The following is a 144,179-nucleotide window of genomic DNA, read 5'->3' on the forward strand; positions in this document are numbered from 1 at the left end:
GTTTCCCAGTTTTATTAAGTATTTGCAAAAAGGACGGTTTGTTATTAGAATTTAGACCAATTGGTAATGTATCAATTGATAATGTAAAATTAGACGCATCTGACTATTATTTCCAAACGTAACAATGAATTTAATAAGAACAGTTTAATGCTACGATGGATTTTCTTCTTCAATTCATTTCAACTCCCCCCCCCCCCCTTCCTTTTTACAAGTAGGGGTTGATGGGAATTGGATAATATACCTTGTTTCACATATTGTTTTCTCATTGTCATAGGTATCAGCTAGCTAAAAAACCGTGATGACTATAATTTAGCTTACATCATTTCTTTTAGATGCTTTTGATATATGTGCTGCAATTTCTGTAATCTCAATTCATAATTGTTTCTATGTTCCCATGTGCTGCAGGCTGGCCAAGGAACTCTCCTGCTTAACATCCTGTCCAAATATGCTGAAGGTTTGGATTGACATGTCATTTCTTTTATCATTGAAATTTAACTCTGTTATTAAAATGCAGTTATGTTGTTCACACTTCACAGTATCATCGCTATCTTCCCCTGAACTTTGTTTTGTTTCATTCAATTTTCTGCCCTTCAGAGACTCATACATTGGTTTGCTTATGACAGCATTTTCTTCTTTGGTGGAGGGGAAAAGTGAAGAAATTTCAACCTCTGAGCTGTCTGGTGGTGCACGAATTCATTATATTTTCCAGTCTATCTTTGTAAAGAGTCTGGAGGTAAGTACTCTTTTCTTTGTGTGTACTGTGTCTGAAAATTTATTTGGACATTGAATTATATGATCCCATTTTGACTTAAATTAGCCAGATCTTTCTGCAATGATGTATACACTACAGATCACCCATTTCCCTGGTAAAGTGGTAATGTCTAATGTAGTAATGTTTATAAATGACAATGTAGGATGTTGATCCATGTGATGGATTGCCAGACGAAGATATTCGAACTGCGATTCATAATGCAAGGGGTCCAAGATCTGCTGTATTTGCTGCAGAGGTTAATCTCCTCCTTTTACTGTTTAATGGATACCTTTTGTTTTAGATTTCAGGTCCCCACCCATGTCAACTTATACCAGGATAAATAAATACAATGTTTGCTTTTACCACTATCGCACTATACAGGGCTTTTTTAGTTTTGAACCCAGTGATAGACTTTCAAAATTACTTTTTTTTTTTTATTTTTTTTTTTTTATAATTATTTTTTTAATTTAATTTTATGGGCATTAGAAGGCACTTTATTTCTCCTTTCCTACTCCAATTCCTTAGGATAATGACTGGCATTTGCAAAGGCAAAGATGTAAAAGTTATTTGAGATGTATAAGTTTGTGTTTTTTACTCAAGTTAATGGATGTTGGAACTTGGAAATGCATCCAACCCCTCTGTTTTATACTTGTATATATGCTGCCTTATTCCGCTGTTTAGCTCTTTAATTGCTAAGTATAATGATACTACAGGTTCCTTTTGAAGTTCTTGTCCGAAGACAAATAGGCCGCCTATCAGACCCTAGCATACAGTGTGCTCAGTTTATTTACAATGAATTAGTAAAGGTAAGGAGCCCTTCGTTGTTGTCTAAGACACAGTTTTATCCATTTGTTTAAGTTATTTCTGGCAGCCTAATTATAGCAAGCTTTATTGTGGTGAATAATTTTTAGATGAGCCATTCATCCATGGTTAATGAGCTGCAACGTTACCCTGTCCTCAGAAAACGGGTCGATGAGGTTGTGGGAAGATTTTTGCGGGAAAACCTCAATCCTGCAGAGAGCATTATAAGACACCTTATTGAAATGGAGGTATGTTGATAGCACAATCTTGATTGTGTTTTACGAAGTATTGTTATGGGCATGCCAAAATTGAAGTAAAAAAGGAAATTTCTTTGGTTTGTTACCATATATCTAATTTAATTTCTTTAATTTAAATCACTGATGCATGCCCTCAAGTTTTATGTTTAAATAACTTGTCTGATGAATCGGCAAGGTCAAGTCAGCTAATTTGATTCATGCTGGTATGAGCCAAGCAGTCAACTAACAGGTGTAGAGTGTAGACTGTTGAACATTTTCCTCCTATTATGAGTGCATGTTTATATGTTATACGAATGTTTTTTTTGGCTCAAAACATGATGAAATGTAATGAATTCTTACTGTAGAATTGTAAAATTACTCATTCCCTATATAATCTTTGTTTCAAACGCTTTGTGCTACTGGGAAGGAGGATAAACTACAGCTTAAGTGAGAGATTCTTGCACCAGCTATTGAGGTCAAAGGAAGATTTCTGTTTCTACTTGTTTTTTTAATTCAATAGTTTGACAATCATTGTACTAACTATTAAGACCATCAAAGGTATCCTTTATGAAACTTAAATTTATGGCTGATTTGTGCTCAGCTGCTCACTGTTCAGGCACTGTGTGTTTTCCCTGCCTTTATTCTTCCTCATGTTCTTTTGTGGGATGAGTATTTTGATCTTATATACTGCTGTAAAACCTCATGGTGTTGGATCTCCTTGCTGCAAAAAAAAAAAAATCTGCCTTTTGAATTATGATGCTAGAAATACTCACATTTAAATACAAATGTGTTCTGCAGATGGATTACATAAACACTTCCCACCCAAACTTTATAGGTGGAAGCAGAGCGCTAGAAATGGCTCAGCAGCAAATTAGGTCATCAATGGTAGTTGTACCAGTGTCTAGACAAAGGGTATCGATTTCCATCTTACATTTATGGATGCCATTTGTCCCTGTAACTATTTGCTATATAAATTTCATTATTATGATTTCTGGGATTCTGGATCAGGATGGTGGTGATTCTGACATGACTCAAGTTTCTGAAAGGAGTTCAAGATCTAGGGCTATTGTGAGGTCACCAGCAAATGGCTTTATTAAGCCACCGGCCAATGGAGTGATATCAGATCAGGTGCAATTATTTCCTTCCTGATTTGTACTTCTTGATGCTAAAAGTTTTGCCTTATGTCTTTTGAAAAAAAGCATAGGAAGAACTCCATGTTTTTTTTATGGACTATGGAACGAGTGGAACTTAGTTTTGTTTTTGCTTTGCTTTCTTGATTCCATGTATGGAATACACTCTCAACCTTTTTCTTCTGTTTGATTGAATAGGGAGTTCGAGCAAATGCAGAAGCAGATAGAAATCGGCCTACTGGTAAGCAACCAACCCCACCCCCCCCCCCCCCCCCCCCCTCTCTCTTTTTTGGTGGTTTACAGTATGCTTGTAATTTTTTTCTTCCTTCTAGCAATATTTGTATCCAGTCTTTTATTGTTGTGAACTTGTGAATAGTGCAAGAATCACAGAATTAGGGTGTCATGCATGGTCACTGGTCAGTATGTGTGAGGGAGGGTGGTATTATGGTTTATCAGTTTGCTGAAATGTGCATTCATAATTACAAATCTCTTTTTGTGGATCCTTTTGGGAATGTGTTGTAGATGCAGTGATGCTGGTTACTAAGCTAAGTTGTCATAGGGGATATCTTAAACCAGCTATTGTGCTGGTAAATGATGCTAATGTAGTAATATTTCCTGTAGGAAAATTCGCACTTTGATACTGATCTATTAGATTTTAGCTATTGTACTATTGAAGTACCCAGTGTCTTGTTAAGAAAAAGTTCTACATGGTAGAGACATTATTTAGAGACTTAGTTCAAACAGTAATCAGAGGGATTGACTGTGCAGTTGAGAGTAGTTTCCACATTGTACTGTGACCATATTCTCAATGTTACTCTTATGTATAACCTTTGGGCATGTTTTCTGATGGGTAAGATGCAGTTTGACATGCTAAAAATTTTCTGGCTTTGCAAGGCTGCGTAAAGACTGGGTTAGAGTCCAAGCCCAAGTTCGCCTTGAGTAGAATTGTACTTTATAGTTCTTCCGTGTCGGGGGATTTAATGCTGTGTGATAGAAAGTGTTGGGTGTGTGGGGGGGGGGGGGGGGGGGGGAGGAGGGAAGGTGCTAGATGATTGTTTGGGTCCATAGGACCTGATGTAATGACGAGTTAGCGATTACCTGTCAAGGATTAGTGATGACAACTCCATGCTTTAGCTTATGAGTAATGAGACGGAGACCCATATACCAATGATCTATGTGAGCGCATCTTACAATATATTCTTCTTTTAATTATTACAAGTGTCATTACAGGTAGCTCCATCTGGGGTATTTCATCCATCTTCAGTGGGACTGAGAACCAACCATCTACTCGTGAAGCTCCTAAAAGTATTGCGCAAAGGGAACCTGCATACAACATTGATCATGCACCTTCCACCATTCATCTGCGAGAGGTGCATTTTATGGCTTTTGTCTCTTTTACATTGACTACATTTATTAAGAGCATGCTATCTTACATCTTCGTTTTATTTTATGGCAGCCTCCTACAATCTTGAGATCTTCGGAGACTCTTTCAGAGCAAGAAGCTACAGAGATAGCTGCTACTAAATTGTTATTATCATCTTACTTTGACATTGTGAGGAAAATTATTGAGGATTCAGTGCCCAAGGCTATTATGCACTTCTTGGTTGGTGATTATGAACAATACCTTCCTTTATGCTAGTATCAATTTTCAAATGTGAAATGAAGCCGTAGCTGTTACTGCTACTTGTACAATTTTTAAATCTTGTTCTCATTTTGGGCAATCTCTGTATGTTCTTATCAGGTCAACCACACAAAACGTGAGCTGCACAATGTTTTAATTCAAAAACTTTACAGGTATATTAACTGTTCAGCTGCTTATGCATTGTTTTGAAACACTAATGTGTTCCTCTTTTGCAATCCTTCTCGTGCCAATGATGACAATGTTTTAGCTTGCCAAAGTTATGGTTTATTTGTTTGGTTTTTGCAGAGAAAAACTATTCGAAGAGATGCTGCAGGAACCTGGAGAAGTGTCAGCCAAGAGAAAACACGCTCGAGAGACTCTCCGAGTTCTTCAACAGGCTTTTCAGGTTAGTTTTGTGGAACTCTTTTTGTAATAATAATACACAAGAACATAGTTTTTAGTTCCACATACTCGTATTAAGTTGCACATTTCAGGTTAGTGGTATTCAAATGCAATTTCACAGAACATAGTTTTTAGTTCCACATACTCGTATTAAGTTGCACATTTCTATTATACTTGTTGGGCATGTTGGCTATGACATGGTTAGCTGAAGCTCTGTTAGATGTGCCACTGACATGTGCAAAGCTAAATTATTCAAGAAAAGCTACCCTTTTTACTACTAGTTAGAAAAAGTTACCCTTTTCATAAATTTGAAGACAAATTTCTGTATGCTAATTGAGCTTTAATTGACTAATCAAAATCTATTTTCTCTTTATGACGTTATTTACTTGCTTTGTTTGTAGACATTGGATGAATTACCTCTTGAAGCTGAGACGATTGAAAGAGGATATAGCTTGGGTACCGACTCAATTGGATTACCAAGGACTCATGGGTTACCACCTACATCCTCTTATAACACGAATTTCTATTGACAAAATGTTTTTTATGGTTTTCTGGATCGATGGTTTTCTCACCATTGTCAGTGTCAGCTCTCAATGCTCTTATATTCTATAGAGCTGGAGCAAATCATTCATTGATACGCACAAGAAATCGCGCTTCTTTTTTGAGCTCACAAAGTTGTGAATCCCAGGTTCTCTTGAGGAGCCTTGACAAGCAAGAACACCGCTCTTGTCGAATCATAGGTGCTCGGTACATATTGATTTTTTTGTTATTTTACAATTCATAAATGAAAGGGGAAATAATAAGTTGTAAGTTTTGATAAATGATCGATCAATGTGTTTTCTATAGCTTCAATCATTCTATTACGAATATGTTATGGCAAATGCTACTATACTGCCTGTGATTCTTTCTCTTCATTCTTGTATTTTCATATTTTTTTTTTGTTTTAAGTATGTGTTTGAGCCCCCATTAAAAAGGTTTTCTTGAAGTGTAACTTTAAAGTTTAAAGCAAGCCAAAGTTGGCAACCAACAAGGCAACCATCCTTAAAGCTTGATAAAACATTTTTTATTGTATACCCTCCACTTCATAATAATCACAATAGTTTGACCAACACTCGTGTTAAATTACCAATGCACAAAACCATAAATCCAAATATACAAAGTACAATATAAAGACTAATCTAAAAATATTTTGCATATGTAATTAATATATGTATACTGTAAAAGTTAAATAATTGCGAGTTTATTTTTGATAGTATTTTTTTTTTTTTTTGGTTAAATACTGATGAAATGTTGATCTTGAAAACTGAAAAAATGAAGACATGCGCTTAATTTTGGAACAAAAAAGTATTTCGTACAATACTATGTCTTTTCATTTATACAAGATTAGTAAATGTACTCATGCTTATCAAAAAGTCAATTGTGCAGTTGTGCTCCATATTGGATTGTTAACTAGTACTCCGTGTTGGTAAATTGGTAATCTGTTCACATTTACTGAGCTGAACTGAATTGATCTGAACTGAATAGAGTTGAAATGAAAATTTTATGAGAGAAGGAAATTAGGAGCTGAACTGAACTAATTAGAGCTGAACTGAACTGAAAATTAAGCTGAAGTGAACTGATTAGAGGTGTAACAATTCTCAATCTTCTTTAATCTTTAATATTATAAGATCAATGTACTGTATTTCTAATATATTTTATCTTGATACTCCTTAGTTTTAGAAGAACAAGTAAAATGATATAGAAAGTAAAGAATTGAAAAAGAGTGTCGTTGACTATGTGTAGATTAGACGTTAATGTGCTAATTGATCGACGATGTAGTGCTTGCTGTGATTGGTGGCTTGGTGCTCCTCATTTACTAATTGCTGAAACGTCTTGGTTTTTTAAACGAAACGTTTCTGTACTACAAATTGCATTAAATAGTAGAAACGCAAAGACTTTTTTTTTTTTTTTTTGAAAACCAGAAACGCAAAGACTAGTACTATATAAGTATATAATTTTATACTTTGATTGCCCAGCAGGACTAAATACATCCTTATTTGGTTGAACAAAAAAAAAAAAAAAATGGGGGAATTGAAAAATCATGGGATTTTAGTTGAGGGGTTTGTTTGGTTGACTAGATTGTAGGAATTACAAATTCATGGAAATTTTCAGATTCTATAAAATTTACTCCGTAGGAATTAAATTACCAAGGGCCTTTTTGGTAACTCAAAATTCCCATAATTTGCAAATTCCTTTATAGCAACCAAACAATGTAAAATTATGCAATTCCTATGAAATTGAATGTGGGAGTTTAATTCCAATGCAAATCAATTGCCTACGAAAATAAGATCTCATATCAACCAAACATTACCCGGCCTTTAATTGTTGGAGAGTGGAGATAGATAAGAAAATTGATTTTTAATTTTTTTTTTATTTTTTTTATCCATGAAATCCTACTAGTTTAACACTTAAAATCAATGACAAACTTAAGGGTTATTGATAGGTACGTAGCATGCATGGAGTAGTCAAATTTCCTTTATGCATGTATACTCCATAACATTTAAACTTAAATTTGAACTTTTGAATTCCACAGAAAAATATAAAGATTTTATACCAATTTTTTTTTTTTTTTTTTTTTTTTTTTTTTTTTTTTTTTTGGGACATTACTTATGAGTTGTTTGGTTTGTTAAATTGAAATGAATTGGTATATATAAAATCTTATCTTTAATAATAATAATCTAAATTTAAGGTAAGCCGCTCGAAATGTCAAAGTGAAACAAGTTTTAACCTCAAAACATGTACAATTGAGGTCTAATGTAGAATTTTGTCTATTTTTCGTGCAAAAAATCATTAATTGTCTGAACATAAGTATATGAAAAAAGGAAGTTTTGAGAAAATAGAATAAAATTTCAATTTTGAGAGTTATAGACATTGGCAACAACAAATAATCAACACTCAACAATAATAATGCTTATTATTACTCCGTAAAAGACAAAACCAAAGGTATCATAAAATACGTACAATCATGCATAAGCATATAAACTTCGCCATACCCTCCACACTCCTTTAACACACACATTTTTTTAAAGATAAATGATACATCAATAACAAGTCAAGGTTATTATAAAAGGCTTCTTAGGCTTCTTTGACAACAACCACCTCATCGCCGGAGGCAGAAATCTCACACCTACAGCCATTGCCGCACTCGAAGAAGACTTTCCCGGCATCAGGGCCTTCAGTCTTTACAAAGCTACATGTATACCCTTCTTTGCAAACACAGAATCCTCCCTCAGTCTCTACTTTGGTAGACTCATCACTGCAGTTTTTTAAAAAATGAATTAAATGCTTAGTTATTTTTCATAAATGTATAAACTAAATCTCATTAAATTATTTTTCAAGTGTACACTTGTTATTTTACAATAGCTACGTAAAGTAATAATTAAGGTAAAAGGCATATAATTAATAGTTATTGTGTTACATGTACAATCAACGAAATAAATCTTTTAAAAATGTTATTAGGTACAAGTACGAATATGTACGTACGTGATGCAAACACAGCTTTCGGAGCATTTGGTGAAATGCTCGCCAGCGGTAAGAAGTTCAGGTTCGTCAATCTTTTTGATCACGCAAGTCCATCCCGGGGCACATTTGCAGCATGAGTTTCTGTTCAGTAGGAACAATTAATACACATACATAGTTTAATTAATTAATTTAATATGTAAATTTAAATATACACACAAATATAAATAAATGTAGCTCAAGTATATGATTTGTCCAAGAATTCACGTAATAATATATATTATATATATAAAAAAAAAAAAAAAAAGAATGTCACATTACGTACCCAACAGCTTCACCAGGTGGGCAGCAAACCTTTGATGCTTCCATTATATAAATAAACTTAGTTGGCAGCTTCTTAAATCTCTTTTAATAAGTAGTTAACTTCTTAGATTAATTTAAATTGATAATTAAGCTGCAATGGCTCCCTATTTATAGAATCCTAAATTTGATGTAAACATTACAAATGGCAGATTGGTAGCGCACTACTGTGATCCAAGAACTTGTCTAATTTAATTAAATTAAACTCTCACGATGTACCCTACTAATTAAATGGTATCTTCCTTTTTGGTCCTTTTCATGCATTTTTTTTTAAAATAAGTTGAAACGACAATTATTATCTATCCGTTAATTCTAATATTAATTGTTAAATGTGTTTTTTTTTTTTTTTTATAGTTAGTTAAAGAAATGTTAATAGTTTAAAACTATGTATTGATACAAACCTAACAAGATCTTATTAGGAGATATGAACACAATTGTAAGTATAAGCGGTAATATATATATTTACGACTTTGACCATTGAAAAAAAAATGTTCAGGACATTAAGAAATGATGAAATATTCAAATTTTTGTACTCTTTAAAAATTTGTAATTTAAAATTCTACCATAACTATTGATTTTTACAAAAATGCAAGCATAACAAAATCTTGCCAGATTCATAATTATAGTCACCGAACATGACACAAAAATAGAGAGGTAAAAGCTAGTTTGTTTATAATTAAAAAAAAAAAAAAAAAAAAGTTTATTCAAATTGATAGTTACAACTGGCCAATATGTCCAAGAAAAGGTTGGATTTTTTCTTAGCTAACTTTTTTTATTTTATTTAAATTTATTAAATTATTTTAGTTGTAATTTGAAATTATTAACCCTTATGCCTTATCAACCAAGGTCAACATTGCCAAAAGAATGACTTGAACGTGTAGTTGTATGAAATATACAAATCATTGTTGGCTCCTTGTCAACCTAATAAAAAGTAAAACCCTAAATTTAATTTTTAAAATTCTGTCAAAGCTAAATATGGAGTAAGATATAAAAAATAAAATATCCAAGCAAAAGAAACGTACTACGCATTATTATTAATTAAAAAAACGTAATGAAACGAAACGCCAAGTTCTTTTCCGTAATAAAAAAACGTCCAATTGATGTACTTAATTTTGCTAGTCTGGCCAATTGAAATTGTCAAACATACATACCATACTTTGAATCTGTGATGATCCATTTCATTCTTTAAATTGCCGTTTTTTTCTTAGTTTCAACAAAAACTACGAAACCCGTTTCTCTTTCTAGCCGCCCTTTAAGAAACGGACCCCTGCTTCAACTGCGTCTTCTCCGTGCAACATTCATCGTCATTACTGATTCGTGATTTTTTCTAAGGTAACTTCTTCTTCTTTTTTTTCTTTTTTTTTTTAAAAAAAAAATATAAATAAAAAAAATATCATAATCTCATCTTTCTCCACAAATGTTATCATGTTTAAACTTGCAGTTTTGATTTTGGTTTAATCATGCTGTATTTGCAATTTCTATTTTTTATGCTTCAACAATGAAATTTAATTAAGGAAATGGTGGCAACTCTGTTAATAATTCATTTTTCCATGACATTGTAAGTGATCACTTAGAATTCGTATCTGATGTTTTTAGAGAGTTGGACTATATTCTGTTCATGATATTGTATTATCTCTGTCCCAATTTAGTTGTCCCATTTTTCATTTTCATCCGTCCCAATTTTTTTGGTGTCCCGTCCTAAATTATGGGTGAGATTTTTCCCTCTATTATTTTACAATTAAAATGCAGGTAGAGACACGCCGCACCTTTGAAAGCAATCTTAGAGGGACGGGGTATACTATTTTTTTTTTATTGCATTACCAAGTATTTTTTTTTACTCCTTAAACCGCGTGTAAAATGCCAATAGGGCAATGAAATTGGGACAGTGGAATTGATTGTTTATAAACCAATAGCATGAATTTTAGTATTAGTTAATTGGTACATATGTTACTTCTTAAAAAGGGTTGTGTTCTTATCTGTGTAAATTTGGCAGTTATCAGTAACTGAAAAATGCCTGCAGAATCTGAAAAATGGGGGTGGAAACATGTAAGTGTGTTTGGAGGGTTTGATAGAGGGAGTGGTACTAAAAGGTGGAAATGCAACCACTGTAATCAACGTTACAACGGGTCTTATTCGCGTGTTAGAGCCCATCTTCTTGGATACAATGGGTTGGGTGTCAAGCCTTGTCCTGCAATTGATAATTCTGTAAGAGAAACATTTAGTGTATTTGAGAAGGATCGCGTAGCTAAGAAGCTTATGAAGAAGGGAGTTTCTTCTAGTCGAAACACTATGACAAAGTACACTGTTGGAGTTAGCCAACAGACTGAACCTGTGGATGATATTGTGGCAAGGTTCTTTTATGTGGATGGAGTGAATGTCAACATCGTGAATTCAGCCTACTTTAGGGAAATGGTAAAAACTGTGGGTGCTTTTGGTCCTAGTTATGAGCTTCCTTCGATGGAACATTTATCAGGCTCTTTGCTGAGTAAAGAAAAAGTCAGATTAGAGAAAGCCTTGGCATTAGCTAGAGAATCTTGGCCTAACACAGGGTGCACAATACTATGTGTGAATCGTCTGGATGGCTCACTCGGATGCTTCTGTGTTAACTTTTTTGTAGCGAGTCCTAGAGGTGTCATGTTCTTGAAAGAGGTGGACATCATTGAGGGAGATGTACCAGATAATCTGTTCATCAATGAGCTTACCAATGTGATTGCTGAGGTAGGTTCTTCGAATGTGTTTCAGGTCATAACTCGTCTAGATGGGCAAGTTAGTGATGTTTTTGAGTCAGTGATTTTATCCAAGTTCCCTAATATCTTCTGGTCTCACTGCACTTCACATTCTGTTCTTCTGTTGATGGAGGAGATGGCTAATCTTGATTGGATGAAGGATGTAGTTTCAACTGCTAGTGAGATTGAGAGGTGTGTTTCTGCTTTTCGGAGTTCATCTTCTTGCACTAATATAGATGCTCTTAAGGGATCCAGAGACCAAGTCTCACAAAAGTTTGCACCCTCTTTTTCCCTGGTTAGGAAGATTCTTGAAATAAAACCAACTTTGTATGACTTAGTTGTTAGAGAAGAGTGGAAGCGACTTCAGAATGCTCAGGAGGTCGGATTCAATGTTGAAGCAATCATATCAAGGGATGATTTTTGGGGTCGGGCAAACATAATGGTAGAGGTGTTTGAACCCTTCATGCGACTTCTTGCAACAATTGATGTCAATAAATCTATGGGGGATGTTTATAATTGGCAGATTATGTCACTAGAATCATTGAGGAGTAAGGGAATAAAAGATGAGCTGTTGTTGAATCAGGTGGAATTGCTCGTAGAAGATAGGTGGGATAAGTTATTTTCTCCACTTCATGGAGCAGCTTATATGTTGCATCCTAAACATTTTGGGAAAGGCCAGAACAAGAACAAGTGTCTAATGAGGGCTTGGAATGCCACACTCGAGAGATATGAGTCTGGCTTCGAGTCTAGGAGAGTGCTAAGAGAAGAGCTAGGTGTGTACCGGAGAGCAGAAGTATCTTTTGGAGAAGAGGATGCTGCAGACTGTAGAAATAACATGGAGCCAGTTACATGGTGGGAGAACTTTGGATTCGAGACACCACATCTTCAGACATTAGCCATTAAGATTTTGAGTCAGATTCCTAGTGCAGCAATTATGTGTGAGGAAAGCTGGCAATTGTGCGATAGCATGCCATGTAGGGATGCTGTTGAAAAGCTGGGATTTGGATCAGATCAAGCGAAGGATTATGTGTTTGTACGGAATAATCTGAAACTTCAGGCCCTCAAGCATCGGAAGGTGGGTGGTCAATCTGGCTTGGGGTGTGGAAATTGGGGCATATGTTGTTGAGCTTTGTATCCTATATTCCTATTACATCATCAATAGCACTGTAGCACATCAACTTCCAAAGCAAATCATGCTAATGATGTAACTGTGACTCTGTGAGTAATCAAAATCTCTTTCTGTTTCTGTTCTTTTGTATCCACCAAATACTAATTTACTTCTAGATAATTCAAAATTTAGCGTTAACAACTTCTTGTATGTTTGTTTACAGGTGCAGATGGTTTGTTGGTGTGCCAGTTTATGCCCAACGGCACTGCTGTTTGTTTCATTTTCATCAGCAGGAACTTTTCTTGCTGATTGTTGTGAATCATATGATGTACAGAATGGTCTGAATGTACTGTGAAGCCTGTCTGTAGTGTTATAATGCTGCAACAGTGCAACACAAATTTTCCTGAATGCAATTGTGTAAAGCTCTCATGACATATAGTCTGACTTGTGAAATCTTATTGTATACTAGTAAAGTAGTAATGATTCTTGTTGTAAATTCTATAATCATACACCTCAGTCCATTTCACAGCATTTCTCATACGATATCCTCTGGCAGATAAATTACAAATGTTAATGAAACTCTTTGCTCTTTTATTTCAGATCTTTTGCTGGTTCAAATGTATCATAAATTAAGAAACTCTTTGCTCTTTAATTTCAGATGAATTTTGCAAGGAACTGGATTTTCTTAATTAATGATATACATTTGAACCAGCAAACATGACATGAAGTCAATATCTGAAACTGACTCAGATAACTACTTTTTAATTTGTTTCTTGTGCATAATGTATATGAGCTTGAATTTTCGCTCTTTTTTGCTTAGAATTCCCCATCTGAGCTGCTCTTCTATTTTGGATAGTGATTGTATATTCTGATGGTCTGCCCACAGTAAGCAGGACTTCAGGACAAATGAAAATGACATATTTCTGCAAAGAAGCATTGATCATGCTGGGAGCGTATTGTACTGTAAAGGATATTGATGAGGTGGTATAGGATGTATTGTTGGAAGTTCTTGAGTGAAACACAAAGAAAGATGAGAGAAAATGATAGAGAGAGTCTCACTTTGATAATTTACCAAAAGCTTTGTGTCGTTTATTTTTTGGAGTGGTTTTGTACTACGTACTTGTTTGAGAAGCGGTAAGTGGGTTATGGGCATCTTATCTTTTGGTGTCCGTTATTCTTTAACGGTTTATTGTTATTGGAATATTGTATCTATTACAATATTTATGGTCTATTCATTATTTGAATTAAGTTGTTGAGAATGCCATTGATAATTTGGGGGTTACGCTCATACATAGTTGATTATTAATGCCTAGCTGTTGCCTCCTTGATTACCCAATTTATTAGTTGGTAAATGGCACATGATACTCCACTTTTAAGGTTGGCCGTTGCTTTTCTTCTCTACATACATGATACATATATTCAAGGTTCCTTGGCTTCCACAATACAAAAAATGCAAAATCAAACATTCTCTTATTCCTTTTAAAAAGTACTCCTTTGATTTTGGGCAAGTATTCTGAGTTCCAGTCGGGTTTGTGAGTGCACACAAATTCCGGCGCCGTGCTTATCCTGGAGGGCGACCGCTTGATGTCTACTGCACCGGGGTAGCGCGGAATCGTCTTTTAGGTCAGTGGTTTACCACGACGCGGCAATTGTCAGTTTGATCTACGCAACATTAATCAGATAAGTATTTATTGTCTTATTTACTTAATTACTAACAATCTAAAAGACGATTTTGGCTTAAAATGTTGTATAATTCTACACATAGTTAGACATAACCTAACTCATAGTCAATGACTTCTTCCACGGAAACAATCACTACTCATGACATTTCACTAGTTTAAAGTTGAAACTCTTAAGACATAGAGATACCCATGGAAACTTGTAAGGAAAATACAATAAAAAATTGTCTTAGCACAATTAACCACTTTCAGGCTTCACATTAATACCTCTCATAACACAAATATGCCTAGAGACTTTATTCAATAAAGAATCAATAATTAGGAAAGACTCAAGATAAAATTACTCCAAGACTCGCCAACAAAATGCAATTACCAAGCAAAAAATTGAGCCAAGACTTTGAGTCCAACACTAATTCTTTATTACTTCCCCCACATTGGACGACAAAGTCCGATTCAAAGCCCTTAGCAATAAACTTAAAACTCACATTCTCAATTGATGAGATATTTGGATGATTATTAGAAAGTAAGAGGTAAACTGTTTTTTTTTTTTTTTTTTTTTTTTTTTTTTTTTATGAGTATGACAATGTATTGCATATATTTAGTTACCTCTTATTTCTTGGTTCTACATTTTGTGGATTGAATTTGACCTTTGGAGATTAACTCTATTGATTTAAATATTTATTTAGTAGGATGCATTGAGCAATGTTCTTAAACATGTTTTTGAGATGCATGTATGTACTCCGAGTACCAATTTTATCATGATTCATGTATGTGTTGAGCATGGAGTTGAGATGTATTATGTCAATTTCTTGAATCCATTACTTTATTTTCGGTATTTCATTAGCATGTGTAGAATTTGCCCAGAGACTTAAACTTGTTGAGTTTTGTGAAGGGAAATTGTGTGATATATATATTTTTTTTTCTTAAGGACATTATATGACTTTCTCTTTTAAATAATTTCAAATAAAGTATTTTGGGAATCAGACTATAGTTTCTCCATTATGATGGTTTGTTGTTACCGGTTACCGCCTATGACATAGTTATGAATTTTTCCCAACCATGTATTTCACTATGCTTTATTTTGGAACCTGTGGGGGTTCAAGTTTTATAAACTTATGCGATTTCTTTATAAGGAATTTATGCTATTAAAGACCCCAAATGAATTTTGGAGGGAGTTTTTTATGTCCAAATATCTCATCAATTGAGAATGTGAGTTTTAAGTTTATTGCTAAGGGCTTTGAATCGGACTTTGTCGTCCAATGTGGGGGAAGTAATAAAGAATTAGTGTTGGACTCAAAGTCTTGGCTCAATTTTTTGCTTGGTAATTGCATTTTGTTGGCGAGTCTTGGAGTAATTTTATCTTGAGTCTTTCCTAATTATTGATTCTTTATTGAATAAAGTCTCTAGGCATATTTGTGTTATGAGAGGTATTAATGTGAAGCCTGAAAGTGGTTAATTGTGCTAAGACAATTTTTTATTGTATTTTCCTTACAAGTTTCCATGGGTATCTCTATGTCTTAAGAGTTTCAACTTTAAACTAGTGAAATGTCATGAGTAGTGATTGTTTCCGTGGAAGAAGTCATTGACTATGAGTTAGGTTATGTCTAACTATGTGTAGAATTATACAATATTTTTCTTGGGATTGTAATGCTTAATATTTCTTCTATGAATTTTGTTGCTAATTCACTGAGTTTTATTGGAAGTCTTTAAGGCTAAACTTGTTATGGATGAGTCATATATTGCTACAATATAAAGTTTTTGGATTTATTGATTATGTGGGAGCAATATGTGTCCATTTGGTAATGTTATATATGTTTCTTGGAAACTATGCTTAATCTAACGTTGCTTATTTTGTAAGTAGATTAAGCAGGTATACTCTTACTCTTAACTCGAGCAATGATCATTAGATTGTTTTGAGAAGGTTGCATATAGGTACTTGAAAAGTACACAAGATTAGAGTTTGCACTATTGCAATCTTCCATGAGTTCTTGGAGTTCAACGATGAGTTCAAACTCAAGTGGTTATGTCTACACCACTAAGTGATGGAGCTATGTTTGGAAATTGTGCAAAGCAACCTTGTTTTGCTGTGTTTGTTTTGGAATAATCTAAATTTATTATTCTTGAATTGACAGGTTATGAAACAAGATGGTCAAGAGTACGTATATGGCTCTTATGAGAAAATGTGCTTGCAAATATCCCATTGTAGGGGAATTCGTTGTGATTTGCAAGTCGTAGTTACTTTTGATTGAACCATGTCTATAATGGTTGATGTCAAAAATGACTTGTCGAATGGGTGATATCACTTGACTGCATAAAGTCTAAAAGAAATGCTACGGATCCGTTAACTAAAGGCCTTGTACAAAAACTAGTTTTGGTAACATCGGAGGGGATGGGACTATAAGCCCAAAGTATGAATTACAAGTAATCAACTCCTACTCATTATGAGTTCAAAGGGGAACATTATGAAATAATTCGGAAGCACAAAATTTGATTTTTGTCCATCCCTAGATGTTTGATGTGTGCTTGCTACAAATGGAAAGAGGTTGAGCATATGGCTCTTAATGAACCCATATCCATATTTTTGGAGGTGTGTTGTAGCTCACACTTGATGGGATTCACCTACTTAGGTGTGGAAGTGTGGCCGCTTCCTATGAGTATTTTGTGGGCTTATACTCTAGAGCACCTATGAGCATCCAGGCTGGACGTATGGCCAGTATAATGCGTCACCTTTATTCGCGGAATTTCAGAATATTATACATGTTCAATTGTGTGGCTCAAAGTGACGGGTCCCTAACTCCCTATTAAGTTCAAGACGAAGGTCACTTGGTAGGTGAGGGATCATAGCTTGATGTTCACTATGTGTTAATTCAAGTCGCGAGACATTGACACTTATGCAATTGTTTTGTTTTGCCCAAAATCAATTTTCTTTCTTTCTTTTCACATCTTCGAACCTGTGGGGGATTGTTGGAAGTTCTTGAGTGAAACACAAAGAAAGATGAGAGAAAATGATAGAGAGAGTCTCACTTTGATAATTTACCAAAAGCTTTGTGTCGTTTATTTTTTGGAGTGGTTTTGTACTACGTACTTGTTTGAGAAGCGGTAAGTGGGTTATGGGCATCTTATCTTTTGGTGTCCGTTATTCTTTAACGGTTTATTGTTATTGGAATATTGTATCTATTACAATATTTATGGTCTATTCATTATTTGAATTAAGTTGTTGAGAATGCCATTGATAATTTGGGGGTTACGCTCATACATAGTTGATTATTAATGCCTAGCTGTTGCCTCCTTGATTACCCAATTTATTAGTTGGTAAATGGCACATGATACTCCACTTTTAAGGTTGGCCGTTGCTTTTCTTCTCTACATACATGATACATATATTCAAGGTTCCTTGGCTTCCACAATACAAAAAATGCGAAATCAAACATTCTCTTATTCCTTTTAAAAAGTACTCCTTTGATTTTGGGCAAGTATTCTGAGTTCCAGTCGGGTTTGTGAGTGCACACAAATTCCGGCGCCGTGCTTATCCTGGAGGGCGACCGCTTGATGTCTACTGCACCGGGGTAGCGCGGAATCGTCTTTTAGGTCAGTGGTTTACCACGACGCGGCAATTGTCAGTTTGATCTACGCAACATTAATCAGATAAGTATTTATTGTCTTATTTACTTAATTACTAACATGTATGATTTTGTTAAGGACAGATTTCAAGTATTTCTATGAAGTTTAAGATAGAGCCATATGTACTCAAATCCAGTGCTAAACAAGTAAACATCTTACTCGATCTAGAAGAGTGTTACTTTTTACTCCTATCTTTGTTTGAATTACGTGTGTACAGTATATCAGAAATTCAGAAGAGTTATTTTCAAACATCTAATGATTTTCATTCAAAGAAAGTTGAAATTCGCGGAGGGTATCTTGTAATCAAATGGTCCTTATGCAAGCAATTTCTTTCAAAATGTCTTGTATTTTCTTGCTTGTGGTAGAACTGTTTCTGCAACACATTTGCAGATCGATGAAGCCTTGATTTGTTTGAATTTTGTTGGTTAAGAAATTAAACCGACATTCATATGTATACGGCCTTTTCTATTCAGCCTTGTACAGATGTACTGCTATATACCACGCTGAAGCCTTACTGTAAATTATACTAATGTATTTCAGGCTAAAGAAAGTCATCTTAATTTATCAATCATAGCTTATGCACAAACCTCTTAACCTTAATTCAATTTGTCTATAACAGTATTATAAGCATTACTGTGTTTATCAACTTAGATTTATGAGACGAAGGGGTTCACTCGAATCACTACATGCCCAACAGCCCAAGCTCTGAGGTACTCAAAAATTCTTTCAGACGAAAGCAGTCATAAGTGAACTCCTACATGCCCAACAGCAGCCCAAGCTCTGAGGTACTCAAAAATTCTTTCAGACGAAAGCAGTCATATAACAATTTACTGTAAAGTTCTATATAAGCCAATTGTTTCAAGTAGTTTTAACGACGATGTAGGACTGAGGAGTTTTATATAATAACAGCAAGTCATTCTGCCCACAAGTACAAGATTCACAGTCTATTGACAGCTACAGAATACTATTACAGGCATACAGCTTCATGTAACACTAGATTAAAACCAACATAATCTACAGACATAAAATTATTGTGGTGCAAATTAAATAAACTCCTTCAAATTAAACATCCTAATTAGACAACAATCAGGCATCCTTGAGAATAACAGCTTCAGATCCGGAAGCAGGAACCTCACAGGCGCAGCCATTGCCACACTCGAAAAACACTTTACCAGCATCAGGGCCTTCAGTTTTTGTGATGGTGCATGCATACCCTTCTCCGCAATAGCAAAATGCCCCTGCAGTCTCTACTACTTGTTTTCCTCCTGATGATCCCTCTTTTTTCGAATCATCCCTGCAAATTTATTAATTTCGGCTACATAAGTTTTAAACTTGTAATCTAGGACCATCATCATCATGTTTAATTTCTCAGTTTTGATCTATATATATATATATATATATATATATATACCTTTCATTATAAACACAAGTACGCAACTATCAGTAGATTATTTACTCATAAATTGAAATACATGAAATCATACAAGAAAAAAAAAAAAAAAAAACTCCATTCCAAAAAGAGTCTTCATAAATATTGTCCTAATTAACTACTGGTATTACACCCTCCATATGATTGTGATAATAAACATATCTACAAAAAAACCTTAATAATACTGTAGTTTTGTTGAATTAATACATTTTCCATCATTTTATTTAAGTAGTGACATAGAATATTTAATCACCAATCATTACTCTATGACGGATTATTTTCATATTTAACAACACATATAATTTGTTTAATTTAAACTAACGTGACAGGACATTAATATTCTACTGCATCTTCTGTAAGTTTGTGAAAACTGAAAGATGATGATTATTAAGAAAAATATTAAGGAGGAGGTGAAATAATTACGTGATGCAAATACAGCTCCCTTCGACGCAGTTGTAGAAAGGCTTGACATCGGTTTGAGGCTCCTCAATTTTTCGGATCACACAAGTCCACCCTGGTCCACACTTGCAGTATGCTTTGTCATTTGAGGGGACATTACTAGACCTGATAAAGAAGATCGTCAATCAACACGTAATAGATAAGATAAACTAGTATAGCATCCGTGCGATATACTGTTTACAAATTCTTACTTATAAGAGCATGCAGAAATATATTAGGCGGTTTTTGTATCAAGAGAGAGAGGAGATGAGATATCTCAAACAAAAATTAGCATCAAGGACATGACCAATAATAATATGTACAAATTGAATCATGAAAAATTGAAAATTACAAAACTAACTAATCAACTTATTATAAAAACATAAAATAATTACACATAATACAAGTAAACTAAAATTCAATGAAGGTAGAAAAAAAAAAAAAAAAATTGAAGAAGTGAGGGAGAAAAATAACATACCCGCAAGATTTACCACTACCAGGTGGGCAGCAGCTCTTGGTTTCTTTTCCTTCCATAACTAACTTTGCTTTACTGCTTAATTAATCACTACTCTTTTTTTTTTTTTTCTAAATTAATCTCTAATCTCTGAAATGATATGAAGGAGATAGATTTTTGTTCTCTCTTTCTTATAGAAGTACAATTTCCAGATGAAACTTCCTTCCACCTCACTTCCACCTAAGTATAAAATTAAATATATTTTTCAGGAGACCCACCTAAAGAAATGGACTGTTTGTCCTCATTAATTATTAATTTTATAATCTAATTTGGGTAACATTAAATACTACAGTACATGTAATTTTATTTTTATTCTTATTATAGTTATTTGTAGCTCATAGGATGCCACAAAATTAGTCATGGGTTCTTACTTCTTACTCACTGTAATTATTGATAATTCTCTCCTAGTTATTGATAATACTTTAACTAATGGTGTATATTTAACGTTTTAACCTAACTTAATATTTTCTGTTTTATATTTTTGCAACGATTTGACGTTTACATTGTTCACATTTATGTTTGACAATCTTTAAAGATTGATACAATTATACAAAAGGCAAAATATAATCAAGTGATATTTTGTTATATTTGTTTAATTATCTCAATATATATTTTCATAATATCTACCATACTTTTTATAATTTTTATTTAATGGTGTGAAGTAGATGATACAACTTCACATACTCTATAGATTAGTTATCGATCCATTGTTTTTCCTTTTCTTTAAAACGAGACAATTAGGGCCTGTTCTCATACGCTAAAGTCAACTGAATTGAAATGAAAATAAACTGAACTGAACTGAACTGAAAATAAACTGAACTGAACTTATTAATTAGTAATTTTTAACTACGAATTAGAGATCTTTTATTATTTATTATTATACATATGTGTATATACAAATATACATATTAAAATATTTAAGAAAAATATACTATATAATTATAATATTAACGAAAATATATTAAAAACATGAAACCCCAAAACATTTTAAAAACATATACTATTTAATTAAAAAATAAAATATTATTATGACAAAAGAACACAAAACACTGTATAAAAAATTAACATGATTAAAAAAAAAAAGTAAAAGCTGGAACGAAATTATTATTATTAAAGATTAATTTATTATTATTATTATTATTATTATTATTATTATTATTATTATTATTATTATTATTGTCGTTGTAATAAGAGCTTAAAAGAATGAAATTTGACTTTATATCATTAACAATATTATTAGACATAAACTGAACTGAAGTGAATTGAAAATAAACTAAACTGAACTGAACTTAATTGAACTGGATTGAACTGAAATTCAACGTAAGAAAACAGGTCCCTAGTCACACAATTCTTGTCTAGGTTTTTCGTGAACAAGGTCGTCTCATATCGATCAGTATTTCGCAAGATTCTTTTGATAAAGTTATCGTGACCTTCACTCATCACTGCATGCCTACAACGCTGTGATAGCCAATTAACTAGAGATTATATTAGCGAAACGTTTCATCTCCCCAAAGTGATTTGCTAAACTTTTGCCACGCATTGGTTTGTTCCTTTGACAATTTAGGTTTTGTGTTTTTTGATCAAGGCATATAATATGTGGGGTCATCTCACCCGTCAATTGTCGGACAAGTGTCATTAAAGTGAAAACGTTTTTTTTCTTTCTTCAAAGAAACGCTTTTCAATTGCTGGATATAAATTTCTCTAAACAATAGTACCCCGTAAATCTATTATTAAGCTGGATTTTCTAGAGATCTTCCACAATTCTCAAGAAGTACAAAATTTAATAACTACAGTTGCATATTAGTTGTAACTTTGTACTCTGTAATATTTTATGTCTCATAAATAATACCTTAAAGTTGCAATTAATATATAACAAAGGTAGTACAAAAGTTTTTTTTTTCCCTTTTTTTATTTGACAATGGTTTAGCAAATAAAAAAAAAATGACACATCCTGAAGTCTTAAATAAAGGTGAAAATTTAAAATTTAGAACCGTCTTAATCGAGAAAATACAAGTTTATTTTCATAATAAATAAAAAGTGTTTATCTAGTGACATGTATGTAAATAAGTTAACAACTTTTATCAAATGTGAGCCCTGTTGATTTATTCACGAAAATATTATGCTGAATGAGATATTTTGTTAATTTATTTACAGAAATGTAACTAGATAAACTATTTTTGTTTATCATAAAGATAAATTAGGGCTCCATTGTTTTAACCACTAAAAATTCATCCATTTTCTTATTCATATAGTTATACAAAAGTAATTATAGTATAGAGTATGTATATAAAAAATTTCAAGTATATATTAAGATTTTAGAAAAGGTCGGTCTTCCAAGCAATTTGAGAAATTCGATAAAGCTTAGGTTGTGAGATGCAAACCTACTAGAGGCACTAAGAGGTGGGGATTCCCTTACCCTTCCCTTCCCCCACCCCCCCCCCCCCCCCCCCAAGTCCCCCACTCTCAAAATGTCTAGCCCGCTATCCCGGGCTAAAAGGATCTGTGAGAGGTTCTGCCTCGATAGAGCCCTTCTCTTTACCAACCAAATTTTTTTTTGAGAAATTCGGTAAACATATTAGAAAGTATGGCCAATTTAGTAAGCCGATCTTGATGAAAAAAAAAGAAAAAAAAAAGCAAAAAAAAGTATGCTAATCTGAAGTCTGAACTATGTATATGTGATTTTTTATTGTTAATAATCTTAATATCATATATCCAATATTCCTAAATAATCCCTAAATTGTTTGATGACATGGTATAAAAATACAATTATTTCATAAGTTCATATTATATTATATACGGAGTACTTCGTATTAAAAAAAAATTAAAAAATAAAAAATAAAAAAGCTTATCATCCCTAATACTAGTAACTGATTTGACAAAGGATATATATATATATATATATATATATATATATATATATATATATATATATATATATATATATATATATATATATATATATATATATATATATATATATATATATATATATATATATATATATATATATATATATATATTATTTAACTGATTTGACAAAGTACGAATATATAAGTGTTTCCGAACAAATTAGGTTTTCTTTCATGACAATACATAATACTCGTATTAGACGAATGTCGGAACAAACACTAGTATAATTTTATACAGTTAAAGTTTATGTTTTTTATTTGTTATATCTCAAAGTACTCCTTTATTAATTAAAAAAAAAATATAAATTAAGGGAATATTATCTCATGCAAATTGGATTCGAGCTGGTTTATTTTAGGCATTGAACCAATAGAAAGTGGGAATTCAATTTGCCTTTTCTCTGAACTAAACAGCCATAATTAACAATTTTTAACATAGTTTTATCATTTAAATTAAATTAATTGTGTTTGTGTCCATTTGCAGGTAACCTAGTCTTCATTTGTACTCTAATAATTAAATTATAAATTATAGAGTTAATGAATAAGATTTGCAATGACCCAATTAGACTATTAGAGGTTTCCTTAAAGTAAAATTTTTAATGTAGAAAAAAATCCTTTTTTTTAATACTGTACCAAACATATATGATACATATAATTATTTATAAATTTTATATTATAAGATTCCATAATGTCTTAGCAATTTGATGGGCATTAAACAGTAGTGCTTGTCAACTTGTCTGCTCCTAATTGGTATATATACGGTAGTTAATATTTTATACGAGTATTTTGCATGGATTTGGATGATGAAACGTTTCGTATTATTTTGTTTTTTCTATAAACGTTTCCGTGTCTGGTGGAAATTTGATCAACTTCAGTGTGGCTATAATCAAATTGATTGTCGGCACTGATTTATAATGTGCCAAGTACTCAAAAATCTAGCTCACAGATTTCTATTCAATTACTAATCTTAAAATTGTTTTGATTGCACTCTACAACTGTCACGTCTAATACTTTGTGATTGAAACTAATGATAATTCTGTGATAGTTATTCTTAAAATAACTACTCCGTATTATTAAACTAATTTTTTATTAGTTAATTTGATTTATTTTTTAATATCTAAATTAACTATAAATTATTTATCTAATTTTTAAAATTCATTTATTAATTTTGAAATAATTTTTGGATTTTTAAAAAATAATTTTCCTAATTAATTTGCAAAATTTAATTTTAATTATTACTAAAATTAAAAAATAACTCATAAATTATTTATGAAAATATAAAAAAAATTAAAAAAATATTTATAATTAATTTTGACATAAAAAGGATAAATAAAAAAAACCAGCTAGTACTAATAAAAAGTTAGTTAAATGATAGTTATTTAAAGGATGATGACCATGGAATTTAATTTTTGCATGAAATTAAGGAATATTTCTCAAATAAGTAACCCAGCAAAATTACTACTCCATATGATTACCCAAACCAAGGCATTGGTGAAATGGTAGTCTGTTAAGGAAGTTTATGACCTATCCGAATTGACATATTATAAGATTAAATGTGGCTCTCATTTGAGAGCGGATGTAAATAGGGGCTGATATATTCGTGAACTACTCGCGAACAAGCTCGATCAAAACTCATTTGTTAAGCTAACAAACAACCTTGAACAAAAATGTTAAGCTCGTCAAATAAATGAACAAAGCTCGAACAACATCATGTTCGACTCGGTAGTGTTCATGAACAACTCATTTAAGTCCATTTATAAGTTTTTTCACGGCCAATTAAAACTTGAAAAATTTATAAATATTTTATTCATACATATTTGTAAAAAGTACTAATTATTTCATCATGTAAAGGCATGAAAACTCCGTCATTACATTTTTCTATAAAAAGAATATAAATATCTTATATAAAATTAAGTGATGTGTTAAAATTTGAAACAAATCATATTTTTAATGATAAATTTCGGCTAGTTTGTTTAATCAAGCCAGATTTAGACCCATTCAAGCTCGAACTTAAACATGAAATGCAAACGAGTATGTTCGTGAATAAAGCTCGAACAAGCCAAATTTTTAACAAGCCTAGCACGAACAAGATTTTTAAAAGCTCGTTCAAGCTCGAGATAGTTCGAACACAAAAATTTTTTATCAAGCTTAGCTCAAACAGACTAAAACTCGGCTCGGCCTGGATCGTTTAGAGCCCTAGATGTAAAGAAAATGATCTACGTACATTGAATAGGGATTACATTAAATTAGCTTGTCCTACAATTTTTTTTAAAAAAGGAGAATGACACCATTCTCGTTTAAGATTGATGGGCTACTATATATTTAATTTCACCTGGCCTTATTAGTTTTTAGATAGATGGAAAATGTTAAGTTTATATGTGGTTAAACTCTCCTATGATGTGGATTCATGTATTGCCTAATAATCTTTTAAATACTAAGATAAAGTTTTCGGGAGTGAAAAAAAAAAAAAAAAAAAAAAAAAAAAAAAAGGAAAGAGAGTATCTTACATCTAACGTGTCTAGGTACTAAAAAATCTACGCTGTAGCTCACAGCATGCATGTACTAATCTTAGAATTGTCTTGATCGCATTCTATAACTTTGTATGTAATTATGATTTAGGGGGGGGGGGGGGGGGGGGGGGGGGGGGGGGGGGGGGGGTGGTGCATGTGTCACGTAAATGCATGTAGTGTTTGAAACAAGTAACCACTCAAAGATATGCGTAAGATATTACATTACTAGATTAGACCCGTGCGATGCACAGATTATAAAAATTATTAAAATGAAATAGCTTATTTCTATTATTTATTTTCTCGTATATACTTATAAGTTAAATTATAAAAGATATGTAGCTATTATCATAAATTACATGAGTAACAAAATATAAAAATGAAAGCCAATTTCTAGATATCAATTTATTTATTCCAACCAAAAATAAAATTTATTTATTGACACAGTCAAAAGATTGAAATAAAAATGATTAAAAATAAAAATAAATAACCAGTTCCTCAAAAAAAAAAAAAAACAAATAATATATATGACATCATAAGTGCATTTGATGGGAAAATTTTTCATGAGAAAGTGACACATATACATTTGAGAGAGAGGGTGATGTCAGCAGATTTCTGTTTTAGTAATAGTTAATAGATGTTGGTTTAAAAAAAAAAAAAAAAGATATTACATTATGTATAACATTGTGATTACATGAGGCAGGGGTTAGGAAATCCAAAATGGCTAGAAAAGTTTTGTGACCTATTTAGATTGCAAGATAAAGGTGACTCTCAATTAATTTAGAGTGTAAAGAAAAAACCCACATAATTTTAATGTTTAAGGAATAATTGATTAAAATGAAGAAAAAAAAAGAGAGAGAAAAAGAGAGAAAAAAAAAAGAAAAAAAACTAAAGCTCAATAGTAGTCAATACTGAAACAAATGAAATTATAAGTAAGTTGAGAATGAATACATGCAGTAGTCTTGGTTGAGGATCGGAGCATATATAGAAGCTAGAGCAATATTCGATTGAGATGATATATTTATTAATCTATAAAAATTACTAAAATAACAACTGTTGACGTCATCAACTCATCACTCCTTACGTGTTCTTATCTTATTTAATTTATTCCCGTCAAATGCAAAGATGATGTCATATTGGTTTTTTTTTCCCTTTTTGAGCTACCCTATTTAACATTGTTTTGAAAATTAAATTCAAATTGAATTTTAAATTTAGGCTTTCTGCGCATATTACGCTATTTTATTATTTAATGGCAAAGCTTCAAAGGTTGGGCTGTTCACTTCATTCATTTTACTTCACTTTACTTACAAGTAGTTGTTAAAAATAGCTAATAATATAGTTTAATTGATTCTAAAAAAAAACAATGAAAAAAAATAGATTTTTGAAAATTGTATTTTCATATTTAATTAAAAAGTACTGTAGAAAAAGTAGTTGTTTTCTCTCAACATATGCTAAAGAGTATATAATTCATTTCTTATTTTAAAATCGTGCATCGCACGGAGCTAATCTAGTTTACTACTAAATTCAAATACGGAGTAACAATATTAAGATATATGGAGTACACTATTAGAATAGTATTGCATCTAACACCTTCTTAAATATGTGAATTCCAATTAACAACAGCTAATACGTAATAAATCTACGTAGTAACCAATATTTAGCTTATCAAGATCATCTACACTAGACTATGAAACTCCTTTAATTTCTACATGGAGTACAAGTTTCGATCTCTAGTAAAATAGAAACATAAAAGAATCGTTTGTTTCATTCGTATGTGCCAAATTTTAGTGAAGTATACGTTTATAAATTGACAAAATGAGGCTTAAATTGGCCTTTACTATATTACAGAAGTGGCCGGAATCAATTGGATCAATTTGTGGATGGGTGTGCTTTAATTTAGAGAAACGTTTCGTTTTTTATACAAAGAAAAACGGCTGTCATTTCACGTGAACCAATAGGACACAAGTTTCTGAAAACTGTACATGTACCGAGTACTATATATTATTCTCAATTGGGAATTCTCTACAAATATTGTGCAATTTTGTATATAGAAAATCATGGATAATATCTTTATCTTTATCTTTATTAGTGTAATAACGTACTACTTCCATGAGGCAAGTTGTTGAAAGAGGCCTGGGTTTGGACGTTGGAAATTCATTTGATACTACAAAGATAAATGTTAACATCATTATGAAACGTATGTATAGTACGTGTTAAAAAAAACAACCAATTGCGCATGATCTAATTGTAACATGGGAATTACTAACTATTGCTGAATAAAGATTAAAGAATAATCGCAAATGAACTGTGAATTATGCCAAGGGACTAAGGAAACATAATTATAGCTATGGCCTATCGTAGTGATGTCGTGATGGTACATCTTATACTATGGTCTAATGAAAGAACAAACTAGATAAAGTATTTTGACTATTATTAGACCCATTCAACATATCTATCAAGCAACAAATCGAACAGTAAATTGAATTATTAATGTAAAATATTTAATTTATAATAATAAAGATTTTCAAGTCTATAATAACTCTAATTTGTTAAAATAATCTCTTATGGTACATTAATTAGAAGAGAAGGTATTGTATCAAACCGGATTGATAAAATACGGATTTTTGATATCCTCAATTGGCGAAATGATATCCTCTATTGGCTGGATGATATCTTTTATTGGCTAGATGATATCCTCTACTAACTGAATGATATTCTTTATTAGCTATATGATATCTTTATTGGTTAGATGATATCTCTACTACCTGGATGATATCTCTACTACCTGGATGATGTCCTCTATTGGCTGGATGATATCCTTTACTAACTAGATGATATCCTTTATTGGCTGGATAAAATTTCTACTATCCGGATAATATATCTCTAGTGGTTGGATGATATCTTCTACTAATTGAATGATATCCTTTATTAGCTATATAATATCCTTTATTGGCTGGATGATATTTCTACTACCTGGATGATATCCTCTATTTGTTGGATGATATCCTCTATTAGCTGGATGATATCAGATCATATAGCCAAGAGAGGATATCATCCAACCAGTAGAGGATATGTATAAATTATTGGAGGATATAAATTATTTGATAGAGGATGTGTATAACTTGTTTGAGGAAATGTATAATTTGTTTGATGATATGTATAACAATGGCAGAACCTCCATTGAAGATCTCGTACTCAAGGTCATGGGTATAACATAACTTACTCATTTCTCAACCAAAATACATGCATATGTTATCAAAATGCTCACAATTCAACATACAATCATATGGGACAATTAATTTCAACAATTATACATCACATAAGAAAGCCCTAATTTGATTTTTGGGCATTTTTTTTAAAAAAAATCAAGAATTAAACTCTCTCTCTTCCGCCATGAATGATCTCGCTTCTCTCCTTCGCCATTGATATCGTCATTGTCATCGTCATCGTCGCCTGCAGGGGGAGAAGGAGATCCACCATTGTTGTCGTCATCGTCATCTCCTCAGACGGACGAAACGTTGGGTGTGGCATGCCGCACCCAATACTTTCTATAATTAGAAAGACCCTTCGTGATAAAATGAGCTTTCTAATATTTATTCTTCTTATTCTGTCTATAAAACATTATTAAAAAAAATAAATAAAATAAAAAAAGGACAACTAGCTGTAAAAGAAAAAGTATTTGTTTAAAGAACATTACAAAATTTTATTTTTAGTAAAAAAAACGTAAGGTTATATATATATATATATATATATATATATATATATATATATATATATATATATATATATATATATATATATATATATATATATATATATATATATATATGCGACTTTGTAAAGGAGCAAAGAGGGGCGACAACTTTGAAAAGGGGAAAAGAGAGGCGGCGAGGGAAAATGGTCGGCGACTTGATATGAGTGGTGGTGGTGGTGCAGTGGTTGTGAGAGAAGAGAGAATAGGGTTGTTGTTGGTGGTGGTTGAGAGGGTGGAGAGAGAAATATTAGTGATGTTGGTGGTGGATGTGGTTGTGACTTGTGAGGGAGGAGAGAGAATGTGGGTTAGATTTTTAAGTATAGATAAATTAATTTGGATTAAAAAGTTAATATGTTGTTTATTGAAATTAAGTAAATATAGTAAGGGTATAACAGTAAATTTACACTAAAAAATTTATTATATTAGGAAAGTTTTTTTTTGTTGCTCATATGTGTAGCTTGCATTTTGGGAAATTGTTGTATTACTTGTATATTTTATGAAACGTATATATATATAAAAAAATAATAATAATAAATAAAAAAAAAATCTTGATGTACTCGTACAAAATAGTGGTTGTTCAGTTGTCTGGCCCAAATTTTGACAAAAGTAAGCACGAGAAATAAAGTATACGTTTTAAGAACACTTCAAAAGAGGGAAACGTTTCGTTTTACACCAATTATGCAACACGTTTCCATTTCTGATGGAGATTCACCTGACTAGCTTAATATCACTACATTATTATGTTTGTTGTCTTAAATCTTAAATAAAGAAAGAAACCATTACAGTTACGTAAGTGATTGCGTTATGCTCTTTCCTTTGAATCGTTGACAGCTTTGCCACATGAATTAGTAAGCAAGTAAAAAACTAAATAAAATTTGCAACTCGGTCCTTAGAAGGTTGAGCATGGGTGGAGCACCTAAACCAATCTCTTTATCTGATTGGGTAACTTAATAGTTAATACGAAGTAATCAGTGATGAACACTAAAATTTGCACCAAAAAAATAAAATACTTCACACTAAGATAATTACCATGAATCAAATTGATGATGCTCATTTAGGTAACCAAACTTAAAGGTAGTCAATTAGATTTCCAATATGAATTAAAATTAAGGAAATTTGATGGAGTGGCAAAAGCGCCTTGTGAAATTAAATTTAATTATTTATAAATACATTTTATCTCAATTATATCAATATATTTAGTACTCTCTCTGTCCTTTTATTAGAGTCACATTTCTCTTTATTATGTAAGTAATAAATGTTAGAAATGAGACTCTAATAAAAGGACGAAGGGAGTATAATAAAAGTAATGCCATTTCTCTTTATTACGTGAGTAATAAATGTTAGAAATGAGACTTTAATAAAAGGACGAAGGGAGTATAATACAATTAATATTTGATTAGTTTACATTTTTTGAATTTTGTTTTAGATTACGATGTCTAAGTAGAAAGAAAAAAAAATCTTCATTAGTTCCTTACCTATATACTTTGTATGAAATAGTGATGATACCCATATGGCCATATATACCCACACCTAAATACCTAATAGTCGAACAACTAGAGTGAAAATCCTATCAACCACACTTTTTTCGATATCAATATCAATTGGAGTACCTATGTTTTGAATCGAATAATATTAGGTCAAGTTCGGATAATTTTACTAAGGTCCAACTTATTTAACTTTGCCCTTCAAATTTAAGTCTTTAATTTTTACGTTGCTTATTTATAATGTAACTTTAACGATAATATGATAAGTAGAGGCCGAGGGTTCTATTATATACGAATTACTTAATTTTTATTTTTTTATATATTTTTTTTTTGGTGAAATTTACTTAATTAAGTTGAATTTTATAGATTTTATCTTTTGGACGACTATGATAAATAAAATCCCAACTCCCCCAGAATTGCATATAAGGAGCCAAAAATGGTAATACAATAAATTGATCATATGTTGATTTTATCAATCAAATCAACACGTGATATTGTTACGTAATTTTAAAAATTTTCAATTTAAGTAATATACTAATCGCTTATATGTAATCACGAAGAGTTACATATGTCATTACTTTATTTTACTCTATTATTTTTCTGTATTAGAGGAAATCATTTCACAAGAGGTAAAGGTTGTTGTATAATCTAATGATTAACAATAATAATTTTACCAAACATTTTTATATTCAACGAGCCAATATAATCAAACATCCAATTCAACATCAGCTAAAGTTTGAAACAATCAACATAACAACCAAGAATCACCGGCTAATTACCAAACAAGGTGAAAGATAAAGATAGATGTACTCAATTCATTCATTTGTAAGTACGGGATATATAATTGGATTAAACTAATCATAACGGAGAAAGAAAAAAAAAATTAATATTATGGATCAATTGGGATGTCTTTATCTTGCATAGTTCAATAATGTACGTAAATTGACCTACTTATTAATACTTATAGTATAGTACAGTATAGTAGACAAGAGACAACCCAATGACAAATAATACTTCATAGTACGTATTTTCTAACAAATAATTAAGTGAATCTAAGTCGTTTCTTGCTTATAGTTTTATTGAATGATTGTTAATCAAGTCTAAGAATAAACTTAATTAGAGATTAATTGACATGGGAAAGGACCTCATAAAGAAAATTAAAAGAAAAAATAAGGCTGAGAATAAAAATATTTATCTTGCTTGTATCGTATGCAATAATATACTCGTATAATAAATTATTAAAAAATTAATTCAAATATATCATGGCTTGGGGTCGTTCTTCTATAAAAGGAGAGTTTTCTCCATTCTCTTCTTCCCAAACAAAAATAACTAATAATTAAAGAGGGATTAATTAGTGAAGTAAATTATAAGAAAGAAAAGTGAGAAATAATTATCATGGAGGGATCAAAGAGTTGTTGCCCACCTGGTGAAGCTAACAGGTAATCATACTATGTATTTATATTTCCATATAATACTTTAGTAATTAGTACAAGTACTAACCATTATCTACAAGTATATCTTTAACAATTTTTACTACATGCATGATGTTAATTAGTAAAATTATACTCTTAGCTATATATAATCAACATATAGAATACCACTAAACATCTAACATTAATAGTTTTCTACATATATAGTAAAAAAAAGTCAGTTTTAATAAGTAAATTAAAATCAATAAAATTTATTATTGTAATTAGTGTGAAAGTTGGGAAAAAGCAAGGGCATTTTAATTAGATAATTCTAAATCTCTCTGGAGTTCAATAGTTAGCTTAATTATGGTGTATATGATAGAGATAATAGAGATTAAAATTAGTTAGATTGTATATATATATATATATATATATATATATGTATATATATATATGTATATATATATATATATATATATATATATATATATATACATATATATATATATATATATATATATATTTCTCTTAGCTTGGCCACTCTTTAAGAATTTGAATTAATACTAGGGTATATAGTGTAAGCTACAATAATATTGTTATTTTTTTCAATTCACAAGTGAATTTGTTATTTGGTAATATAACTGATGCCTGTTATTTCATTAGTAATCAAGGAAATGATTCTAAAATTTTTTGTCAACAGCAAAGCTTGCTGCAAGTGCGGCCCTGGGTGGACTTGCGTGATAAGAAAAATTGAATACCCTCAACCTGATGCCAAGCTTTTCACCAACTGCAGCGATACATGTGTCTGCATCACGTAGGTTTTCAGATCACTCGTCTTATATGCATACTCCTAGTATTTCAAATAGGACATCAATCAGTTAAGAACGAAGAGAGTACATAATACTCCTTGTAAAACCTAACTCGTACTGTACTTGTAAAAACTTAAATTCACGCATACTGTACTATCTCCGTTAGTGGTTATCTGCAATTTTTGAATATTTTATGCTCACAAATAATACCCCAAAGTTGCAGATAACTATTAACGGAGGTACTATCAAATATCTTCTAGTGAACATAATTTTGATGAGATGTAATTAATTACTTTGATTAAAAAAAATTAATATGAGTGAACTTGGTTGTATTTTATAATTGTAGCCTTGTAGGGATGAGTCAAAGAAAGTGGAGAGTGAAGGAGGATACTGTGTATGTGGAGAAGGGTATGCTTGTAGCTTCACCAAAACAGAAGGTCCTGATGCTGGAAAAGTGTTCTTTGAGTGTGGTAATGGTTGCAGATGTGAGGTTTCTGGTTCTGGTAATGAGGTTATTGTCCTCAAGGATGCCTAATAACTTTAATGTGTGAGGGTTAGTGGAACCACATTTACATGTACCAAATGATCATGTTGTATTACATCATATGTACAAGTTGTATTAGCATTTTGCAGGGAGGCCACTAGCCAAATTTCAATATTGTGTGTTTGTGCGCGTTTTATTTCATTGAATAAGCATTGTTCTTGACACTCAATAGGGTGTAATTGTGTAATGTTGTTGCACTCTTGTGCAATGTAATGTTAAATTATTTGTTGTTGCGTCAAGTTTGAATACTTAACTCATCATTACTTTGTCAGCTTTGTGGCTTGTCAAATCCATACAAAAAAAATATATAGAGAGATTAATTAGCAATAAGTGCCTACGTAGATATTTTTGAAATAAAGTCTTGTATGTTTCCACATCAAGTCACAATTATTGCAGCATGTTATGGTTAATACTTGATATATAAACCCTAGCAAGCAATAGAAGGAAGATAGAGGAAGTGGCACGGCTCCTACACTATATACAAGTAATTACACTACGAGCATGTTTTGTTCACCTACTTTTCACTTATTTTAGGTCTAATAAGTTCAGATAACTTCATATAGTTTCAGTTAATTTCAAATAAGTTTAGTTCGGGAAAAATGAGTTTTGATATGGTTAACTAATTACAAATTACAACTAAAATAAGTTTAAATAAGATCTAATAAGTTCAAATAAGATAACTTTAGGTGAATAAAGCACACCCTACAGGTGTTTGTTAATGTTGGTAAGTTATCATGCTAAAGGTGCACACAATAATAATGCAATAGCAATTAGCAAGGATGGGGAGTTGGGAGCGCAAATGGGTCTCTTTAGTTCTTGAAGGAAGTGAAAGTTCTAAATCTAATCTTCTTCCAATTCATACTTGGTTTTGCTTGGTTTTGCATTATTATGGGTAAAAGTATGGGGTCTTGAAAAGTTTAAACCTAGGAAAAGAGGACTTCACCTGATTCTTATTTATTGAAGAAGTAGGCGTTTCTAAAAACATCTATGTGCCACATAGTTCCCTCATTGCGCCACGTCATATACTCAATTCCTTAATACGCTATGTAATCAACTCAATTCTCCTTCAATATGCCACGTCACCCATGTAACCAACAATAACACTATATAATGCCTCAACTTAATTTAAAAAAATATGTGGATGAAGAGGTTCGAACACTCAACCTCTAAGAAGAAAAGTCTTTGTTTAACCATCTAAGTAAGGAAATTTTACGAACAATTACCGCAAAAGTTCCAACTTTTGCGAACAACTACCTTTATTTATTTATTTTTTTTTTTTTTTTTTGCGAACAACTACCACAAACTTTGTATTTGTTTTGTTAACACTACCAGTTAACGAAGGACGTTTGCTTGTCGTATGTGGGGCCCACCTTTCGTCCTTTTCCCTCCAACTATCTCTCCTTTATATTAACGATCTTCCCCCTAATTAGATACTCTTTGTTTCTTTGAATGTTAGTTTTCGAAAAATTTTAGGGCATAGGTGAAATTGCTCACCTAGAGATTGAATTCATGCTATTAGGATTGAAAAAACAGGTAATATTCGTTCATTTTCTTAATCTTTCTTATGATTTCTGGTTAATTGTTCATTTATTTGTGTATTGAACGAATTAGGGTGGGCCCCACATACGGCAAGGAAACGTCCATCGTTAACTGGTAGTGTTAACAAAACAAATACAAAGTTTGTGGTAGTTGTTCGCAAAAAACAAGATAAAGGTAGTTGTTCGCAAAAGTTGGAACTTTTGCGGTAGTTGTTTGCAAAATTTCCTCTAACTAATTCTCACTTATATTACAACTTTACACACAAATTTATGTTATACTACAAAAGTATTGAAAACACATACAAACTATTAAATATCTTTAAAAAATTAACAGTTGCATAACTAAAAAAAGTAGCAATCGGGGCAACGCCCGGGCTATACACTAGTTAAAATACTAAAACAACCTAAGATCAACATGATACATGCCATAAGGTCAATAATCATTGATTCACTAGTAAATTCATGCAACCTTAGAATCCAAATCCTTGTCGCACAATGTCACTCATTTTTATCGGTTGATAATTAATAGTATGCATTACAAAATTTGAATATAAAATGGTGAAATAGAGTTTTGATATTAGGTGATAGAAAGATAAGTGTTACAATATTAAGATACAGTAATAGACATATTCAAATGGATTTACATAAGCGACGAAATTTCTTTGGTAACAATGTACTATTTAAATTTCTTATTATCATTAGTAACTTGAACTTTTAATATTAAGCTAACTATATATAGCATTAATGACAAAATTTAAACAATAGTTAGTTTATATATATATATATATATATATATATATATATCGCCGGCGCTCAGCCACCTCCCCCGCCCTGCTGCACCTATCCCTCATCCCCTGAACCACCACCTCCTTTCCCAGAAACCTATCTCCCTTCCTCCCCCTCCCCCACCCCCGAAATTCCCTAGCCGCCCATCCCCCCCACCCTCGAAGGATTAAACTCGCCGTGAATTCATCGGAATTGGAAATTTCTATTGAGTAATTCGATGAATTACAACCTGAATTGACCGTGAAAAGCAAGCAAGAATCGCTGCCAAAAACTCAAAACCGGAACTTGAAGTTCAATTTAATCAGCTCAAAGTACTCGCTCATGAGGCGATTAAAAAGCGAGATGAGAGTGCGATTCAAAGAGATGAGGTGATTAAGGAGAGATATAATGTGATTAGGGCAAATGAGAAACTGGTAATGAGTTGGTGTTGTTGATGTCGAAGAACATAAAAGGGATAGAGGAAAGGCATCGGGGTTGGAATGGTTGGTTCGTTGCTGGCAAGGGGAAAGTTTGGTGGCTGGGAAAGGTGGTTGGGATCCGGCAGTGGAGGTCGTGGCCTCGTGGGTGGTGGTTTGGGCGTTTAGGGTTTTAGGTTGAGAGGTCGGTTTTTTCTATTAAGTAATTTAATTATTTAAAAATAAAAGAAATTAACCATGGTTAGTGAGTTTATATTAATATACCTATTATCTTTGGTAATCAAAAATTCAAATTTACCAAAGGTAATAATTTTTTTTTGCAATTCACTACTGAGAAAATTAAAAAATATAGCGTTATCAAAGAGAATTTCTCTAAAATAAAAGCCAAAATAAGCAATAAAAGTTGCATTACTAGTAGTTACAATATTCCCTCACCGTATTTTAAGATTATTTAATGTAAATGTGACATACTTGTAATTTTTTAAAAAGTAAGAAAAAATATTTAAAATTTAAAAGAACTTTACACAGGGGGTAAAGTGGTGGATTTAGCTTTGACGAATAATTTATGTTTTTCGTCATTTATATTCGCTGACTTTGCCTTAATACATGATGATTAAGGATGAATGAGATGGTTCTGGGCACTATTTATGACTCCCAAGGCTCTTTGGGAACCCATGAAAATGCTTCGATGCATAATCTCGCCGGGTAAAAAAATGATATACGAAAGCCAAATATGAAGGCTATAATGCACGAAATCGAAGCAATTTAGGAGGTGTCGGGACCCGTTGTCGGAGATTCACGAAGCACTACGGGATGCATCTTGGGGTCATATAACATTGTTTCGAGTTTTTGACCCATATATGGCCATTATTTGGTTACGTAAAGGCGTGTACGAAAACGAGTAAATTGGATGCTTAAAGGCAAATTGGATGGTTCCACCCACCCAATTGGACTCCCGGAGAGTATTAGGAACCATGGTAAACATCTCGGCAATCTTTATTTTCGTTCCAAAAAAGGTCAAAAATTTCCAAAATTAAAGGCTATTATCCACACTTTTTGAGCAATTTTGGAGGTTTCGATACCCGGTGTCGAAAAGTGTTGAAATAGTAGGGGATACATCCCAGGGTCATATAATGTCGTTTGGAATTATATATGATCATTATATGTTGTCATAAATGTCCGTGGTAGGCTTGAGTTTATTAAATTGGTGCAAGTTGTAAACGGGTAAATTGACCGTTTAAAGGAAAATTGGATGGTTCCACCCACCCAATTGGACTCTCGGAGGATATTAGGGTCTATGGTAAACATATCGGCAATTTTTATTTCCGAGCCAAAAAAAAGTCAAAAATTTCCAAAATTAAAGGCTATTATCCACGCTTTTTGAGCAATTTTAGAAGTTTCAGAACCCGGTGAAAAGTCTTGAGATACCAGTGGATACATCTCAGGGTCATATAATGCCGTTTGGAACCATATGTGACCATTATATGTTGTCATAAGTGTCCGTGATAGGCTTAATTTTATGAAATTGGTGGTTTAAAGGCAAATTGGATGGTTCCACCCACCCAGTTGGACTGCCGGAGGGTATTAGAGTCCATGGAAATAATCTTGTTAATTTTTATTTCCGAGCCAAAAAAAGTCAAAAAATTCCAAATTTGAAGGCTATTATCCACGCTTTTTGAGCAATTTTGTAAGTTTTGAGACCCGGGTGTCGAAAAGTCTTGAGATATTACTTACTAAGGGATACATTTTGGGATCATATAATGCCGTTTCAAATCATATGTGACCATTGTATGTTGTCATAAATTTCCATGGTAGGCTTGAGTTTATGAAATTGGTGCAAGTTGTAAACGGGTAAATTGACCATTTAAAGGCAAATTGGATGGTTCCACTCACCCAATTGGACTCCCGCAGGGTATTAGAGTGCATGGTAAACATCTCGGTAATTTTTATTTTCAAGCCAAAAAAGTCAAAATTTTCCAAAATTGTAGGCTATCATCCACACTTTTTGAGCAATTTTAGAAGTTTCGGGACCCGGTGTTGAAAAGTCTTGAGATATTAGGGGATACATCTTGTGGTCATATAATTCCGTTTGAAACCATATGTGACCATTATATGTTGTCATAAATGTCTATAGTAGATTTGAGTTTATGAAATCAGTGCAAGTTGTAAATGGGTAAATTGACTGTTTAAAGGCATATTGGATGGTTTTACCCATTCAAATGGACTCCTGTGGTGTATTAGGGTCCATGGTAAGCATCTCGGCAATTTTATTTACGGGTCAAAAAAGTGGATAATTGTTCAAAATTGAAGGCTATAATACACATTTTCAGGTCAATTTTTGACATTTTTACAAAAATTAAATTGAATGCGCTGGGTGACTCCTAAACACCGATAAAGATGTTTATAAAGTAATAAGAATGGGTTCTGATTCTATTTTGAAATTCATGAAATTTTGAAATATAATGATGTCATACAAGTTTAATAATGTGATGTGACTTGACTATAAATCATATTGAAGTGATGTGACTTGATTATAATGATGTCATATGAAAATAATGATGTCATATTATATAATTATATTTATAATGATATAATTTCATAATATGATGTGACTTGACAACAGTAATGTCATAAAAGTATAATTATGTTATATAAGTGATGTCATATAACCATAATAGTAATGATTTGGCAATAGTAATGGAAAAAAAACACATGATATGATTCGATGATTGATTTGACAATAGTAACTATGGATAATCATATTACTATTCACATGTGTGTTGATTGATAGATTTAAACAAACTATTCATGTTTATAATGTAAGTATTATATCTTGTCTCATGTAAACAATCACCAACACAAATTGTCCTTTAATCACCCTATTTTGGGATCAATCACCACATTCTCAGATCCAATCCTAAATCTCACAATAAGGGAAATATGGGATGTAAAAAGTGTCAAAAACTCATCCCCCTCTTATTCCCAACATTTTCCCTATCTCCTGGAATGTTTCAGCAAATTCTCATATTTTTTCAATTACCGCTTTTCCTCCCGTATTTTCCCTTTTTGGGGCCCTCAAAAAATATTGTTTGGAAATTAAAAGTGTCAAAATGTAGATCAATACCCATTCTTTGGATTCCACAAAAAAAAAAAAAAAAAAAAAAAGGGTATCACATTTTCACAAGTTTTGACCCATTGTTGTATACTCAATTTAACTTATATTTGTCAAATTTAACATATTTTTGTTTAACTTCTTTTTACTAAAATTTTTCTTAACTTAATTATTTTGTTTATTTTCTTTTACTCAAATTATTTTGTTAATAGTAATTCAAAAACATAGAGTAGAACAAATTCTTAGTAACACCTTAGTAACACCTAAAATGTGGTAGTCCTCCAACATTTTAAATCTTGGTAAGTTTATATGAAAATTCCTAAGATAGCAGCCCAAATCAAGGTCCAGCCCACCATCTCATATAATCAATCCCAAAGCCCAATAGACAAACATCAACAGCCCAACCCACTAAGTTACAAAAAGGAAAATTAATAAAATATAACAACTCACGCGCCTTCAAAAAAGCACGTGCATCACCGACTTTCTCCCTCACACACAAAAACAACAACAAATTCACACTGAAAAGAAAACGCTTCACACTGAATCACACTCTCCGTTAACGCGCCACCCATGACGGCGGCGAAACCACCGCAATCATCATCAATGGTCACCATTAGAGGATCTCTGCTAACCATAGCAATTCTCACTCTCATCTCCTTCACTTTTCTCTCTCTTAAATCTCTCCACTCTCCTTCCTCCTCTCCTCCCACCACGGTAAGCTCACTTTCTCTCTCCTCTACTTTCTCTCTCATTGAGGTTTCTCTCTCTAACGTGAATTTCCTGCTTCTGTGTTGTTCGAGAAGGTTCTGAACGTGGTGGAGGAGAGAGAAGATGTGTCGGAAGCGTATCATTCTTCGGAGATCTTTAGGTTGAATTACGAGGAAATGGAGAGGAGGTTTAAGGTTTATATTTATCCTGATGGTGATCCGAATACGTTTTATCAAACTCCGAGGAAGCTCACTGGGAAATACTCCAGTGAAGGTTACTTCTTCCAGAATATTCGAGAAAGTGGGTTTCGAACTGAGGATCCTGATGAAGCTCATCTCTTCTTTATTCCTATTTCCTGCCATAAGATGCGTGGCAAGGTATTCTTTTTTACATTCTGATTTTGTGTTTGTGTTTAATTGTTAATTTGAAGTCATTCATTTGGATTGCAAGCTGTAATCATCTGAAATTTTGGAGGATTTATTTTTGGATTGAATTGTTTGGAATTTGAACAAATTATTGTAGTATTGAATTGATATTGGTGAACAATAGGAAAAGTGAGGATGATTGTAAGGAGAATTTTGGCAATTTCTTGTGCTGGATTTACTTTGTGAATTAGAAATTCAAAGTGAATGAAATTTGTAGTTAAGAGTGTTGAGATAGTGAAAACTTAAAAGTTTACAAAGTGAGATTCGGGTTTATGCGATATGATCTGTCGTTTCAGGCTGGAAGAGTTGAGCAATAATGGTTAAATAAGTGTCACTTGTAGTTTGTATAAGAATGAATCACTGTGAGTCTGTGGTTTATGGCAAATTATATGGAGTTCTTTTGATTGTAGCAAATTGGCCACGTCAAATTGTAGCACTTGTAGAAATGTAGGTTCATTCAACTAATCAATCAAAGCCTTTATCCCATAAGTGGTACTTGTAGAAATGTAGGTAAAAGGAAATTTATATTGATGTTTGGTAAGAATGTTACTGGCATAGTTGTGAAAGCGCAGAAAAGGAGATATGGATTTTTGTATTCAGGATTATTGGGCACTTTGTTTGGATAGAAAAGAAGGAAAAGAAGGGGAGGGAAGAGAAAGGAAAGGGAGGGGGAAGGTAACGAGAGAAATTGTCCTCCTCCTTTTCTCCTCTACTTTTCCTTGTATTTCCTTCGATCCAAACTAACGGTGTGTTTGGATAAAAATATAGGAAAGAAAATAAAAGGAGGGTAGGGAAGAAAATTGAGTTTTCCTTCCAAATCTTTCCATTGTTGGTGAGATCAATTTCTTATAATTTAATCCCTTCATTTCTCTCCCCTTCAATTCTCTTCTTTCCTCATTTCTTATCCAAATGAAAGATAATTAATCCCTCCATTTACCTTCCTTTCCTTTCCCTCCATTTCCTTCAATCCAAACAAAGTGTAAGTGAGACTAGTTATGTGTCATTTATCTGTTCACCTGCTTTGGTTTTGTTTTCTTTCCTCTTTGTTAGTGTTGCAGATTATGCCAAACTAAGGCAAATGTGTTCATTTGCCAGTAGACGTCTGATAAACTATATGATCCCTATAATGAGTCATTTGTGCATTATACTACGCAGGGGACTTCATATGAAAACATGACTATAATTGTCAAGGACTATGTTGAGGGCTTAATAGCCAAGTATCCGTACTGGAATAGAACGTTGGGAGCTGATCACTTTTTGGTTACTTGTCATGATGTTGGAGTGAGAGCATTTGAAGGGTTGCCATTTCTTATAAAGAATTCTATTCGAGTAGTGTGCTCCCCAAGTTATGATGTAGGATTCATCCCTCACAAAGATGTTGCTTTGCCACAAGTACTACAGCCCTTTGCTCTTCCTGCTGGAGGAAACGACATAGAAAACAGGTTGGTGAAAGTCTGTTAGTTAATTTCTTGTTGTTGTTACTCTTCATATCACCTTTCTTTGTAACCCCGCCTCCCCCCTTTCCCCTTTCCCCTCTCTCTCTGTCTCTCTCTCTCTCTCAAAAAAAAAAAAAAAAAACCTAGTGCTCGTGTTTTTTAAGTCCTGGTTTTTATAGGGTTTTCAAATTTAATTTGGGTTTTCTCTATGGTAATTTTTGATATCGATCTAGTAACTTGTGTATTTGTTATCAAACCTGGAAGTGGAAGTTAACAGTTGTGAAGCTCTGGACTGGTCAATGATGAAAAATCAATAAGTGGCCTGGACTCAAACCAAACAATATTGAAGATGTATGAATTTGTAAATATTTATAAATTACCCTGGGCTTTTCTGTTACCTATCTCAACTTCGGACAAAAATGTTCTTTATTTGTCCAAGTCTCATAGCAAATGACCAGAGCAGGTTTTGCATCTAGGCACGGGAGATTTTGGAAAAAGTTTAGTTTCTAGTATTCAATTTATGTTCCCAGGTTTTAATTAAAAGGTGTATCTAGGTATCTTTGAATGGCAGAACTTGATATGCAAAATCCAACATTAATAGTTGAAAAAAGGTGGGGCAGAACTAATTTATGAAAAAATGACCCTTAAAATCACTAAATGTGAATGGTGTTGGAATAAATGTCCTTGAGTGTTCCATCACAAAGATAATTTGCAAGGGGAGGAATGGAGGAATGTTGTACATTTCAATGTGGTTGTTCTCTCTTCAATATTAGTCATACTCATATGTGCAAAACACATATATGGGAGTCGTCACTCCTCGGTCCTCACATGTGAGTGTCCTTTTAACTATGCACATTGGATAGGTATAAAGAAAAATTTCCTTTGGGGTTGGGTATCTTATCATTCTCAAATCCTTATCCAGTAAACAAGCCAACCTTTGCTATGATGCCATGTTTAATTCTAGATGTAGTGGATTCGCAAGAAGTCCTGTTGCTCCTCTATGCCTTCTCATATATGTATCAGCTGTGTCATCCTAACAAGGACTTTAAACAGATAGTGAAAAGAACAACGTTTTAGATTCAAGTGCTGGCAAGTTTCGGTTGCAAAACAGTAGAAAACGAAAGGAAGACATTTATTTGTGAATATTAAGGGGTGGGATATTTGCTTCTGAACTCTGAAGTTTTTCATATTGCTTCACTTGGTGAATTAGTGCTAATTAATCTCTCTGTTTTGAGTTGCTAATCTGTACGGGTCCATCTAAGACATTGAATGAATTTCATTGGAGCCAATATAGGGTAAATTTTTTTATGGCTAGCAGGCTAGGGATAAGATAGCATAAATTTGTGCCTTAAAGATCCTGCCTATTTTAGTAATCTGGTGGGCTTTGTTATATTTATTATTGTCTGGGTCATCTTTGTGCAGAATATCTGTAACTAACAGAAATTACACTTTTCAGGACAAACCTTGGATTTTGGGCAGGCCATCGTAACTCTAAAATTAGAGTCATATTGGCTAGAGTCTGGGAGAATGACACAGAACTTGATATATCGAACAACAGAATAAATAGGGCTATTGGGCCTTTGGTATATCAGAAGAGGTTTTATAGGAATAAGTTTTGCATATGTCCTGGTGGCTCTCAAGTTAACAGTGCTCGTATAACAGACTCAATCCATTATGGATGTGTTCCTGGTAAGTTTTTTCTGTATCAATTGTATGGGTTGTGGGAATGGTTAATATTGTATGTATTCACATCACCTAATATACTCAGAAAAATAGTGTGACCTTGATAGTTAATGTGCACGACTTCATGTAGTTCTCAACACAACATCTTAGGTCTCAGATAATTGTTTTAGTTAAGCTTTACTGCAGCTTATGCAGTGACCCGGCTTAAGAAGTTTTAAAGTTAAAGTTTCTGTTTGTCTCTCTTTTCTGCAGTAATAATATCAGATTACTACGATCTGCCTTTTAACGACATTCTTGATTGGCGAAAATTTGCTGTTGTGCTGAGGGAGAGGGATGTCTACCATCTCAAGCAAATTCTTAAGGCCATAACAGACGCAGAATTTAAACGGCTTCATGAGAATTTGGTCAAGGTAATGATTTTATGCTGGCTGAAATTTTGACATTAAACTGAATCTGACAGCCTTAGGAACCCTTGTGAGCGTGTTGTTCTCTGTTTATGTTCTGGTTAAACATTCTCTGAAATTCTAAAAGTGGATCTTCCTGAAGCCATTTGTTTTATATGACACAGCTATGATTTATAGTTTTTAGGTATACACACTTGATGCTACTTGCAGTTAGTCTCCCTTTATTAGTCATGATGTTCATGAAGCAGGGTAGAACCTGGCTTTGTAGATTTGTAGAATGTTACTCCATAACTCAGAAGATAAACTTGAGTGCTACACAAATAAGCTGAGAAGATAGAAGGGGGGGGGGGGGGGGGGGGGGGGGGGGGGGGCGGGATATGGCATCTTCTTTACTCACTTGAAAATCAGCATAAACTATGAAGGTCTTTGTGATTATCATCACTGTTCAGTTCCAGGTTATATCCCACAATGATAAGTGATGATAAGAAAAGGGCAAAGATACACGTTTATTTATACACCAGGATTTGCAATTTTTGAAATTCTTTTAATCCTTTTGTATCAGGTACAAATGCATTTTCAATGGAACACCCCTCCTATCAAGTATGATGCTTTCCATATGGTTATGTATGAACTCTGGCTGCGGCACCACGTTATCAAGTACTGAGTTTTTTTTGACATGTTATAAAGTATTTCTTTCACCTCCTGTTTGTACACTCAATAGATACCAGACCAGTCTCGAAGATCAAAGGAAAGTGATGCCTAACTGCCATGCCTGCCAATTCTGTAGCTCTGTAAATTATGACCTACTGTTTTGTTATACAACAATACTCTTTTCTTATATGTAGGATGTATCAAAATTTTAAAGTTTATGGCGTTGTTCATTCATTTTGTAATCCTTCATTATCTTTAATCTTTTTGCTCCACTTCTTGCTTAATTATGATCTCATTCTTAACCATCTAGCCACGTGAATATTTACAATCTCATACTTGCTTGAAGTTAACAGCTTAAATGCAGGAGCGACGTTCAGACTGGTTAGTTATCTTTGTACAAGCTGTTTTCCTTGTGTTTAGGCTGGTGGATTGCCCATGGATGATCACTACTGTTGCTACTATTATTGTACAAATTTTCAAGCTTGTAGCATAAAAAGCTCTATAATATGTATCCTGATACTACTATGCTCACTTAAGCTTCCTATTTTGAAAATTGGATTTCATTTCCATGGTGCTTTTGGATTTAGCTTAATTGTAGAGAACCAAATTCATATAAAAATCTAGAGGTGGTGATCTATCAAATTCATACTCAACTGTGAGATTGGAGTGGCTCTTACTTTAAAGGTGCTCTTGTCCTTTAGTCTAAATTTTAACTTTTTTTAATAAATTAGTGTGAGACAGTCTCATTGAAAACAAGATTAGTGCATCCTTGTTACTATAAGATTTTATTACTACCTCCGTTTTATATTTTTTGCAACTTTTGCCAAAAATGGATGCTACACATTATTTACAACTAATGTTTTCTTTCCTTTTTAGGTTGTCATTTCTTTCTATCTATCTCCTCATCACATGCATTCATATTTTTCTCTCTCTATCTTACACTAGCAAATAAATTTTGCCTAGGAATCCGTACACCCTTCAAATTTGCAAAAAATGTGAAACAGAGGTAGTATATAAAATGTCATTACTCCGTAACCAATAATCATTTTTTTTTTGGTGCGTATGATTTGCAAGCCAATCTGCGGCTTGATTTGCTTCTCGATAGACGACTTCGACTTGCCAACTATCGTCATACCAATATTCATACTTTGTAGTATAATAATGTAAGATCTCTTCTAAGTAAACCAAATCTATATCTTTAATTCTCATATTCATTTAAGATTTTTTAACCAACGAGAGTTGGCGCAAGATCTCGAGTTCGAGTCTCAGTGTATCCTAACGGTATCTTGTCGAATCCCAATATAGTTTGAGCTAAGCCCTGGTAATTATATGAGATAACTTTGCACTGTTCATATGTAAAACCACCAACATCAAAACCGCTATTGGTAATAAGTGTTTCATCCACAATATTACAGTTTTACCTCTTTATCCGTTTTCTAGTTTTCTGTCGACTAGAAAAAACTGGGACAGTCTCATCAGTCCTCAAAAATTATGATTGATGATGACAAACCACTTTCCCGCCATGTTCTACAAAACCTAGTGTCGCCAAATTGTTCTCTTTAAAGTGCATTAATCAGATTCAAGACTGTATTTGCATTCGTCTTTTTAAGAATTCGATCAAGTTTTGTTACTTAAGCGATTTGTAGGTAACTAATTCTTCTCACAAATTATACTCGTATAATGTTGCCCGGAATCCCTAATTTTTCAAATTATGTTCTATGATTTGTAATTTTTCAGCTCTTTTGATTTCATCTTGTTGTTCTGAAATTTTTTTATTGCATTGAATCTAATTCCCATTATACTTGGTATAAAACCTTGTATTATGCTATGATTTATGAACATATCTGTGTTATTACAAAATTTGTCAACTTTGAACATTAATTTTGTTATAGTATGAATAATCTGTTTGTAATCTTACTGAAATGTTTCATAAATGAAAACTATGGCACTTATAGTACTCGTATCATTAAATTGATAAAATTGTTGGACAAATTTGTGGTCAAACTTATTAAGCTTATTGAAGTAAAGTCAATTGGAAATAACCAATCAGTGAATGCAAGGGTAAGATTGTGTACATCCGACCCTCCCCCGACAAAATTGTTTGACTAATTTGTGGTGGAAGTTAGTAAGCTTATTGAATTAATGTCAATTGGGAAATATTAACCAATATGTGATCACGAGGGTAAAATTGTGTACATCCGACCCATCTCCCCTTCCATACCATGCTCAAAACAGGAGCTTGGTGAACAATTGGGGTAGTATAGTTATACTAACGCTGTTGTGGTCACCATCAATTTTGAAAGTCAAAAGTGACGTTTTGCTTTGAGGACGTGATAGGTTTTTGAATCTGTGTTTGCTGGATGTTGTTATTTTATCTTGACATATCTTCTCAACTTATCTTTAGTTTTAGCTCTAGAAAAGGCAGGAAGCATATTGTGCAATATCTTGTATGAGCATGATTTTTGGTTGGACAATTTTTTTCGTGATGCTATGAGGGGGTGGGGGTGTTCACGTTGTTGGAGCTTACGAATCATTTCATTACCACTTTACAAACTACAATTGTTGATGAATGGGAAATCAAATTTAAGCGTGGTTAATATTCTGATGCATTCTGCTAATCAATTGCACAACAGAAGCTATTTTAAATTTTTATGTTGAATGATTGGTGGAAGAGTAATTACAGAAAATGAGGGAAAAAAAATGAATACATTGCCAGAATTGGTATCTAAATGGTTGATGCTTCTCACATTGGTGGTTTGCATATTCTTATATTAATTTCTTCTGTTTTGTCAGATATAATATGTGGAAGTTGAATACTAGAACTTGATTTAGGCAAATGCTATAAATGTTCACCAGAATTCTGTATTTGATTGTTTTGTCTTTATTCTTCCAAGCCCCTTGGCCTTTCCATTGACCTTCCCTACATATGAAGCATTATGGAAGTTTCTTTAATTAGCTACCTTCTGTTCAATGTAAAGAAAGTTTACATCGAACTTGGGATCTGTTGTGATTTTTAGCTGGTTGTACTGTAAATGCCTTAAATAATGGATCATATATGATATTTTGGCTATGATTGCAGCTTATATTCGCTGTTGATTTGTTAGTTTTGAATTATTATTGTGCGTCTTTGTGTTAGGTAACTTACCTTGGGTTCTAAAATGCTTCCATTGAAGTATGACAATCCATTTAGTCACATGTTAGCTCTGGAAGTGGAATTCTGGGATCAAGCATCGGAGTCTCTTGTAAGTTACACTTATCCAACTTCTTTTACATACCTTCAAAAGTTGCCCATGTGATGTGAGAAAATAGGCAAATACCCTCAACTATTTCTGTCTGTATTTTAATGTTTTTGAGCTATGATCGTAAGACTTGGGAATCATGATAATACCCAGGTTTGGAATGACGTAGATTTTTGAGTTTGAGTTGTATGTTAGTTCCCAACTTTTCTGCAGATTGTGTACTGTACCACTTGTTAGTCAAACTAAGAAGAGGAATATCTCTGTACTATTCTAAAACTATAGGTCATATCTGAATGCATGCAATCTCATTTATTTAACTGGATTTTTAGAGTGGATGGTCTAGTATTTCCTATTAATATGATTGTAATAGTTAGGGGAAAGAGATGGAGATACTAACTTTTGAAGTGTCATAATTCTGGTTTTCACTTTTCAGTACTGGAAAATAGGACATTGGGAGCAATAAACAAAACAATCCATCACAACTATGATAGGTTTGGGAAGATGTATAATAGGATTACCTCTTATCAATCAAATTAAGTCGAGACTATTTCCTAAAAACCAGCATAATTTTTTTATAAAACATAATAGTGGTTTGTTCCTTTTAAAGTTAAACATTTATTGCAGCAGCCACAAAAATAGTAATAAAAGCAACAATAATAATACAAATAACGAAAGGAATAGAAGCAATAATTCAATATAATCATTTTATTTTCGTCCTAACCAATTATGATGAGTAGGAAAATAAGTTCGGGTTAGTTATCTGATGCATACAGATAAAGAGAGTCTCAGTCTAGTCACTCAACTAATCTACTCATAGAGTGCTAGTAGTACAGATCTGATCAATTGCACAAGAATTGAACAGATTTGTTGTCACTTCATAGAATTGTTTCATGTTTAATGACCGGTGGAAAAATTATTGCAGAAGATGAAGGAAACAAACCAATGCTAGATATATTAAGGTTAATGGTAGATAGAAATCAAGATTTAGGGAAATATGATCACTCATACTAAGAAGTGCAATACATTATACTTATTTAGTTAGTTATGTAGTTTATTTGATTAATAGGGGAAAAAATAGGAATATAAGTTAAGTGTGATCATTTTTCATCAATAATGATTGATGTTGTATACCATGAGATGAGGTTCCATTTGTTATGTATACTTTTCCATCGGAAAAAGGCTTCATTCCATTATGAACGATTGTAAACAAACAAACACCAATATAGACTGAAACACTAATATGTAAGTAACCCATGTGATGCATGCTGCATGCATCATTAAAATAATGGTATGGTAAGTAATAATGGGTAAGGAGTTTGGGTTTTAATAACTCTGACACCTTAATAGGAACCCAGGATGCTAAGATGCCATTGGTGACTACATAGTTCTGTATTAGTCACATTATTGAATCAAACTCATTCCCGGAACTTTATAGAGCTATTTGCAGGGTTATTATGGCTCTAAATCAACTTATATGACCCAGGGGACCCCCCCATACATTTAGCTCAATTTTGTGAAAGTTTCCCGAAATTGGTCTGAAATCATGAATTATAAGCTTTAGTTTTGGATGATTTTTTTTTTACTTTTCTGAACCAGAATGGAAAGCACTCGGGGTGCTTCACATAGACCCCATGACTACCCGGGAGGCCATTTGAGTGGTTGAAACCGTCCAATTTGTCTATAAATTCTCAATTTAGCTAATTTCAGATGCACCTCCCTTAATTAACTAAAGGCCATCATAGGCCTTTATGTGACTGACTAGTGGTTGTACATGGTTCCAAACAATATTGTATGGCCCTAGGATGTAGTTTGTACCATATTTGAGTTTTTCGTCGCGGATTTTAAAATTTCCAAATTTCTTATGATGAAAAAGGCTACATATGCAATTATGCAAGCCATGATTCATCAATTCAGCATGAAGTATTAAATTAAATCCGCTTTGTCAGCTTATTTATTTCTTTTGATTTTACAGCGCCGGAATTCTGCATGACAGTGGTTTGATTGAAAGTGTGAGAAGAGTGTAGAAATGTGCTGGATGAGAAGTTAGGCATTGGTTGAAATGCTCAACTCATGCCTAGGGAAGAAGCTTTGCTGGGGAAAACATTGGGCATCACGTCATAATACTGGTTTTGGCTATGCCCGGTGGGCTGGTATTATTCCCAGTATTATTCTTATCCTGAGTCAATCATGGAAGAAAAAGGTGAAGTTTGTCATGTAGTACATGTACTGATGTCAGTTTCTAGATTCATTACCTTACAACATTGCCACACTCCTTGACCAGGTGCAAGCAACTATGTTGTACAGTCAAGTTTTACATTTTCCAATCAACAAACAACTTAAAGCATATGATCAAAGGAGTAAGCCTGGAATTAAACTATGTCTATCAATCATGCATGGTTAAGGCGGCTTGAAGTTTGTTGTTTACAAGTTATATGATCATCATGCAACTCTTCATATTACCTTTCTATAAATAGTATCTTTTTGCTAACTATGTATTTCATTCTTTTGTTAATTGTTACTCAAAACATTTTTTTTGCTCTATTTTTTTTTTCTTTTTTTGTTTGCTTATATTCCCTCATGGAAAGTGACATGTGCTTTCAATGTTTTAACACTGGACAAAGTGCACAAGAAAAGGGACTGACACATGTTCCAGAGTGCTATGAGGTTCCCTCCTCTGAACGTCCCAGCTTGAGTTCACCCGAAGCTCAGATTCCTGTCGTTGACCTGGCTGGATTGCGAATGGGCCCTACTCACCGCTTAGCTGTCATTGAAAGCATTGGACAAGCTTGCAAGCGCTTTGGATGTTACCATGTAAACCTAATTTTCTTTATATTTTGTGTGAAAATTAGATATATTGGCCCACTCTCCTATATATACGATTTTATTTCATGCATTTGTGTATTAGCCAAATATCCAGCTGCTATATCCCTAATTTAATTTTTTTTTACCAAGTCAAAGGATAGTGATCTGATTTAGGTGAGAAATTTGTTTCTCAAGGTCTTTATTTTTTTACAGTCAAAGAATAGTGACTTAAATGAGACTTTTAGTGTTAAAGACTTAAAGCTCGGCTTGAAGTTTTTTTTTTTTTCAACGTATTTCAGGAAAAATTCTTCTAAAGGCTTAAGATAGTTAACATCTATATGCATTTTCTAAAGTTTGATGTGCAAAACTTCCAGCAAGGGGGATCATCCTGTAATAAGACTTTAATTAGCATGCCCATATTTTGCATTTTTGGGTGAATAGCTAAATTAATTATTATACTACATTGTTGTATATGATACACTAAGAAGATATTGTGCTGTAGGTTGTTAATCATGGCATTGACCAATCAATCTTAGACAAAGCACTTGGTGCTGCAGATGAGTTTTTTCACTTGCCTGCTGATGAAAAATTGAAGTTTATGTCGAAGGATGTACACAAACCAGTGAGGTATGGGACAAGTCTCAAGGATGGTGTTGATAAGATTCAATTTTGGAGAGTTTTCCTTAAACATTATGCAAATCCCTTGAATGACTGGGTTCAGTCTTGGCCTGAGAATCCACCTGCTTACAGGTATGTTATTTAATATTTATTTTGTGAATTGCATTATTATAAAGTATTACCTATTATTTAGGATATATATTATGCAATCACCTGATTTGTGTAGATAGTGCTTAATATACCTTTTTATGTATGAAGTGAAAGATGAATGCAGTGTTGTAATTGCTTACGAAGTATGTTGCTCATACTCTACCTAAGACATGAATTGTATGTTTATTTATGTGATGAATTCAGCTTCCATGTTTCTGATATAAACGCTACTTGATTAATCAATCAATAAATTAGTTTAAAAGATAGACATAAAATTCAGCATGGAAAAAAGAATGAGGAAAATGAAACTGTTTATCCATACATGTTTCTTTAGCTCCGTCACTATTTAATTGCATACTCAATGCATGTGACTCCCTTTTTTTTTAAAAAATAAAAAAATAAAAATTTACTATAAGTGGTATTTGTGACCTCATGTCTTGGTTTGAGGGTTACGTTAGAGTACAGAAAATGCCATGAAAGAGGGTTTAGATGCAAGATAACATTAAACAAATGCTCCTTCATCTGTGCTGAAATTCATGAATGAATTCAGCATGGGAAAAAAAGAAGCTTGTTTCAAAACCACAAGCAGAAATTAACCCCCTTTCTCTAATACTAAAATATTTAAGCAAATGTGTATGCGTATACATCTACTTCAGCATCTATTCAAAAGAAGAAGATGAGCATTTACATCAGCTTGGTGTCTGGTTGATTTTTCTAATGTTATTTAAAATATTTTTTATTATTTTATTTTTTGAGGGAATGTTTTGTGGATCGATATCAATAATAAAGAGAATCATGTGCATGTGTCTCTCTTTATTTTGCCTTGCCTAATTGCCTTGAACCCGATTCCAGAAGTGACCTCAGAGGGAGAAAAAAACCCCTAATTTCAGGAATTTATCTTTGCCTTAATTTATTTGTATACATTCCTGCAGGCTGCAGTCTTGCAGTATTGCCTCATTTGTTAGAATTTGGAGTTTTCTATTTGGATTTTGTACTCATTTGTCTTATATCTTGGGGGTGCAAATTTGCTGCAACACTCGCTGTTGACTTATTTCTTTGTGGGTGTGAATTTGCTGCAAAACTTGTTTCCTTATACAATTAATACTCCTGCCCCTAAAATAATTACCGTGTTAGCTTTTGGTCTTCCTCACAAAGATTAAGAAAAGTGGTTACATATGACTAAAAATGATGAAAGTGGATAACAAAAAAGTGTAAGAAATGAGTATAAAGTGGGGGGCCTAAGTGCGCATTGTTATGATCCCAAACCATATTTAAGTAGGGGATTATCTAGGAGAGGGATGTACACTCGTTGCCTTATGGTTTATAATACTTAGCACGTAATACTGGTAGTAGCCATCATACTTGATTTGTTGATTATGATATATGAATATATGGTCACTCGTAGCCTTATACTACTAAGCAGTAAGCACGTAGTAGTAGTCATCATACTTGATTATGATATATGATCTTTTTACTGATTATTTTCTTACTACTGATTTTTAAACATAAACTTTTACATTGAACTTTATTATGGTAGCCATTGCAACAGTAAGAACTACACCACCGCAGATATGAAAACTCTGAGATTAAGAAAGTAACTTAATTTCTTTTTCATGACTACAAAAAAATGTGGCCTTTGTAAAACTTATCATGATTGATAGGGGAAACATGGGAGCATACTCTTCAAAAGTGCAAAAACTAGCAGTGGAATTAGCAGGAGCTACCACAGAGAGTCTTGGCTTGGGTCCCAAGTATCTGACTGAGAAGATGGAAGAAGGCATGCAGGTAATAACCACAAACTGTTACCCACCTTGTCCTCAACCTCGTCTCACGCTTGGGTTGCCTCCACATTCGGATTACAGCTGCTTGACCATCCTACTTCAGAGCTCTCCAGGGCTTGAAGTCATGGACATGCAAGACGGTGGCTCTTGGAAACTCGTGCCCTACATCAGTGGTGCCCTGCTAGTTCACATTGGAGATCATTTTGAGGTATTAAGCAATGGATTGTACAAAAGTGTGGTGCATAGGGCTGTTCTTAATTCCCAGAAGACTAGGATATCTATTGCAAGCTTTCACAGTAAGGGGCTGCTTGTAAAGATGGAGCCTGCTCTTGAGTTGGTGGATGCAGATCATCCCAAGGCATACAAGGGAAGTAGCTTCAAGGATTTCTTGGATTTTCTAAGTGCTAATGATATTGGGCAAGGGAAAATATGCTTCCTTGACACCCTTAAAATAAAATAGTTAGCCTATCCATTTTAGATATTCACCCATATAATTTAAAATCAAGTATTTACCGCCACTCCTTCAATTTTTTTTTATTTTATTTTTTTCGGAGAAATATAATGATGCTATAAAATACTTAGTACTGGTTCTAATCCTAATATCCTACCCACTTTTCGTTTCAGTTCATTCCATGAAGTTTTACTCATTTAACATATTCTTCAGATGTTATTGCTGTTTTCCCATGGACATAATGTAGAAATGAACGCTGGTGAAATCCAGCATCAATGATTTTATAGATTTCTGAAAGGTGCATATGTGCAAGTTGTCATATACTAATGTGAGAATTCCAGCCAGATTCAGTATGTTACATCATTCCTATACTACCAGATCAGGTGCAATCAGTTTCATGTATACAATAGTTGCAATATTACTCAATCTTATGTATGATTGATTTATAATATATTTTAAAGCCTCGTGAATACAGAACCACATAAGTTAAACAATTTTATGTGAAAAATATTCTGTTTATAGGAAGAGACAATATTTGTTTGATTGAAAGCATAATAGCATACTATGATATTATGAATTTTACATCATACACTTAATTAAGAAGATAAATTTTGGAGGGTAGCTTAGCTTAAGCTGCATGAATTTATCATCAAGCATGGTTAACTTGTGGTTCATAATTTTAACTCCCCTTAGACCCTTACAGAAGCATGACTACATTAGTGTAATTTTCTATATATAGCAAACTATTCTTCAAACTATATTTTTCATTCCCATATAAATCTGTGTCTCAAATTGTTACTTATTTGATTATATTCATTTCATATCTAAAATACATATTCATATATACTTAACCAAGGTGTATAATGGAAAGTGATAGGTGCTCTCAAAGTTATAGCACTGGACAAAGTGCACAAGAGAGGAGATTGTCACATGTCCCAGAGTGCTATGAGGTTCCTCCCTCTCAACAACCCACCTTGAACTCACCCCAAGCTCATGTTCCTGTGGTTGATTTGGCTGGATTTCTAATCAGCCCCATTCACCGGTCTGCTGTCATTCAAAGCATTCGCAAAGCATGTGTCCATTTTGGAATTTTCCAAGTAAGTAAACCTATCTTGATAGGATTTGTCTTATACAATATCATTTTTTGAAAGTTGTCAAGAAAATAAAAAATGAGAGGGGCGTCATTTAATTTTTTAAGAAAAAAAAAACAGGGATGACTCTCATGATTTACTTGTAGATCAATTATTCATCATGCGGTGACTTTTATTGAGAATTGGAGTTACATTTTACGGCTTTTATATGGTATGGTATTGATAAGTCTTATATGCATCTATATACTTGTGCTAATATTATTATCCTGCCTCACTACTCAGTCACTCTACATATGTAACTGTCATTATTTGAGCATTGGAATTTATTTTGAACAAAGCCAGGTACAGCTCTTTATTCAGCTCACAATACATCATAATATGTGGTGAAAGAGAGAAACAATAAGGGTGTTCATAGTTGTACATATTGATCAACAGATCATTATATAACTTGCAACTTTGCTAATGAATCTCATGAATTGTTTTGTGGTCTGATACTATATTTATGGTGGTCCTGTCCAGTATGGATGTTAAAGCATCAAAGACCTTTACTTATTACATACAAATGGATATGTATGTGCAGGTTATTAATCATGGCATAGACCAGACGGTCCTGAACAAAGCACTTGGTGCTGTGGATGGGTTTTTCCGATTGCCTGCAAATGAGAAACTGAAGTTTATGTCAAATGATGTTCACAAACCAGTGAGGTATGGGACGAGCCTCAAGGATGGCGTTGAAAAGATTCAATTTTGGAGGGTGTTTTTAAAACTTTATGCAAATCCCTTGGAAAATTGGGTTCAGTCTTGGCCTGAGAATCCACCAATTTACAGGTATATTATCTGAATTATCTTAATTTTCTAAATTGCATAAACTTTTTGCAAATCCCTTGGAGGGTGTTACCATGCTGAGGGCTAATCTGTGTACTTTCCCACATTAAAGAAACACCTTGGGAAAATTCAAGCTGTCCAGTATATTATGTCTGTTTTAGCCCAAAAAGAAAGAAGATAATTAACAAGAGTTGCAATGCATGTGTGACTCTAGATTCCATTTCTATTGCTTGTGGGACGTAAGATATTATTTGTGACCTCATGCATTTGACTGTCTGTGTTTTGAGGGGTTACTTTGAGCACAGAAAATTCCAGGCAAAGAGTTTAGATCAAATAAATGCTCTTTTGTATGCACTGAAATTCATGTATTTTTGCATGAAATTTGGAAATAAATAAACCAATCTATATCAACCATAAATAAACTTAAGGTACTCTTATTCTAATGCCAATATGGCAATGTCTAACAGAAGCATATACAAGCACATGAACCTAGAGATAAACAAGGGGGCACTAATTACATCAGCTTGGGTCTATATGATGTATATAATGTCTTCTGATTATAGAATTTTATTATTTAAAGAAAATAATTCATGCACTTGTCTTTATATATATAGAGCCTTGATTTCATAGGTGACCTCATTGGGTGCAAGGGGGTGTAAAAATAACTCTCATAAGGCACCCTTTACTTTACTGTTAGGGTATTTCAGTCATCCATTGCATGCTCCAAAAGGCATGAAAGTGCCTTTGGAACTTAGGGAATTGTGTTAAGATTGATTCAGTAGGCGCTGTAATAAATGGCGGTAAAACTGATAATGATCAAGATTCCGAAGAGATTTTATATAATCATTCAAGGAAATATGACGAGAATACACCCTGCAGTTTAGGACTTTAGAGGTGGGCCGGATAGCATTTTGTAATGATGCGTGGTCGAATGAACATTCTCATGGGATTTTATTTGCAAAATCACCATTACCACCTCTTGTTAGTGACTAACAAATGGGTTGTTAAAGCTCTAGGGTATGAGAGAAAATTTTCCAAAAACAAGTTTGTATTTTAAATAGTTTATCATTGCCTATATATGTATACTGTTATACTCCAACATTTCTATGTGATTTAATTCGGAATTATTATACCAAATGTCAACAATTCGATCATGTTATCTTTAGCCTTCATATTATATGATCCTTTGGTTAATTTCCATGTATGCATCTGATAACAGGGAAGACATGGGAGCATACACTTCAAAAGTGCAAAAACTAGCAGTGGATTTAGCAGGAGCTATCACAGAGAGTCTTGGTTTGGGTCCAACGTATCTGAGTGATAAAATAGGAGAAGGTATGCAGGTAATTACCTCAAACTGCTACCCGCCGTGTCCTCAACCTCGTCTCACGCTTGGATTGCCCCCTCATTCTGATTACAGCTGCTTGACCATCCTCTTACAGGATTCTCTCGGGCTTGAAATCGTTGACAAGCAAGATGGCTCGTGGAAACTCGTGCCCAACATCAATGGTGCCCTGGTAGTCCACATAGGGGATCATTTTGAGGTATTAAGCAATGGGCTGTACAAAAGTGTGGTGCATAGAGCTATCGTTAACTCACAGAAGACTAGGATATCCATTGCAAGCCTCCATAGTTTGGGGTTGGATGAGAAAATGGAGCCTGCTCCTGAGTTGGAAGATTCGGATCATCCCAAGGCATACAAAAAAAGTAGCTTTAAGGATTTCTTGGATTTTCTTAGTGTTAATGATATTGGTCAAGGGAAAATCTGTTTCCTTGACACCCTTAAGATAGTATAATGTAGAACTATTAATTTATCCTATCTTAAGCAACTTTTTATTGGATTTATCTTTAATTTATTTGTTACACCATATACCATATACCATAAGGCATCATACTCCAATTCTTTTAAGATTGCACCATTTGACTTTTCATAGTCTTCAAAACACTTTTGAAAGGTATTTATCTTTATTATTGTAATAAGATCTAGTAAGATTTCACATATTTGTAATATTTCGTTTTGCACAAAATTTAAAATTTTAACCCAAAAAATTACTATGGGGCGCAAAGGAATGGACAGTAAGAGTACAAAGCATAAATGTAAATGAGCAACGTGAAAGTCACTACATAATGGGCCAAAGACCATAGTTATTGTAATGTAAACAGTTTGCAAATTTTCTAATTCCCTGCAAATTTCCTGTTAAAAAAAAAAAAAAAAAAAAAAAAAAAAAAAAAAAAAAGAAGAAGAAAAAAATTCCCTGCAAATTACTACTCCGTAGTTCTTGGTTGTTAAAGTATGTACATATTAATTACAGGTCTGTTGATCCAAATGGAAATGTTATTCCATGATATTGATATGTCCTGAGTAGGCAAATTGTCATAATTCAGCGTAGTCTACTCAAAACGTGGTAAAACTGAACAACAAATTGACTTTTATTGCATATGAACAACCCATTTTGACCCTTGACCTCGACTACCTTAGCATTCTGTGAAATTTCTAAGTAATGTTGGTGGGCCGTCTTCCAAACCAGATTTATATATCCCCTCTATAACTTCGTATTTTATCTTAGGTATCTCATTTAACCCAAACAACTATCATAAACAACCGTCTAAATTAACAAGTTATATGAAGCGGAATGAACAAAGGAGTAATACACTATTTTCACTATAATCACTATTAATTCCATTTTGGACTGATGATAATCCAAGAATTCCATTTTGGACTGATGTAAAATTATAAGTTCAATGATCAAAATTAGATGACTAATCAGTTATCAATAATGAACTAATTCCGGGCTTCTTTGATGGAATACCGTGGCTGAATAGATTGTACACCAAGAACTTACTATGTACGACACCACACACTATTATTAACAATTAATACAGTAATTAAACGTTTTCCATGACTAGCGTGTGCCCACTAAATATACTCCATCCGTTTTCTTGGTTTTTTTTTTCCACTTTTTCAATGCACTTCTTTAATCGTGAATATTTAACTCTGCATAATAATAATAATAATAATATCTTTTACTTTATTCCTGTAATCGTGATCGTGATATATGTGTTGACTTGACAGGATCTTTTCCTTTGACATGGTTTGGGTTATCTGACTTTGTTCCCGGACGGATTGTGGCTGATGCGGCTCATCGAAAATGGGTTAAGTACGAATCCAGTTGTTGGGCAATTGGATATGCTTCCTTCCTTTCTCTTTCTCTTCACTTGGGAAATTAGAAAAGGAGGCGGTTGTATTGCTGAAACGGATCCAAATTTTCTCAAACACTCAAGACATTGGGGCACGTGTTATTGCTCATATCTTTATTAGGATAGGATTTGGTATAGCTCAAGGAGTGGGGCCCAAATTATTTCTTAGCTTTCCACTAATTTTTTTTAGGTTGTATGACATTGTCTGTTTTTAAGATATAATAATAATAATAATAATAATAATAATAATAATATGTGAAAAGTGATTTTTAAACCCTACACATCAAGATGGTCATTCACTTTTTTCAAGACTCATGATACGAAGTAACTATGTTTTTCTTTGCATGTTATGAATTGGTACATTATTTGAAAATAGAAGGCATACGAGGTACTTCATATCTCTTTATGAGAGTAGATAAAAGCAATTATTGATGTAATAATAGTTGTTTAAACAATGATCAATATAGTACCAGTAACATTTAATTCCCAATATTAATAAAAGATTTGAAATGATATAATTATAAAATTAAATATTAATCAAATATATTATCATATCATATAACTAATATATAAAACTAAACTTTTAGTCAGGTCACAAAACAGTGACACTTAGCGTTCTAACTTTTCACCAAGTGTCGCGTTAGATAGATGTAGATAGACTTTATAACATAAAAATAAAAAATAAAAAAAAAATTAGTTTAGAATTCTTTTTTCAATCAAATTTGGATAGAATTTTAGGATAAAATTGTTAATTTAGAGTTTTATTTTCGTTAAAATACCAATATTTCATGTACAAATTGAAATATAATTATATTCAAAAAAAAAAATTAGATTGTAATTCTAAAAAATTATCATATAAATTTATTTTTAATATCATAATATTTTTTGGAGCGAAAGAAGTAGTTCAAAACGTAAAACAACCATTTATTATATATACTAATCGGTTAAAATAATATACTTCACAATCTAATATAATGTTATTACTATGTAGACCTACCAATCAGGGTCGGGTCATGAGTCATCTCGACTCGGGTCACTTCAGGTTACAGCCCAAATAATGTTCAACCCTTACCCAAAGTTTTGGGTTCGGGTCAACCCAACGGACTTTAATTTGATGAACATTATATTTTTTTATTTATTTTATTTTTTGCTAATTTTTTTTTTTTTTATGTATTTAATCGAGCATTTTCACCAATATTATTATTAGTCATTACATGTCTACTAGATGCAAATAAATCGTCATAAAAGCAAATCAATTGCTAACTAATTTTGTATCAATGATATATTTTAAAATTTGATATATAGATTAAAAATTTATCTAAAACTTTAATGAACAACTCAGGCATTGCACGGGGCACAAAACTAGTATATATATATAAACGGTTGGTTTTTCCGAGTTTTTAGAGAGCCACGTAGGATTTAATTTTTTCAGTGCGCCATGTAGGATAATAAATTTTAGTGGTAGCCAATTAAATACGAGATTATTAATTTCTTTTAGAATTAAATAATTTAAATGAAACGTACGCAAAATTGACGAATGAGATTTTCTAGTTTAAATTAATTAAATATAAAATATTATCTTTTGATATCAGGAGTTTTATCTAAATATATAACAAATTTTAGCACATAAATATATATATATATATATATATATATATATATATATATATATATATATATATATATATATATATAAATTATTTTAAAAAATTCAAACAAACCGTACATCGCACGGGTTTCATATAGTATTATTAATATTAATAGAAAAAATGGATTTTTTTAGTCTGCCCGAACTCGAGAATTATATAAAAAGGAATAAATAATTTTTGTGGAGATTTTAATTTGTTGTTCGATTGATTTTTGATATTTATTAAAAATGCATTTATAAATAAGTATTCACTAATATGACTACTAGACTTGATCAAGTCCCGCCTGAAAAATTCTCGAGTTCAGGCAGACCAAAAAAGTTTATTTTTTAGATAATTTGTTGCTTTGCCTATTAATATAGATTATGACATTATAGTTCTCTATATTTGGTTTGTATGTTTTATCAAATTTTATTTGTTGGATATAATTAATTTTCTTAAAAAAAATTAGACTTACCGTGCATGGCACGGGCCTTAAGCTAGTTGTAAAAAATTATGATTGACACACCAATATGACATTAGGATTGCAACACATCAAATGTGCACTCCATTCATATTTACCCAATTATTTTTTGTTCGTATGATAGCTATAAAGTCTGTATAAAACCCCACCAAATATAACGATGTCCCTATCTCTTGAAGAAAATATAAAGTTTTCTTTCTTCTCCAATTATAATTGCCAGCATAACATCAACACACAATAGTCATAGTCTTAATTATTGGCAGATTTCACACTAATAATTGCAATTAGTTGTAATAAATAGCTTTTGCTCATCAAAAAAAGGAAAAAAAAAAAATTGAAAATGTAGTAATTAAGTTTTGAGTGTAAAACACAAACCCAACCTTCCCATATCATAGTCAACATTGAATCCCCAGGAAAAAGACAGAGTATGCAGTTAGTTTTCTCCTTCATCACATGGATGAATAAGTACATTATATAAATTATCTCTTCACCCTTGTGCATCAAACATTCACTCACCCAGACAAAATATCAAAGTTTGTTTAAATCACATTGGAGTTTTAGACTTTCAGTAGTAGTAAAATAAAGAAGAAGCTTAGCTGCTGCAATGGCGGTCAGAGGAGCTGCAGTGACACCAAAGTCAGTTCTGCCAACAAATCTAATGCCTTCTTTCAGAAACAAAACTCACTCGAAGCAGGTTTGCTATTACTATTGTATTATTACTTCACCTCAAACTTGATTTTATTCTGTTCATGATCATATTGTACATATAGGAGATTTCCTAGAAGCTTTTACAGCAGAAACAATATAAGAGTTGTCATTGCACTGAAAAGATGTATACTGTATCAGAAATGTGATGATTAAATTCACATACTGTATAACACAGATGATGGTGTGATTTTTGCAGATTTCTGTGAAAGTTTCGGCTAGCAGCTCAGACAAGAATGATCAAAGTAGTAACTCTAGTAAGTCAATCAGAAAAGAAAGAAATGGCTGGAAAATCGATTTCACCGGAGATAAACCACCTACCCCATTGTTAAACACTATCAACTATCCTCTGCACATGAAAAACCTATCTACTCAGGTAAGACAAAGATTCTAGTTTCTGGCTTTCTGCTGTTATTGATTCTCACCGCTTCCTGTAACCGACAGGATAACTGAAAACAATGCAGTTAGCTAGAGATGCATAATTTTATTTGTTAGTAGCTTATTTTACAGCAAAATATGAGCATGAAATCAGGCCCCTAAAAGATTATGTCCACCTCCTCCCTTTGCTAATGAAATTCTTGTTGTTCAGGATCTTGAACAACTTGGTGCAGAGATAAGAGCTGAACTTGTTTACTCAGTGGCAAAGACAGGCGGGCACCTTAGTTCTAGCTTAGGGGTGGTGGATTTAACAGTAGCTCTACATCATGTATTCAACACGCCTGAAGACAAGATTATATGGGATGTTGGTCATCAGGTGAGAATTTTGGAATATAATGATTTGCTTTCAAAAAAAAATTGGAAAAAATTCAACTGAAGTTCATTTTCAAATTAAAATGGTTTCGATATTCATTTTCCATTGTTTGTTGCATTACCAATATGTTAAAGAAAATTGGGAAATGAGGGGAGGTTAAGAAAAGTTAGGCTTTGAGAAACTATTTTGGCATTTGGCATTTCACAATCTTATAAAATCATTTTACCCCTTCACAACCAAATGTTGATTTATTAGGACAATGATTTTCTAGGAGATGTTGAGAAAGGTTAGGCTTTGGGAAACCAGTTTTCTAGGTCAATGATTTTCTTGATTTCTTCCCATCAAAACACAGCATACAGTTATACAGCAGGAAAGTCAAGTTGCTTGACGATAGACAAACCTATCTTTCCTCAATAAATGCAAAGTTGACGAAACAAAGCTGTAATGAATTTTGCAGGCATACGCACATAAAATTCTAACAGGAAGAAGATCTAAGATGCACACAATAAGGAAGACCTCAGGAATTGCAGGGTTTCCTAAAAGAGAAGAGAGTATCTATGATGCTTTTGGTGCAGGGCATAGTTCTACTAGCATATCTGCTGGTCTTGGTATGGTATTCTCATATTAGAGCACTGTAGTTTATCAGAAATACAAAGCATGTCACTTTACTGAAGAAATTATACAAATTTGCAGGTATGGCAGTTGCAAGAGATCTTTTAGGAAAAAAGAACAATGTTATCTCAGTGATTGGGGATGGAGCAATGACTGCAGGACAGGCATATGAGGCTTTAAATAATGCAGGGTTCCTTGACACTAACCTGATTGTCATATTGAATGACAATAAGCAGGTTTCGTTGCCCACTGCAACACTTGATGGCCCTGCAACTCCTGTCGGGGCACTCAGTAGAACACTAGCAAAGCTTCAAGCATCTCCAAATTTCCGGAAATTACGTGAAGCAGCCAAGGTAGACATAAAGCCCAGTAATAACTTCAATGAGTTAGCATTTTTCTTCATTTGAAGAAGCTGATATCTGACTTGTATTCTTCTATTGTTAAGGGCATAACAAAGCAAATTGGAGGGAAAACACACATGGTTGCGTCAAAGGTTGATGAATATGCAAGAGGCATGATTAGTAGTGCAGGATCAACTCTCTTTGAGGAACTTGGTTTATACTACATCGGACCTGTGGACGGGCATAGCATGGTAGACCTAATCACCATATTGAAGCAAGTCAAAGAAATTCCAGCACCAGGACCGGTTCTAATTCACGTAGTGACTGAGAAAGGAAAGGGTTATCCACCAGCAGAAGGAGCATCTGATAAAATGCATGGTGAGACTGCAAAGTGAAACTATATCTCCTCACATAATAAAGAAGTGAACTTACATATGATTAACTGGACTGAAATTTCCGTTGCTCTTACAATCAATCTTTTTAGGAGTTGTAAAATTTGATCCCAGATCAGGGGAGCAATTCAAGTCCAAATCCCCAACACAGTCATATACGCAGTACTTTGCCGAGTCGTTGATAAAAGAAGCTGAAGGAGATGAGAAGATTGTGGCTGTTCATGCTGCAATGGGTGGAGGAACAGGTTTAAATTATTTCCAAAAGAGATTTCCTGATCGCTGCTTTGACGTGGGTATAGCAGAACAACATGCAGTAACATTTGCAGCAGGTTTGGCTACCGAGGGCCTCAAGCCTTTTTGCACCATCTACTCATCATTTCTACAGAGAGGATATGATCAGGTGAAACATCATATTGGTCAAATAAAAAACTAAAAACCCTTACTTTCACAGTTCCCCTGCTAATGGCTTGTCGCATATATGCAGGTAATACATGATGTAGATCTTCAGAAACTGCCAGTCAGATTCGCAATGGATAGAGCAGGTTTAGTGGGTGGAGATGGACCAACCCATTGTGGTGCATTCGATATCACCTACATGGCCTGTTTGCCTAATATGGTTGTCATGGCTCCATCAGATGAAGCAGAGCTGATGCACATGGTTGCAACTGCAGCAGCTATTGATGACAGACCAAGTTGTTTCAGGTACCCGAGGGGAAATGGGATAGGAGTTGCCCTTCCTCCTGGAAATAAAGGAACACCACTTGAGGTTAGCACCAAAACAACCACCTCGAAATTTAGTGAGAGCAAAAATATATGTACAGGATTAATACATCCAGAATATTATACTTCGTTTGTACTTAAGCACTACTAATTATTTGCATCTACCTTCAATACTTGAACAGGTTGGAAAGGGAAGAATATTGAAAGAGGGGTGCAGGGTAGCATTGCTGGGATATGGAACTATTGTGCAAAAGTGCCTAGAAGCCTCAGTTTTGCTAAAATTTTGGGACATCTCAGTGACAGTAGCTGATGCAAGGTTCTGCAAACCTCTTGATGGTGATCTTATTAAACACCTAGCAAATGAACATGAAATACTCATAGTTGTTGAAGAGGGTTCTATAGGAGGTTTTTCATCTCATGTGTCGCACTTCCTCGGTCTGAATGGTATTTTGGACGGATCTCTTAAGGTGATTTTACAGAAAAAATATGAATATTGAATTCCTCTGTCACACTTTTTTTTTTTTTCCTATGCTTCTTTAGACTCACCCCATCTCATTCTACACAGCTAAGAGCAATCATCCTTCCTGATAGATACATTGACCATGGAGACTACGAAGATCAGTTGGAAGAAGCAGGATTGACTTCAAAACATATAGCTGCAACCGTGCTGTCAATGTTGGGAAAGCAAAAGGAAGCTCTTACACTTTAGGTTCAGAAAATAGGTGCGCAGAAATAAGTTACCATCACATGTAAATTATATATCTTGGCAGATTCGGTTGTGGAATACCTAAAACATATTGTGGCCAATTTTGATGGTTTACCACGTTTGCCTTTGCCAATGTGCCCTTCCTAACATAAACAAGACAAGTATTATATTTGTATTAAACACAGACACTACAAGAGATTAAAAAAAAAAAAAAAAACAAAAAGTCAAAGAATAATCATGTGTCATAAAAGTTTTTGATAATTGAATATAGAAACTGCAAGTACTCCATAGGTTTTCCAGCAAGGCACAATGATGATACTCCCGGATAAGTAGCACAAAAATGGCATGATTTAGTCTGCAATAGTCTTCAACTGTAGGATTTTAAAATCTATAAGAGGTGTGATTGTCTCATCTTGATGCTAGGATTGGCTTGGGGTACTTCCCAGTGAAGGGAGGGGCAGGGATCTTGGTCGCACATTAAATATAACATCCTACCAAGATATTGGCGTGCGAACAAATATAAGGTCAGATTTTATTTGTATATCCTTCTGATATTACATTCCCTTCTGATTTTCGCCCCATCTATCTATGATAAGTGCATTGGGTAGGTTACTTTAGTCAATTAAGTGACAGAACGAAAAGTGTTTGGGACCCAAAGTGGGACAAAGGTTAACTACCAGTTTGGAATTGAAACTCCAGTTCCTCACTATGCTTTTAAACAGAAATCCAACACAAACACAACAATTCTCCATTCTTGCTCCCCTGAAAATATAAGTAGGTTAACAGGTCAATTTTAAAAGCCCTCTAAGGTGACTAGTTGAAAACAGAAAAGCCACATATAGTCAGTAATGGCACTTAAAGGTACAATAAAAATAAAAATACAGCCTAGGACAACCATAATATACAGAACTGAATACCATACCTCTTTATTTGGAGCCCTTGCTCAAAAACATACAATGGTTGACTGAACTTCATGCAGCACCGCAAGAGCTAGCTAGGGTAGATCAATTAGCAGTGTGGGCTGATGCGACAGGTGTTCATTCAATTTGTGAGATCACATAGCACTTTTCTACCTTCACTAACCAATCTTGTAATGATTAGATCACCAATAATCTTTGCAAGAGCAAACCCCATCCTTAAAATGGTGAAATCTCTTGGTATCTCTGGCAATTATCTCTCTCCCGACTACTTTTGTAACTAACTTTATCCAAGCATGGCAATCCCCACAAACTTTCAAATTTTTGTAAATCCTAATGCAGCTGGTTTTCCCAGAGGTCTTCCATAGGGAAAAGGCTATGGCTAGTTTCTCACTGTGATAGTACAAGGACCGCTCCTTCTCCTTCTCATCCAGGTTCTGTAGCACAAACTCAGTAGCTGGAATATACCCCAACTCCTTAACTTTCTTCATCAGTTCCTTTATTATACAATCTATTTCTTTAAAATTGGGTTGGGAGCAATTCCCTGCCATGAAAGTGTGAACCTCTCCGCCTATGATCACCCAGCTCATAGCAGGACTCTTTTTCAGTCTATTCTCTCTCATCAAAGACTTTACACAAATAACCTGATTCCAGTCACCTTTTGATGCATAAAGATTGGAGGACAGAACTAAGCTTCCCTCGTCTTTAGGAGATAGCTCAATTACTTTATTAAATATCCTCCCTGCCATGGTAATGTCTCCATGGAGTCTACAAGCACTCAGCAGAGTCCTCCACAAAACAATATCTGGATTATCAGCTTGATTTATTAGTGCTTCTGCCTCCTGAAGCCTTCCAGCACGCCCATAAATATCTACCATGCAAGCATAATATTCTTTAGTTATCCGAATATTACGATAGCCAAAAAAAGAATCAAAGATGAGACGGCCTTCATCAACCAGCCCTGCATTGTCGCATGCTAACAGAACACTAACGAGGGTAACGTCATTGGGTTCAAGCCCCAAGTCATTCATTTGCTGAAAAAGCTCAAGTGTTTTGTGTTCAAAACCATTCTGAGCATAAGCATACATCATTGTGTTCACAAGCACCAAATCACGGGCAAACAAGCCATCATAAACCAGCTTAGCAAGTTCCACACAACCACACCTCCCATAGAAATCAATCAGAGCAGCACCAATAAACTTATTTAAGTGTAAGCCTAATTTTAGTATAATGGTGTGGATTTGTTTCCCTTGGTCAAGTGTTGCAAGGTTGGAACATGCAACAAGAGCCCCAGACACGGTAAAACAGTTTGGAAGTACAGAGCTGCGCATCATTTGACAAAATTTGGATAGGGCAACCTCCTCTCTATTATTCTGCGAAAGACCAACAATAAGGGATGTCCAAGTCACCAAGTTTGGGTTAACAAGATGCTCAAAAACCTTAAGTGCATCATCAACCATGCCACACTTCGAGTACATAGTCAGAAGTGAAGTCTGCGGAGAAACTCCAAACTCATGACCACATTTGATTATAAACCCATGTATTAACATGCCAAGACATGAATGCTTCAAGTTACCACAACTCACCAATAAGCTCGTAAAAGTGTACTCATTCGCCTTAACTCCTTCCTTAATCATCTGATTAAAAGCATTCATTGCTTCATAATCTTCCCCATTTTGAACATAGCCAACAACTAAAGTAGTAAACAAGATCACATCTTTCTCCACAACTCGATACGCTACCAAGTGAGCATTCCTCATTTGACCAAGCTTGGCATACATATCAGCAAGGGCACTTCCAACAAACACATTTGAAACCTCCAACCCCAAGACAACCGCTTTCCCATGAGCTTTTTGGCCATCACAAACAAGACCCAGATCAGAAAACGCTTTCAAGACACAGGACAATGTAAAATCATCCGGACAAACTCCCTCCACCGCCATCCGTTTATACAAAGCCACGGCTTCAGGACTCCTCTTTTGCCTAATATAGCAAGAAATCATGGCATTCCAAGCAACTACATGTCTCTGAGGCAATTCGTCGAACAGTTGGTGTGCATAAACAAGGTTGCCAAGTTTTAAATACGCATTCATGAGCTTATTGCCTAATCTTAGGTAAGGAAAACCGTGATTTCTCATATGGGTATGAATGCTTCTGATTTCTTCTGTAGATTTTGAATTTTGGATGAGAGAGATGTAGTTCTCTGAGACATGTTTGAGGTTTGTGACATTTGAATTCAATAAAATGGCCAATTGTTTTAGGATTTGGGTTGAAGATGAAGTTAGTTTTTGGATGATTTGTTGGGTTTTAATTTGATTGAAAGTGTTGGTTTGTAGAGGTCTCACAAATTTGGAAGATTTCCAAGGTTTTTCCCGCCATTTCATGACTTGTTGGTTTATGGCCTCAAGTTGTTCATTCTCGTCTGTATGAACCAGAGTGTAGTTGACTTAATTGCTAAGATGTCTAGTTTTGGGTTGGATAACTGACATTTAATTATTCGGGTGTTTTGTAACACACTTTGGAAGGTTAGAACAGTTTGTTTAATACTTCCTCCGTTTCTTTATAGTTGCGACACACACTTTATTACGATGTTTAAGAAAAGTAGACCTCACATAATATAATACACTTAAAATATGGTTAAAAGGTTGTTAGGAATATAATCAAGTGGATCATGTGCTTTAAATAAAGATAAAGTACAATTTTCACCATAACCTTCCGTTTATAGTGTGTTGCAACTATTATAATATTTTCATTTTAAAGAAATGTTGCAACTATAAAGAAACGGAGGAAGTAGTAATTATTTTGGTCTAAGTGTCATCATGTGAGTATGACCTTTGTCAATTATCATATTACCCGGTACATAAATATCCTTGAGACTTGGTATCTGCCACCTAGCATCATATCATGTATTGACGTATGCGGCTCACGATGCATTAAAACTACAAATAAAAATATGTCAAATGTGCCCAAGAGAAAATAAAAGTCCATATTATCCCATGTAAACAAAATTTGTTTATCAAAGGATATTCAAGTACCATTATGTAAAATGAGAAGTATATATATAATTGTAAATGACTTTGGGTAAATATTCAACAATGGACACCAGCAACACAATATTTCAATTGAAATTCAAGGCATAGGGTTAAGGTTTAATACTTTACATAAATAAAATCAAAGGTTAAATTGTATATTTAAGTGTACATGAGAGGTATAATTGTAAATGGCATAGTGTAGAAATGCAAGGCTTAAGGTTAGGATTTTAAATTGGGAAAATGTTTTACACGTAGGATTTAGGGTTATCAATTAAGTGTTCGGGTTTAGGGTTAGGAGTTTGAGTAAAGGATTCAGATTTTTTTTTCCCTTCTTTTGAAAGGGAAAGGGTTAGGATTTAGGGTTAAGGTTAAGGCATAAAGGTTTAGGGTTTAGACTTTAGGGTTTGGGTTTAGGGTTAGGGTATAGGGTTAAAATTACCAATTTACCCTTAGAAAATTATCGCTTTACCCTTAGGACGTAATGAAATAAGTAAGTAATGTTTAGGAAATTACCAATAAATTCTAATTATGAAATAAATCTGATAAAGATATGGAAAATAAAAAAAATTTATCAATTGACATTTAGTGAAATAATAAATAAGTAATGTTTTTTCAAAAAAAAAAGTAATGTTTATTTCTTGTTTTGAAAAATCAATAAACTAGTTTTAAGGTTCAAAAATAAGAAAATTTGTTTGAAAATCAAACGGGAAAAATAAACATCTGTATGGGAAAAATAAAAGGCGGAGAGAGAATATGCGGAGAAACAGGGGTCGGAAGAGAACAAAACAAGGGAAATGAATTGAGGGATGGATCTAATAGCCGTTGTGGGATTAGTATAAACAACTGGCAAGTAGCGGAAAACATTGGAAGGTTCGACAGATTGCTCACCTAACAATTTTTTGTTTATTGTACTTCCGATTTATTTTAAAATTTGCCATGATTTTGATTTGACAAACTTTTAAATTAATCGGATATACAATAATATATTATACTCCCTCCGTTTTTTTTAAATGCATTACTTGAGATTTTGTTAAAAGAGTTGCTCAACTTTTACAATAATTGGAAGGGAAATTACATTCTTATAAGATGTTTGCTCGACACACTAAAGCTCCAAGAAATACGTAAGTGCAGAATTCTTCTTACTTCTTAAATCACAATATATTTGTGGATGGTCAATGAATCTATACATTATGCATGTTGTATAACTAAAACCTTAATTATTTTAGCTAAAATTTAATGTGAGATTAAGAAAAATCAGAGTAGTATATATAGTTACATTAAAAATATTTTGTTGCTTTTGTTTAAAGAGCTACAAAGGTGAATGATGATAATTATTATTTTTAATTATTGATAAAAAAAATATTGCTATTTGTTAGGGATGTATATAGGAGGGCTAATGAGTAAATTCACTTAATTTTTGTGATTTTTATTGCTGCAATGGTAGTTTTAATGTATTATTATACTTAGAGTAGTATTTTTAATGTACTATTATACATATATTTTATACTAATATTGTATAAGTCTTATAGCTGCTATTTAAATAACAGTTATGTGCCAATACTTAACCTAAAAAACATAATATGAGAATATTAAACCTAATAATAAGAGAATATTCTACCTACTCTATCATAATCTAGTAAAACTACCTTGAAACATTATTTTAAAAAAATTAAAAAGAACAAAATTCATTATCATGCAAATATTATTTACTTATCTTTATTTTAAAAATATTAATATTTATGCTCCGTTTTTTTCAAAAATATAAATAAAAATAAAAAAAATACTACCTTCGATTTTTTTTTGTTGCAATTTTGGAGTATTATTTATGAGATATAAAATATTCCAAAGTTGCAACTAAAAAAAATCGAAGATAGTATTTATATTTATACTTCGTAACACCTTTCACAAAGAGCCACTCTCAAAACCCCCCAAGAAACAATTCATTTAATATACGAATTATGTTGCATCACATGTACTCTTACTATGGAATAGTAATTTCAGAAACTAGTGTAGGTCCCGTGCAAATGCATTGTCGTAATTACTAATAAATATGGTGTATAAAGAATTGAAATAAATTTATTTTTTTCATATGCCATTTTAGCTAATATTTTTCTTTTCGTAGATTTAACTATTACAATCTGACATACATATTTAATTTTTTATTAGAAACAATATACATATTTAATTTTATGCATAAGAAAGATTTCTTTTTGTTTCAATATTCCAATGTCATAAAATTTTCTTTTTAAGCAAATGGAGGTTGTATTAGATTTTGTTTAAAAATTCCCCAAAAATTATCACAATTGTTTGATCCACTTAAGTTAAATATAATAATATTATATAATTTTCCCTAAAAATTCTCTTCCACACAATAAAAGATATGTTATTATATATTTTTCCCAAAATATTCTCTTCCACACAATAAAAGATATGTTATATATTTAAAACAATATTTAGTTAAAATTTTAGTTAAGAATTATGATTAGAAAGTAGGATGAAATAAAATAGAAAGAAATGTAACATGCACATGATATATGGAATATAGAATACTCCCTCCATCCTTTTATTATATGCCTATTTATCATTTACATGGTAATTAAAAAAGTTAAAGATTCCTTAAAACTAACTAATAATTGGAGTATAAATATGCATGTGGGGTTAGAGAGACATAGATAGAAAAAGTGATTGGGAATTAAGAGAGAAAAAGTATTGGAAATTAATGTCAAAAAAAAAAAAAAAAAAAAAAAAAAAAAAAAAAAAAATTGACAAATCATCAAAAAGAGAATAATATTTTAAAAAAATACAACCTATAAATAGAAACATACACTTAATTGTGATGACCTAAAAAAGGAAAGTAGACATATAATAAAAGGATGGTGAGAATAGTATTTTTTTTTTTTTTTTTTCAGAAAACTTCAAAAAAAAAAAAAAAATTGTAGAAAGATTTGTCAAGTCATTTTTGTAAGTTATTATCAACGTGTCTTTTAGTATATAGTTATTGATGATTGATAAAACCAGCATAGCTTCATAGTTTAAAATCTTGATTTGTTGTTCAAACTTACATAGTTTAATAGAATGTGTTTCCTAACATCAATATTCTTGCATAGTTTCCTAACTAACCAAATTTTACGTTGCTTTCACCTAGAGATCATAGTGTACAACTAAACGCCCCTGACGCCTTGATTGTTTAAGCAAGCATCCCATTCCCTCTTATACTACGAAAATTTGACTAGCAACTTCCGAATCACTTCGCTGCTAACATATACAGGAGACATGCAAACTATCTACATTACATACACAAAATATTGTAGATTTTGTAACAAGCATGAAAGGCCTATTACTTAATGATCACACAATCACGGTTGCTCATTATAAAGCCATAAAGCATGCTCTTTGCTGCCAGGGTTTGATTAGGGGTCCCGCATATGATAACCTTACCATCGGTTCCAGGAGAAGGATCATGAACAATGACAGTTGCACCTGAAATCTAGTCCAAATAACAATTAGGTCAATATGATAGTTTCTGATCAATGCAAGTAAGCATCAGCTTAGCACTAATGTAGAACTACACTACTACGCCAACAAAAGCAAAAACATATATAGAAGTAATTATGAACATTTTCGTGGGACGACAAACGGAAAAGCACAGCAGTAATGCAGTTGAGAGCTAATTATATGAAACTTATGCAGGTCACTAGAATAGTGCCAATTTGTCCTTCATGTAGAATTGTAGATCCCAGACCTTAAGTGATTCTTGGGAAACAGATGTCAGAAAGGATCAGACAGCACGAGTCATCAAAAGGATTTTAAAAACAAGATTTTTAAGAAGGTACATATTCCAAAAGCACTTAAAAGTGTAGATACGAAGAGGTAGTGACCAGAAATCTTTGCGATAGTTACTGAAGGTCTAATAACAGTTAAAGTTTAGACTCCAAGCAGCTATCTTTTGACATAAATTTGACATAAAGCAAAATGCATAATGCAGAAATACAGCATCCTAGCTAATCACCTCAAGATACTATTTTGTTTAAATCACCCTTCCCAAATTCCACTGCACCACACACCCCCAATGAAAGTAAGAGTCTAGATATAGGCTGATTACCTGTCTCAGACGAGACAGATTAGCACTACCTTCACCATACACAAGACCAAATTCATGAGCAGGAACCACAATTTCGACTTCCGTATTTCTGATGACAGAACACTCGTCCCCACTGCACAAGCAAGTAGCTCAAAAGCATTAAAAAAGGAAATTGAGAAACAAAATTTTTGCTCAATATATATACTTGCAATTTCCATACCCTTGCCACTTATTTAAACGCACAGAAAAAATCAAGATAATACAATACAGAGTAGTAGTTTGTAAATATCCAATATGGCTGTTTACATTATGAATATCACATCATTAACAGATAAACCAACACAATCACAATTTCTTCATTCAGAAAATACTAGCATTTTGTTTAATCACATCACCCAAAAGCCCACTTCAGACAGTTGCTACCATCAAATCATCTGGAATACTCTAAGTAATTTTAGACAGAAAATTAAGTGAAAGGTTGGATGATTTGATTAATTTGCAAAAGCGTACAGCGTTCAATGGCTTTAGGCCATTACTCTCCAAGGTTTCCCCATACAATTTCTGGATAGTTATGCCATCTAAGGCTTACAATATTTATACTACTCCTTCCCTTCTTCTCATTGGCCTAATGCCTTAATTGCTCTAGCTACTTTTCTTATCTTCTTGCTAAATTGCTCACATGAGGGCTAATAAGCCAAAGTCCTGCTCTGCACTAAAGAGCCGTTGCTGCTTGAAGAGGAGCAGTGTGGTGAGCCGTCCCCTGCTGCTGTGTTCCCTCTTGCTGTGGCTGCTTTTGTCTTTGTCTCCTGCTGTAAGTGATTGTGATTGGTGGTGAGGGTGAGTGCATTGCAACACCCCCCCCCCCTAAAACAGCCACCTTGTCCGCAAGGTGGAAGTCAGGAAAGGCGGCATTGATAGCTGCAGGGTCTTCCCAGGTAGACTCAAAATCAGGCACCCCGTGCCACTTAATAAGGACCTCAATATCCGTCCCCTGCCCTGCCTTTGCCCGTGTCTCCAGAACCGCTTCAGGCACTACCACGAGCTCCAGCTCTGGTGTTATCTGGTCTGGAATCGTAGGAGCGTGATAACTATCCCCCACCACTTGCTTGAGTTGCGAAACATGAAAAACCGGATGTAGCTTGCACTGATCTGGCAGCCTCAACTTGTATGCCACTTTACCCACGCGCTGAATGACCTCAAAAGGGCCATAGAACCTGGCAGCCAGCTTCTCAAAGGGGCGCCTTGCCAATGACTTTTGCCGATACGGCTGAAGTTTGAGGCCACTGAAAATTCCACTTCCCTTCTCTTAAGATCTGCATTCTTCTTCATGATTTGCTGAGCACGAAGCAAATTGAACTTCAACTCATCTAACATGATATCCCTTTCCCGCAGCACCTCCTCAACCGTATCTACTGGGGTCTGTCCAACTCCCACCCTGATCAAGCGTGGTGGCTCTCTGCCATACACCGCCTTGAAGGGTGTGCAAAGGGTGGAAGAGTGTGGGGTGGTGTTATACGAGTACTCTGCCCAGGGCAACCACCTTGCCCACGATTTGGGTTGCTCACTAGCGAAACAACGTAAATAAGTTTCGAGTCTTTTGTTGACCACCTCGGATTGGCCATCCGTTTGTGGGTGGTACAAGGTGCTTCTCTTCAAATCGGTCCCTTGTAAACGAAACAATTCCTTCCAAAATATACTCACAAAGATTCGATCCCTGTCGGTGATAATGCTTCCCGGAACTCCGTGCAACCGCACCACTTCCCTTACAAAAATTTCAGCAACTCCATACGCGGTAAAGGGGTGTTTAAGCCCTATAAAGTGAGCATATTTTGACAGTCTATCTACTACCACAAGAATTGTGTCAATTCCTTTGGAGCGAGGAAGGCCTTCAATAAAGTCCATCGTCACATCCTCCCAAATCCGCTCCGGCACGGGTAAGGGTTGTAATAATCCGGCCGAGGACTGTTGCGACATCTTGTTTCTCTGACACACCATACACTGCCGCGTATACTCCGACACATCTTTCCTCATACCGCTCCAGAACCACTCCGCTCCTAGCCTCAAATAAGTCTTGGTTTCTCCAGTATGACCCCCCCTCCGGAGAGTCGTGGTATGCCTTGAACAGGGCAGCCCTGACACTCGAATGGCGAGGAATCACCACGCGCCCTTTGTAACATAATTGCTGGTGCTCAATTGTGTATCCAACCATGGCTTCCCCTTTTTCCACGGCCTTCCTCAAGTGTTGTAACTCCTTATCCCTCTCAATTTCTTGCTTCAAAATACCCCAATCCACTCCTTGCGTGGACAGCAGCGCCCCCAATTCTTTCTCTGCTCTTCTTCTCCCCTCCTCGAAAGTGCGTTGGCCACCCTATTAGTGACCCCCGGTTTATATTGGAGATCAAAATCAAAGCCAATCAACTTCCGCACCCATTTTTTATACTCCATGCCGATTTCTCTTTGTTGTGTGATATATTTGAGGCTTTGCTGATCACTCCTCACTACAAATCTCCTCCCAAGCAAGTAGTGCTTCCACTTTTGCACCGCTAAGCACACGGCCATTAATTCCTTCTCGTAAATCGACTTACTCCTTCCTCCGGGACCAAGCACCTTACTAAAATAAGCCACGGGTCGCCCCTCTTGCATTAAAACTGCACCGAGCCCAAATCCAGAGGCATCGGATTCGACTATGAAGGTTTTCTGGAAATTCGTCATGATTAAAACCGGCGCTGATGTCATCGCTTCTTTGAGCTGCTGAAAGGTGGTGTCGGCCATGGAGGTCCACCCAAAATTATCCTTCCTTAGTTGATCAGTGAGGGGATAAGCAATTTGGGCGTAATTTTTGATGAACTTGCGGTAGTATCCTGTAAGCCCAAGGAATCCCCTTAAATCTCTCAAGGATTTAGGAGTGGGCCAAGCTAACATGGACCTAACTTTGTCCTAATCCACCGAAACCCCCTCTTTGGATATTACGTGGCCCAAATATGCCACTATCTCCTTACCAAATTCACATTTTTTCATATTTGCAAATAAAGTATGTTTCTCAAGCGTGGCTAAAACAATCCTCAAATGCATAATATGATCATCCTTGTTAGCACTATAAATCAATATATCATCAAAAAATACAAGGACAAATTTGCGCAAGTGAGGACGAAATACCTCATTCATGAGCGATTGGAAGGTGGCCGGAGCGTTTGTGAGTCCAAACGGCATCACAAGGAACTCGTAGTGGCCCTCGTGGGTTCAAAAAGCCGTCTTGTGTGTATCCTCCGGCTTCACTAAAATTTGGTGGTACCCGGCTTTAAGATCAAGCTTGGAGAACACTTGTGCCCCATTCAATTCATCAAGGAGCTCATCAATCACGGGAATGGGATATTTATCGGGCACGGTTTCTTTGTTTAGAGCACGATAGTCCACACAAAAACGCCAAGACCCATCCTTCTTTTTCACCAAAAGAACCGGGCTCGAAAAAAGGCTAGTTGAAGGTTTGATAATCCCGGCTTCTAACATCTCTCCAATTAATTTCTCGATCTCATCCTTTTGGAATTGAGGATATCGATATGGTCGGACGCTCACGGGATTAGTGCCTTCCTTAAGTATAATTGAGTGCTCATGATTTCTAGTAGGTGGCAGCCCTTTAGGAGCCTCAAATACCCCTTTATACTCATGTATTACCCCTGCCAAAAATTCAGGAACCTCTTCTGCTCTCCCTTCTTCCTTCGTGCCCTGAATTCGGTTCAACTCAACAAGTAGTCCTCCACTCTCCTTTCTCAAGGTCTTGATCATAGCCTTCAAGGTAATTCCCGTTCGAGCTAGACTCGGATCACCTCGTATTGTCACCGACCGATTGTCGAGCGTGAATGTCATCTCTTGGAGCTTCCAATTTGTAAGCACAACCCCAAGTTTTTCCAACCATTGAATTCCCAATATCACATCCGAGTTGCCTAATTGAAGGGGTAGGAAGTCCTCCTCCAATTCCACTCCTTCTTGTAGATTCAAGCGCACTCCCTTACATTGCCCCCTCCTTCCCTTAATGTTCTCTCCATTGCCCAATGAAACACCAAAAGGGGTGTCTCCCGATATAGTTAACCCAAGTGTTTTCACAGCTTGTTGGGCTATGAAATTATGCGTGGCGCCGGGATCGATCATCACTATCACGGTTTGCCCATTGATTGTGCCGTGGAGCCGCATGGTTTTGGGGTTGGATAGGCCCACAATTGAGTTCATGGATATGAATGTCGGCATTTCCTCCTCTTCTTCACCTCCCACGTTCTCCATAATTGCTAACTCCCCTGGATTGTCATACTCCTCTTCCTCCACCAACAAAACACTAAGTTGCTTGGCCGGACACACGTGAGTAGGCCCCGTCCAACGACCGTAACACCGGAAACACAAGCCCTTCGCCTTTTTATCTTGAATTTCCCTTTCCGTCAACCTTCGGACCTCACCATTAAATCGACGGCTGGAACTTACTCTGTTGAAGTTAGACGTTGCGGGGTGATTCACTGAAGCAATTGAACTTTGGGATGTGCTGGGTGGGTGTTGGGTTGTTTTGTGTTTGGGTTTTGGCTGGGTTATAAGGTTGAGTGTTTATGGTGTTGTAAGTTGGGTTGTGAGGTATGGTTTGGGCTGACCCAGTTCCTAAGATAGTAGTAGCCGGGCTTTTGTTAAAGTAAGAGTAGGGTCCATGTCTATTAAACACCCCACCTGTTTTCTTAAGCCCGGCGACCCGGTTTCGCTCCTCAACCCGCACCGCCAGATCCATGGCATCCTCCAAACTCAGCGGGTTTAACATACGGATCTCAGCCTTCACTTCATCCTTCAAACCATTGATAAATTGGGCCTTCAACAAACTTTCGGGAATACCTGGTAGAGGTGCAGCCTTTTCGATGAAGACCCGCCGATAGTCCACCACGGTGGTGGTTTGCGTCACAGCAAGCCATTGCTCGTGAAGGGTCCCGGCGTTAACAGGCCGGAATTGTGTGAGAACCCTTAATTTCATGTCATCCCAGTTAATCACCGGTCGCCGTCGAGATTCCCATTGGTGCCACCGCAGAGCGTCACCCTCCATCGCCACCACTGCAGCCTGAAGCTTCTCCGCCTCGGTCAACCTATAAAACTGGAAATATTGTTCTCCTCGTAGGATCCACCCATCTGGATCAGACCCATCAAACGTGGGTAAGTCAAGCTTTCGGAATTTCCAGCGGTTGTCGTGGTTGTGGTTGTAGGGAGGTTCGTCAGTGTAGCCGTTGTGACGTGGGTTGTGAGGTGGTTGGAACTCTGTTCCCAGTTCCCAGTTCCCAATTCCCGATTCTCAGCCCGCTCAGTCCTCCGGCGCCTGCTGGTGGTTCATTATACCCACCGCTAACGTGCGGCGAGCCGTTGAAACCTCCCAGATTTTGTGGCTGCTCCACTTCCTCGTTCATACCTGTGTTCTGGGCTGGTTGTTTGCCTAGGGCCTTGAGGGCGCCTCGTATTTCGTCAAGGACCTTGTCCTGCCTGCTCGTCGTCATGCTAATCTGTTGAGTGATGTCTTGCCGGAATCGGTCTACCCTGCCGTCCATCGTTTGCCTTACCTTATCAATGGCGTCCTCCTGCTGCTTCTTCAAGGTCTGTTGCAAGGAGTTCTCCCCGTCACCTAGCTTTTCGAACATTTCCTCCACCTTCTCTTCCAGCTCCGGTGTCACTGTCAACGGAGTGGGCGGCATGGCGGCTCTGATACCAAGTGGAATACTCTAAGTAATTTTAGACAGAAAATTAAGTGAAAGGTTGGATGATTTGATTAATTTGCAAAAGCGTAAAGCGTTCAATGGCTTTAGGCCATTACTCTCCAAGGTTTCCTCATACAATTTCAGGAAAGTTATGCCATCTAAGGCTTACAATATTTATACTACTCATTCCCTTCTTCTCATTGGCCTAATGCCTTAATTGCTCTAGCTACTTTTCTTGTCTTCTTGCTAAATTGCTCACATGAGGGCTAATAAGCCAAAGTCCTGCTCTGCACTAAAGAGCCGTTGCTGCTTGAAGAGGAGCAATGTGGTGAACCGTCCCCTGCTGCTGTGTTCCCTCTTGCTGTGGCTGCTTTTGTCTTTGTCTCCTGCTATAAGTGATTGTGATTGGTGGTGAGGGTGAGTGCATTGCATCATCCAGTAACAGCATTTAGTACAACTCATATATATACAGTCACTTAAGTAAACTAAGGCATCAATCAAGAATACACGGATCTAATTGACTCACACAAGCAAGAGTGTGTTAGGATAAAAAAAAATAGTGATAATGACAGATGTGACTGTTGTTTCAAGCACTGGCAAAGAAAAGGAGATAAAAACCCTTCAAATATTTTTTTGTTCAGTTCAGCTTATTTAACTAGTTAAAAGCTAATTTCAGCAAAACATATAAGATTCATATGTATCTGCTTATCAGGTTATACAACAGATGAAAAGATCAAATCACATCAGATGCAAAAAAATACTTCCTCTGCCGCTGCCTCCCTTTCTCCTATATGCCACCACCGATCATAACCTTCATCCTCCATCGCCTGTAGTTTCCACCTCCATCATTGCAAGTTTGGCCTCCTTTTGACAAAAATGGTACAAACTTGATTTATACAAATAGTTATATTTCATGAATATTTCATGCAGTACAAGTGTTTAGGAGGAGAGTAGTTAGCTGATAAATTTATATTACACTTACAGATCTCATATTTTTCATTGAGTTGGTGTTTTGATTACTGGCTGGAATGGATGAAAGAGGTGATGGTGACCATGCTTTTAATTAATGAGAAATGCAATGAAAAGTCGGGTTGGAGTGACTATTTTAGGTGGTGCAGGGGTTACACAGTGGTGGTGGTAGGGAAGAAGATGGCAATCAATAAGGATCCTGGTCTGAAATGGATAGGATGCAAATGATGGTATAAGTGGAGGAAGTGTGAGGTGGTGGTGCTAGTTGTGACATTTGCAATGGTGGTGGGACTGCAAGGAGACGGTTGTAGTACTGTCACCAGTGCCTGTGCAAGGATGCAACAGTGTACAGGCTAAAAATAAAGAAGGATTCTCCATATGGTTTTTATTGATTTAGAGAAGGCATATGCCAAGGTGCCAAGAGAGGTTCTTTGGTGGGCAATGTTGAAGAAAGGTATTCCACGAAGGTACGTGGACCTGGTTAAGAATATGTATTGGGATGTGTCAACAAATGTAAGGACATATGGAGGGTTGACAAAAGATTTTCCTATTACAATTGGATTGCATCAAGGGTCTGCATTAAGCCCTTTTCATTTTGCAACGATTCTAGATGAAGAAACAAGGCCAATTCAAGATGAGGTTCCATGGTGTTTGCGGATGATATCGTTTTGGTGGATGAAACTAAAAATAGGGTTGATGCCAAATTGGAGCAATGGAGGCAAAGGTTGGAATCTAGAGGGTTTAAGCTAAGTCGGAGCAAAACTGAATATTTGATATGCTGCTTTGGTATACATAAGAGAACAAGTGATGATGTAGTGAACTTGGACGAAAAGGATTTGACCGTGAGTGAATGATTTAAATATCTTGGGTCGATCATCCAAAAAAATGGTGACCTTGATCAAGATGTGGCCCACATGATTAAGTCAAGGTGGCTTAAATGGAGAGCGGCCACAATAGTGTTATGTGACCAAAGCATTCCTTTGCTGTTAAGGGGAAATTATGTAGTACTACCAAAAGATCTGTGTTGCTGCTCTATGGTACAGAATGTTGGGCTTCTAAGAAGAAGCACATTAAAAGGATGGATGTTACGAAATGCGCATCCCAAGATGGATGTATAGGAACACACTAAGAGATAAAATAAAAAATGAGGTTATTCGCAAGAAAATGGGTGTCGCAGGCATTGCAGACAAACTAATAGAAAATCATTTGCATTGGTTCGAGCGTGTAAGACGGAGACTCGAGGGTGCACCGGTACAAAGAGTGAAAGAGTGGGACTATGGAGAGGTTAAACAAGGGAGAAGGAGACCGAAAATGACTTGGTTGGGAAGAGTTAGGAAGGATATGAAGCATATGGATTTGCATGAAAATGAGGTATTCGATCGTAAGGGATGGAGGAGGAAGATTTTTGTGGATGACTGTACGGAATAATCACTTTTGGTTCATATAGCCGACCCCAATTATAGGATTAAGGCTTTGATTGATTGAAACTATACCAAAACACTTAGAAAGAAAAAGGAAGATAATAATTTCCTTAACATTCCAAAGTCTTTCAACTACCCTTAAGACTAGTGATTTACATGATTTACAAGAAAGAGCTATATTGATGAGATCCATACACTACTGACCTGCCAAATTCTGAGCTGCAAGATGCCATAAAATCACCTTGAATTTTCTTTAATGTAGTCTGAGAATGTCAAGAAGAACACTGCAATCAACAACCACCTAAATACTTAAGTTTAACTGCAACATAATGAATAATGATAGATGACAAATATAATAGTAATGAGATTTTACTTCTGATGACAGAACCATGGATGATGAAGAAATGTCTGTATCATGAGAAATTGCAAGGCTATCCATTTCACTTGACAAGGTAGTTGTTGCCTGTACATGTGGAGACCGACCATAAAGTGTGTGTGGTAGAAGAGGTCTGGCGGAAAATATGCTTTCCCTCAGCGTCCATGTGACTTGAAGCACACAAGTATGCACATCAGAATATTCACCATCTACAAAAAGGTATTGTGTTCAATCTTAGGGAATTATATATGTCGACAAGGCATATGCAGTGCATATATCATAATCTATATGCTTTAAAAGCGTAATATCATAATTATTGAATTTAACAGAAGAAACTGATGCTAGGAAACTCACCTTCTTAATACTTAACTCGTAAATAGGAAAAAAAAAAAAAAAAAAAAAAAAAAAAAAGTGATCAAGTATGTGCATTAATAAGAAGCACGAAAAACAAAAAAGATATAGGATATAAGACTAATAAATTTTGCCTTGGTATGCAAAGAGTATTCCCCTATTTGCTACTTTGCTATAGAAGTGCGCCCAGGATAGGGACGATAATTAACACGATTTATGGTTCAAATAAAAATTGTCAGTAGCTTAGGGACAGCTATTTATGTCGTATATGGGGGACACGGTGAGCATGTTACATATTATCGAAAAATTACTGGTAACAGAAGAGATCTTTCAGCAGCATTCGCAAAGATCATGTATATAATGGCAAAAGAGAACTTGACCATGTGTGAAACAGATGATGTTGATCACCCAAGATGAACAATCAGAATGAAAATGACACAGCATAGGCATCATCCTTCACAGACAGATAATCATAGGGGGCTGCCCAGTTAATCTTCATGATTAACAATTTTGTCAATCTTTCCTGCCATGTCAGAATCTTGGAATAGAGAAAGTTCAGTCAGCAGGCGAGTCACGATACACGTTGGCATATTGTTTGTAAACGGCGCTGTTGTTACTTAATGGGGTTGTTACTAGCTTGACAGTGGAAGATGAAAGTTATGCTGCATTTAATGTTGGTAGTTGGTGGTTTGTGGTTTATAGACCATTCATTTGCAAGTGACGTAATATTAGTCCATTTCGTGGAATTTGACCCTTAAATTGAATCTAAAACACAAAAATATAGAAATATTGCTATCATTTCTATTTATTTGAATTTGATTAATAAATACTTCGTATAAAATATTAAACATGAATATTGTGTGTTCGTTAAATTCGAATATCTTACGTAAATGTTTTATGCTTTTTTATTACTGTAAAAATTAAATTTACTATTTAAAATATATACTTGTACTTTTTTTGTTTTCAATTGTTGTAACATACACATTTTTACCGTATATAAGAAAAATGCACCTCATATGATTTAAAATATGGTTAACTGATTGATAATAGTATGTGGGTCATGAGTTTTAAATAAGAAAAATTTATGACTTAACAAAAAAAAAGTTCAAATATGGTGTGTTGCAACTTGCAAGTATTATGAATTTAACTTAAGAAAGTGTTACAAGTTTCTAAAACCAGAGGCCGAATTAAATTCATTAAAATTTAGGACATTTTGTGAAAAACTACCTTAAAAAGAAATTTTTTTGCGAGAAACTACCTAATAAAAAAATGTTGTAAGAAACTACCTTATAAAAGAATAAATGTTGTAAAAGATTACCCTTGGTCGAAAAATCATCATTGACTTTTATTTTCCGGCGTTGATCATGTCACGTGCCAATTAAGAAAAAAGGAGGAAAAAAGTGAATTAAAAGTCACGTGATTGGCACGTGATGTGGTCAACGCCGGAATTTGAAAGTCAACGGTGACTTTCCGATCAATGGTAGTCTCTTACAACATTACCCTTTTATAAGGTAGTTTCTTACAACATTTTTTTTATTAGGTAGTTTGTCGCAAAAAAAGTATTTTATAAGGTAGTTTTTTACAAAATGTCCTAAAATTTACTCATGGTTAAAGTCTACTGTATAAATTAGATTATAGTATTCATATCAAATTTTGTGATTTGAACTGAATGTGGATGAACCGACCAAAGACTTATAATTTTTTTGGGTGTTTCATCCAATTCACCCTTTGGACTAATCCGGATTCGATGATCAGTTTTGGGTGATTAGGTTTCATTCCCCTCCAAATCGTTGTTGCGGGGGGATCGAACACGGGTCCTCCACTCCTCCTTACCAAGTGTAGTCTCAATCACCATTGCACCAACAATCAATTGGTTGTTGTTGCACTTAATGCATAAGATAACGACCACTTTAATAAACGTGACACATAATATGAAACAAATGTAATATAAAATTTTTTTTTTAAAAAAAGAAAAAAATACCTAGCTTTCATAAGATTTTGGAAAGACTGACAGTAGCCATATTACATTTCTTTATCTATCTTTAAATTTTATTAGTTGGATTTAGTGAAGACCATGAGAGGATATTGATATAATATTAAATGTAGCTTTTGGCCCAAAAAAAGAAAAAAAGAAAAAAAAAAAAAAAAAAAAAAAAAACTCACCTCCAAATCTTTTTAAAACACTAACGTAAGTGTGACCCTCCGTACATTATAAGAGGTTTCCAAAAATTATATAAACTTCTAAATGTATCTTAATTTATCTAAACTTATCTAAATTTATTTGAACTAATTTGAATTTATCTAAACTATTAATCTGAATTTGTATAAACTTATCTAAAATTATATAATAATTATCAGAACTTTTTTTTTTTTTTTTGAATGGAATAATTATCAGAACTTATAGTCATGAAATAAGATAAAATAAGGTGAATTGAACAAACCCTTATCTGAACATACTTTAACTTATTAGAGCGATCTTATTATAGATTATTTTAGTTGTAAATTCAAACATTACTAAAATGTGAAAATCTTGCATTATTAATCACGATTTAGATGCTAATTTAAAATAAACAATCTTAATACTTCTAATAATTAAGTTGCCAATGAATTAACGATGATAAATCGCTGCAAAGACGATGGTAAATGCAAAACGGTAAGAAAAAAGTCATTTTACAATGATGTGATAATCACCCGATCAAGGTGATAAATAGTCATTTTTTGTAACACCTAGTTGACCCAAAATAATACTCTCTCTCCTCTTATTCTTCCAATACTTTTGTTTTTCACAATTTTTAATTCTGTCAATTTCCCTACTAGCTCTATATTTTATTACTTTGGTCGTGCTTGGTGAATAGCTTAAAGCTGAAAGCTGAAGTTGATTATATTAGCTGATTTGGACTAGCTTATTGTATTAACTGATTTGACTAACTTGTTTTAGTAGTTGATTGTATAATAGTGTTTGGTAAATAACTGATAACTTGAAGTTATTTGAGTATGTAAAATGACTAATAAGCTAATTGTAGGGTAGGTAGTTTAGGTAAGAATTTAAATTAAATGGGGTATAAGTGTCATTTCACCATAAATTAATGAATAGTTAATTGAAAAAGCTCATAAAAGGAGCTTTTTCAAAAAGAGCTTATTTATTGGAATAACCTCTTTAAATAAGCTTCTCACCAAACACCTTAAATTAGCTTATTTAATAGTCAATATGTTAATATTGGTCAAACAAGTTAATTTTGCTCAAATAAGCTGTTTACCAAACAGAGCCTTTATCTAATTTCTTCTAAAACTCCGCACATGGAGAAATGGAGCAAGTATTAAAAAAACGAACGAAATATTTGTTAAGGGAAAGGGACCTTTTATTTGAAATGGTAGAATATGTTTAACCTCTTATGTCTTACAACTGGTGTCCTATTTGTTTTTTGGGTTTTTCTATATAGTGACCTTGTTTTTTTCACTTTTCTACGTTGTGCCCCAACATATATGACTTTCTACACGGTAACCCCAATATACTTTTTGTTTCCATACGGTAACCTTGCCGTTATATATCCTGCCGTTAAAAAACTCCGTTAGTGGGGCCCACCCTCCATTTATTAATATTATTTTTATCGAATTGGTATTCCGTTAAAAGTTTCAGGGGCTATTTTGGTCCTTAAGGGACCAAATTGAGCTCAGATTTGACAAAAAAATAACGTAAATGTCTCGTTTTGTGTGTTAAAATATCAACACGTAAATCGAGACATTTCTTAATAAGCAAAACGAGGCATCTACGTTATTTTTTTGCCAAATCTAAGCTCAATTTGGATCCTTAAGAGCCAAAATAGCCTCCGAAACCTTTGACGGAATACCAATTCGATAAAAATAATATTAATAAATGGAGAGTGGGCCCCACTAACGGAATTTTTTAACGGCAAGGTTACCGTATGGAAACAAAAGGTATAATGGGGTTACCGTGTAAAAAGTCATATGTTGGGGCACAACGTAGAAAAGTGAAAAAAAAAACAGGGTTACTGTGTAGAAAAACCCTTGTTTTTTTGTTTAAAAATCTACTTTGATATTATCATGTTGTTCTTATTTTAATTTTGAAATTTGAATTTATACGCTTCATTCCTATGGCGGAAAAATGGTAATTTCAAACTAAAAAAAGTATAAATAACTAATACGAGTATATCAACAAAATCAACTCTTTGAAATCCCAACAATAAATGTATACACTTAGGGCCTGTTCTCATACGTTTATTTTCAGTTCAGTTCAGTTCAGCTCCTAATTTCTTTTTCTTATAAAATATTATTTCGGTTCAGTTCAACTCTAATAAGTTCAGTCAATGAGAACAGACCCTTATTGCATATTTACAATTATAATTACAGTATGACTTGAGTACTCCATATTTGGTCTCTTCATTTGAGATGTCCTTGGATCAGATCTGGTATTATAAAAATCAAAGAATTAATCATTAAAACTACACACTGTAAAAAATTTGAAATTTAAGTATACATAATTAAAAACAAATTAATAAGAAAAGCAAGTTATTAAAAAAAGGAAATGCATCGGATAGATTGAACGAAGAAAATTAGGCGAATTTAAGAGAAAAACCAACCTCGTTATTTTTCGCTTGAACACGGCAATATACAAACAAATTACATTAATAGTACGGAGTACTGTATAAGACTAAAACTTAAAACAAAATTAATTTTACCACACCTATTCAACCAGTAACAAAATCCCAAAATAATCAATCATCCACGGATCCACCCCATAAAAACTAATCCACCATTCTTAGAGCAACCCATAAAAACAAGACAAAAAAAAAAAAAGCTCCTTACAAAAAATCAATCAAGCCAGTTCGATATGCTGAACCGGGTGATTATCTTATTGTATATTATAGTGGTCAAATAAATTTAAGAGCTCCTTACAAAATACCCAATCAAGCCGCATGCAAATCCAAAAAAAAATAAAATTTAAAAAACTTTCAACAATTTCAAAATTTACATACAGTTCAAATCAGAGATGAAACTGCATTATTCCATATTCATTGTTAAAACTGAGGATATAACTTTTGCAACTTACTATGACTTAATCCACGTTGATTTCCCCTTCGTTGTCTTCAATAATCATACACCTCCAATTAACCAATTGGTATAGTCCCATTGTAATTGTGTGTTCCAATAATTTGCAAAAGTGAAGTCGTGAGTGTTAAAATATTTTGCAAAAACATAGTCGGTACTCGGTAGTCGGTGCTCTAACATTTCTTGATTTGGAGTTGGAGGTGAGTTTCACTAGTTTCCTGTGATAACAAACACATGATTGACCAAATACAAAGGAGAGAGAAAATAAAAAGGAGAGAGAGAGTTAAGTGTTTGACAGTGAAGACTTGACGTTAACAAACGGCTGTCATATGGCGTTAATCCCAAACAGCAATCAGTAATATTACGTGGATGCTTAGTCATTATAGTTGGCCAAGTCAACACACGGAAGTTACCATTGCATCCTCATAGTAATAGGTTGAAATACCATAAATGCCCCTAGATTAACAAAATTCAGCAATCATGAAGATTAACTGGTATTTTCCCATAATCATACCTGTATAATTTTCTTACCCGCTAAAGTAGCAGAAGTACACTGACTGTCCAATATTTGCACTTCAGCACCAGCAGTATCTTTCATATCCAACATATTGACTTGGCTACATGAAATCAGGAGTTTTGCAGTCACAAAATCTCCTCTATTCTGACCTGCGTGCCCAGATCCTGAGGCAGCTTCCACTAATCTTGTGAAAACACGGAGAGTAGCTTCTTGGGCTGGGGAATACTGACATTCCTTTTTCTAGAAATACAAGCCGCCATGCAGAAGACAAGAAGCTTATCAGAGATCAAGCTCACACAAGTCTCTTACCCAAAAACACAAGGCTGAATATGCATAGCTTGTAAACTTACTTAGGCCTAAAATAAAAATAAATAGTAATACAACAACAGCAGAAGCAAAGATAAGAGGATTTGAAAAGAAAAAAAAAAATCCCAGTTTTGGCAATTTACACTCCGTGGATGGATTTACCTCAATATCCTCGCACCCTTTACTTGCAAATTTTACATTTCTACAAGACTTGATGAAAGAAGGAACTCTAAAAGAGATTAATCATTATACTTGTATATTTTGAAATGCAAGTAGGGGATTTATCTAAGCGTAATCCAAGTACAACTTATCATTTCGGCATATTGAAACAAGTTGCTGAAATGATAATAATGAGCAAGTAGAATATCAAATTCTAAAGTGTTAAAAATCTAGGATAGTAGTATATATAATAAAACCATGCAAAACTTAAAAGGGACAAGAAGGAACCAGAGTGTATATCAAAAATGTTATAAACAAACCTCCATAGCAGACACCATAATAACACACTCATCACTTCCCACTACTGGGTCTAACACTTCTATACGAGTTCCTGTTTCCCTTTTTAGGGCTTTCATTATGCTCCCTCCCCAGTCGATCAAACCATCAGCCGCATAAGTGGGGCAAAGCAGCCTGAAAGCCACTTCTTTGGTCCCCGCAACCACACAACTTTGGCCCCTGTCTCCAGCATCTGTATCAATGCTTAGATGTTTTTGTGCATGCAGATCATGTGATACCCCATCGGAAACTGGACCACGAAATTGACTTATAGCTCTTGAACTGTTTCCTTGAAGACAGTATGTAACAGCAAGCAGTGCCTTTCTAGTAGCCAAGGAATCACCTGTAATCTGTAACACAGAAGTACATCTGAAGAATCAGTCAAAAAAAGAACTTATGACCAGATCTTATGGACACAACAAAAAACAGGCTCAGTCACATAGACACGAGTTCACCACATTTTACAAAAATAAAAATAAGAAGAAAAAAAATTAATAAAGTGAGGTTTCTCAAGCATATCAAGGTTTGAGGTAAAATTTGAAGCATTTAAAAAATCGATAATTCTCTTCTCAACTATAATAGAAGTATGGTCAAAACTATTTAGCCATGAAGGTCCAAAGTTGACATGTTGATACTTGATACCATTAAAGGTTGATATGGGCCAGCATTTTCTGTCCCTAACTGAAGTTTGAATGCAACTTTTATGACTTTTGTGAGCTGAAAACAATTGTTTTCTCCTCTTCAAACAGCAACCACATAATATAAACCACTCTATTTAGAGATTCCCAAAATAGTTTGCTATGTGTTTGCCAACAAAGCAATGTTGCCAATATATGAGTTTACACATATCATCAACTACAACCAATATTATACATGAATTTGTTCAAATAAATAACCAAAACCAAATCAACATGATGCACAACAACTAGAATAAACTCTACAATCATTTTACAAATTGTTCAAATTATAATCACCTTTCTTTGAAAAAAATCTAACATTAGTGTCTTTGTATCATCTCATTGCAAAAAAAAATTACTGTCTGTTCCATAATAATTGACACTCGTAAACTTTTTTATAACTTTATTTGTCAATTATATAACATAAAATGTTAAAAAGTAAGTGTTATACTAGTATTTATCTTATTGTATACTTTTGGAATATCAAGTGGGGAAGATAATTGGGACCAACATCCAAGTCCCTACTTTCCAATTCTAAAAATGAACACGAATAATCAGATTAATTATACCTTGAAAACATAAATCATTCTGCAATAACAACACTATCAGTCTTAAATTCTTAAACCTAATAATGGGGTCAGCTACATCAACCAAAATTTAACGAACAAAATTAATTAAAATTTAGGCGTGGATCACAAGAATACTAATCATGGATTATAAAAATATTCCTAATTTCACTAATTCTACATCAAATAAAACAAAAAGTAGAAAAACATAAACCTGAATCAAATCATCAGAGATATCAGCACAAAGAGGATGCTCCTCCAAAGGCAAAACCCTAATAGTTGCACCCACAATTACAACCAACGACTTAATCTTCTCTTCTCCCTTCACCGTCAACAACCGGCAACACTCGGCCGTATTCTCTTCCAGAATCTTCCAAACCCTAAACACCGCCAACTGCGCCGACGAAACCTCGAACTTTCTCTCTCCTCCAGCACCATTACCATCCCTCAAAACGAGAGTCTTATCCAAGCTTCCGGGTCCGACGATGTTGACGATACACTCGTCGCACCCAGAAAGTGGGTCTTCCACGCGAAGTAAGGAGAGACCGGTTTCACGTGAAATCTTCTGGGACATGGCACCGCCGTGTCCTATGACGGCGCTGCCGGCTTGTATGGGGGAAAGTAGGCGGAATGCCACATGTCCTTGAGGAGGTTTGAGGTGGGGTTTACGGGTGGTGTTCCCGGGTTTTCCGGTGGGTTTTTTCTGGGTTTTTTTCATGGTTTTGAAATCCAGAATTGTGGAGAAGAGTATGGAAATGAAAGGAAGCGTATGTCTGGGAGACTGAAAAGATAGGTGATCAGCAGAAATTAAGGACGTGCTATAAAATGCGCGGGAAGTGTGAGTACAGGAAACTTTTTTTTTTTTAAAGGTTTGTGGATATTTGTCTTATTCTAAGGTTTGGAAATTATTTTTTCACATTGGGATAACTTCATTTTAAAATTATTTTTCTTGTACTCGTACTAAAGTTTAATTGTATATCAGTCGGAAAATAAATGTAGTAGTGGCATTGGCTTTTAAGGAAAAAGAGTCGGAATTTATTATGTAGAAGGTGAGTGAAAATGTTTTATATTTGAATAATTCGGAATATTCAAGATTTGGATGTATTTAAACATGGACCCGGGTAACTAGTATTTTATCATTATATAAGTGGTTAAATGTTTTATTCATTCGTATTTATTTATTTTATTTAAGAGGAAAGAAAATATTGTGACCTTAATCTTTAGGGAAACAAATTTGAGTCGATTTTGCAAAAGGTAAAAGAAAACGTGTTGTTAGAAGTGAAAACATGTTTGTATTTGAATAAATTGTGGCCTTAATCTTTAGGAAAACAAAATTGAGTCAATTTTGCAGATTGTGAGAGAAAACGTGCTGTAAGAAGTGAAAACGTGTTTATATTGGAATACATTGTGGCCTTAATTTTTAGGAAAACAAAATTATGTCAATTTTACGGTATGTGAGAGAAAACTTGTTGTCAAAATTGCAAATGTGTTTATATATGAATAGATTATGGAGTAATAGGATTTATATGTATGAGACGTGTGCTTAAAATTTTAACAAACGTGTACAACTCGTAATACATTAACCACCAAAAGCACTAAAATTTGGCTTATATATATATAACCAAGGCAAATTTTAAATGCAAATTGTAACATATATTTATGATTTTTTTTTCAATAGGGTAACTTAATTTTTGTTATGAAACTAAAGTGGTTGGTTAATTTTCTTTTTATTTAATTAAAAAGGAATGAATTTATTAATCTAAACCAATTCACAAAAGATGAGAAAAAAGGTAGTATTGTTAAAAGTGAAAGCTAGTATTAAACTAGGTTAAGTCCCGTGCCATGTACGGTTATTGACAAAAAAATTATGTACCTATATACTTATCAGTGATCATATATTGTAATATCTCGTTTTTAGTCATTAACTTTTGTCTATCTCAATTGTATCCTTGAAACGGATATTATGCTTGCCACATAAAAACTTATAGTAGAAGATTTTTTTTAAAAATATCTACAAAGATTATATTTTGCTATTCTATTTTCCATATTAATTAGTTAATTGAATGTGAATATAAATAAAAGGTAAATATCATTTCTATTTATATAGTAATTAAATTTTACAAATAATTTCCTTAAATAAATTTTCTATTAAATAATTTTTTTTAAAAAAATACTAAAGACACACCTGAAACTGACATGTGTCATTGCTGGTGTATCTTTTGGTATATAGTTATTGATTGATTTGAGTGTTTTACAATAAGATTTAAATACATACGGTGTGCACTTAAAATTTTAACATACACTTACTAATTGTAAAGTTGCTATACACATTGAAAATACTAATTTTTTTTTTTGAAAGGTTCTTTTTTTTAAAAAAAAAAATAATAAAAAAAAAATAAAAAATTGAAAGGTAAGATCATTTTTTAGAGTTCCAGAGTTTGGGTTATGGAATATGGATGTATGTAATAATAAGAACATCATTTTGCCTTTTTTTTTTTTAACCACAGATCTCTAGTTTTCCTTTGAATTTGTATCCTATATTCACCCATTCATTGATTTACAAATGTTTTCTATTTCTATCGAAATTTATGCCAACAGTGAAGCTAATAATTTACGATGAAAAGATTAGTCAATAAGGTTACAATCTAGTTTCACCAGCTAGCATTAGCTACAAGTCTACATTGAACACTGGTTAGTGGTAGGAGTAACAATTTCTAAAGCAAGCATTAGGGCCGTTAAATAAAGAGGCCACCCCCTTTCTAATTGTAAACTTGCAACAATATACATGAAGTACTCTGCTACTCTCTGTATTGGCTCCCTCAAGTGGAAAATATCCTGGCTTTCTACATTGACACACTTAGCAAAAGAATATTCACTCCTATCTTATTTACAGAGATCAGCGGGTATCTGCACAAGCGTGATAGCAACAGCCTTTGACAGTCATCGAGCAGCCATAATAAACGCCTGAAGGAGGCTCCGAGCTGCTAAGGTCTGATCAGGTGTCCCGGATATTAAAACCTTCTGATCACTCACCGGGCAATGATCCTGCACTTCAACTTTTGCTCCTGAAATCTGAGCCAATGACATGCAAGATATCAATACTCAATATTGTCCAGCAGTAATAATGAAGGGAACCTATTTTTCCAATTAAATAAACCATGGCCAACAGGAAACCAAGTCACCAAACTAAGTTCACCTTCATTTGTCATATCCTATGGGAAATTAAAAGGGTAAATCACAACCAACACAAACCGACAAGCAGAGCACACCCACATTCTGGGAGGATTCCACTTCCACCCAGGTGGATCAGGGCCCGACATAAGCAGCCTATACATATCTCATCAGGAAAATTACTCTCTATCAACTAACATGCACAAATGACGCATAGGTAGTGATAGTCAATGGAGACTAGAAGTTTGAGCATCAATCCAAATGAGATTTTTTTGTCAAAGATAGGTGGCTTAAACTCTTGGAAGGCAATCCCATGTGAAATAAGCACCAAACAATCAAGCAGTGAGCTAAGGATTCCATAGTTCTCAAAATTCAAATGAGATTTATTGCCAAAAATAGGTTGCTTAAATTCTTGGAAGGCATTTCCACGTGAAAAGAAGCACCAAACAGGCAAGCACTGAGCTAAGGATCCCATTCCATTAGACAACCATTGCCTTCTTACAATTCACTGCCCATTCCCATTTAGAAAAAGAATTAAGAATAGGACAATTATTACCGTTCGTATACGAGATAAATTACTGCCATCATCTCCAAAAACAGAACTAAACACATCTGCTCGAACAGATATCTCCATCTTCGAATTTGTCACAATAACAGATCTGTTGATGCTGCACAATTAGCCAAATATATAAACAAACAGAGAAAGGCTCCCTTTATGATCACATCAACAACATATATTGATACACATTGTCCAGAAACAATCTTTTTCAAGCCATGAATCTGCTAGAAGTGTCAACTATAGTTGACATTTGTTCAGAACAATGTTATCATCTAATGAAGTATTTTTATGCAGTACTCCTCACAAAAAAAGTCTCCATAAGATCGGAACGGCACAAATTAGCACAATAAACAGCTAATATCATCATGAGCATTATCAAAGCAAAAGGCTATACTGAAAGTTTTTAAGCAAGTTACAAAATAAATTGAAAAATTGAAAACAATTATTGATGTCCCGGACAATTAGATCATCAGAAAGGATATCACAGTCAATTGCCAAAAATATAAAAGCAATTAATCTAGCATGTAGCAATATATATGACTAACCTGCCATATTCAGAATCAACAGTAACTGTCGTTAAATCTCTTGAATGGTCTATACTAGCAGAGCGGCTGTGTCCACTGGACAGCTGTAAGCATGCTCCACTTAAGACCCAGAATACAAAGACAATGGAAAACATAAAGGATAATGAACGAAAAATAGTCAATTATAACCTCATATTGTAGAACCTTAGATGGCACGGAACCATTAGATTCTTCAGTAACTATACAGTCCTCCATATTCTTTGATATAGCAGCCGTTTCGTTGAGACACTGAGGCAGATTGAATAATTTATGTGGAAGAAGAGGTGAGTTGTTCTTGGCTGATATTGCATCAAAAACACACTCTCTCAGCATCCAACTGACTTGAAATAGAGCAATTTGCACACTAGCATACTCACCATCTATCTGCAAGCAGTGACCATAACCACATCACCTCGAGATTAGCTAGTCGAGCAAACAAAAAGATACCCTAAAAAAACTAACAGAAGACAGCAGAAAGCACGTAAGCAAGCAGGAATAAGTAGCTCAACTTAAAAAAGCACAATCGATAGCATAGGTAAACAGTTTTAGAAAGCATTGCTAGATGACCATAAGATCAAAAGTTTGGGGTATAAATGGTTAAACAATCGCATCTTCACATGAAAGACTAGCCACAAGGGCCTTACAGAACAAGAGAGTAGCTCTCCAGACTTAGAAGGACATACTACTAACAAGGCACCTACTAGTAGACAAAGAAATACCTAGCATTCCCTTGGAATATGACTGAGTGGTATTCACAGTCTCACTTCCCAAAAAAATGTGAGGTTTCCATGGGATCTATAAAAGGCCTGGTTTTTTTTTGATGCACTCCGTATAAATATTTCAGGTATGCAAATCCATACCCATCACATTGGAGTTGATTAGGAATGGGGCATGTAAAGTTTACAAGCAAACAAACTAGTAGAACATGACAGACATTTTAGCATTCTTACATCTTAGCAGTTAGCAATGAAATCATAATGACCAAACAAATTATATTAGCTGAACCATGCAATAGACATCTGAAATTTTTTTTATAAAAAATAATTATAGTCCAGAGAAGTGTAATCACCCTTCTAAGATCACCTGTATAATTTTATCGTCGGCAGAAGCACCAGCATGTGTGTAATTCTGTTCCAAAATTTGCAATGTAGCACCAGTTGCTTTCGGTATACAAGAAGTGATTGAATCCCCTAAAACATTTAGGTGACCAGATTGGCTGGGATGGATCAGAAGTCTGGCAGATACATTCTCCCCTGATGACATTAATCCATTAAATACACGAACAAGAGCATTTTGTGCAGAGGAATGTTTTGATTTCCTGTTCTATAAGTGAGGAAACGAAGAAAGTATCAGTGAGAAATACAGATGAAACAGCAGTTCTCAGTCACCTTCTCCTCTAATTCTAAACCATTAAAATTCAGAAAATAAATCCTTCAAATTAACACTTTGGACATCCTCCAAGGCTCCAACATATAGCCTATATAGGAAGAGATACATGTCAACCAATAACCTGATAGCCTACACTATCCCGTATACTCGCCATCTTTTCTCTTGGCGAAGGAAAAATGAACTTAATTTGCATTGACTACTGCAGAAATACTATATTGGTGCATACATGCATGTGCTAGCGTTCAGAATTGCGGGAGTAAATGTGTGAGCTTGAATCAGATGGATTAAAAAATTAGCTTGTATTTGCAGGTGATTATGTATTAAATGAGACTTGCGAGAGAGAGTGTACATGGATGAGAATATAGGATTCATTTCATGATTTATGCTGCACAAACATGTGTAGTGTGGTCACCAACTCAACATACAATGGATTGATCAAATTAAAGTTCTTAGGCATTAATTTTCTCAATGTCACTCAATCAAGATCAAATAATTAGCAAGATCAAACTAGGAATGACTTCATGTTATATGGACAACAAATCAAAGGCCACAAAATACTTAACAAGTCAAGAGGGTTTAAAACATGATTTAAAATTTTAGAAATCTCAATTCATGGTATGTAAATTCCTCCAAAAAGGAAGAAAGCAAAAAGTCACACCTCATAAGCAGAAATAGTGATGACACGCTCAACTCTGTTATCATCAGGAGCAGAAAGCAGTATAGAAGCCCCAGTTTCCTCCTCGAGAGCTTTCACTCTTCTCCCTTTGAAGCCTATCACAGCACCAGCTGCCCCCCATGTACAAAGTAATTTGAAAACCACTTCTGCTACATCTCTTTCATTCACTGCAGGTGCTCCATTAGCTTCTGTGATTTGGAAAGTCCTCTGTTGAATATATCTCGAAACAGCTAACAGAGCTTTCTTTACAGCTAGGCTACCACCACTAATCTACAGTGAAGAAAAATCACAGGTGATACAATCTGGTTATAAATATTCATCTCCTCTATAACTGTCACATTTCCCAACTCAACTAGCTAAGGATTCATCATATTTCATATAAAATTAAGTGCCCTTCACAAAAATTTAAGTCGGAGACTCATAATCTATAACTTGTCAAAAATCGACCCGACCCAACCCAAACCAAATATTGTGGTTTTGGATAATATTATGTGACCCACAACATGATCTTATTTGAAACCAAATAACCTGTTGGTAGACTCAAGAATCAACATATTTATTGTTTAAGAAAAGCAAAGAAGATTGTTAGGGTTTTTCGACACAAAATACCTTTAGTTATTAGACAGTTACTATTGTAAAGTTTAACATGGTCTTGGTCAGACTTCCACTGTTGTTGGATTTGGCTATAAATTAGTACTCCAAATGGTTAGTAATTTGCTATTTGACAAGGAGAAATTCCAAGTTTACCTCATGAAAGCTACAAATCAAGTGGCATATTTGGTTAGAATGGTTGTTGACTATATTTATGATAATTGATTGTATACTTACAGTAGAATTTGCAAGAAAATGTAATTACACATCAAGAATGTGGCCCCAAATTTCCTATTTGTCTATATTGTACGTAATACGAATTATGAAACTGGCATGCATTCCAACCAAATGTTCACAAATATGCCCAGTTATGGCCTGTTCTGTTCACCTTAATTTATGTTCTGTTTTGTTCAGTTTAGCTCCAATTACTTCAGTTCCTAATTTCCTTCTCACGTAAATAATTCATTTCAGCTCTATTCAGTTCAGCCCCAATCAGTTCAGTTGTTTTCAGTAAATTAGAACAGGCCCTTAATTTAACTCTTTTTGTTAACCCAAATAGGTCTTACTCATGTATACACACAACACACTCAAATAATCATGTATTTCATAGTTATATACAAAAGACATTCTAAAATCCCCCTAATTAGTCGAGTCGAACCCGAATTCAAAATCATTCTGCCATGAACCAGCATTGTTCAGCCCGAACTCGAAAAGTATCATCAAGAAAATGACCCGAACTCAAACATCTCCCTCCAAACACAAATTTACAAAAATTGCAGAATCATGATCAATCCCAAACAGTTTATTATTCAAAAAACGTCAAAATTGCTATAAATTATTACAATTCAAAGAGAAAAACTCTAAATTACCTCAATCAATTCATCATTAAAACCAGCACAAGGTAGAATCAACTCATTAGGCGGAAAAATGGAGATTTTCACACCATTCTCCTTGGCCGTCTTCTCAATCCTTTTCCCTCCAGCACCCATTACAGCTCCAACCAACCCAGGTCCCACCAGTAACTGACACGTCACCTTCCCACCATCAACCTCCGGTAGACCCACCTCCAGCATCCGGTCAAAAACCCTAATCAAACCCTCTTAAGCCGCCGAAACCGGCACCTCCAAGTTAGCAACCCGCACCTTCCGATTAACGGTACTTCCCCCAATAACATGGATGAGTCGCTCTTTACAGGACGATGAAACGACGTCGTCGAAGCGGATTTTGGCGGAGGTTTCTCGTTCGAGGTTCTTGATGATACCACCGGCGTGACCGATGACGCCGCCGGAGACACGTGTAGGGCATAGTAGCCGGAATTCGATGTTTTCCGGCGAAATTGTGGGTTTGTAGAAGTGAGTAGGTTTAGAATTTTTGGTGTTGGACATTACAGAAATTTGTCAGAATAATTCTAAGGGATTTGATTATAATGTTATGAACTACGGAGTATGAAGGTGGAGGGAGTGAGAACTGAGGAGAGAGAGAGAGCGCGCGTTTTAATGCCTCTTTGTTTAAATACGAGGACGGTAGATGACAATTATACCCCTCGAGTATTGTGATACCAAAATTTGGTTTGGGGACATTGTGGAATTCAAGGAAAGTGAGAGGAAGGGTCCGATGATACTTTGCCCCCTTTTTGCGAATGATAGTCTTTTTTAGAAATAGAAACGAGTAAAAGTTTCTATATTTGATTCTAGGTAATGTCATTTTCGAATTTTCTTCCCTATTTAGATCATTTGTTACTTTAACGGCAGATAATAGTCTTTTTTCAAAATACAGTAGAAATGAGTAAAAGTTTTTATATTTGATTCCTTGGTAATGTCATTTTCGAATAATAACGATTTTAAGGAATTAAATCGTGTTAGTTACATTTTATACGTCTAAAGCCATTTTAATTTCCTTATTTGAGAATTTCTATTAAGTTCTCGTAGTTATAGAAAAATGGAATTCCTATCGCTTGACTAGTTGACTATACAGCTTGTTTAATAAAGGGAAGGGATTGAAAATAACTTTGTTATTTTAGATAGATGGGGATAATAGTGGGGATATGGATTAAAAAAAACACACACACACACTATCCCTCCAAAATTATAATAAGGAATTAAGGATGTGGTACAGCTGGTACATGTGTAAAAGTTTTAAAGTTTTAGAGATATGAGAAAAAATTCAATATCTGAAAATATGTGGGTGAATTATTTTCCACATATTATTAAGTGAATATATCTTGTATAAATACTTTTTTTTAATGAATAATAATCATGCCAAATTATTAACTTTCTATTCTAAATTTCACATTTTATATCCTTAATGGAAAAGAAGGAAGAGGAGAGAGGATAAAGATAAGAATAAGTAAGGACAGTTAAGTAATTTTCTTTACTTATCCTAATCAAATTCTAATCAAATAAAACAAGAGGAAACTCCATTTTTGATCTTATCTCACATTCTCGCCTACAATTTCTCTATCATTATCTCAATTTTTTTTATGATCCTTAATGATATTCCTCGTACCTAATGTTCCATTAAGAAAAATCATATCAAAATGATGAAAGACTAGTCCTTAAATTTAATTTCAAAAAATCCTAAAATTGAATTTAGCCCGTTAAAATTTTGACTTATTTGGTGTTTCTAAGAGGATATTTGTCATCAATATTATACACTTATAATCTAATCTAATATATATAAATAAAGTAGACATTTTTTTAGAACATTCGGTGCGCCACATAAGAAATATTCTATCCGTCCCCGAAACTTCGATCATTTTGGCCTAATTTTAGTCCCAAAATGATCGACTCATTTGCATTAAAATATCCACCAATTTACAACAATATTTGTGCAAAATTAGCTTTCAATTTATTTTATTTCATGTATTTTTTAAATACTTTCTCTCTCTACTTTTTTACAAACTCCATGTAAATTTATCTTTCCAAAATGATTTTATTTATTTTTATTTGATTTTCTTAATAACCGCAAAATCAACCCAAAAGGGTTGAAGTTTTGGGGACGGAGAAAAAAAATTTGTATTTTATTTTTGAATTAAAAAATTATATCGCCAATAAAAGTAACGAATTAGATTTGATATATTTAAATTTTAATGCCACGTAAATTATAATCCACGAATTAAATTATTTTAATGAAAAAAAATAAAGTAAAAATATTGAAAAAGATAAATTTATTAAATCAATACTACCAGTATAAGAAATCCAAAAAAATATAAGAAAAGATAAATTTCAAAAAAGATATATATATATTTTTTATCAATTTCGCAATAGTTTTTCATTTATTCGTAAATATATTGATTTATTTTATATATGTACAGATTTAATTTATATCAATTTTATTTTTGCTAATATTTTTGGTGAATCTATCGAAATAAAAGATATGGTATACAAAAAACAACCAATAATGATTTAGGATTTAAATTATTAAAAATTTATCTATTCATATTAAAGATTTTAAATTTAATAAATTCAATTACAATGAATAAAAAAATTAAAATTAAAATTTGGTAATTTTGTCAGAAATTATTAAATACAATAAATCAAATAATTAAAACTACACCACACAGGCTTTCATCTAGTAATATATATATATATATATATATATATATATATATATATATATATATATATATATATATATATATATATATATATATATATATATATATATATATATATATATATATATATATATAGTTTTACGAAATTTGTTAATTCATGAATAAGTTTTACGTAATTTATTCTAAAAGGTTCTAATTTATCCTTTTTTTTAAAAATAATGATTAAGAATTTTACTTGAAGATTACAAATATATACCGATTGATGAAATCTCTTTCGTTGCCTCAATTTGTCGTTGCTACATATATTTGGAGAATATACCTGAGTAACTTTTATTTTTGTAACTATAATTTAATTTGTTTTGTTGAAAAAATTGTAGGGAGAGATTTGTGGTTAATGAAGTATACTATGTCAATTCCCGTTTTTCTTCGAGTCCAGATTTGTTTCGTGGAGACATTCATCTAGTTCACGATTACATGCCTTTTGATTTGATGCACACTGTTGTGTATCCCCTCTGTTCCTATTCATTACCCGAGATTATACAGCAGATTATTTTCCCCCTAACCAATGAGAAGTGGTAAGAATTGTGTATTTTAGTGGTGAAATGATGATTTCAGAAGTTAGGTGAGCACTATTTTAGTGGACATTTTATGTCGATTTGGTGCCTGCGTACTAGAAAAATGTTGGTAGAACATGCCTTTTGAGTTATGTGTGGTGAGTTGGAGGATTTGAAAGCTCTTCAGAATTGTTTAAAGCTTTAATGCATTGTTAGACCTTTAACTTTGTGAGGTTTTTCTTTTTGCTCATTGCCCAGGGAAAAAACACATGGGAATAGTTAGGTGGCTCATCTTCCCTAAACAACATATCTAATTTTCTAAAGTGGTATAGTTTTTTAAAATTAGATGTTTATTGAATTCTTCCTCGATTTCAAAATAAATGCAACGAAGGAATACATGTTCAAATCAGGACAGAGTTCGTATTATTTTTTCAAGTTTATCTTTTTATACTAAGGTTTCAAATAGCAAGAGTTTCAAATATGAATTTTTCACTGGATTAGTGGATTATGATTTTAAGAAATAAACTTGTTTTATATATTCTTTAGTAGGAGTAATTATAGTCCATCTTTTTCTTGTCATTGGAATGCTAGAAGACTAGATGTATGAGGAGGTTTCGGTAATATTAGATTAGAGGGATGAGGTGGAGTGCAACATTTCTTGTAGGGTGTCTGAATAACAGGATATTGGGGTGAATAGCTCTCTTAAAGTACAACTTGTTCAGTTCAAGACAGCTCCCCTTCCTCTTACAATGTACTTATCTTTTATGGCAGTATCTTCCATTCTACTTAGACAGTGGTGAATGTATTACGTTTCCTTACCCCTCTTTCTCAACGCCTTCTCCTCCACTTTTTTCCTTAAAAGCCTTAGGTGAAATTTTTGTTGCAGAATGATACTTTTATCTGTAGTGGTTGTAAGACATGATATTGGACTTCATCTATTGCCTGCTGGGTTTTTTATCCCTCCTGGCTGCAAAAGGAAGTTCGTTACGGGTTTAAGGTTCTTGACATCCTACTATGCTTGTGCTGTTATTGCATTTTTTCTGGGTCAGGTCAGGCTCTCTCTATATGAACACATCTTTTGCTCGATCTCCTTAAAGAATGTTGCCTTTATTTGGTAAAGCTCTTCTTACATATGCCAAACTGAGGCTTGGAGCCATAAAGGAGAGGTAGATGCACAAGGAGTTGGGCTATATAATGTTGGACATCCTCTTTAATTTTGTTTGGATCATACTTGATCTATCTCATCAAATTCACCATTCCTTTTTTTAGAAAGTCCAATGAACTATCCTTTCTTAATTTGTTACTTCCTCTGTTAGTGGATTAGATAGATGTTAGTGGATTTTGGTTGTTGCTGGTTTGTTTTCATGAATGTGTTGGTTGATGATGTACAGGTTACTATGGATGTAGCTTATGCTTGAGTGTGTTGTGATAATGTGATGGATGATGCCTAGAAGTTGATACACTAGGAGTCTTCTTTGATCATCTGATAACTCCCTTCCCTCTTTTCTAACCAAGTCTTTTGCCCAATTGTCATCAGATGTGAGTTGGGATGAAGCCACAACAACATCTTCCATGAACTGGTCATCAAAGTCAGACAACCCATCGTTTGAGTCTTGGTCCATTTTTGGCAGATTTTGGGACAAAGATGAAGAACAAAGCTGCAGAACTAACTTCTCAGTGATCTAGGATTACTGTTTTTTTAATTTTTTGTTTTTTTTTTGGGGATTTTCTGGGTCTGTTGTTAATCTAAAACTAGGCCAACTCATTGTACTGTGTTCATGGAACTGTAAATTTTTCAAACTAGTTTTATAAATTGTGAGGTAATTAAGAGATAAATATTTGTCCATTATTATACATGTACTTAACAGCTACAATTAGCCGATTAGGTATTTCAAAAAAAAAAAAAAAAAAAAAAAAAAAAACCAATATAGAAAAGTCAGGCTCCTCAGCATTCAAGATATTGACCCTGAATTGGCTCGTCACTCATTATGGTTTGAGTCCTGTTATAGAGGGCAAGAAGGCCACTAACTATTCTACTGTTTCTTTTGGATTGAGTGATGAATTCAGAAAACCGGGATCAAAATATTAAAGGACTGCAAAGATAGGTCAATAGATAGAAGTCGTCTTTGGGCCTATGCTCAAGGATGAAGCTGGTTAGATTCACAGAGAAGAATTGTAGTGACCAAAGACGCTCATATTTGCACCGCCGTCATGTTGTTAAGTTGGAAGTGCATAACAGACCAAGACATGATGGCTAGATATGTCTACTCTTTCAAGATATGTCTACTCTTTCAGAATGCAGCTCAGTTGTTGCTGTCACATGTATATGTACTTAAACAACCGTAATTTGTTCTACTCTTAGTATATATGAACTACATACGACAGTATAAAACTAGATAAGCTATAAAAGTAACAGAGATGTCAAACAACAATACCCAGGACGTTGATTTTAGGTTCCCAGATTCTTAATTCCTTATCATACAAATGTAGAACTGCAGATAAACTTTCTATATAGTAATTCGTATATATCTACGAGATGTTACATGCATACTCATCTAAACAGGTGTCACTTGATAGAAAAACCAAAGAAATTCAGTGGCAAAGCATATCCACAAAGTTGTGATCTCCCATTGCTTCAGTAATATCTGTTATTTGCCCCTCTTTTTTCTCAAAGTATCGCAGGAGCCATGGATAATAGGAAGGAGCTTCACATAGTAGTGTTCCCATGGCTAGCATTTGGCCACATGATACCATTCCTAGAGCTCTCAAAGCACTTGGCTACAAAGGGACATCGCATATCTTATGTGTCTGCTCCACGAAATCTTGAGCGCCTCTCTCCAAATATCCCCCAGAAATTGGTTCCCTTTATTGAGCTAGTCCCTCTTCCACTACCAAGAGTTGAAAAGCTACCCCAAAATGCTCAAGCAACCTCAGACATGCCCTTTGATGATGTCGAGTTACTCAAGAAAGCCTATGACGGTCTAAGTGAACCGATGGCTAGGTTTCTAGAAGCTGCTTCTCCAATTGATTGGATCATCTATGACTTCCCAAGCTATTGGCTGCCTCCAATTGCTGATAGACTGGGTGTCCGCAAAGTTTTCCTGTCTTTAATGAATGGCTGGAGCTCAGCAGCTTTTGGTCCATCGTCAAGTATGTTAAAAAATGGCGCTGGAACATGGAGTAACCCTCAAAGCCTGACTAGTCCACTCAAGTGGATTCCATTCAACAACAAAGTTGTCTACCGGTTTCATGAAGCAAAGAAGTGCATCAGTGCCACACAAAAAAATGCTTCTGGTGTTTCAGATATGTTCCGCAGTGGATCTTCAGTGTGTGACTGTGATGTCTTTGCTATACGTAGCTGCAGAGAGCTTGAAAATGAATATTTGCAACTTCTAGAAAAGCTTCACAGAAAGCCAGTGATTCCTGTAGGCTTGTTGCCAATCTCAGAGGAAGAGGGTAAAAGGGAAAATGATGATACCTGGCAATCAATAAAGGGTTGGCTGAACTCACACACAAATGATTCAGTGGTTTATGTAGCCCTAGGCAGCGAGTTTTCTCCCAGTCAAAACGAAATCATCGAGTTGGCACTTGGATTGGAGCTGTCGAGGCTGCCCTTCTTTTGGGCACTTCGGAAACAAGCATATAAACCACTGGAGCTTCCGGATGGGTTTGAAGAACGAACAAGAGATCAGGGTTTGGTTTGGACAAATTGGGCACCTCAAAGCCAAATATTGGCACATGACTCGGTGGGGGCTTTCTTGACACATTGTGGCTGGAGTTCTATAATAGAGGGACTTCAGTTTGGAAGACCACTAGTTATGCTACCATTTGTCTTGGACAAAGGATTAAACGCAAGAGTTATGGAAGAGAAAAAAGTTGGCATAGAAATACCAAGGAACAATGACGATGGATCATTCACTAAAAATTCAGTAGCACAATCACTGAAGATGGTATTTGGGGACATACTTGGTAAGATCTACAGAGCTGAGGCAAAAAAATTGAGCAGAATGGTTTCGGATAAAAGCTTGCAGCAACATTATACGAAGAATTTCGAGAAGTACCTTAACAACAACAGATCCATACCTGAGACCTAGTGTAATCCTTGAGTAAGCAGATGATATCTATGTTTATAACCTAGTCAAAAGCAACTATTTATTTATCTTTTTTTTTTTTTTTTTTTTTTTTTTGAGATCCTTCGTCTTTTCTTTAGGTGCCACTTGAGGATGTTTGTGTCCTTGTAGCATGTTCCATGCAATAATTGCATCCTCCAAATTGGTCAGCAATTACCAATTGTCAATTTGCTAGGACAAAATTCAGGATCCATCGTATCCCCTTCTTCACTGACACAGAGCAAGAAACAGAATAACTGATTAGGTAGTGTTCAACCACTTCAGCTAACTAGGTTCAAACAACTATCTCATTGTTTTAGAGGTGCTATGTTAATTACAAATATCAACCAACAAATCAAATTTCACGGTGCAGAAGTCAGCTAATTCAATAAATAAGTAGCCAAAAATCTAGTGCACAAGCTAGTAAGTGTCATTCAACCAAGCTCCAATAAGGCTAACATCATCCCAAATTTTCAATATCGAGATAATCTCATGAGATTTCATAGCATGTAATTGTATTTAGATAGTGTAATATGCTAATACCAAGTATATTCGTGGATTCCTGTGGTACAATGCAGAGAGATTCTCACCGTTTTTTAGCAGAAACAAGTCATCAATTATACATATAGGCTTATAGAGGCATCTAGGGTCAGTTAAAAACTGTGTTGTGGCAGGTTGGGGGTAGTGAACCGGTTATGAGAATAATTGTGCATAGAAAATTCATGTAGACGCATAGAATTGTGAAAGCTAACCCATCTATTTTGAAGGTGAAGTCAGCTTATTCTCATCCTGATTTTGCTTCAATGAGGAATCCCCACCCATCAATTCTTGGAAACCTTCTACCTTCACTGGTGGTGCCCTAACAGTCCCGATACTCATACTCCTGCATGAAAGAATCAAATTCAAAAAACTATCAAATTATTCCTGTAGAAAAGAATCCATCTCTACCCCTAGTATATCTTACGGCGATGGTATCTGCGGTATTTGCATGGAAGTTGGCTGCCTCATTTGATTGCCAGACGATCCCATGAACCTTTGAAAAACTTGCTGCTGCTGCTGCTGCCGCCACTGAATCTGTTGGGCTTGTCTATTCATTGCATTAAATGAATTATTCTCCAAAGGTAATTCAGGTGGGTTCTCCAGCTTCACCTCAACCATGGGACGATCTTTCTCCATGCTCATAATAGGACGTGGAGAAGACGCTGTCCGCCGTTGCAATCTCTCCAGGTGTTGTTGTTGCTGTAAGGTCAGATTCTGGGGATGAACCATCTGAGGCATTTGTGGATTTATTTGTCGGGGTATCTGCACAATTACCAATAGTTCAAATCCATGAGTTGGAAACGAAGTTTTCCCGACACTAATTAGTGCAATGCTGGTAGAGAAGAGCCAATGTATAGAGTCCTTCCTAAGCTTGAAGACCCATTTATTTGGAATTCTATAAAACTCGCAATATAAAGGTGATAAAATATCTGGTACATGGAATCCTGCACAAGTTAGTTTTCTTCAATGTTTTGGAAGAGAAATAATTTACCTTTTGCTAAAAATACTAAGTAGTTTAATATGATTACAGGATTTGGAGCTTTAATTTGACCACACAATCATCTTATAGAGATTTGTTCTACCCTAAAATCCTTTTCTTTTATGTGTGTGTGTGTGGGGTTTGGGGGGGGGGGGGGGAGGGGTGGTTCAAATTTAACTGTGATACTCATGAACAAGGTAAAACAGAATATTTCTTTGGTATCCATGTACTTGCCAATGGACACAACAAGGCATTTCCAAGCAATTAGCAGGCGTACCTCACAGAATACAAATGTAAACAAGCATACCTGTTGGGGGAGCTGAAGTGTATTCTGCTGTGGCGATGGAAGCTGAGACTGCATGCCCTGTACTTGCTGTGGAGTTTGCTGTGCAACGTTCCTAGTATCCTTCACATATTCGGCCAAACTGCCAAGGTTGCTGCAGGATAAAAGGCAAATAGCATTTACATGTATACCAATATGCAGAGGTCATGCGAAAGAGCAGAAAATAATCTGTACAGGAAAATTCATAAAAGCAAGATATGTTTGGATAATGACACGAAAGCACAACCATCTATCAGCAATCAACAAAATGAGATAGAGAATGGATCCTGAAAGACAGTGCCAGGAGGTATTCTCAAGTCCAGGAAAAGGAGAGAGAGAGAGCTAACAAGAATCCTATTTAAAACATGTACAATATATTTTCTGCACAATATTTCCCATGCTCACCTATTTCCTGTTACGTGGAGGAACATTTTAAGCAGTTCCATTGCTGAACACTGCTTTTTGTAACTATCAGCAAGGACTTTCAATATGCTACCTAATTTAGAAATATGGCAGCTGAGAAACTGGGATAAGACCCGAACCGGAATTTCAGAGGCACCTTCAAATCCCGCCTTTGTTAAAACACCGGCAACCGCCCTCTTAGATATTTGCATTGCTTGTTCATGACCCAACTGTCTTCTGCTGCCATCCGACCGAACTTTTGTACGGGCTTGACCAGACCCCTGTTCTAGATACTCAGGCCTGATACCAAGCCTTTCAAGCATAATAGAACTCTTGGTTGTCACTTGAGGCAATTTATCAAGAACACCATAAAATTCCACTTTCTGCTTATCATCACTTGATGTACTAGGTGCAACTGCACTATCTGGTACGCAATTCATCGTAAACATTGTTTCTGGAAAGAAATAAGTGCTGTCACTACCAGACTTATCTTCATCCAAAATTGCATTAGGTTGCATACTATTCTCAGAATTTCCAAATCCTCTGCTTTCATCCTCCTTGAACACTATTCTCCTCCTCTTATGCCTTTCCGTAATTTTCAGGTAATTCGACATTTCACTTGGATTACGTCTCTCAAGTTCTTGATTCGGAAATGATAGAGTGTATGGCTTGCTCATCCTGTAATTCTCAATAAATTGATGATACCATGTGTCCGGAAAATCTTCCTGTCTGAATCTCTGGGGTTGAACCTACATAGATCACAGTAAAGAGTGCTTACATACGTCAACAACAGAGTGATCACCCCTATTAAACTGATCATTGTAAGCTCAACTTGAATTGCTTCATAAAAAATGTATGGCATGCTACAAAACTAAAAAGCTTAGGAATGGAGGACTTTAAAAATTCTACGCATGTGTTACCGCGATTCGCAAGAACAAAACAAGAGATAGATGCAAACCTATTCCCCTAAAAGGAAATTAGCAGCCACATAGAAAGATGCAAACTTTTACCCCTAAAAGGAAATTAGCAGCCACATTTATATAATCCCAACAAAACCCCCAAATCATATCGCATATACACATGAATTTATTAAAATCAATATAAACCCTAGTCAATTCATACAAACAATTCAGAGAATTATCAGCATTATCACTCGAAACCCTAAACATATACAAATTCACTGAAACTATTGGCTTTTCATCACAATCAAAACCCAGTTCAGCTGATCAACAATTCCAATTCGAGAAATCAATCTGAACAAATAATACAAACCTTAGAATCTCGCTGAGGAACACCATCCTCCAGGGTGAAATAAACATCATCAGCATGCAATTGCAAATCTTCCATAAATTAAAAACAAAAATCAACTCCAATCCAATCAAACAAATTAGGTCAAAATTGGGGGAATTAAATTAAATTAACTAAGAACTTACAATTGGGATTGAGAAGAGAAACAAGAGAAGACGAAGAAGAAGAAGAAGGGAGAGAAACATTGGAAGGAAGGAAGAGAGAGAAAGCGGCTTTATCAAAGAGAAGAGCGCGAACACGAAGCTGAAGTTGGATGTGAGACCTAGACTTTGACTTAGAGTCGTGGGAAGCCATGAAAGCATCCCAAGAAGAAGGAGAAGAGAGAAAGTGGACGAAAGTTGAGTAGAGAGAATCGCCAAGCCATGTCCGCCATATCCCAGAGCTTTCAAGCTTTCTAGCTAGATCGTAGCCTTTTCCATCGTCGCCCAGAATTGACATTCTCTCTCTTCTTTCTTGGTTCTTCTCTGTGTCTTCTGATTTAGTTATTGTTCACTGGTTACAAAGACTGCAGTCAATGGAGAGTGGAGAACATCAGAATTTGTTGAAAGATTTTTTTAAGCAAAAAATTAACTTAAATGTCTCGTTTTGCTTATTAAGAAATGTCTCGATTTACGTATTCACGTTTTAATACGCAAAACGTGGCATTTATGTTAACATTTGTGAAATCTGAGTTCCATTTGGACCCTTAAGAGCCAAAATAGCTACCAAAACCTTAAACTGAACATTTTCCAATGCACAAATCGATAAAAAAAAAAAAAAATTAATAAGTTGAGAGTGAGCCCCACTAACGGCGGGATAACGGCAAGAGTACCGTATAAAAACAAAATGTATGTTGAGGTTACAGTGTAAAAAGTGATATATGTTGGGACACAATGTAGAAAAGTGAAATTAATATGATTCCTATATAGAAAAACACTTTTTTTAAGCAAACTTTGTGTTAATCACTTTAGGACATACTAGTATACTACAATACAATTGATATTGTAAGGTCATGGACTGTGTCAAAAAATAACTTAATTCGGAACTAACTTGAGAAAAAAAAAACACAAATTTCGACTTGTTTAGACATAGTAATTTATAATAGAGCCAATTAGACTTAGAATTCATCAAACCCGAACCGAATACTAGAATCGGCACATCTAGTTAATGTACATCGAATATAAAGCTAGGAGTAAAAATTAAATCTTATGCAAACGCCTTATAGTAAAATCTTATCTCAAGCCTATTTATAATGAAATTTACTTTCTCAGCTTAAAAACCAAAAAAAAAAAAAATTAAAAAAAAAAAGTGGAAAGCTAAACGTCGCCCTCGAATATCTAACTAACGCCCGCAAAATAAACTAAAATTACAAATTTACCCTTTTATCAAAAAAATTACCCCCTCAATTTACCCCCTCTTCATACGACCCACCACCACCATCACCTCCTCCTCCTCTTTTAACCACCAACTCCTTACCTCCGGTTTCACAATCTACACAGCCGCGATAATGACAAGTGAAGACAAAGGGAAATCGGTCGCCGACGGAGAAAATGTTTTTTTTCTAAATTCGCGGAAAACGCCTTGATTTTTCGCACGTCTTAGGCTCAAACGCCTAGTTCCTGTGAACAACCGTGTGGTTGTATGAAAATTTTGAGCGTTTGAGGTGAAACGCCTAGTTTTTTAGAATACCCTAGGCTGAAACGCCTAGTTTTTTCGAATAGCCTAGGATGTTTCGAAAAAATTAGGCGTTTCTGCCTAGGGGATTCTAAAAAAATTAGGCGTTTCTGCCTAGGGGATTCTTAAAAACTAGGCGTTTCCTGGTTTCAAATTTTTTTAAAAAAAATAATTGTGGCGTACCGATTCTATACGGTTCGACGAGCCTTCTACGAGCGTCTAAGGTTGTGTTTCTTGTACTTCGTCGTTGTCCATAAGATCTAACGAAATTTTATTATAAGGATAAATACGTAATTTTATTTTATTTTGCGGGCGTTAGTTACATATTTGAGGGCGATATTTAGCAACCCCCAAAAAAAATAATAAATAATAAAAATAAAAAAAAATTAAAAATAATAATAATAATAATAAATAAATAAAAAAAAAAAGACTAAAACACTTTGACTAAAATTTTAGTCAAGTGTTGCAATTTTATAAAACAAAGGAAATATCTAATTTTTAGACATCATAGTTATCCTCAAAGCGAGATAGTTTAGTTACCCGTAATTAGCTAAGTTACTTCAAATTGGCTAACAATTACCCTGTATTTGTTCCATATACAATATACACTAATATAATTGCAAATAAATCGGTGGTACAAATATTTGGTTATAAATTAGAAAAGCTAAGTAATGAAGAACAATTTGTAGCATTATGAAATTCATTGGATTCTAATTTAAGTTGTGTTATGCAAAACTAGCGCTAGGCCGGTAGCGGCTTTTAGTGATCAATTAGCGGATAACTATTAGTAGTGAGTGTGTAGATATTAAGTATCAAATTAAAGTAACAATTGAGTAGACCTTATCAAAGTTGGTCCAGCCTAAAAAATGTAAGGTTTCAGACTTTCAGTAGATGCTTGGTCGACCTTTTTTTTTTTTTTTTTTTTAATTAAAAAATTTAAGTATTGGACAGGCCATACATTTTTAGTTAAAAATTAGCCCAACTTGATTTTGGTCCAAAAAGCCTGCTATCTTTGGTCCAAAATATCGAGTTTGGGCATGATTTTTTAGACCCAAAATAGGGACACTTTTTTTTTTGCCAAAGTCTAGCCCTACTCGACCCAACTCGTGATTGACTCTACGGCAGATAGTATGAGTGTTTGGTAAAATAGTGATTGAAATACTAAAATACATAAAATCCTTACATATTGTTTATAAAGTAAACAAACTTTTACAATGTAATATTCAATATTTGAGAAAAACTACCCAAACGTTATCTATACCACTAACCGCTACTAGAACCATTATCTTGCCAAATACTTTAACCTCTTCCTAATAGTTTTTAACACTATATTATTAACCATTGCTTCAAACACTACCGCTGAACAAAGCCTTACTTGATATACATATTACCTTATTAATATGAGTTGGAATAATAATATAGACAATAATAATGGATAGAGTAAGGGAATGTTCTGATTTATTGAATTGAGCTGAACTGAATATTTTATAAGAGAAGGAAATTAAGAACTGAACTGATTAGAGCTGAATTGAACTGAAAATAAGCTGAAGAGAAGAGACTCTAATTCTATAGTACTATAGTAGCAATACTTTTTAAGAGAATTCACTTTTTTTTTTTTCCTTTTTTTTTTGAGGGGTGTTGTGTTTTTTTTTTTTTTTTTTTTTTTTTTTTTTTTTTTTTTAGCTATAATGGTATACATGTTAATATTTTTTTGAAAAACTATGGTATACATGTTAATTAATTAGTTTAATACAGTAAGTTTTATTGTAATTTGAAAGGAAGAAGTCGATATTTAATGGTTACTTGGAATTTTGGTTGAAATGCTACTTTTGTTTATTAAATTAGAACGGAATTACATGCACATCAAACTTGTTGCACAATTATCATAATTTAATTAATTGATCAAGCTAGGAAATCTATAGAACTTAAATTAATTTGTACTCCTATATCATTATGTATTTTACCTTGCACCTAAAATATTAATCACCTTCAGCACTTGCTACTATGTAACTACGGCAGTTTGAGATCTGTTTATTATTTTCACCAAAGAAAAAAAATTAAAAAAAAAAAATTATCATTAGAATAAACACTTGACATACAAAACAATCAATCAATTAACCTATACTAAAAGCAAACCTAAAGTGACACTTGGCACGATGTCATTACAAAATTTCCCGCCTTTTTTACTTTCCTTTTTTTTTTTTGTTTTTTTTTTTTGTTTTTTTTTTGTGTGTTTGTTGTTGAAATTTAATGACTTTCATTTTATAAGATACAAATAATTCTTATTTCCATTTTGATAGCACATTTAATCCAATCATACTCAATTAATTTTTTTTAACATATATTCTTTCTATATACGAGATATCTATTAATTACAAATATTGAAATATACTATAGATTAAAAATAAGGTATTGAAATACATCATTATCTAAGATTATTATAATATTATCAATTTTTTTTTCCAACTTTATCATTTGATAGTCTAATTTATTTAAATTAAAAATAGAAAAATAATTTTGGTAGCATACTTTGAATAAATCTTAAAATTATATCTAATGTTTACAAGAACAACTGAACAAAATCATAAAATCATTCTATTATATTATACTCCCTCCATTTTTTATAAGCTAGAATTGTCGAGACACAACGAACTTTGACCATCTATATTTTTAATTAGATATTATTAAAATTATGGAAAAAAAAAATTATAAAAGCAAACATTATGACAATAATCCAACAACATAGGATGTGTTTGGTAACTAGCTTATTTGACCTACATTAGCTTATTCACTATTAAATAGGTCAATTCAAGGTGTTTGGTAAGTAGCTTATTTAAAGAGCTTATTCCACTAAATAAGCTCTTTTTCAAAAAGCTCTTTTTGGGAGCTTTTTCAATTAGCCTATTCAATTCTTATATTGAAATGACACTTATACCCCCATTTAATTAAAATTTCTAATATGAACTACCTACCCTACAATTAGTTTATTGGTCATTTCACATAATCAATTAGCTTTAAACAATCAGCTATTTACCAAACACTTTTCTACAATCTAATTACTCTGATCTATGCATTTATGCAATGTAAAACCCCTACTACTCGCTAAAAATATATATTTAAAAAAAGTTAATTACATAATACTAATTATCATAAAGTAATATAAAATCAACTAAATTTTTATATTATGCCGGTCAAAGTGTGTCAACAAATTATAAGGACAAATGTACATGAGTTCATATATGGGTCAAAGTGTGTGAACAAATTATAAGCTAATATTTTCATTTTCTTATGTAAAACCTTATAGCTTCTAAATTTCTATTACTATATTATTTATTTTTTTAATAAAATTCAATTCAATAACCTTTATGAATTTGGTATTAATTGGTATAAATTAAAATGCAAGTTATTTTGTTACAATTTTTTTTTTTTTGGATAAATTTTTGTTGAATAATTAACACCATCATTTATAATTTTTGTTGTAAAGGTTAATTATGACCGTGCATGGCACGGGACTTAACCTAGTATTTGGACTAATGGTAAAGATTTTAAAAGCATCTAGCAAAATTTAGCTTCATTGGCTTATGGTTCGAATCTTCCCAAGCATGGATGCTTAGATGTAGATATTCCCTCAACTTGTACCCATCCCACATATAAAATCATGAACCACGTAAAGATTGTAATTTGATTAGGTTATTTAAATAACTGATCGTAATACTAGTAGTTTGGCGCAATTTATATCTTACTCCTAGAGTACCATGCACACAGTACTCCAAGTTTATAAAATTCATGTTATTTTGATGTTAACTTCTTATTATTTTAATTTATATATATATGTTATTTTTAAATAAATAAATGTTATTTCGCCCTTTTTTTCAGTCATCTTCCTCCCACACTCACTCTCTTTCTTCCTCTCAGCTACTCCAACTCAAAATCACACACTTTCTCTTCCTTTCTTCTTCCAATTTTCTGGGTTTCCCAGAAATCAACCTCTCATTCTCACTCTCTCTCTTCCTCTCACTACTCCAACTCCAAATCAAAGACACTTTCTCTCTCCTCTTTTCTTCTTCCAATTTTCTAGGTTTCTTAGAAATCAATTGATTTGAACCTATTTAAGGGTTCAAATGTGTTCATGTCCAGAAATTTAATACCTCCTGAAGTGTTCGATTCTCTTCACGATGTCTTAAAACTCAATGCTGCTAATATTATTTTGATGTGAACTTATTATTATTCAATTTATATATATGTTATTTTTAAATAAGTATTTGTTATTTTATGTAAATTATAAATAGCATGAATTGAGGTTAAAGTAGATAAGTAAATACGAGTAACATATTATTGTAACAAAATAACACAACATTTAAGCAAAATAACATAAAGTGTACGCAAAATAACTCAAATATATTGTGTAACGAGTACCATGGTACTCCAGGAGTATATAATACTAATTGGTAATTTGGTAGCATCTCTCTATCCTTCTATCTAGATGCAATTTATAATACTAAATGAATTTCAAAGATTATTCAATGGAATGCATATGAAGTTGTGTAAGCTTGACGAAAGCAAAAATGATGCTTACTATAGTGGTTAATTCACACTTCTTATAGACACAATTGTTAAAGTACATACAACTTATATATACTTGTAAGCAAAGTAGCCCAATTCAAGTTGATATTTCTCAAGGTATTTCTTATTTGATACTATCCCACAATATAAGGGATACTGTTACCATCTTAAGCCTTGTTAACATTATTATTCATTAATTGGTGAAAAACAGATGACCAGAGCTGAAAATCTATCTTCATCCACAACCTAAACCAACCCACTAATCACTTAATTAATTTAATTAATAAACCCCCCCTCTAATTAATCTAACCCACCCTTTTCATCATTGTCTGAGTTTATAATAATCATAATAGTATATATTTCTCTAAACACACGCATGGATTAGTTGCCCCACCATGGTTTGGATCACCCAAAATATTTGGTCAAATGGATGTTGTAACAATATAAAAAAAAAAAAAAAAAAAAAAAAAAAAAATCAAATCAAATTGTTACAATTTTTAATTTTAATTATATTAAAATAGATAGTGGAAAGTAAAGTTGCAACATATTGTTGACTATTTTGTCTTGAAATCCATTGATGAAGATAATTGTAGTTTAGAGAGGCGTTAATTCAGTTATACTCACTTCTCTGTATGAAGTGACTTTAGTGAAGTTGGTGTTCTTGGTTTCAACTCTTGGGAAAATCAATATCTTTGCAAAAATTAATAACAAATCAATGGCAATTTTAACGGGATTAGTTCACCTACCTTTTTGGGTTCAACAAGTTCATGTCATACTCACAAGTCATAATCCTTTAGTGGTAAAGATATGAAGTAGGAGTATGTGTTTTTGTACCTTCCAAAGTTCAACTAATTCAACATGGCTTTACCACTTCTTTTCCTCTTTCTATTGACGGCAATAGTGTAATTAATGTACTAATAAAGTTGTTATTAGAGTCTAACAATATAGATAAATAAACAGAGTAAAGACTAATCGTCATTGATCACATTGATGGTACATATAGAAGTCACTTGACAATTATCAAGGATGGTTTTCGATTCTAGTTGTTATGAGTAGTCTTTTTAATTTAGGGAAAACTATATAAAATTGTCTCAACACCCTTTTCCATTTTATTATGTATTGTACAATATTTGATTATAAAGACTATAATGCATCACTTTTACTTTTATTACCGATAAGTTATAATGATTCACAATAAGTTATTGTAAATTTGTCTCATTCAGGACTATTTTTTTCCTAGTAATATATCACTATATCGTCATGGTACTAACTACTTTGTACTTTGTATTAGATTGGTGATTTGCAATTCATTAAGATATTATAATTTATTTTAACAATTGACCCAAAACATCATTACGAGTGTCTTTTATATGATGCAACTAAGGTGTCTCTATGATGCAAGTACTCAATGTTGTCAAATACTCCGTGTGTGTTATACATTCTTGTGGCTATTGTGAGCATGACATGTGCTTTTATGCAAGTTAGTAAGTTACAGTAGTAGATACAATAATTATAAGTTAGGGTCTGTTCACTTCAACTTAATTTCAGTTCAGTTCAGTTCAAATCAGTTCAGTTTCTAATTTTCTTCTCTCATACTCCCTCCATTTTTAAATACGGAGTACTTGCTCCACTTCTCCATGCGCGGAGTTTTAGGAGAAATTGAAAAAAGTAATAAAATATGGAGGTAGTAAGATAAGTAAAAGAATAAAAAATTGTAAAAAGCATAAGTAGTAGGGAGAATTGAAGGAGAGAGAATATGAAATTAATAAAATATGATTTATGTTGAACCCACTAGGTGAGAGAAATGAATTTAATATTATAAAAGTTTTCCAATTAAGGAAATGGAGCAAGTATTTAAAAACGGCCAAAAATGAAAAGTGGAGCAAATATTTAAAAACGAAGGGAGTAAAATATTCAGTTCAGTTCAATTCTAATCAGTACAATTCAATTCAGCTCAATAAATATAAACAGGCGCTTAGACACTTAAACCCAATCAAAATTAATTGAAGTTTAGGAAACTCTGGTTCCCGAATGAATTACTACTCCGTACAATAGCACTCCGTAAAAGATTAAAAGGTTCTTGAACAATTAAACACGTATAAAAGGACACGTAGACAAGTCTAATGGAATACACTGAGGAAGTAAAAAGGGAGTGTTGTGAGACAAAACAAAATGTCTCACAACTATTAAAAAATTAAAAAGGTACAATGAAGAGAGAGAAATGTGGAGAGAGATAGGAAGAGTGAAAAGGTAGTGTGGGCTCCACTTCACGTGCAAAACGGACAAAAATTTGACAGGACCACTACCACTGAGTCTATATTTTGTTCAACTGAAACTCTAGTTGAATCTTTTTGAGTACCACTAAGATTATATTTTATACCACTGGGAGTGTATTTTGTACCACTGAAGTTCCAGTGGTATGATTTAAGAGCTCAATAAGACATTTCTAAAATGACGTCTGAAATGCCTATATTACCCTTGTGAGACATAATTTATTTGTCTCACGACCATCCGTTTGGAACACCTCGAATACACTTACCTCTTATATTTTCTGTTTTATTAGATTCTATAATAAATCGTTTTTTTTTTTTTTTTTTTTTTGTGGCATGAAAAATATCAAAAGATGAGTCCAAAGTTAAGCAGGCTCCAATCCAAAAAAGGGGTCTCCACAATTTCCCTAGAATTGTCCTTTACAATGGCTTTAATAGTGTGTACATCAGTTAGTTGGTTCGTTAATTGCCGTCTTTAGCTTTTGCGCAGCGTTGGTTGCGGCTAAATTTACGAGCATATAAAGGCGCAATATCCATCGATCTCATTAGCATGCCATGCTAGGTATATTACAAACAACACTCCATATTTTATTCACGAGGGTTACTTGGAGTCAAGTATCCATTTCTGACATAAGTACGTGTTTAAGTATCCAACTCGACTATTTTGTAAAAAAAATATATGATTTTAAACTAAAATGAAATGTCCAAGTGTCATATCCATATCTGACTGTCAAGAGTCCGACACAGATACTTGAGGTAAAATGAAGAGTTCAAGTTACATAGATAAAGACTGACATTAGTATTAGAGATATCAAGAGATACACTATGTTTCGGTATCTTGATTATATATGATATCGTATATTATTACGCCAAATAATTTTTGATATCATTCTTTGTAATCATTTATGTGTATCTCAATAATTTTATGTACTACATATATCTTAGTGATTATATAGATTGAATATGTTGGGAAGATTTTTGATGACTACATAAGAATTGTAAGTATTAGTATATTTCACCATAAGTGGGTATAAATGTCTTTTAGCTTATTGTGTATTTGAGGTGGTTTTTAAGATTAGAAATCGAATCTCAATTACATCATTGTCATCTGTGGCTATTTCTACACCCAAAAAAAAAAATAAAAAATAAATAAATAAAAATAAAAAATCACATTCGTTCCTAAATGATCGTTATGATAAGGGTAAAACTAAAATCCAATGAAGGTGTATAGAAAGATAACATAGGATGCAAAATGCATTCTTTACTATTTATGAGGAGTAAGATAAGATGGACTAGTATAAATGAGATTTATATAAGAAAAATTAATAAGAAAGCAGATTGGGTGTCATGTTGTATCAATAAGCAAACATATTATACAAGAAAATATAATAATATACCAAACACATGAAATAAAAAGAAGTACCAAACCTTATTAAGTGAACCTTAAAAGAGGAAAAATTAGTAATTCCTAACCCATAACATGGAAAAACAAAAATATAAAAAATAGTGTATATATAGCAAAACTTATTCCAAATCATCATAAGCTAAACTACTTTCCCTCCCTTCCCCTGTTATTCCCAAGAATAACCACCCTTACAAGATATACCCTTTTCTCTTGCATCATTTTCCCTTCCTTCTTTCCCTCTCTCTTATTCCTCCTCTTTTCTTCTTCTTCTTCAATCTTCCTCTTCCTATGCCTCCCAAATAAACCCAGAAAATTCTATGAATGTAATTTAAGGAAGCCTCCATTTCTAAGTGCTCTCTTTGCATTCTGTTATAACCATTGCAGATTAGAGAGCTCTTAGAATTTCAATACCGGAACCCGTAAATCTTCCCCATAATGACCGTCTCAGGTAAGAAAGTTCCCATCTTTTGTGTATAAGATTAGCCATTTTCAATTTTATCAATCGTATAATCAAAATCTAGCATGTTTATACGTGTATTGCATAATCAAATTTTGTCATGAAAAACAGGGGTGCTCTGTTTTCTGATATTTTTTTTTTTTTTTATATTTTTTTATGTTGTGAATTACAGCGGATGAAATTTATAAAACCCAACAAAACCCAGAAACAGAAATAGAAGATGCATTTAAAAATCTGGGAATCAAAACAAGCGAAGCATCTCCAAGAGGAGTGCTGGATATTCCAATTTCAGATGGTTCCTCTGTTTCCAACAGCCCAAAAAGCAGCAGCAGCAGCAGCAGCAGTTGCAGTCCCTCAGAAAAACCTTCTTCCCCTCAGAAGGCAGACGAAGGCGAAAGCGAAAGCAGAGGCGGAGGAGGAGGCAAAGGAGGAGGAGCAACATTATTCAATCCATTGACTTATGGGATTCAATTTAAGGGATTTTTTGACATAATGAAGAGGAAATCAGGGGTTAGAAGATTGTCCACTACTACTATAAATTTGCTTAGTAACTATGATCTCTCTGCGAAGAGCCTGCGCAAGAAATTGGCTAGGATTCGCAGCGCCGAGGATAGTTTCGATTGCGGTCTTCTATCGGCAGCTAAGCCTTCTTGGAGGAAGTTTAAGTATTCAGAGCTTGCTGTTGCTACAGACCATTTTAGTCCTGGTATGAAACTCAAACAAAACTCTACCTTTAGCAATGTTTACATTTTCTTGATTAAGCAAAGTTTCGGTGTTCTGTTTTTCTTAGCTCAAATTATCACTATGAGTTTGTTAACAAGAATCTCATGTTGGTGGATTAAATTTGAAAAAAAAAAAAAAAAAAAAAAAAGAGAAAAATAAGAATAACTTATCATAATTTTTTAACATGTATAATTATTTGATTAAGGTTACTTATTAATTAATTTTGTGAGGATGAGGATTGCTATGTAGAGCATGTTGCCAGACAATTTCTATTGTATACAATTAAGACTATTCTCGTGCTTGTTTGGGAAAACTCTAAATAAATAAAGAATAAAAAAACAATTTTGATTAGAACATGATACAATCGGTTATACACTTACACCATGAATAGCTTGTTACTCCATCTTTACACACATGTTGATACAGTTTTTAATGAAAAGTATTATAAAATTTTATATTAATACCTATCTAACAACATATTTTTTACGATAAAAAATGATTTTATTATGTTAGTTTAAAGTTATAGTCAAACCTAATACATAAATAGTGAAAAAAGTCCAACATCCCAAGTAATCTGAGACGGAAGTATGAAATTAGAAGAATATAGTATTTGCCGAATTCATAGAAGTTAGTAAACTGAGTATGTTTACGTAATGATGTACGGCTAATTAGTGGTTCTGGTTTCCGTCCATATAGAGGGGAAGTTGTGACTTGCGGTGTGTTTATGCGCCTAATTAGTGATTTAGGTTGAAATAAATTAAAATTAAGTGCGTAATTTACTTTGACCAGCAGACTACGGGACCAAAAAAATAAAAGTCGCCTGAAAAATTGTCAATTTTAGGCCGGCTTCATTGACAGTGGCGTAGGGAAAAGGACTGAAAGGTCTTATTAGTAGAAATTTCAAATTAAGTACAAAAGATGGAAATTGATTTTAGCGAGTCTAGTACCTTGGATCGAATGCTCTTACATACCTTATGGTGTGTAATTATGGGTTTCTATAGATAACTCGTATATAAGGCTTATACGTGGTTGTGCGCGAGCGGCGAGTGGCTGAGTGGCGAGTGATGATTGGCCTTGTGTAGGGAAATTAAGGCAACCCTAGTAGCTAGGTTGGCAATGCCTTGTACGTAAGTACGATCCTGTCGGCAAATTGGACCGCTTCTAATGGATATTTTGGCCGACCTAGGCATACACATGGTGGCATAATAATATGACACTCGTACACGTACTCATACTTAATGGAGTAATTAAGAGCATATTAGATATTAATGCTTATCAATGCTCATTACCACCTCCACTTGGGGATGGAGAGAATATTCTTATGAAATAACACTTAATGTTGAAATTCTAAAGTATCTAGAATCCATAAGTCTCAATGAACCATTATGTATAATCTTTATTTCATAACAAACATATCAACATTTAATTTGTGATCAAATCTTAATAGTATAACAAAGTAAAATCAATAATATAAGATCGATATAATTCTATAAGATACACCGTATCATTTTATCTAACTCGATCTTATAACTTAAGTTTTTTCTTTTATCGATATAACATTTATTCACACAGAGAAAGTATTAAGAGTTATAACTAATCCAACCTCCACCCAATAACAACCACCACAAGTCAAAAAAGAAGAGCCGGAAAACGTTAGTTACACTTGGGCAGGACAGCAAGATATGTGTTTATGGGAGAAATAAGAACTGTACGACAACTTTAGGTAGAGTAAATTTTATACAAACTTAAACTTTAGGTACTTGAATGCATATTAATTTAACATATGGTAGTACTGTACAGTGTACATGAATACAATTAATGATCTTTGACCTAACAATAAAACAGAATAAATTATGGTTTATTATTTTGCAATGAAGATAGTAGTATAAGCATGATCTAGCACAGTATTTGTCTTTATGTCAGGGTTGCTTCTGATCCCACGCTTGTCAAAGAAGGAAAATTAGTATTAATGGAGGTTGCAGCATGGTTGTTTAAAGAAGGAGTTAGGTTCTAATTAAGCCTAACTACTGCCTAAAATTTAATAGCACTGATGCCTTTTTGTTTCTTCTCTCTTTTTTTGGTAATTAGTACCCTGTACCACACTGTATTAAACCGCAGAAGGACAAAGTAACGGTTAATGGGTTGACAATGCTCATGAACCAGAAAGAAAAATGGTGTACTGATTGCAATACGTGTGTGCGATTTTCTCATTACGACTCTGTTTGGTAATTAATTAGGTATTAGGGGTTAGTTGGTTGCTATAAGTTAGTCACGTTAACTGATTCAAGTAGCTGGTTTTATGTTTTAACAGGTCGATTGTAGTAGCTAGTTACATGACATGTTTATATCCGATAGAGCTCCCTTTATATATATTAGGGGGCGTTTGGTTCACATAACTAAGGTATAAGGTATGGGTTTAGAATGGTTTAAACCCATACTTTATGTTTATTTTATGATTTTAAAAGTTTCAAACCCATACCTCAAAACCTCAAGGTATGGGGTTTAGAAACCTTGGGGGGAGGTGGGTTTGGCTCATTCCCATATTTTTAGGTATCAAATAAAAGAAAAAAAATTGCATTCCATAAGAATACCAAACATATGGTATTAAGAATTAAGTTCCAAACTCATACTACTATAGTTTCATTCCTAATTCCAACCCCATACCAGTTTGCGAACCAAACACCCCCTTAGAGGGTTGAGCACAATTTGTTCATTAAATCACTCTTTACCAAACAATCAATAAAAATAAAATCATAGTCTACCAAACAAGACCTATCTATTTGACTGGTTTTGTAGGGAAATTTAAAACAGTATGATTGTATGCAAATAGGCCCATTATTGATTATTCATGTGCCATGTCAAGTACCCTTTAATTTTTTATTAACTGCTATTTATGGACCTCATTCTCATTCCAAACATTAAGACTAATTAAAGAGTTATAACAAAAGGTCAACTACCTATCTATTTTAGTAAGGATGTGGAGTTGACTTGATGGTAGCACTCCCATCTCGCAAATCCTTGCCCCCAGCATATGCTGGAATTTCCCCCGCCCCCCGTTGTACCCGGTGTTGTGGCTCATATGAATCAAAAAAAAAAAAACCTATCTATTTTAGTTGACCCACAGTGGTCTACTTTTGCTACCTTGTTCAAGGATTAGGTTGCAGCAAGCCAGCAATTGCTATTTGTTAAAGGTAAAAAATGACACATCTCAAGCTCATGTTTAACGTGGCCCTTACATAAGTTACACTGTTACAACCACAAACTATACAAATAAAGATAGACTTGATCATTGGAGGGTTTGGTTTGTGCAGATAAGGACAAACATAGGTTGGGTCATATCGTTATAGTTATCAGGTCATTTTCGCCGTTTGGACCATGTAATGATTAAAGCCCCGTTCTCATCAGATTATTTTCAGTTCAGTTCAGCTCCTAATTTTCTTCTCTCATAAAATATTCATTTTAGTTCAGTTCATTTCAGCTCAGCTCTAATAAGTTCAGTTAAGTTCACTTCAGTTCAACTCATTTCAGTCAATGAGAACAGGTCCTAATATTAAGTTATTTTCAAGCTTGCATATGGGTAGCTCTATGCCTCTATGTTACTCGACTTGTTACATTGATAAAAGCTAAGCGACACACGAAACTTTGTTTAATGAGAAACTCGTGACATTTTTGCTGATAACTAGGGTCATTTACTCATTTTTCGTCAGCCACTAGATGATTTTTTTATTTGATTTTTTCAAAAAAAATAAATAAACTTAGTCCTTTCATTTCATTTAATTATCAAGTCATTTTCGTTTCTTGGATCAAGCAATGAAAAACCTTTGGTTTGTATGTAGTTTGAGTTAGATAAATATGGGTAGATTATGTCTTATTATACCAGCAGGTTTAACGTTGTTAAGATGGAGGGCCCATTATTAATAATTAAAGAATAAAATAGTACGGAGTATATGCTTGTCTACAGAAAAATAGGCTTACCTGAAACATAATACAACTTTGGTGAAGGGATGAGCACAACAAAAAATGGGTGTATAAGGCAGTACTAAGCTGCGCTCAATGGCAAATAGTCGGACCAATCCTTATCGGTCCGGCCACTCTAAAACCCTCCCCTTCCTTTCCTCCTCGGCTCCTCCCCACTCGCTCCTAACAATATAATTAAGAATGGAGGGACATGTAAATGGTGCTACAACAGTTGTAACACCATATACATGTCCTTAACTGGATCTGTGCTGGCTCTTCTAGGGTCTATCTTGGTTCATACCTACTGTACTGAGGTTCCATCATCACGTTAGGAACATTATGGCTAAAATGGACAGATTTGGAATGTGAACACATTATATCGGATTTTTTAACAACAATTTCAAATATGAATTAGGAATTCCATTTAACATAGTATGAGAGTTGAGAAGTGAGGATGGAAAACCTTTCTGAAAAAAAAAATTGTAAACAGAAACTGAATACAGAGTTCGACGATTATATCCTACTCTACTTAGTCTACTATATCAATTTATTTCAAAAAAATGAATATAGACATTGATGAAATAGATGTATCATAATTCATAAACATAATTACTGAAGAATTATATTTTTCTAAAACCTTGGCAGGGAGGTTGCTAGGGAAAGGGGGGCATGCAGAAGTGTACAAGGGATGTTTACCTGATGGTACAATTGTAGCTGTGAAGAGGCTTACGAAGAAGGGAGAAACAGAAGATGAAGAGAGAACTGCAGATTTCTTATCAGAGCTTGGAATAATTGCCCATGTAGACCATCCTAATACTGCTAGTCTTGTTGGATTTAGTGTTGAAGGCGGTCTATACTTGGTCCTCAAATTTGCTCCAAACGGCAGCATTGAGTCTTATCTTCAAGGTGCCTTTTGTGTTCATCTTTTTCATCCTCACATATGAAGCAAGATCTGTCAAACAGTTTTACAGACATTACTTTATTAACTTAGTGAGAAATGAAAGTAACTAGAGGAAAACCCCAAAAAATGCAGGATCATTAGGAGGTTTGGATTGGACAACAAGGCTCAAGGTAGCTCTAGGAGTAGCAGAAGGATTGAGTTACCTTCATCACACTTGCCAGAGGCGGATAATTCACCGAGACATCAAAGCCTCGAATATACTACTAGCTGAAGACTATGAGCCATTGGTGACCATCTATCTTCAACAAACAACTATATTCAAGTGTGATTAAAAGCTTTTCATCTTCTTCATGTTTCACCTAACAAATTGAACATGTTTTTTGTTTTCTATTCTTTCTTTTGGCTGAAAATTGGGCACAGATATCTGATTTTGGGCTAGCAAAATGGCTTCCTGAAAAATGGCTTCACCATGTGGTGTATCCTATTGAGGGCACATTTGGGTAAGCAAATAGACTCCCTCTAGTTTAAATAATGTAATTTAAGCAAGTGTATTCGCCTTTTAGTTCACTAGATCTAGGCTAATCTAATTTCTCTATATTCTTTCTTTCTTTATTTTTCCCAGCTATCTGGCTCCAGAGTATTTCATGCATGGGATTGCTGATGAGAAAACAGATGTATTTGCATATGGCGTGGTATTACTGGAAATCATAACAGGACGACATGCTGTTGCTGTTGGTTCCAATCGACAAAGCCTTGTGATGTGGGTATGTATTCAGATTGTTGATATGCTTAATCTTTTAGAAAGGAATGAAGGAAGTTAGGAACAGAGATTTTTACTACCTGACTCAACAACAATGTCTTAAACACTCTTAGAGTTGAACCTGAAACCAAAAGCGTTTTCTGAAGGTTCTGAAACTTCTGTTTTCCCATCAGGCAAAACCTTTCCTTGACTCAAGCAACATGAAGGAAATAGCAGACCCAAATTTGGGGGACAATTATGATACCGAGGAAATGAAACGCATGATGGCAATAGCTTCCATGTGCATTCATCATACACCAAACAAACGCCCTTTCATGAATGAAGTAATGCCTTTTCTCCAAGACTTATCCTCCTTTAGTGTATTACTCTATCCATTGTAAAACTAACTACCTTTAATTTTAAATTGTGATCAAGGTTGTAGAGCTACTTCAGGGAGAGGGTGGAGCAGAACAAATAAAGGAGAAGTCGAATTCCCAAAGATCAATCATGTTGGACGCCTGTGACTTGGAAGATTACACAAGCTCTAACTACCTCCAGGATCTTAATCGCCATAAGGAACTAGTCATGGAGTGATATGTCCCTCAAGCTGCCACCTTTTGTCGTTGGTTATCCCTCGATTTTTTCTATTTGTATGGGATGACATTGATGCTGCAAACAATTTGCTTGGCATCTAGGCTATGTAGCTTTCCTTCCTAGGATGTTGAGTGTAAAGATAAGTAATATCAACAACTGTGAAGCGTAGAGATAATCAGTTTAATGTTATCATCAAGTAGAAAAGTTCAAGGTCTTGCTTCCTCACTGGAGGAAAAGCAAATATTGTATTGGGTTAGCTTGGGAATCAAATGCTCTGTACAGTTCAATAGGTTTTCGAGTTTTCGTTCTTTAAGACTTCTCCTTTCTATGTGCAGAAAAAAACATGACTTAACTTGCAAATTATAGGAACCAACGAAGATTGGTTAAAACCTTAATAAGAAATTCAACAAGTTTACCGAAGTTAGCAATTCTAATGGCAGAAGGTCTAAATAGCTCAATGGTTCCAAATTTGATCTCAACTCTAGGGAACTTTAGTGAAAATCAAATTCTTTTGACCAAGGCACGTATGAGATCCTCAGGTAAATATTATCTAAATCCCAATTCCCAACAACAATAACTTCCTATCAAGTATAAATGCTCAACTTTTTAATCTCACACTAGTTTAATCAACTTGAATGGGCTAGCAAGAGACTTGTTATAATAATCGAATGATCCCTAATAGCATCAGTATCTCTAAAGTAAAAAGTTATCGATTTATTTCTCCTTTTACTGCGTATTAAAAGACGACATTAAATTAACATTACTTCTTGAACAGAATACGTTGCGATTTATTAAACAACAAACTTTTACCATTTGTGAATTTACTTGTAGGCTTGTAGCAATTTACACTCGATGTAAACTAAGAAAGCCATGAAATCCAGCATGTAAAAAATTACAAATCACAACGATGCACCACAAAAAGTGAACAATTAAACAATAGCATACCTGAACACTCCACGAATCAGGCGCAACCAAATTGATTTTTCCCGAAAGCCAATGATGCAAATCATATCATCGGAAACAGCGATTCAGGTAGCTTTTCTAGCTCTAACCCTAGCAATCTTCTTCGTCATCTACAAACTTCCAAAAAAAGCCTTCTCGAAGCTTCGATCCAACAACCGCGCCGCCTCCCAATCAAGCCGCCACTTCCTCAACGGCGCTCAACTCCTCAGCCGCGCTAGGTCAGCGCGCAACCGCGCCACAGCCGAATCCTTAGCCAAAGACGCCATCGCAGAAGCTGACCGCGCAATCTCTCTCCTCCCGGGCGACGCCGCCGCGCTGATTCTCCGAGCCTTAGCGCTGGACGTTCTCGGTCGCCGTACGTCGGCGCTCCGATCACTCGACGCCGCGCTCTCTCCGCCGGCGGTGAAGTCGCTGTTAGGGAGAGAAAAAGGAGATGCTCTTGTGAAAAGGGCCGAGTTACAATTGGCGGTGAATCGGCGGAGAAGAGTTGACTCGGCCTTATCGGATCTTGTTGAAGCGGTGAGTTTGACTCGGGATAATCCAAAGGGGTTTTGTTTGTTGGGCCAGTGTTATGAGATTAAAGGGATGAAAGATGAGGCTTGTGAGGCCTTTCGTGAGGCCCTAAAGATTGAGCCCGAGTCCACTCAGGCCCGTCAAGGTTTGGGCCGACTGAATTCATCAACATGATCCAGTTATTATTAACGTTACGTTGATCTTGTTGTAATTTATTTTGATATATTTTCTAAGAATTATGTATTTTGTATGTTAGGTTCTGTACTCATCGGATTATTTTCACTTCAGTTCACTTCAGCTTTAATAAGTTCAGTTCAGCTCCTAATTTTCTTCTCTCATAAAATATTCATTTCAGTTTAGTTCATCTCTAATAAGTTAAGTTAAGGTAAGTTAAGTTAAGGTAAGTTAAGTTAAGTTCAGTTTAGTTCAGTACAGTTCAGCTCATTTCAATCAATGTGACCAGATCCTTAGTTATTTAACATTTCAACTCATTTTGTCTTATAACCATTTATGTTTTTTGGTATTTTGTTTTTCAAAATCACATAATATATGTCATATAATGAATTAAAAATTAGTCATTCATTAAAATCATGATAAATTAAAAAACTGACAACTAAAAAGTAAAACTACCTTTTTCTTGTTTTCTATTTTTGGTTTTTCGTTTTAAAAAAAAAAAAACAGAAAACTAAAAGAAAATTTACACTTTGGTGTCCCAGCATTTAAGTAGATTCCACTTTAGTGACCCGTGATTTCAATATTCCCACTTTAGTGATCTGTCATTAGATAATTGTTCAATATTAGTGCCTAATAGTTAACGGTGTTAAATTCTCCGTTAACAAAAAAAAAAAGAAAAAAAACAAGATAAAAAACTTAAAGCTGTATAATTAATTAATTAATTAATTATATTAGGGTCTTTAAATTTTCCCCCAAAACCCATTTACCTCATCCTTCTCAAAATTTCCCTCTAACTTCTACGCCTCTATGGTTCTACACTTCTACCCATTTCCATAATTCATCACAAACTAAGTATCTCTTCTAATCAAATAAAATTTGTCTCATTCATTGGTGATGATAATGCCGCAATCGTAAAACTCAATCCAAGCAAACAAGCAATTTGGCAATTGCGGTGCAAATGAAGGTAATTTTTGTTAAATTATTAAATAAAGAAGATTTAAGGTTGGTATCTCTTAGTGGAATTTGTCATAATTTATCAATTATGCAACTGTATGTTGATATCATGAATTTGTTTGGGAACTTCAATTTGTGAGTTTAAAATTATATTTATATGTGTACAGTAAACAAATTTGATAGTTTTGAAGTGATCGATATTATTGGCAAAATTAAAGTAAAATGTAATCTATGGCATTAATATCAATGTCATCAGTTGATGTTTAATTTGTTTATACATGATAACATGCTTGATTATTGGATATGATTGTATATTGTCTAGAATCATAATTTGTTTATTTAATACTCTGCTTTGTACATTGCAACAGCATAAACTTTTGTGTTGTTATTACGAGAAATCTTTTATCATACAAGGAGTGGATCCCGATAAATATTCAGTTGTGGATTTGCTTATTGATGTTTGGATACAAGCAGCTAGCCAAATTGGGCATGATCCTAAGCCTCCAAAAGTTATTTTTAAACAAGGGACTGACTTTTATTTGACAATAGATTGTGATAAAAATTTAATGATGGTGTTTAGCTTGTGTTAAAATAAAGAAGAAATTGATCTAATTATAGAGGAGAGTGAATTATCTTCATTATATTTTGAAGGAGCAAGACGGGCTTATGAGGAATGGAAGAAAAAACAGGATTGTTGAGGAGGTGCAGTGGCCTAAAAATGATTATATGCATGAGGCAGAAGTTCTTGAGATTCCTATAGAGCTATTATGGCCTACTGAACAAGAGCTTACATGGTTAGCTAAAGATACTGAGGTTGATAGTAGTGGGGTTCAAAGTGATCCTATGTCATTAGAAGTTGAAGATCATGTTCCCATCGTCTTAGAAGCTCCAACTCTGATAGCCCCTAAAAAAAGACATTGTATTGATATCAAAAAACCTGTACCAACCCATACACCTAATAAACACCATATTTTAAGTAAACAAAAGAGAGGCAAAAGGTTGTTTAAGGATGATGGATGTATAATTGTACAATCTCATAGCGATGTGGTTGATTTGGGCGGAGATTCATCAGTTAGTACCGGGGATGAGTGGGATTCAGAGTGTGAGGATGAGCCCCAATCTAGCAAGTATGAGGGAAATGAAGAAGATATACATTTAGATGATACAAGTGATGATGGTTGGGATGATGAGAAGTCTTATGTAAGTGATAGTGAAGGAGAAACAGATAATATTCCTAAGTTTATGAAGAATGGAAAGTGGTTTCCTTTGAAAGATGACAATACCATAAAACTTGAAGTGGGCCAAATGTTTGAGAATAAGGCTAAGTTTCTAAGTGTACTTCAGTCTTATGCAATACAAGAGGGATTTTGTCTTCACAAAAAAAGAAGCACTAAGGTCAAATTTTGGGACACTTGTAAGAAAATTGTTTTCGATTATGACCTTGAGGATAATAGAATAGGAAACAAGATTGCTAGTTCATGTCCATGGACAGTATATGCAAGTTTATTGGCTGATGGTATTACATTCCAAATCAAGACCTTTCGATCTGAGCACACTTGTGTGAGGCTTGATAAGAACCCTACAATAAAAGCTCCTTGGATTGCTGAATCTCTAAAGGATGATTTTAGGGACAACCCTGAAATCACGATCAAGGGAATGAAAGAATTGATTATACAAAGACATGGGATTAGATGTAAGAAAAGTCAATTATATAGAGCAAGGAGCATATTAAAGGATATGATGGATGGGTCTCATCAGGAGTCTTATGCTAGGTTACCCACTTACATACAAATGATCCTTGATAGAGAGTGTCGTTCAATTTGTGGGATTACATGGGGAATGCCTGAAGTGCCTTCTACAAATCCTATATTCAAGAAAATTTTCATTAGTTTTAACGCTCTTTATAATGGGTTTCTTAGTGGTTATAGACCCTTCATAGGTGTAGATGGTACACACTTGCGGGGTAGATATGGGGGCACCTTACTGGTTGCTGTATTTTTAGATGGTGACAATGGGATTCTTCCCATTGCATATGCGGTGGTGGATAAAGAAACTAAAGAGAATTGATCCTTCTTTTTTTACCATTTAAAAAGAATGGCGAATAAGGAAACTAGAAAGACATGGGTGATCATGAGTGACAGACAAAAGGTAATGACCTATAATATTTTTATCAATACTTTTTCTTTAATTTATTTCTTAATGTTTTTGCGTCACTTACATATGATGTTAGGGGTTAGACATTGTGTTGGATGAACAATTGCCTGAAGTATCAAGGAGGGTTTGTGCAAGGCATTTGTACGCCAATTTTAAGCGGCAATGGCCTGGAGATTTAGTGAAGAATTACTTTTGGGTAGCCACAAAAGCACACTCTCCATATGTGTTCCTTAAGGCAATGACACAAATCAAAAAGAATAATACAGATACTTATAATTATTTAAATGACGTACCTTTGGAATTATGGGCTAGACATATGTTTGATCAAGAACTCAAGGTATCAAATTTATTAAACTCAAGTATTTTTTTTTATTTGTTTTAATTTCTACTTCATCCAAATTCCATGAACATAACTCATTCTTATTAAATATAGGTTCCAGAAGTGACTAACAATTTTGTCGAGTCTCTTGATGGAAACATTAGAGAATTGAGAAGCCAACCTATTTTGACAATGCTTGAGGGACTTAGAAGACGATGTATGAAGAAATTGGAAAAAAAGAGAAGGTTTGCGCTGAAATGGGATGGCCAACTGTGCCCTAGAGTAAAGAAGATGGTAGATTGGGCATGGGGTGATGGGTATTTTTGTAAACCAACTGTTTCCGGCTATGGAGTATTTGAAGTCAAAGATATGCATGTTTACTTTTGTGCGGATTTGAATAAGTGGACTTGTATGTGTCAGGCATGGCAAAATGTGGGAATCCCTTGCAAACATGCTGCATTTGCTATTAGGTATCTAAGGAAGGAGATTACTGATTTTGTGCATCCTTGTTACTCTAAGGAAGCCTATTTAAGGACTTACAAAGGTTTCATACACCCAATTCCAAACCTAAACATGTGGCCAGAAGATGATCAACCACGACTTACTCATTCCGAGTTGACTAGGAGAGCTGGGAGACCTAAAACTCAGAGGCACAAAGAAAAAGGTGAGACTCCTAATATGAAAAGGTCCACAGTTGTTCGATGTAGCATTTACAAGTGTCTTGGACACAATAAAAGAGGTTGTCAAGGAGGAGAAACTAAAAAACAAAAGTCGAGCAAGCTAAACAACAGTGGGAATCAGACAAGAACTTGAACACATCAAGATCTTACAACAGTTGTATCATCGCAATACGCCAAGTTCCTCACTGAACAGTAGTATTCTAGTTTTTATTTATTTATTTATTTATTTTTAATTTTTTTTATTAATATTACTTTTTGGGCATGTAGTCGTGAAATTTTTTGGGTTACAAAAAATGATGTTGGAACTTGAAAGTGCAGTACATTGACTTTTTAATTGTTTTTAATTATTTTATGCATGAACTAAAGATATATTTTTGTTTTATTAGCTGTAATCTTAGTTTCATGGCCTCTTAGTTTCATGAGGAGAAAGAAGTTCCACTACTATTGGTTCATGTACATATATAATTATGTTTTTATGCTAATATGTGGCTTTACTGCTTTAGTTTAATAAAAAAATAATGATATTTTTCAAAAAAAATAATAATAATAATTAACGGAGAATTTAACAGCATTAACTATTAGCGAGAATATTGAAACCATGGGTCATCAAAGTGGAATTTACTTAAACGTTGGGACACCAAAGTGTAAATTTTCCAAACTAAAAACCAAAAACGATGTCAAACAAGCAGTTAAGCTTTTGATATTTGCGATGTTGATATTTCCTATGTGCGCTGATTTTGAAATCAACGTTATTTGCAAAATTGTATCCCCTCTTTGATTTAGGATTGGTTAAAAGTTCAAATAATTTTAATACAGTCAAGTAAAAATAGGCCTTGATTTGCTTAAAATACTTTAAAGACGTGCAAATTATGTATGTGCTATCAATGTATGTATTATGTGTAAAGTGTTATCAATGTTGCTGTTGGAAATAAGAGAAGAAATCCAATAATCGTATATAGGAAAGATGATCATTGATTAAAATTTCAAGTGACTTCTGTTAATGGTATGAATCTGATAATCATAAATGTGCAAGCAGACAGTAATGGTGATAAATATAGTCATGTAAAAGCCTTTGAGATGTGCAAGCAGATAGTAATGGTGCAATATAAAGTCGTGTTACTTGTGTATGAGCCTTTGAGATGTGCAAGTGAAGACACTAATGGTGTATATACAGTTTGCATGAGCCCTGAGGTATGCAAACGAAGATATTAATGGTGAAAAATATATGTAGTGCCATAAGAATAACTCGAAAAAAAAAAAAAAAAAAAAAAAAAAAAACCTTTCCTTTTTCCTTCCTTTTTTCTTTTTCTAGACGACATTTCTGCAAGACCTATTTTCATCAATCTCGCGATGCAGCTATTGAAAATAAAGCTAACTATACATACACAAAATTTCCAGTATTTGCCTCTAATTTCTACCAACTTTCAAAATGAAACCCCAGAGTTCTATAACATCAGCCTTGTCAAAGGTTAATCACTAGTCACTACACTACGAGGCTAAATGGGTCAGATTCTAAGATCAAAAGACAATGTTGGGTCAGCTGAGAACGAACGATAGGGAAAAACCTGTTAATAATAAGAGAGACATCTCTGGGATTCAAAATTAGCTTTTTCTTTGATCAATAGCACTAATTTAAGCTGAACTAATACCTAAAACCTTCTAAACTCTCAACCCCCATTAGTAGATCACCTATTCACCTTGTTAATATGATTGATGAGGCCATATGTAAAACTCTGCAGGCGTCTGTGGCATCAGCGACATCATTGGAGCTACTGAAGACATCCCCATACCCGAACCATAAGCCTCAGGAGAAGCAACTGCCTGGTGGGATCCACCATTGGAATTCAGGTGATGGAACAGGTTCTGGTGGAAGATGGCTGTTGCGGCATCATATGGCACAGCACATGAAATAGGAGGAACAGATTGGATAGCAGCAAAGTTAATGGTGCTGCTTGTACCACCGCTACTCCCATTGCTTGAATGTGATTGTTGGTCTAGGCTGAGTGTTGGTTTCTGATCAGCTGCCTCTGTAGCAAGCTTCAAGCGCTTGGCAGCCCCACCGATAGGAAGGTTGCTTTTAAGAATAGCCTCAACATCATAGCGATTCATCTCGAAGTTGGTGACTGCATTCACACCCCTGAACTTGATGGCAGCTATGTCATAGGCCTCGGCTGCTTCCTCTTCAGTTGCTGTCAATAATTATCACAATTTGGGATTTAGATTCTTCAATAAGTCAAGGGAGATTAAAGAGTATGGTACGCAAAAGGGATGGTAACATACCAAATGTTCCAAGATACAAATCTTTGTTGCCAGCAACACGGCCTATCCTTGCTTGCCATCTCCCTTGCTGATGATGCCTGCATATCAAAGACCATTCGTATATTTTTTTAAGTAGCTGAGAACATAATAAGCATGATATTACATACGAAAGAAATACGGAGTACATGAATAGTGTATGTACCTTGTGACACCCCGGTAAATAGATGCACCCCTAGAGAAACCACTACTTTTCCTACAAAAATTTTAAAAAACAAAACCACATCAGTAATGCTAATTGTATAATCAACAGCAAAATCAATAACAAAAGATGGTTAGAGACCAACCTTCTGAGTGAAGCAATGAATTCTTGCTTAGTCACATGTTTCATATCCTCTAATTCTGTAGAATAATTAGATATCTGCATAAACACGAGAAATTACATCAGTAATCAGAATTTTTGACAAGTTCGAGTAACTTTTTAGTTAAGTATAATTAGTATAGCTCAAATTCAAATTGCAAATTACCGGGAAGTTGGTGGTGGCAGTGGGGCCCCAGTACTTAAGAGCTGCCAAGTCGTATGACCTAGCTGCCTTTTCTTCTTTATCATACCCACCTGGACCATAATGCACAAATTTTCTATAAGTTTGCTTATCTTATTAACATGCTCTCCCAATTTTCACAACTTCATCCAATAATCTGGAATGAAGTAGTCAATGATAACACACTAATATAATAACTCACCTAAATAGACTGCAACATATGGAAAGCCGATCATCAAAAGTTCCGCGAACCATGTCAAAAAAAGGAAAACAGAATGTTAACATATGAATAAACTTTTGTAGCAACCACACATACAATCCAGACAATATCAAGTCAATAGCAAAGTTTAAGCAGCGAAGGACAGTAACTCAGAAGTCATACTCATAATAATACAGATAAATAACAACATTTACATGTCCATACATAAAATAATTGCACCGTTTCTATTATATTAAGCAGTGCAACAGGAACTAACTACAAATTCGCGGCACGTATTACCAACTTTGTCATACTGTCTCAAACACCACAGACCAAGTTCAGCAAAAAATGAAATCAGCAACAAATTATGTAACCACCCCACCAAAGTATTAACAAGTAAATTATAGTAAACAGTGTATAAACTACAAAAAAGTTGCGGCCTAAATTGAGGGCTAGTGTTTTTTTTAGTGCAGGACAATTTGGTGGCTTGGTCAAACCTACACATTGGACTGCCTCAATCCAAACGGTGCATGAGAATAATAAAGTGAGGGAAAAAATTTAATAAAGCAAAAGCAAAGAAGTGGAGGGAAGGGAAGGAGGGTGAAATTTTAGCAGTTTGTGTTCAGACTTTGGTGTAAGAAAGTGAATGACAAAAAGCACCACGGCTAGGCTGGCCTTGTAAAAAACTTTTGCCACCACAACTGTTTTTTTTCTTCTCTTTTCTTTACATGTAGAACCACTCTTCGGTCCCATCGCGATCGACTCACAAAATTTTGAAACTTTAGATTACAACAAAATCAGTATCACACTAACATATCTCAGATTTTCAGTTACTGTAATCTGTACACTAAATTTAGCCCTTAAACCAAATTTGGAGGTTCTTTTAATTTCAATCGATAATCAATACATTAATTTTACCAAAATGCCCTTTTACATAAGTCTGGAATTCGTACCCTCATCACCACGCTCAATAACGTTAGCACATCTAAATATCCGACCACAAACCATAGCAAGTTTCACACAGAGGGAATACAACTATACAAGTTACGGGTTTTATTAGTAACTCGCCCAGTAACAGGTTTTTTCGTAGTACAAGTAGTACACAAGAGCCATTGTATTGCAAAATGGTACACAACAAGTAAGCAACATGTACATAAAATGTAGCAGCTGGCACGTATACAACTTTAGGTTACAACTTTTACTTTCGGCCTGACCAAAACACTACCAAAGCAAAATACCCAAAATAAAGGAAAACAAAAATAAAAAAGAGGAGAGAGAAATACTTGTAAAAAACAAGAGATAGAGAAGACAGAAATGAAAGAAAGCAAGACCCCGATGAAAGCAGAGAGTAGCAAAATGGCGGCATATTTCTGACTGATGAGTTAAACAGTGAAATGAAAGCAAGGACTCGGACTCAGACTGTTTAGCAGTACTAGTAGTAATACTGTACCAATAATATTCATATACACACCTAAGCTACCACTTACATCAAATCAATCATAATTTTCTACTGTTATTTAAATAAAGGCATTAACCTTTAGTTTTTTATTCATTTTTAGATCCCTTCTCACTAGATTCTACTACTACGGTACTTATATACTTCCTACATTTTTTTTATTATTGCACCATATGAGTTGGATACAAATATTTTGGTACTAGAAAAAAGTAAGAGAGAGAAAGGTAAAAATACAAAATTACCCATATAACATATTGATAAACTAAAAAATAAGGGTATGTTGGATATTTACAATGTGAACACAAATAATTTTTTACCTGGACAATAAATAGTGCAATATTTGTGAAACTTCTTAAAAAGACAAGTGGTGCAATAATAAAAGAACGGAAAAAGTATTAATCATTCATTTAGATTTTGAATTTGTACTCCACAATCGATTTCTAATCTCTTGTTATTATTGCATGTATCTTTATGTTCAATCACTTGATAATCAATTTAATTCAAATTTGGATAATATGTAATAATAATTTCTACTCTCTCCGTCATCTAATTTTCTTAATTTGTCACCTCAAAATACAAGTGTAATAACGTATTCCGTATTAATTAGTACTCGCATGCATCATTGGTCAGCTTTGAATACTGTTACAATAGTTAACCTGTGCTTAATCCGTGAGCATTACCTTTAATAATGCCAATTATATACCAGTAAAACGAAATAAATACTAATTAGTCCACATTATTTGACCACTTAACAGATGTAATTCATTCTTTATTACCCATCATCTAGATAATTAATGCACAATTATTTGCTAATGTAACATAGTATTACTGTAATGCACTACTACGAGCAAGTTTCAGGAAAAATAAACACAAACTAACATTACTCCGCAAATCCTAGACACAGTCTATAAGAAAAATAGGTACAAAGTACTCCATATATTTAATCACTCGACATCAAAAGCTACTAGTTAATAAATTAATATATAATCCAATAATAATTACTTTGTTCTTGACTACTTGAAGCAAGATGAAAATGAAAAAAATAAAAATAAAAAAAATTAATGAAATGAAGTGAGATTAATTACCTTGACGCCCTTTTCTTGCTTGTCCTTCTCTTCTACAGCTGTTATCCCATAGATGTGCTTCATATCTTCCCGTCCATCTATGCCTATTTTTTTTAATAATTAAAAAAATTACCATTTGCAATTTAATCATGAAAATTAATTAAATTTAATAATTTGAAGGAAAAAAAAAATGAAATACCTAGTAACACCTCTGTAAATGGAGGTCCTTTGACCAAAAGTATCAGAAATCTTCTTAATACTATTATCAGAATCAGAAGCAACAGCAACAATTGATTTATCTGTAGTTTGCGGAACTACAGAAAGAGACAAATTCCCACCATTGTTGCTATTGCTATTATTATTAGTAGTAGTAGTAGCAGCACCACCAAAACTCGGAACCAAGTCGGTGTGAGTGGACTCAATAGAATGACCTAGAAACTCCGCCCCAAGATGAGTCGCCGCTGAGTCATCAACTTCAGAACCCGAGTTACCAGAAAATGCACCTTGGTACCCGCCTGAAGAAGCCATCGCTTTCAGATCCTGATGTTGCTGTTGTTGGTGGTGTTGCTGGTTGTTGAAATAGTCCGCAACCGAGTTTTGTTGTTGTTGCTGTTGGTGGTGGTGCTGGTGGTGTGGCTCGTACAGGTGAGTCAACTGAGAGGATGAGTCCTGAGTTGTTGAGTCGTTTTGACTGTTGTACGACGCCGTATTGTTGTTGTTGTTGTTGTTGTTGTTGTTATTTTGATGGTGTTGATCACCGCCAAAGAAATCTTCCAGTTTTGGTACTGTGTTGTTGTAAGACGCCGTATTGTGGTGGTTGTTATCGTCTATCTGTTGGTCCACCACATAGTCGGTGTACATTCCCATTCCTGCTCCTTTCTGAGTCCCCCAATCTGTCCAAAATAAAAAAAAAAAACATTATTGTAAAAATAATACGAGTATGAAACGGAGGTAGTAATAATAATACTACGTACCAGTGGTGTAAAAGGGGTCGAGAAAGTAATGATGAGGAGAAGGGGAATTAATAGGAATCTGAGGATTATGAGTTTGATGAGAAGAAGCCAACATTTCCATAGGAGAAAGAGAAAATGATAGCCAGTTGCTATTACTTGCTGCGGCTGCTGGTGCCATTGATTTGATTAACTTAAATCAAACTAAACACGAAAAATAAAATGTTCAAATCGCTGTTTATAACATTCGCATTCAAAACTCAAAACCGTTACAGTCAAAGTAATGGGTTCCGAAGACTAACAATATATATATATATGACTATGTGTGAAACGATATGAACGAAGAGGTACGAAATGAACAATAAATGACGAAAGGGTGGGAGTGAATAAGTGATGAGTCAGAGGGAAAGGATGAAGGGAGAGGGTAATTAATGTAACATGCAACGAATTGAATTAAACACAGCGTTTAAAGGTAGTGATGCATGGAATTAAGGAGGGGATAATGAGAGAAAATGGAGTGTAGTGAGGAGAGAGAAAGAAAGGAAAGAGAGAAAAGGAATGGGAGATGTGGAGGGTTATAAGGGGGTGAGGGGGCGGTTTGGGGTGCCAACCGGCGTCAGTCCAGAGAGACAGATACACACGCACATACGTTGCATAACCAACAGGAGTGAGAGACTATGTATGTGACTGACTTCATTTTCGGGGTTAATTACTTTTATCTTATCCGAGCGAGTCTATTTATTTCATCTTAATTTATTACCGAATATAAATTAATTTTACTTTTTTTAAGTTTAGCAAGTTTTCTACGTTAAGTTTATTCTCTTTGAACTTTCTTAACTTATTTTATCTGAACTTATTTCGTATAGTAATGCACAAGGTATACAAATTATCGTTTCATTTTTAAAGATAGATAATCTTAAGTCTTACTAATTCATTCCAAAATAAGCACTCCATACCATGTAATCTATATACTATTATAAAACAAGAACATTTACAAGAAATCTAGAGTGTTACGTGGCTTTTTTCCTAAAAATTCTATTTCTTAAAAAAGAAATTAAAATCTTCTTTTAAAAAAAGACATAACAACCTTTTCGGTTTTTTTTTTTTTTTTTTTTTTTTTATGGAGTTTCTTTTTTATAGTAGTACTGCATATAGTATCGATTTCCAATTTTCATTTCAAACAAAAAATCTCATTTTTCAATTTGGAAATCTCTTTCTTTCCCTCTTGCTTCTTCCTCTCTTCTTTCTCTTTCTCTTCAATAATTCTATAATTTCGATCAAACCACGTGAAACATTTTAAATTATTATTCCTTGCAAAGTGGCTAAGATGACTCCTTAGTTTCATAAAGCACTTGCGACAAAGTTCCTATTCAACTTATTTGTCATGATAAAGGTTAATTTCTTTGCTATCGTTGTTATATGATTTCTCAAATTGCAATTCAGGTACTAATTATATGGTTGAATCAGACAAATTTGTTGGTTTAAGTTTGGGTCTTTAAAATATATGATTGACAAATGTTATTGTTGCATTGAAGATTTAATTTGTGGTCATCACTTAGTGTAATCATACTTTTTTAATGGATAATTCCGCATGCACTATTAATCTTACTTTTTGATGGAATTATTTTGTTCAACAAATTATATTTTATGCTAAAATAAATTCTTTCATTCAAGTATTTTACATACCGCTGTTGAAAGTTTCAAATTTTTTAAAGTTTTGGTTCACTTATCAATTAATTTATACTCCGTATTGCATTTTGAAATATAATCAATTATCATTGGCTTTTTTTTCATTATTAATTTGTTACAATTTGCTTACTGTTGGATATTTTGGGTTTATATTGCATTTTTTATTTTGATGTCAGATATCTTCATTGATCAAGCCAATTTAAAAACTATAGTTAATCAATACGTAACTTGTAATTTGATGCTTCATATAGGACGTATCAATTTATGGTTATGAGAATTTTGATTAGTTTTTGATAAGTTTTGTTTGTATGAATTGAGTTTAAATATCTATAAAAGTATTTGACATTTTAATGGATATAAAGTGTATGAATTTAAAGTGTTGTAAGTATCTCTATGAAAATAGATGTTCAATTAAATTCGATAACCATATGAAACAAATATTTCCCATATAAGTATAATCGCATATGGTTTTAATTTGTTTCATTTTGCAGCCAATGGGCGTTTCAGAATTTTGGTTTAGTTTCATTTCGCAACCAAGGGGTTTTTGAATTTAACACTACTATTAAAAAAAATTCTACTATTCTTATACGAAATTGAAATACTAGGCAAAAATACAAATACAAAAACAATTATTATAATACATTAAACCACCGTGCATCGCACGGGTTTAAGACTAGTTAGTTTTAAAAATTAACATCATTATGACATGTATGACTAATTTTTACATCATGTATCTATTTCACTCTTATTACACCATAGTCAAATAATCGTAACAATTTGACTTTGATGGCAATTATTCAATAATTTTGGCTAGATATTTTTTCTAAATATATAAAAATCATTGTTATTTTGTAATACTCAATGTCATAGGATTAATCTCAATGTATATTTATTTTAAAAAAAAACACATATTTTAATTTAATACTTGTGCATAATTGCGTACATTTAACGTTAATTTGTACATTGGCGAAATTGAAACATGTATCAGTCAAACTATTTAAAGTATTCAAAAACGTTGATAATATGACTTTAAAAGTCTGCAAACCGTAAAATGTAAACTGATAGAACGTAATTGTGAACGTAAATTAACAATACTTCGTAGTTACGAATGTAAACTGATAGAGTATAAAAGCATATTATTGGGCCTCAACCATGAGCTTGAGCTTTTGATTAAGATGGTCCACATTTCAAGCCCAAAAAGTTTTAATACTTGTGCATAATTGCGTACATTTAACGTTAATTTGTACATTGGCGAAATTGAAACATGTATCAGTCAAACTATTTAAAGTATTCAAAAACGTTGATAATATGACTTTAAAAGTCTGCAAACCGTAAAATGTAAACTGATAGAACGTAATTGTGAACGTAAATTAACAATACTTCGTAGTTACGAATGTAAACTGATAGAGTATAAAAGCATATTATTGGGCCTCAACCATGAGCTTGAGCTTTTGATTAAGATGGTCCACATTTCAAGCCCAAAAAGCTTTTCATGTGAGGGAGAATGATAGTATATAAAAATATATTCTTTGGCCTCAACCATAAGTTTAAGATTTTGAATGAGTTGGTCCTTTAACATAAACTGATACTAATAGTAATTGCAAACTACGAAGTACTCCTTCCGTTTTTTTAATATGCATCAGTTTGACCGTCACATTTACCAAGACACAATTTTGACCATTAATATCTTTAATTGTGTATTAGTAAAAATTGTAACAAAATTATACTCCCTTCGTCCCAAATTACTCGCAACATTTTGACTTTTTACACTATTCACACATCTCACTTTGACCATCCTTTTTAACTATTATATGAAAGCCAATGTAGTGATGTAAGATGTTGTTGGGTCTATTTTAATGTATAGTCTCTTAATATAAACTTTTTATAGCTTTTATAGATATATAATAAAAGATATCGACGGTCAAACATGTGCATTGGCAAGTGTGTCGAGTCAAAATGTTGCAAGTAAATTGGGACATAGGGAGTATTATGAAACTAGACATTATGACAAATCTATTGATATATTATATAATAATATTTATTTATTTTTTATAAGTGAAAAAATTAAGTCAATCATAGTATGGGAATAGTGCAATTGTCAAAGTTATGCATTTAAAAAAAATACGGAGAGAGTATCTCTTAGTTACTGGAATTGTATTATGGGTAGTTAGAAATAAAAAAATAAAATAAATAAATAAAAATTAAAATTAAAAAAAAAGGGAGTGTGTAAATTTTATTAAGGATCAAAGATTTGAGGATGTGATTAAAAAATGTTAAAATGACTGTTTAATTTAATTTGTGAAGGTAAGTTGGGTTTGTGTTAGATTAAAAAAAGGGGGATGGAGGAGGTGTGGCTTTTTAGCTAGTGAGGGAGAGAGGGGGGGCAGAAGTTTTGTCTGAAACAAACAAGGTCCCGAAAGATCCGGGCTCTGGCGGTAATCGGAGACTTTGTTTGCTTTCTCTTCCCTCTTTACTTTTTTTTTTTTTAATCAAATGGTAATAAGATAAACAATTTTAGGTTAATTAAAGCTTGTTTAGGTGAATAGGGTGAATAAATTACTACTTGAAGTATAAAGTATACATGCTATTGGGCTTCAAAAAAAAAAAAAAAAAAAAAAAAGAGTGTACATCTACATGTTATATTATCATCAACAATTTTAATTGTATACTTGTAGTGTACTTCGTATGTGATTAGTGATGAATTGATGATTAGAGATAAAAAAAAATGTTATTGGCGGAATAGTCATTTAATGGGATAAATTACTGGCTTTATATCTAAATGATTGTAGATCGAGGACATGTATAAGTGTAACGGATTAATTAGTTTTATAACAAATTATTCATAATTCATGAATAAATCTCTCCACCTTAACCCTAAAATATAGTTTAGCATTAGTTTTAAACTTGGTAAATTGCATAATAATTATACATATCTCAATGTTCCAAATATTGTCTGCTCATCATCATTAATATCAATTACTCCTTTGATTATATTCAATTATAATGTTTGTATTTAAATTATAATGTAGTCAACATTTTAAAAATACTTTGCATTTGTCAAGTTAGGGCCTGTTCTCTTCAGGTTATTTTCAGTTCAATTCAATTGCTAATTTTCATCTCTCATAATAAATTCAGTTTAGTTCATCTCAGTTCGGTAAATAAAAACAGCCCCTTAGAGACAAATACAGATCACATACCTTGTGCAAATTCATTCAATTCTATAATTCAAGCAAATAGCAAGTGTAAATTAAACTACTTAATTAATACGTCCAATTTAAAAGAATGAGGTATTTTAGTGTGCTTATTGTTATTTATTAATCAATTTATTGACTATGAAAACTCCATGATTTCTCCTTTTAAAAGAAAATCAAAGCATGCATATAGCATATTTGTTGAAACAGTACAAAAACAATTTTATTTTATTTTTTTAACTAGTGAAACTTAGTGCTTCATATTTGAATATTTTCCAATACCTTTATTTGAATTAAATTGACAAAAAATGAATGTGTCCCGGTGTTTTGGGGATAATTCAACAAAATACACTTGTCTTTCATGCATACCTCTTTATCACTCTTTTGTTGTTAATCTTATCTCCGCAGTTGAGAAAGTGTATGAATAGTCAAGATTCAAAAGAGAAAAAGAAACAAATAAAAGGCTAATTTTAACTGATCAATTTGTTTTGTTGCTTTCTCCTAGCTGTAAACTATCTTCCTATTGGTGTTTTCCATTTCCATGCTTCCAAATTTCATGCATTTTTTCAGACTCATCATCATAGTCCTCTCATTACTACGGAAATTAATGTAACAACTTATGTATGCCTACATGAATAAATTAAAGAGTTAATTACAATAATTACAATTATATTCCTTTAATTAACAATTATATTTTTCGACATGATTTTAAAAGAGGTTAAAGGAAACAGAGCAACAATTATAGATAATGTATAATTTTTATTAGTGCATATTACACTATTTACGTGATCAGTAATCTTAAACATATAGATTAATCAATGAATGAATAAATCTGTTGGTTTTTCTAGTTGTGGAGACTCTTGTCTTATATGCACAAAGTAGAAAATTAGCAGCGAATTTTAGAGACAAAAACTTAACATGGGATGCAGATAAAAATCTTGCAGAAAACTTCAATTTTATTTTTATTTAGAAACTAATCACAGTTTTTGTCCGTTTATGTATAATAAATTGAGATCATTTATCATGTACATTTTGATATTAATTCGTTACTTGTACTATAATTTCTCGATCTACCGACCTTCACTAGACCTATAGTAATTTAAATTAAAAAGGGAAAAAGGACAACTAAAATAAATAATAGAGTTTGTGAACAAATTAACTATTCTAAGCATGGAAGACCAGTCAAAGCAATTAAAAATAGTAAGTAGATTAGCCTTTTGAATTACCTTCTTTT

The 144,179-nt window shown here is 33.9% G+C and overlaps 12 protein-coding genes, 1 long non-coding RNA gene and 2 pseudogenes across 13 annotated transcripts in view; 8 read left to right on the forward strand and 7 right to left on the reverse strand.

Annotated features, from left to right (window-relative positions):
• LOC145562000 (dynamin-related protein 3B-like) overlaps window positions 1–5,844 on the forward strand; it is a 9,261-nt gene extending 3,417 nt beyond the window's left edge. Inside the window, exons 8-20 of the mRNA XM_081622146.1 lie at window positions 406–454; window positions 624–733; window positions 915–1,007; window positions 1,465–1,557; window positions 1,663–1,800; window positions 2,587–2,700; window positions 2,797–2,916; window positions 3,117–3,159; window positions 4,149–4,288; window positions 4,375–4,521; window positions 4,660–4,712; window positions 4,846–4,945; window positions 5,343–5,844. Coding sequence (XP_081478272.1) covers window positions 406–454; window positions 624–733; window positions 915–1,007; window positions 1,465–1,557; window positions 1,663–1,800; window positions 2,587–2,700; window positions 2,797–2,916; window positions 3,117–3,159; window positions 4,149–4,288; window positions 4,375–4,521; window positions 4,660–4,712; window positions 4,846–4,945; window positions 5,343–5,471 — 1,329 coding nt within the window. The 3' untranslated portion in view covers window positions 5,472–5,844. The remainder of the gene's footprint in view (window positions 1–405; window positions 455–623; window positions 734–914; window positions 1,008–1,464; window positions 1,558–1,662; window positions 1,801–2,586; window positions 2,701–2,796; window positions 2,917–3,116; window positions 3,160–4,148; window positions 4,289–4,374; window positions 4,522–4,659; window positions 4,713–4,845; window positions 4,946–5,342) is intronic.
• Window positions 5,845–10,809: 4,965 nt separating this feature from the next.
• Window positions 10,810–16,561, forward strand: LOC145562974 (uncharacterized). Its single transcript, XM_081623387.1, has 6 exons — window positions 10,810–12,600; window positions 12,688–12,743; window positions 12,857–12,903; window positions 13,520–13,617; window positions 16,174–16,182; window positions 16,445–16,561. The coding sequence occupies exons 1-6, from the start codon at window positions 10,810–10,812 to the stop codon at window positions 16,559–16,561; spliced, it is 2,118 nt and encodes a 705-aa protein (XP_081479513.1).
• A 2,267-nt stretch (window positions 16,562–18,828) lies between these two features.
• Window positions 18,829–20,426, reverse strand: LOC145563215 (uncharacterized). Its single transcript, XM_081623655.1, has 3 exons — window positions 20,279–20,426; window positions 19,786–19,926; window positions 18,829–19,227 (listed from the first exon to the last, which is right to left on the reverse strand). Exons 1-3 carry the CDS (start codon window positions 20,332–20,334, stop codon window positions 19,020–19,022), a joined length of 405 nt encoding a protein of 134 aa, XP_081479781.1. The 5' UTR covers window positions 20,335–20,426; the 3' UTR covers window positions 18,829–19,019.
• Window positions 20,427–40,079: 19,653 nt separating this feature from the next.
• LOC145563216 (putative glycosyltransferase At5g03795) lies at window positions 40,080–45,135 on the forward strand. The gene is made up of 6 exons (XM_081623656.1): window positions 40,080–40,293; window positions 40,383–40,664; window positions 41,868–42,154; window positions 43,605–43,837; window positions 44,084–44,241; window positions 44,798–45,135. Exons 1-6 carry the CDS (start codon window positions 40,150–40,152, stop codon window positions 44,897–44,899), a joined length of 1,206 nt encoding a protein of 401 aa, XP_081479782.1. The 5' UTR covers window positions 40,080–40,149; the 3' UTR covers window positions 44,900–45,135.
• Window positions 45,136–51,435: 6,300 nt separating this feature from the next.
• On the forward strand, window positions 51,436–57,720 carry LOC145563217 (flavanone 3-dioxygenase 3-like). The gene is made up of 5 exons (XM_081623657.1): window positions 51,436–51,677; window positions 54,799–55,024; window positions 55,599–55,846; window positions 57,063–57,186; window positions 57,286–57,720. The coding sequence occupies exons 1-5, from the start codon at window positions 51,526–51,528 to the stop codon at window positions 57,637–57,639; spliced, it is 1,104 nt and encodes a 367-aa protein (XP_081479783.1). The 5' UTR covers window positions 51,436–51,525; the 3' UTR covers window positions 57,640–57,720.
• Window positions 57,721–61,678: 3,958 nt separating this feature from the next.
• On the forward strand, window positions 61,679–65,567 carry LOC145563218 (1-deoxy-D-xylulose-5-phosphate synthase 2, chloroplastic-like). Its single transcript, XM_081623658.1, has 10 exons — window positions 61,679–61,844; window positions 62,055–62,231; window positions 62,445–62,609; window positions 63,064–63,214; window positions 63,300–63,571; window positions 63,664–63,937; window positions 64,044–64,351; window positions 64,436–64,717; window positions 64,854–65,138; window positions 65,237–65,567. The coding sequence occupies exons 1-10, from the start codon at window positions 61,755–61,757 to the stop codon at window positions 65,378–65,380; spliced, it is 2,148 nt and encodes a 715-aa protein (XP_081479784.1). The 5' UTR covers window positions 61,679–61,754; the 3' UTR covers window positions 65,381–65,567.
• A 795-nt stretch (window positions 65,568–66,362) lies between these two features.
• On the reverse strand, window positions 66,363–68,731 carry LOC145563219 (pentatricopeptide repeat-containing protein At5g65570 pseudogene; annotated as a pseudogene).
• Window positions 68,732–87,722: 18,991 nt separating this feature from the next.
• Window positions 87,723–90,578, reverse strand: LOC145562975 (KH domain-containing protein HEN4-like). The gene is made up of 4 exons (XM_081623388.1): window positions 90,075–90,578; window positions 88,602–88,967; window positions 87,814–88,056; window positions 87,723–87,755 (listed from the first exon to the last, which is right to left on the reverse strand). The coding sequence occupies exons 1-4, from the start codon at window positions 90,576–90,578 to the stop codon at window positions 87,723–87,725; spliced, it is 1,146 nt and encodes a 381-aa protein (XP_081479514.1).
• Window positions 90,579–92,504: 1,926 nt separating this feature from the next.
• LOC145563220 (uncharacterized) lies at window positions 92,505–94,178 on the reverse strand. The gene is made up of 3 exons (XR_014094514.1): window positions 94,136–94,178; window positions 93,588–93,699; window positions 92,505–92,932 (listed from the first exon to the last, which is right to left on the reverse strand). It is a non-coding gene; the product is annotated as an uncharacterized LOC145563220 (long non-coding RNA).
• An 11-nt stretch (window positions 94,179–94,189) lies between these two features.
• On the reverse strand, window positions 94,190–98,170 carry LOC145562976 (KH domain-containing protein HEN4-like). Its single transcript, XM_081623389.1, has 4 exons — window positions 97,679–98,170; window positions 96,201–96,488; window positions 95,237–95,476; window positions 94,190–94,537 (listed from the first exon to the last, which is right to left on the reverse strand). Exons 1-4 carry the CDS (start codon window positions 97,880–97,882, stop codon window positions 94,190–94,192), a joined length of 1,080 nt encoding a protein of 359 aa, XP_081479515.1. The 5' UTR covers window positions 97,883–98,170.
• A 5,436-nt stretch (window positions 98,171–103,606) lies between these two features.
• Window positions 103,607–105,013, forward strand: LOC145562003 (putative UDP-rhamnose:rhamnosyltransferase 1 pseudogene; annotated as a pseudogene).
• A 61-nt stretch (window positions 105,014–105,074) lies between these two features.
• Window positions 105,075–109,114, reverse strand: LOC145562001 (uncharacterized). Its single transcript, XM_081622147.1, has 7 exons — window positions 108,705–109,114; window positions 108,544–108,611; window positions 107,275–108,020; window positions 106,855–106,984; window positions 105,993–106,330; window positions 105,781–105,911; window positions 105,075–105,259 (listed from the first exon to the last, which is right to left on the reverse strand). The coding sequence occupies exons 1-6, from the start codon at window positions 109,015–109,017 to the stop codon at window positions 105,785–105,787; spliced, it is 1,722 nt and encodes a 573-aa protein (XP_081478273.1). The 5' UTR covers window positions 109,018–109,114; the 3' UTR covers window positions 105,075–105,259; window positions 105,781–105,784.
• Window positions 109,115–118,500: 9,386 nt separating this feature from the next.
• On the forward strand, window positions 118,501–126,158 carry LOC145562004 (receptor-like cytosolic serine/threonine-protein kinase RBK1). Its single transcript, XM_081622148.1, has 8 exons — window positions 118,501–118,918; window positions 119,100–119,633; window positions 124,253–124,513; window positions 124,641–124,795; window positions 124,929–125,008; window positions 125,131–125,272; window positions 125,442–125,591; window positions 125,683–126,158. Exons 1-8 carry the CDS (start codon window positions 118,906–118,908, stop codon window positions 125,839–125,841), a joined length of 1,494 nt encoding a protein of 497 aa, XP_081478274.1. The 5' UTR covers window positions 118,501–118,905; the 3' UTR covers window positions 125,842–126,158.
• A 4,381-nt stretch (window positions 126,159–130,539) lies between these two features.
• Window positions 130,540–132,810, forward strand: LOC145562977 (uncharacterized). The gene is made up of 4 exons (XM_081623390.1): window positions 130,540–130,593; window positions 130,676–130,936; window positions 131,033–131,582; window positions 132,635–132,810. The coding sequence occupies exons 1-4, from the start codon at window positions 130,540–130,542 to the stop codon at window positions 132,808–132,810; spliced, it is 1,041 nt and encodes a 346-aa protein (XP_081479516.1).
• Window positions 132,811–132,896: 86 nt separating this feature from the next.
• On the reverse strand, window positions 132,897–138,584 carry LOC145563221 (AP2-like ethylene-responsive transcription factor AIL6). Its single transcript, XM_081623660.1, has 9 exons — window positions 138,090–138,584; window positions 137,315–138,008; window positions 137,137–137,219; window positions 134,599–134,607; window positions 134,382–134,470; window positions 134,202–134,275; window positions 134,060–134,110; window positions 133,879–133,955; window positions 132,897–133,787 (listed from the first exon to the last, which is right to left on the reverse strand). The coding sequence occupies exons 1-9, from the start codon at window positions 138,244–138,246 to the stop codon at window positions 133,300–133,302; spliced, it is 1,722 nt and encodes a 573-aa protein (XP_081479786.1). The 5' UTR covers window positions 138,247–138,584; the 3' UTR covers window positions 132,897–133,299.
• Window positions 138,585–144,179: the final 5,595 nt, after the last annotated feature.

Source organism: Chenopodium album, chromosome 10 (assembly GCF_948465745.1).
Source record: "Chenopodium album chromosome 10, dcCheAlbu1.1, whole genome shotgun sequence".
NCBI lineage: Eukaryota > Viridiplantae > Streptophyta > Magnoliopsida > Caryophyllales > Amaranthaceae > Chenopodium > Chenopodium album.

Bases quoted from the DNA above. Each gene is read 5' to 3' on its own strand.
- LOC145562974 (XM_081623387.1), top strand. From the start codon at position 10,810: ATGCCTGCAGAATCTGAAAAATGGGGGTGGAAACATGTAAGTGTGTTT. The intron at 12,601-12,687 runs GTGGGTGGTCAA...CATCATCAATAG, and splicing joins AGGCCCTCAAGCATCGGAAG to CACTGTAGCACATCAACTTC. The intron at 12,744-12,856 runs GTGAGTAATCAA...GTTTGTTTACAG, and splicing joins AATGATGTAACTGTGACTCT to GTGCAGATGGTTTGTTGGTG.
- LOC145563215 (XM_081623655.1), bottom strand. From the start codon at position 20,334: ATGGAAGGAAAAGAAACCAAGAGCTGCTGCCCACCTGGTAGTGGTAAA. The intron at 19,927-20,278 runs GTATGTTATTTT...CTTCTTTATCAG, and splicing joins GGTAGTGGTAAATCTTGCGG to GTCTAGTAATGTCCCCTCAA. The intron at 19,228-19,785 runs GTAATTATTTCA...ATAAATTTGCAG, and splicing joins GGGAGCTGTATTTGCATCAC to GGATGATTCGAAAAAAGAGG.
- LOC145563216 (XM_081623656.1), top strand. From the start codon at position 40,150: ATGACGGCGGCGAAACCACCGCAATCATCATCAATGGTCACCATTAGA. The intron at 40,294-40,382 runs GTAAGCTCACTT...TTGTTCGAGAAG, and splicing joins CCTCCTCTCCTCCCACCACG to GTTCTGAACGTGGTGGAGGA. The intron at 40,665-41,867 runs GTATTCTTTTTT...TATACTACGCAG, and splicing joins GCCATAAGATGCGTGGCAAG to GGGACTTCATATGAAAACAT.
- LOC145563217 (XM_081623657.1), top strand. From the start codon at position 51,526: ATGTCGAAGGATGTACACAAACCAGTGAGGTATGGGACAAGTCTCAAG. The intron at 55,025-55,598 runs GTAAGTAAACCT...ATGTATGTGCAG, and splicing joins TCCATTTTGGAATTTTCCAA to GTTATTAATCATGGCATAGA. The intron at 55,847-57,062 runs GTATATTATCTG...ATCTGATAACAG, and splicing joins GAGAATCCACCAATTTACAG to GGAAGACATGGGAGCATACA.
- LOC145563218 (XM_081623658.1), top strand. From the start codon at position 61,755: ATGGCGGTCAGAGGAGCTGCAGTGACACCAAAGTCAGTTCTGCCAACA. The intron at 61,845-62,054 runs GTTTGCTATTAC...TGATTTTTGCAG, and splicing joins ACAAAACTCACTCGAAGCAG to ATTTCTGTGAAAGTTTCGGC. The intron at 63,215-63,299 runs GTATGGTATTCT...ACAAATTTGCAG, and splicing joins TAGCATATCTGCTGGTCTTG to GTATGGCAGTTGCAAGAGAT.
- LOC145562975 (XM_081623388.1), bottom strand. From the start codon at position 90,578: ATGAAAAAAACCCAGAAAAAACCCACCGGAAAACCCGGGAACACCACC. The intron at 88,057-88,601 runs GTTTGTTTATAA...TTGTATTTCTAG, and splicing joins TTATGGTGTCTGCTATGGAG to AAAAAGGAATGTCAGTATTC. The intron at 87,756-87,813 runs GTATGATTATGG...TTGTTAATCTAG, and splicing joins CGGGTAAGAAAATTATACAG to GGGCATTTATGGTATTTCAA.
- LOC145562976 (XM_081623389.1), bottom strand. From the start codon at position 97,882: ATGCTGGAGGTGGGTCTACCGGAGGTTGATGGTGGGAAGGTGACGTGT. The intron at 96,489-97,678 runs GTAATTTAGAGT...TCTTCACTGTAG, and splicing joins TTAATGATGAATTGATTGAG to ATTAGTGGTGGTAGCCTAGC. The intron at 94,538-95,236 runs GTGATCTTAGAA...CACTGCTTGCAG, and splicing joins CCGACGATAAAATTATACAG to ATAGATGGTGAGTATGCTAG.
- LOC145562001 (XM_081622147.1), bottom strand. From the start codon at position 109,017: ATGTCAATTCTGGGCGACGATGGAAAAGGCTACGATCTAGCTAGAAAG. The intron at 108,612-108,704 runs GTAAGTTCTTAG...AATTTATGGAAG, and splicing joins TTCTCTTCTCAATCCCAATT to ATTTGCAATTGCATGCTGAT. The intron at 106,985-107,274 runs GTGAGCATGGGA...TTTATCCTGCAG, and splicing joins CTCCACGTAACAGGAAATAG to CAACCTTGGCAGTTTGGCCG.
- LOC145562004 (XM_081622148.1), top strand. The intron at 119,634-124,252 runs GTATGAAACTCA...AAACCTTGGCAG, and splicing joins TACAGACCATTTTAGTCCTG to GGAGGTTGCTAGGGAAAGGG. The intron at 125,273-125,441 runs GTATGTATTCAG...TTTTCCCATCAG, and splicing joins GACAAAGCCTTGTGATGTGG to GCAAAACCTTTCCTTGACTC.
- LOC145562977 (XM_081623390.1), top strand. From the start codon at position 130,540: ATGGCGAATAAGGAAACTAGAAAGACATGGGTGATCATGAGTGACAGA. The intron at 130,594-130,675 runs GTAATGACCTAT...ATATGATGTTAG, and splicing joins TCATGAGTGACAGACAAAAG to GGGTTAGACATTGTGTTGGA. The intron at 130,937-131,032 runs GTATCAAATTTA...TATTAAATATAG, and splicing joins TGTTTGATCAAGAACTCAAG to GTTCCAGAAGTGACTAACAA.
- LOC145563221 (XM_081623660.1), bottom strand. From the start codon at position 138,246: ATGGCACCAGCAGCCGCAGCAAGTAATAGCAACTGGCTATCATTTTCT. The intron at 134,111-134,201 runs GTTGGTCTCTAA...AAATTTTTGTAG, and splicing joins TTCATTGCTTCACTCAGAAG to GAAAAGTAGTGGTTTCTCTA. The intron at 133,956-134,059 runs GTACATACACTA...TTTGATATGCAG, and splicing joins ATTTACCGGGGTGTCACAAG to GCATCATCAGCAAGGGAGAT.